This window comes from Ornithorhynchus anatinus, chromosome X1, assembly GCF_004115215.2.
Source record: "Ornithorhynchus anatinus isolate Pmale09 chromosome X1, mOrnAna1.pri.v4, whole genome shotgun sequence".
NCBI lineage: Eukaryota > Metazoa > Chordata > Mammalia > Monotremata > Ornithorhynchidae > Ornithorhynchus > Ornithorhynchus anatinus.
In genome coordinates, this window is record NC_041749.1 from 116,011,164 (window position 1) to 116,142,106 (window position 130,943).

The 130,943-nt window shown below is 52.6% G+C and overlaps 2 protein-coding genes across 5 annotated transcripts; one reads left to right on the forward strand and one right to left on the reverse strand.

Moving 5' to 3' along the window:
- Positions 1-25,003: 25,003 nt before the first annotated feature.
- LOC100091678 (repulsive guidance molecule A-like) lies at positions 25,004-40,828 on the forward strand. The gene is made up of 3 exons (XM_029050606.1): positions 25,004-25,253; positions 34,148-34,641; positions 38,417-40,828. The coding sequence occupies exons 1-3, from the start codon at positions 25,172-25,174 to the stop codon at positions 39,062-39,064; spliced, it is 1,224 nt and encodes a 407-aa protein (XP_028906439.1). The 5' UTR covers positions 25,004-25,171; the 3' UTR covers positions 39,065-40,828.
- Positions 40,829-41,813: 985 nt separating this feature from the next.
- On the reverse strand, positions 41,814-118,232 carry CELF5 (CUGBP Elav-like family member 5). 4 transcript variants are annotated; one of them, XM_029050609.2, is made up of 15 exons: positions 117,979-118,232; positions 95,024-95,145; positions 94,205-94,580; positions 70,677-70,759; positions 54,908-54,956; positions 49,925-50,053; positions 49,658-49,737; positions 48,219-48,365; positions 46,401-46,545; positions 45,924-46,070; positions 44,927-44,989; positions 44,739-44,825; positions 43,373-43,516; positions 42,656-42,819; positions 41,814-42,022 (listed from the first exon to the last, which is right to left on the reverse strand). In XM_029050609.2, the coding sequence occupies exons 1-14, from the start codon at positions 118,070-118,072 to the stop codon at positions 42,692-42,694; spliced, it is 1,794 nt and encodes a 597-aa protein (XP_028906442.1). In that variant the 5' UTR covers positions 118,073-118,232; the 3' UTR covers positions 41,814-42,022; positions 42,656-42,691. The 4 variants fall into 4 exon arrangements, with proteins under 4 accessions (XP_028906442.1, XP_028906443.1, XP_028906441.1 ...); XM_029050610.2 differs by having other exon boundaries at positions 48,291-48,365; positions 54,905-54,956; XM_029050608.2 differs by having other exon boundaries at positions 54,905-54,956.
- Positions 118,233-130,943: the final 12,711 nt, after the last annotated feature.

Genomic DNA, 130,943 nt, shown 5'->3' on the forward strand with positions numbered 1-130,943 from the left:
GCAGCATGGCTCAGTGGAAAGAGCCCGGGCTTGGGAGTCAGAGTTCATGGGTTCGAATCCTGGCTCTGCCACTTGGCAGCTGTGTGACTGTGGGCAAGTCACTTAACTTCTCTGTGCCTCAGTTCCCTCATCTGTAAAATGGGGATTAACTGTGAGCCTCACGTGGGACAACCTGATTACCCTGTATCTACCCCAGCGCTTAGAACAGTGCTCTGCACATAGTAAGCGATTAACAAATACCAACATTATTAGAACAATGCTTTGCACACAGTAAGCACTTAACAAATACCACCATTATTATTATATAGTAATTGCTTATTAAATACCATTTAAAAAGAAAAGATGAGATGTTTTAGAGCCCTGCACATCAACGAGTGCCTGCAGGAATCTGGAGCAGAGTTGAGAGTTGGATTGGATAAGTAAACTTTTTTCTTCTTTTTATTGTTGGTCTCCCCCATTAAACTATAAGTTCCTTTCTTATGGTATTTGTTAAGGGCTTACTATGTGCAAGGCACTGTACTAAGCTCTGGGGTAGATACGATACAAGATAATCAGATTGGGTACAGTCCATGTCCCACATTGGGCTCACATTCTTAATCCTCATTTTACAGATGAGGTAATTGAGGCACAGAGAAGTTAAAGTGACTTGTCCAAGGTTACACAGCAGACAAATGGCAGAGCTGGTATTAGCACCCAGGTTCCCCAGCTCCCAGGCCCATACTCTTTCCACTAGGCCACACTGCTTCTCAGGGATTGTGCCTCCCAACTTTATTGTATTATGCTCTCCCAGTCACTTAATTTAGTGCTCTGCACTTAGTAATCACTGAATAAGTATGGATGGGTAGTCTGCAGGTGTGGGTTGGGTACAGATATTAAATATAGTATGGTGGCCAAGCAGCATGGCATAGTGATAGAGCACGGGGCTGGGAGTCAGAAGGCCATGGGTTCTAATCCCGGCTCTGCCACTTGCCTGCTTTGTGACCTTGGGCAAGTCACTTAACTTTTCTGTGTCTCAGTTACCTCATCTGTAAAATGGGGATTGAGACTGTGAGCCCCCGGTGGGGCAGGGACTGTGTCCAACCCAATTTGCTTATATTCACCCCAGTGCTTAGTACAATGCCTGGAACATAGTAAGCACTTGGCAAATACCATAATAATAATTATTATTTGTCTAGTTTTGCAATGGTCAGTCTGGTTTTCAGCTGGTTGGATGATTTAATCTCTTTTCAGCACTGAGCCTCCCTCTGCCTCAGTTCCTGCCGCCGAGTCACACTGCTCGAAGACAGCCCGGAATTCATAAGGACTTGGGAGGGGAGTATAATGGCCCTGGAGAAAGTGTGTATGTGTGTATGTATATATGTTCTGGGGTTCTGGGGTTCTGCTCCTGGAGGCGTGCTCTAGGAGCTCATGAAATCGACTTGCTTCTGCAGAGTAGCAGAAGGTGTTTGTGTATGTGACGTCACGTGCGTCGCCTGGTCCGGTATTCGCAAGGGCCATCAGTGTGGCTCAGTGGAAAGAGCACAGGCTTTGGAGTCAGAGGTCATGGGTTCTAATCCCGGCTCCTCCACCTGTCAGGTGTGTGACTTTGGGCAAGTCATTTGACTTCTCGGTGCCTCAGTTACCTCATCTGGAAAATGGGGATTAAGACTGTAAGCCTCACATGGGACAACCTGATTACCCTGTATCTAACCCCAGCGCTTAGAACAGTGCCCTGCACACAGTAAGCGCTTAACAAATACCAACATTATTATTATTACATGGAGGGAGAGGGAGAGGGAGAGGGAGAGGGGGAGAGGGGGAGAGGGAGAGGGGAGAGGGAGAGGGGGAGAGGGAGAGGGGGAGAGGGGAGAGGGGAGAGGGGAGAGGGAGAGAGGGAGGGAGAGAGGGAGGGAGAGAGGGAGGGAGAGAGGGAGGGAGAGAGGGAGGGAGAGAGAGAGAGAGAGAGAGAGAGAGAGAGAGAGAGAGAGAGAGAGAGAGAGAGAGAGAGAGAGAGAGAGAGAGAGAGAGAGAGAGAGAGAGAGAGAGAGAGAGAGAGAGAGAGAGAGAGAGAGAGAGAGAGAGAGAGAGAGAGAGAGAGAGAGAGAGAGAGAGAGAGAGAGAGAGAGAGAGAGAGAGAGAGAGAGAGAGAGAGAGAGAGAGAGGAGAGAGAGAGAGGAAACCAGGCCCGGAGATCAGCGCCCCCTAGTGGATTAGCTTTGTGTTCGTCTCAACTAGCTCTGGCCGCCAGATGGCGCTAACGGACAGTTTTTGAAGTTGAAACATCGGCTTCAGGAAAGGGGGAAGATTTCCAGAACTGAGGCGTCCTTGAAGCGCCCCCCCCATCCAGGAAGGCTTGGAAATTTTTTTTTAAATGATATTTGTAAACGCTTACTATGTGTCTGGCACTGTACTAAGCGCTGGGGTAGATGCAAACTCACCAGAGTGGATCCCCCTGTAATCAGGTTGGTTCTCCCTCTAGGCCGTAAATTCATTGTGGGCAGGGAACGTCTCTACTAACTCTTGTAATAATAATTCATTTATTCATTCAATAGTATTTATTGAGCGCTTACTATGTGCAGAGAACTGTACTAAGCGCGTCGAATGTACAATTCGGCAACAGATAGAGACGATCCCTGCTCACAGTCTAATCGGGGAATAGTAATTATTGTGGTACTTGTTAAATGTTTACCATGTGCCAAGCACTGTTCTAAGCGCTGGGGGGGATACAAGGTAATGAGGTTGTCCCACGTGGGGCTCACAGTTTTAATCCCCATTTTACAGATGAGGTAACTGAGGCCCAGAGAAGTTAAGTGTCTTGCCCAAGGTCACGTAGCAGACAAGTGGCAGAGCCGGGATTAGAACCTGCGACCTCTGACTCCCAAGCCCGTGCTCTTTCTACTAATAATAATAATGGTGGTATCTGTTAAGCACTTACTATGTGCAAAGCACTGTTCTAAGCGCTGGGGGGGGGGGATAGAGAAGCAGCGTGGCTCAGTGGAAAGAGCACGGGCTTTGGAGTCAGAGGTCATGAGTTCAAATCCCAGCTCTGCCACTTGTCAGTTGTGTGACTGTGGGCAAGTCACTTAACTTCTCTGTGCCTCAGTTACCTCATCTGTAAAATGGGGATTAAGACTGTGAGCCCCACGTGGGACATCCTGATTCCCCTGTGTCTACCCCAGCGCTTAGAACAGTGCTCGGCACATAGTAAGCGCTTAACAAATACCAACATTATTATTATTATTACAAGGTGATCAGGTTGTCCCACGTGGGGCTCACAGTCTTCATCCCCATTTTACAGATGAGGTTACTGTGGAACAGAGAAGTGAAGTGACTTGCCCACAGTCACACAGCTGACAAGTGGCAGAGCGACATTCGAACCCATGACCTCTGACTCCTAAGCCCGGGCTCCTTCCACCGAGCCACACTGCTTCTCTAATATAGTATTTGTTAAACGCTTACTATGTGCAGAGCACTGTTCTAAGCACTGGGGTAGATACAGGGTAATCAGGTTGTCCCACATGAGCCTTAGTCTTCATCCCCATTTTACAGGTGAGGTAACTGGCACAGAGAAGTGAAGTGACTTGTCCACAGTCACACAGCTGACAAGTGTCAGAGTTGGGATTTGAACCCTTGACCTCCCGAGCCCAGGCTCTTTCTACTGAGCCAAGCCATGCCACTTCTCCTACTTCACACTGCTTGTACTTTCCAAGTCTTTAATACAGTGCTCTGCATGCAGAAAGCCCTCAATAAATACAGTTGATTGATTGGCAAAGTCCAGGTCCCACATGGGGCTCATAGTCTTAACTCCCATTTTGCAGATGAGGTAACCGAGGCACAGAGAAGTTAAATTCATTCATTCAATCATTTTTATTGAGCTCTTATTGTGTGCAGAGCACTGTACTAAGTGCTTGGAAAATACAATTCAGCAATAGATAGAGACAATCCCTACCCAACAATGGCCTAATAGTCTAGAAGGGGGAGACAAACAACAAAACAAAACAAGCAAATAGGCATCAATAGCATCAAAATGGATAAATAAATTATAGATACATACACAAGTTAAGTGACTTACCCAAGGTCACACAGCAGACAAGTGGAGGAGTCAGGATACAAACCCAGGTCCTGCAACTCCTGAGCCCATGCTCTATCCACCAGACTACGCTGCTTCTCAGTTCCAAGCTCCAAACTCCAGGGTTCACTGCCAAAGGCCAGCTCCACCTCTGAGATTGAGGTGGGAAAGGGGAGAGGAAAAGGAGAACAAAGAAAGGGAGGTAATGGACGTGGGGGCGGGGCGGAGGCTTGGCCCCTGTAAAGAGAACATTAAACAGTGCTTTGAGATCTCAGGCTTGTGGCTTTTTGGTTGTTTGTTTTTACAGGGGTAGGGTGGGGGTGGAGAGGAGTTGAGAAGAGAGGAGAAAGACATTGGCAGATATGGGGAGTGAGCCCAGGAGAGGCCAGGAGCTGCGTAAGACCCTCCACTGTCCCCACCTTCATTAGACTGTGAGCCCCGTGAGGGACAAGGATCTTGAACCATCTGAGCACCTTGCATCTGCTCCATGCTTGACACATAGTAAATACAATAATATTAATCAATCTATCATTGGCATTTATTGAGCAGTTGTGTGCAGAGCACGGTACTAAGTGCTTGGGAGAGTCCAGTAATAATTATAACTGGGGCATTTGTTAAGCGCTTACTATGAGCCAGCCACTGTACTAAGCACTGGGGAAGATACAAGGTAATCAGGTCCAACAAGGGGCTCACAGTCTTAAAATAGCAGGGTAAACAGACATTGAGTCCCCATTTTGCAGATGAGGGAAGTGAGGTGGAAGTGAAGCGATTTGCCCCAGATCATGCAGCAGATACGCAGCTGAGCCAGGATGAGAACCCACATCCTCTGACTCCCAGGCCCCGGCTCTTTCCCTTCGACCTTGCTGCTTTCTGCATCCATGCTGCTCCTGCAGTACAACAGAGTTGGTAGACATGTTTCCTGCCCACAAGTAAGCTGTTTCCCGCCTGGAGAGTGACCTCGTTATTTGTCCCAGCTCGCCTGGGGAAGGCAGAATCTTCAGCCCCTAGTGCCATCGATCCTCAGACCTCTCCTCATGTCAGGGCACAGAGGCTAGGGAGGGGGCACAGCCCGCACCCTCTTCCCTCATCCCAACAGGGCAGAGGCCCTGGAAGGGAGCCAGCCACACCTGAAAGAGATTAAGGCAGCTAATCCTATTTAATAACTGTCCCTTCCCCACCCCCCACCCCCATTCCTGTTTCCCAGCATACAGTGGGCTCTTCTCTGGCCTCACTGAAGGCCCTTCATGGTTTGTTTATAAGAGTGGGAAGTCAGGGGGGAAGGGGGGATTGATTTAATGGGTCAGGTGCTAGGCTAGAGAAGACCTTCCCTCCTGCTATATCCCCAGATGCCTGTCTCTTGGATCATATCCCTTCCCACTCCATTGCTCCCCCAACAGCCCTCTGACACTCCATGACTTTTCTCTTTCCTGCTAGGAGCCAGTATCCAGCCTCTATCCCTTCCCCATCTTCACTTTCAACATTTTGCAGATGAGGAAACTGAGGCCAAGACCATTCCCTGAGTTGCTCCTGTCCTCTTCTCCTCCTCCTCTCTATCCAACCTGGCAGAAAAGACAAAAGAAACAGCAGTGTGCCACCTCCACAAAATATAGAATGTTTAAAGACCCTAGTTATGACTGTGATGGTTATTGTGGCTGCAGTTGCAACTGTGAACTCTGAATTTGCGAAGGGCCCACGATGTGATTCTCTAGTCCCAGTGCCTGACTACAGTTTGTGAATTTTGCCTTGTCAATCAATCAGTAAATACTATCACTTGCTTGACTGAACACTTACTGTGTGCACAGCACTGTACTAAGCTCTTGGGAGAGTATAATTCAGTGGAATTGGAAGACATGATCATCTTTCCTTATGTGTTTCTTGTTCCTTCTCCCCTGACTTTATTCTTAGATTTATTCTCACCCGTGTATTTTTCCCAATGATTAATATGCAGTGCTTTGTACACAGATGCTTAATAATAATAATGGTATTTGTTAAGCACTTACTATGTGGAAAGCACTGTTCTAAGCACTGGGGGAGATACAAGGTGATCAGTTTGTCCCACGTGGGGCTCACAGTTTTAATCCCCATTTTACAGATGAGGTAATTGAGGCCCAGAGAAGTTAAGTGACTCTGCCCAAAGTCACACAGCTGACAAACGGCAGAGCTGGGATTAGAACCCATGACCTCTGACTCCCAAGCCCGGGCTCTTTCCACTGAGCCATGCTGCTTTTACTCCAACCCATCATCCACTTGTAGCAATTACCTATTTATTTATACCCCCCAATATTTATTTTATATGCTTAGTACAGTGCTCTGCACACAGTAAGTGCTCAATAAATATGATTAAATTAATTTACAATTAACCTATTTGTCCTGATGACTCCTATAACTATTTTTAGAACTGTCTCCCCTATTAGGATGGGCAGGGAACATGGTTTATGCTTCTGCCATACTTTCCCAAGTGTTTAGTGCAGTGCTGGATAGGGGAGGGAGAGTCAAACAGAGGCATACCCATTCCATTCCTAGCTTGGGCGGTGGCTAGCGATTGGCAGGCAATCTGCTACAAGTCAAAGCTCACCTGTGCTGGGCAGCAGCAGGATGGGAGAGAGTAGAGGGAGGAGACTCAAGTTTACTCTGTGAAAGAAGGCGATGGTAAACCACTTCCTTATTTTTAACAAGAAAACTCTATCGGAATGACTGCTGATGGAGGTGGGGCGTTCTGGAAGAGATGGGTCCATGGAGTCGCTATGGATTGGAGATGACTCGACAGAGTAAGTACAAGAGAAGAGTGGACCCAGTGAGTGCTCAATAAATACCTTTACTACTATTAATATTATTACTCCTCCTCCTCTTCCAAAACTCCCTGCTATGTAGGATGGACTGGGGGAGGAAACTCCTAATAATAATAATAATGTTGGTATTTGTTAAGCGCTTACTATGTGCAGAGGACTGTTCTAAGCGCTGGGGGAGACACAGGGGAATCAGGTTGTCCCACATGGGGCTCACAGTCTTAATCCCCATTTTACAGATGAGGTAACTGAGGCCCAGAGAAGTTAAGTGACTTGCCCACAGTCACACAGCTGACAAGTGGCAGAGCTGGGATTCAAACTCATGACCTCTGACTCCAAAGCCCATGCTCTTTCCACTGAGCCACGCTGCTTCTTGCGTGGAGCCACGCTACCTCCTCCTACTGGGGAGGTAGTCAATCAATAATATTCATTCAGTCAGTCTGACTTATTTATCAATTAAATAAATTAATTTATTGATTTATTGAGAGCTTACTGTGTGCAGAGTACTGTACTAAGCACTTTGGAAAGTACAATACAACAATAAACAGTGACATTCCCTGCCCACAACAAGCTTACAGTCTAGAGGACTGTACTTAATAGTACTTAATAAGTGCCTACTGTGTGCAGAACCTTTTACTGAGTGCTCAGGAGAGTACACGATCCTTGCCCTCAAGAAACTTCCAGTCTACTGTGCACAGAGCACTGGACTGAGCACTGGGGAGAGGACAATAGAGTTAGTATGCATGATCCCTGCCCACAAGGAGCTTCCAAATCTAACTGTTGGCAGTGACAGCACTGGCGGAAGTAGGAGGCAGTTTTGGGGTGTGGGGACACACGGGGAGCCTCCACAATGCTCCCCACTTCCAGTGAGAAGAAGCAGTTTCCTTTAGTAGCAAGACAAAGTGGAGGAGCTAAGGAAGCCCACCTAATGAAGAGTATGTGTGTGGGGGTGGATGGGGGAGATATTGTACTCTCAAACGCTAACATACCACTCATGTCTGCCACATCCAGACAGTCTACTCAAAACAACACTCATTCTCACACACACACATCCCAAACACAATGCCACACCCACCAAAGACCAACACCACCCAAAGACTGCAGGGAGCTGGAAGCAGGAAGCATGGGATTGGGGGTCGGGGAGGATTTTCATGCTTCTCGAAGTGGAGTGACCCACTCCCTTGGGGGGTCTGGACCTTCTGAACCCTCAGCTCCCTTGGCTGGATTCCTCCAGCCTTGACCCCAGCCCCCAGTTTAGAGATATGCCTGTTGTTCCTGAAAGAGGTTCTTTTTATGTTTGAGATCCAGAAATCAAAGGCTGGACATTCCTCCCCCTCATTCCTCCCCCTCCTGTCGGGGGTCATTAAAGTTAGGCAGCCTTGTGGTTTTTCCTACCTAGGTGGAATCTGGGCAAGTGTCTGTGTGTGTTTTCCCTGCGGGGGGTGGGGGTGGAGGGGTGGTCCTGGGCTGCTGGAGGGCTGGGAGCCGGAGAGGGGAAGGGAGGGGTGCTGTGCTTTGACAGGTGGAGCTGAGCGGAAGACCATAACCATAGCAACCACACAGGGGCTTTGTGAAGGGACTCGGCGGGGTCAGCCCTCTGCAGCCCCCTCCTCCTAGCCTGAAACTTTATCTTTCAGACCTCCGGTTGGGGGCGGGGGGTGGGGGGGCGGTGTTCAGGGGTGAAAGGAACTGACTGGGACCAAATATCTGAGGAGTCAGAGGGCGGAGGCCTGGGTGGTTTGGGAAGGGGGGAAGGGAGGGAGCTGAGGAGGGCAGCTCAGAGAAGCCTGACCTCTCTCCCAAGTGTATGTGTGTGTGTGCAAGACAGCCTCTCCCAAAGACCCTCAGGCTCATGGATGTGATCCCAGATCCCACTGTCAGCTACGTCATCCTGGAACTGAAGGAGAATGCTCTGCTATAGGGCCCGTGTGTGTGATGATTATGCATGTATGTACAAGTATGCATGGAGGTAATGTGAATGTTTGTCTGCTTTGGGGCCCTAGGCAAGTCTCTAAACCTCTCTAGGCCTCAGTTTTCTCATCTGTAAAATGGGGATTAAATCTCTGGTCTCCTTCCCCGGATGTGGGATAGGGACTGTGTCTGCTGATCATCCTGTTTCCAGCTCAGTGCTTAGCATGGTGCTTGGCTCATTCATTCATTCATTCATTCCATTGTATTTATTGAGTGCTTACTGTGTGCAGAGCACTATACTAAGAGCTTGAGAGAGTACAATATAGCAATAAACAGACACAATCGCTCCCCACAAAGAGTTTACAGTCTAAAGGGCACAGAATAAGCACTTAATAAATATCATCACCACTGCCAACATCATCATTATCACCATTACACGCATATAAATAATAATGTTGGTATTTGTTAAGCGCTTACTATGTGCAGAGCACTGTTTTAAGCGCTGGGGTAGACACAGGGGAATCAGGTTGTTCCACGTGGGGCTCACAGTCTTAATCCCCATTTAACAGATGAGGTAACTGAGGCACAGAGAAGTGAAGTGACTTGCCCACAGTCACACAGCTGACAAGTGGCAGAGCTGGGATTCGAACTCATGACCTCTGACTCCAAAGCCCGTGCTCTTTCCACTGAGCCACGCTGCAGATATGTGTGTGCTTGTCTGTGTGTGCCAATACATGCGTGCGTTCCCGCATATATCCATTTTCTCCTTCTCTCTCTCTCTCTCTCAAAGCCTGACTCAGATTAACAGCCCACTTTGTCTCTCTTGCAGCACAGAGGGATACTCTCAAATGGAAATGCAGGAAGCGGGGGCAGTAGGGGGATGGACATGTCAGTCAGTCCAGCTCATGGCAAAAATTGGAGAGTCCCCACTTGGCCTGGGCCCATGCCCAGACACCCACAGAGCTCATAATAATAATGTTGGCATTTATTAAGCGCTTACTATGTGCAGAGCACTGTTCTAAGCGCTGGGGTTGATACAGGGTAATCAGGTTGTCCCACGTGAGGCTCACAGTCTTCATCACCATTTTACAGATGAGGGAACTGAGGCACAGAGAAGTGAAGTGAGTTGCCCAAAGTCACACAGCTGGCAAGTGGCAGAGTGGGATTCAAACCCATGACCTCTGACTCCCAAGCCCAGGCTCTTTCCACTGAGCCACGCTCATAGGTTGGGGCATGGGAGGGGCAAGGCCTGGTCTCCTGGCCACCTCTCTGTGGGTATCCCCCCTTGGAACTTTGGGTATTGCTGTATGCTCTCAAGCGCTTAGTACAGTGCTCTGCACACAGTAAGTGCTCAATAAATACGAATGAAAAAATCTACTTTTTCTACCTTTCTTTGGCACTCGAAGCTGTCATCCTGCCCTAACTCCTGGCTTTGGCTAATGATAATCTGGAGAAAGTCCGACCCAATTGTTGAACTGATTGGCAGGGGTGGGGCTGGGTCCCAATTCCAGACCGATAAAAAATGATAACAATTACGGTATTGGTTGAGCGCTTACTATGTGCCGAGCACTGTTCTAAGCTCTGGGGTAGATGCGAAGTAATCAGGTTGTCCCACATGGGGCTTGCAGTCTTAATCTCCATTTTACAGATGAGGTAACCAAGGCACAGAGAAGTTAAGTGACCTGTTCAAGGTCACACAGCAGACAAATGGAGGAGCCGGGATTAGAACCCACATCCTCTGATTCCCAAGCCTGTGCTCTTTCCACTAAGACACACAGCCTTAGGGAGGACTTTGAGGACTCTTGCCCTCAGAATCTCCTCCAGAACCTTCCCTCTGCTGGGAAGTGAGACTATGGACCTCAGCGTTCCTCTATTGCTGAACTATCTGTAATTATGTAATTATATTAATGTCTTTCTCCCCCTCTAGACTGTAAGCACATTGTGGGCAGGGAATGTATCTGTAATATTGCTGTATCTTACTCTCCCAAGTACTTACTATAGTGCTCTGCACACTGTAAGCATTCGATAAATACAATTATCTGACTGACTGACTGACTGACTGACTGACTGACTGACTGACTGACTGAAAGGACACCTGGGCCCTATAGGAAGGCTCTCCGACGGGGAGCTGGGTGGATTTGAGTGTGAAGAATCCGGGAGGGCACCCTGGAAGAGGAGGGATTGCAGTCATGTTTTTGAAGGGGGAGGAGGCATTTGCCCATGTGAGCGCAGTGTAGAGTCCCGGATGGGACAGAGCTATCCCATTTGGGTCCCGAACCTGGACCTTTGGCACGTTCTGGGCATTGGGCCAGTTCCAAGCCAAATCCACTTATGCCCAGTCCAGGTTTGAGAGGCCCTTTGGTGCTCCTGCAATACTGGCCCAACTGAGCCCAGGCCAAACAGAAAACAGCCCAGGCTACGGGGTGTGTGGGGTGGCCATTGGAGGGAACGGTGCTTCTGTTTATGTCCGCATTTGCCTAGGAGTGGAGAAGCAGCATGACCTAGTGGATAGAGCCTGGGCCTGGGAGTCAGAAAGACCTGGCTTCTAATCCTGGCTTCACCACTTGTCTGCTGAGTGACCTTGGGCAAGTCACTTCACTTTAGCTCAACTGTAAAATGGGGATTAAGACAGTGGGCCCCATGTGGGACAGGGATTGTGTCTAACCTGATTAGTTTGTATCTGCCCCATTGCTTAGAATGGTGCCTGGCACATAAAAAGCACTTCACAAATTTGGCAATTATCCTCTAGACTGTAAACTCGTTGTTGGCAGGGAATGTGTCTATTTATTGCTCTATTGCACTCTCCCAAGGGCTTAGCAGAGTGCTGCACACAGTAAGCGCTCAATAAATACAACTGAAAAACTTCTCTGTGCCTCAGTTACCTCATCTAGCATGGTTCAGTGGAAAGAGGCCGGGCTTGGGAGTCAGAGGTCACGGGTTCTAATCCCAGCTCCACCACTTATCAGCTGTGTGACCTTGGGCAAGTCATTTCACTTCTCCGTGCCTCAGTTACCTATCTGTAAAATGGGGATTAAGACTATGAGCCCCACGTGGGACAACCTGATTACCTTGTATCTCTCCCAGTGCTTGGATCAGTCCTTATTAATAACAACAATAATAATAATAATGATGATGGTATTTGTTAAGCACTTACTATGTGCAAAGTACTGTACTATGCTTGGCACATAATAAGCGCTTAACAAATACCATCATTATTATTATCTGTAAAATGGGGATTAAAATTTTGAGCCCCACATAGGACAGAGACTGTGTCCAACCTGATTAGCTGATATCTACCCCAACATGGAGCCTGATTCCCAGGCCCGTGCTCTATCCATTAGGCCACACTGCCGGACTACTGTGGCTACCTCTCCCAACAGCCCCCAAGATGGCCCCAGAAGTCAGGTCTCCTGGGTCTATGGAATCAGAAGCCTCTGACTGGTCCATGCCCTTTGAATCTAAACCTCCCTGTGATGTAACCAGCCAACCTATACCCTGTAACCCCACTTGCCTAGTATATAACCCCCCTTGCCCACTTGAAGTAGCATGGCCTAGTGGCAAGAGCACGGGCTTGGGAGTCAGAGGACATGGGTTCTAATCCCGGCTCCGCCACTTGTCTGCTGTGTGACCTTGGGCAAGTCATTTAACTTCTCTCTGTCTCAGTTACTTTATCTGTAAAATGGGGATAAAGACTGTGAGCCCCATGTGGGACAGGGACTGTGTCCAACCTGATTACCTTGTATCTACCCCACTGTTTAGAACAGTGCCATAATTATAATAATAATAATTAGTAGTAGTAGTAGGACAGCCCATGCCTCCCTAGGACTCTCTGTAGGAGGACCAATGACAGTTTATGAGGGCCCACTGGCTGCCATGCACTGTCCCAAATACTTGGGAAAGCATGACACATATAATTGAGATCTGTCCCCTGCCCACAGAGAGCTTGCAATTGAATGGAAGAAGACCGACAAAACCTTAGGATCACCCACTGGCACAAGGGCTCAGGCACACTCCCTCAGGTGGCCCACCCTTTATTTCGCTATCCTAATGCTTGCCACCTGGAGCTGCCAGGCACCTTGCCCATTGTGGGCGCTGCCTATGCCCAAGCAATGATGTTATGTGATGCCGTCAGAGCATCGGTTGCCCAAAGGAGGGAACTGTCTGTCCTGGGATGACTGCTTTCTGTTTTCACTGCCGGTCCTACTTGCCTGCAACCAGTTTCTGTTCACACCCACAAAAAGATTGTCTCCTCCTTCCTTCCGAGCTACTTGGTAAAGTGGACAGAAGGGAGGTAAAAAGAGGAGGAGGAGGACAAACAGAAGGAGAGTGGGCAAGGAAAGAGGAGGAAGAAGAGGAGACGTTAATCTCGGCAAATCACTTAATTTATCTGGACCTCAGTTTCCTCATCTGTAAAATGGGGATAAAATGCATATTCTCTTTGACATAGCAGATAGAACATGGGCCTGGAAGTCAGAAGGTCATGGGTTCTAATCCCCACTCCACCTCTTGTCTGCTGTGTGACCTTGGGCAAGTCACTTCACTTCTCGGGGCCTCAGTTACCTCATCTGTAAAATGGGGATTGAGACAGGGAGCCCCCACATGGGACAGGGACCATGTCCAACCTGATTTGCTTGTATCCACCCCAATGCTTAGTACTGTGCCTGGCACTTAGTAAGCATTTAGCAAATACCACAATTATTAGACTTGGAGGGACAGTGACTGTGTCCGACCCCATTATCTTATATCTACTCCAGTGCTTAGTACGATGCTTATCAGCACTTAATAAACTCTATCATCATTAATAATAATCTGAGAATGCGTCCTTGTGATGGAGGAGAAGGAGAAGGAAGAGAAAGAGGAAGAAGTGGCCCTCTCTGGCATGGTGGGGGGGTCCCATGTGAAGTATGGACAGGAGTCGGGGCGGGGGGATGGTGTTCAGGTGGCCCTCCTTGCCAGAGGACAGCAAAAGATGGCTCCTTCCCGAGGGACTGGATGCAAATTATCCCCTTGAGTTCTGCCCCTGCAAGGGAGAGAAAAGCCAGCAGCCTGGTTTGCTCCTGGATCTCTCTAGATTGAAAGCTTGTTGCAGGCAGGGAATGTGTCCATTTATTGTTATATTGTACTCTCTCAAGTGCTAAATATAGTGCTCTGCACACAGTAAGCACTCAATAAATACGACTGACTGACTGACTCTTTTTCTTTCCATGCAGGCGGGCAGGCTGGAGGTGGAGGGGCCCGGCTGGGTGCTGGTAACCCGAGCTGCGGGACCCAACCCAGTCGGGGAAATGATTTAGAGGCCTGCGGTTTTCCTGCTGCCTTCGCACACACACTCACGCACATATGCACATACACATCTGCCCTCGGATACCCATATCCATGCATAAATAGGCATTGACAGTTAGACAGGCAATTTTGTTTTTTATCATATTTGTTTGGTGCTTACTATGTGCCAGGCACTGTACTAAGCACTGGGGTAGGTACGAGCTAATCAGGTTGAACACAGTCCAAGCAGCGTGGCTCAGTGGAAAGAGCACGGGGCTTGGGAGTCAGAGGTCATGGGTTCTAATCCTGGCTCCTCCACTTGTCAGCTGTGTGACTTTGGGTAAGTCATTAACTTCTCTGTGCCTCAGTTACCTCATCTGTAAAATGGGGCTGAAGACTGTGAGCCCCATGTGGGCCAACCTGATTACCTAGTACCACCTCCCCCCAACGCTTAGAGCAGTGCTTGGCACCTAGTAAGTGCTTAACAAATGCCATGAGAAGCAGTGTGGCTTAGTGGAAAGAGCACGGGCTTGAGAGTTAGAGGTTGTGGGTTCTAATCCCAGCTCTCCCACTTGTCAGCTGTGTGACTTTGGGCAAGTTACTTCACTTCTCTATGCCTCAGTTCCCTCATCTGTAAAATGGGAATTTAAGACTGTGAGTCCCAAGTGGGACAATCTAATTACCTTGTTTCTACCCTAGTGCTTAGAACAGTGCTTGGCAGATAGTAAGCACTTAACAAATACCATCATTATTATTATTACCTACATGGGGCTCACAGTCTTCATCCCCATTTTAGAGAAGCAGCGTGGCTCAGTAGAAAGAGCATGGGCTTAGGAGTCAGAGGTCATGTGTTCTAATCCCGGCTCTGCCATCTGTCAGCTGTGTGACTTTGGGCAAGTCACTTAACTTCTCTGTGCCTCAGTTCCCTCATCTGTAAAATGGGGATTAAGACTGTGAGCCTCACGTGGGACAACCCGATTACCCTGTATCAACCCCAGCACTTAGAGCAGTGCTCGGCACATAGTAAGCGCTTAACAAATACCAACCTTATTATTATTATTATTTTACAGTGAGGTAACTGAGGTACAGAGAAGTTAAGCAATCACACATACACTCACAAACACACATGCCACATCACATAATCTCATACTCACAAACAATTCACTCAGATGCTCCCAGACCTGCACAAATACACATTCTTATGTGCACTCACATAAATGGGCTTTTTCTCCCTGAATCTCCCCAACTCCACAGCCTGGACTTCCCCCTCTCCCTCTGTCAACCACCCACCAACCTCAGTGCTTTGTCTGCACTTCCCCCACACCCCCTCTGTAAGCTTCTTGTGGGCAGGGATTGCATGAGAAGCAGCATGGCTTAGTGGCAAGAGCACGGGTTTAGGAGTCAGAGGACGGTGTTTCTAATCCCGACTCTGACACTTGTCTGCTGTGTGACCTTGGGCAAATCACTTAACTTCTCTGTGCCTCAATAACCTTATCTGTCAAGTGGGATTAAGACTGTGAGCCCCATGTAGGACAAGGACTGGATCCAACCTGATTACCTGGTATCTACCCCAATGCTTGGCACGTCGTAAGCGCTTAATACCATAATAATAATAATAATAATTGTTATCTACCCACTCTGTTGTGGGAAGAGCACGGGCTTGAGAGTCAGAGGTCATGGGTTCTAATCCCGGCTCCACCACCTATCAGCTGGGTGACTTTGGGCCAGTCGCTTAACTTCTCTGTGCCTCAGTTACCTCATCTGTAAAATGGGGATTAAGACTGTGAGCCTCATGTGGGACAAGCTGATTGCCTTGTATCTACCCCAGCACTTAGAACAGTGCTTGGCACATAGTAAGTGCTTAACAAATACCATCATTATTATTATTATTGTACTTTCCCAAGCGTTTAGTACAGTGTTCTGCACCCAGTAAGTGCTCAATAAATACCACTGATTGAAGGATTGATTGATTGACCTCCAAAGAACCCTTCCAGCACCAGATCCTAGGGCTGGGGGACTGTGACCTATCATTACCATGCAGTCGCCTCTGGATTGGGACTCAACAGTAGATTTGCTACCTGCTGCCCAGAGGCCCCAGGATCGAGTGGGCCCCAGAGACGGGTAGAGTGGAGTTGGGAGAACTGAGAAGCTTTCTGGACCGGTTTTGAAGATTGGTGAAAACTGTTGCCATACAGGTGGGGGTGGAGGCGGCGAGGGGGCCTTATTCTGCAAATGTGGTCTTCTGAATTATCAAAACACTTCCTGAGAATGATACCACTCTGTTCTCCTCCCAAACCCAGAGAGAATCAGCCCCCCAACCCCAATCTTCCCAAGCTGGAGACTCTAGTGCTGGCCTAGCCGGGTGGGAGACCAGGAAGGAACAAAGGCAGGAAGTACAGATGGATGGGGAAGGGAGGGGCTGGCCTGGACAGACAGACTTCCCCTTGCATCCCTGAACCCCTCATGGGAGGTGGGGGACAGTGGCCCCAGCTGTTAGCAGCAGTACGGGCTACCTCTCTGCCGTGGCTGAGCAAAGCAACCAGAAACTGCCGCCCCCACCCCCTGGGACCGAGGGCCTCTGCTCCTGAAGTGTTCTTGGCACACTGGGCCGGGGATAAAACCTACTCCCGCCCGCACTCTCAGCGTTCCTCCCCCACCCCCGCTCACTGGGTGGCCAGCCCCCCATCACTAGGAACCACCTCCTATTCTCCTCCTCCTCTTTGCCATCCCAGAGGCTCTGTCCTGTCCTGCCTCCACCACCCTGGTGGGGAAGAGAACAGAACCCACAGCACGAGGCCTCCAAACAAGCCCTGGAAGACTAGTGGCTGCTATTAGAGGTCACTGTGGCTACAGGTGTGCCTTGGATTCTGAGGCAGGAAGAGCCTGAAATTCTTCTCTCTCTTTTTTTTTTTTTTAACGTGGTATTTGTTAAGCACTTTCTGTGTGCCAGGCATAGTTCTAAGTGTTGGGGTAGATACAAGCTAATCAGGAAGGATCCACATGAGGCTCACAGTCTTAATCCCCATTTTATAGATGAGGTAACTGAGACAAAGAGAAGTGAAATGATTTGCCCAGGGTCACATAGCAGACAAGTGGCAGAGCCAGGATTAGAACCTGGGTCCGGGACCCGGGCGCCAGCTCATGTTATCCTCCAGCTCCAGCACCCTACTGATTTTTGTTTTAATTTTGTATATTTGTCCCTGTCTTTTATGTTTTAGTGTTTTATTGTTTCATCACTCCTGTGTCTGCCTCCAATCTCTTCCTCCCAACTTAAATTCTTAGACTGTGAGTCCCCTGAGGAACAGAGCTCATGTGTATTATTTCCCAGCATTTACTCTGGTGCTCTGCATACAGTAAGCGTTTAATAAACACTATTACTTCTTTTACTACTATGTACAAGTATGCACATGACTCTGAAAGAAAGGGACTGTGTAAACGTCAGGAATTAAATACAAGTTGAGTACAAGCCCACCTCCACCCCCGAGTAGTATGCTGTGAGTCCCCAGTGGGTCCTACAGTTTTGATCATTTCAGGCTCTAAAGGTGCTTGGGTAGGATTGGAGGGGGGGAAATGATGACAAAGCAGTGTGGCCTAGTGGATAGAGCATAGGCCTGGGAATCAGAAAGATCTAGGTTCTGTCTGCTGTGTGACTTTGGGTGAGTCACTCAACTTCTCTGTGCCTCAGTTACCTCATCTGTAAAGTGGGGATTAAGGTTCTGAGCCACAGGGACTGTGTCCAACTTGATTAGCTGGTGTCTGCCCCAGTACTTAATACACTGCCTGGCACATAGCAAGTACTTAAAACACACCATTAAAAAAATGGGAATTGGCTAATGCTGGGGAACTGCCATTCACCGCAAGTCCCTCCTGCTCCTCATTCTCTCTCCTTGCTGCATTTCATCCCCTTTTCCTAGCCCTTCAGCCCCTAGATCCTTCTCTAATCCCTGCTGTCCTCCTCCCCGCAAAAAGAACAAGTCTCCCCCAGTTCCCTTCCCCTTAGGCCTAGCTCTTAATGTGCTTGGTTGTTTTGCAGCTCAGACACTGCAGGAGAGCAGAGGGGAGCTGAGCTGGGGGAGGGCAAAAGTAGCCCAGGGCTAGTGTCCAGCCCACCCCACATGAGCTGAACAGTCTCTCCATAATGGAATCTCTAGGCGGGGCAGCTGGGGCTCTGCTTCCTGTGTAGCCAGCTGGCCCCTGCAGAGGCTGGGAGAACACCCCCTCCCCCTACCCATTCCTGAGAACACAACTTTTTAAATACTAACAGGTGGGGATCGCTGGGGCCTAGGTTGGGGAGGGGAGTAGCTGGAAAAAAAGACCATCATTTCACCAATGAGGTCCAAACCTCCAATCCGAAAGACTCGGCTTCCCTGCTGGATTAATGCAGCCATTTCTGGGATGGAGGCATGGTCGTGAAGCAGATCCAGAATAAGCCCAGGTCTTGTTGCTTTGAGGGTTGATATAATCCTTTGTGGGTGGTTGAGAGGGGTAGGGACAGCACTGTCTAATGGCCAGAATCTGTAGTCTGCAGATATTAATATTATGGCATTTAATAAGCACTTACTATGTAATAATGATAACAATGTTGGTATTTAAGCGCTTACTATGTGCCAAGCACTGTTCTAAGCGCTGGGGTAGACACAGGGTCATCAGGTTGTCCCACGTGAGGCTCACAGTCTTAATCCCCATTTTACAGATGAGGTAACTGAGGCACCGAGAAGTGAAGTGACTTGCCCAAAGTCACACAGCTGACAAGTGGCCGAGCGGGTATTCGAACCCATGACCTCTGACTCCAAAGCGTGCTCTTTCCACAGAGCCAAACTGCTTGTCAAGCACTGTTCGAAGAGCTGGGGTAGATACAAGCTAATCAGATCAGACACAGTTCTTATTTCAAACAGGGCTCACAGCCTAAGTAGGAGGGAGAACGGGCATTTCATCTGCGTTTTCAGTTGAGGAAATTGAGGTACAGAAAAGTTAAGTGACTTACCCAAGGTCACACAGTAGGCAATCCAACAATCACTGAGTGCACAACACTCTATTAAGGGCTTGGGAAAGTACAAGTTGCAGAGGCAGGTGGCAGAGCTGGAATTAGAACCCAGGTCCTCGGACTCCTAGGCCCGCACTCTTCCCCCTAGCCCATGATGTTTCCCAAGTCATACATAACCATCTTTAGCCCTTATGTGTATATAAAAATAAAATAAAAATAAATAAATTATGGTATTTGTTAACCGCTTACTCTGTACAAAGCACTGTTCTAAGCGCTGGGGGATACAAGGTGATCAGGTTGTCCCATGTGGGGCTCAAAGTTTTAATCCCCGTTTTACAGATGAGGTCACTGAGGCACAGAGAAGTGAAGTGACTTGCCCAAAGTCACACCGCTGGCAAGTGGTGGAGCCGGGATTATTAGAACCCATGTCCTCTGACTCCCAAGACTGGGCTCTTTCCACTGAGCCACGCCGCTTCTCTAAACACCCTCAGCCTTACTACTGATTGATTGATTGGTTGATCAGCATTGATATACATTCTTTCATTTCATCATTTTTATTTGTGTATTTGTCTCTCCATACTCTGGCTACTCCCAGCTCTATCACTGTCAATTTCCTCTGCTCCCACAATTTGTAAACAGTTGTAAACCTGTGAACCCCTCGTGGGGCAGGGACTGTGTCCAATTCGATTTACATGTATCCGCCCCAGAGCCTTGTACAGTGCCTGGCACATGGTAAGCGCTTCACAAATATAATAATAATAATAATGATAATAAGCTTCTCGAGGGCAGGGAATGGTGTCCATCAGCACTATTGTATCATTCTCTCCCAAGGGCTTGGTATGGGGCTCTGCATACAGCCAGGGCTCCATAAATACTATTGATGATGATGCTATTTGGGGAGTCAGGATACCTAGAGTTCTAGTCCCAGCTCTGTTGAGATACTGCTGTGTGACTTTGGGCCAGTCATTTAACCTCTCTGAATCTCAGTATCCCCCTCTGAACATTCTTCCTTGCCTCTCCCAGTTTCCCAGGGCTCCAAGGTGTAACTGGATTTATCCACTGCAGGTCTTTCGGGTTCCTTCCATTCTATCTGAAGTCCCGTGAGAGGGATCCTTCCTCCTGATTTAAGGGCTGTGTGTGTGAGTGACTGTGTGTATGTGGGGGGCGGTATTTGGGGGGAGCAGCGGGAGGTTGAGGTTGGGTTGTTAGTGCCTGTTGGTTGGCCTGTGCGTGTGCGTGCACGCAGGAGGATCTGTGAGTGTGCCTGTGTGTGCATGCATGGAGGTTGGCGTGTGGGGGCGGGAGTTTAGGATTGGCTGCTGGATGTGTTCATGGGGCTAGGTGTGGGGGCGTTGGAGGACAGTCTTCCCTGGAGCAGTATGCATACTGGCTTGATGAGAGCTCAAGTGTTTGCTCTTTTGCTTTGTTGCTGTTTCCTGCACTTGTTGAAAGGACTCAATTTCCCAGGTAGGCCCACACGGTCCAAATAAACTGAGGTACCCCTCCCCCTGCACTCCTGCTTGTCTAATAATAATAACAACAACAACAATAATATCCAGCGTGTGATTGAATGAATCCCCTAGATTGTAACCACCCCCACACTAGATTGTAAACTCCTTGAGAGTAGGGATGTGTCTACCTTCCCTATTGTATTGGACTCTCCAGTAAGTGCTTAATGATGATAATGATAATGATTGTGGTCATTGTTAAGCATTTACTGTGTGTCAAGCACTGTTCTAAGTGTTGGGAAAGATCCAGGATAATCAGTAGGAAGGAAAACAGATATTGAATCCCCATTTTACAGATGAGGTAACTGTTGGAACAGAGAGGTTAAATGACTTGCCCAAGATCACACAGCAGGCATATTGCAGAGGAGGGATTAGAACCCAGGTCATCTGACTCCCAGGCCCCTGCTCTTTCCACTGGGCCATGATCTTCCACTAAATACCAGTGATTGAAAGTCCAAGACTTGGAGCCTCAGGTTCCCAGTGCATTTTGACCTGTGGATGTGGCTCAGCACCCAAAGGATGGACCCTGGGTGACTGTAAGCGCCTTGGCTGTGGTATCGTGATGAGACTGGGAAGGAGTTCGGGGGTAGTAGGCAGGGTTCAGGAGTCGGAGGATGGGGAAGTAAGGGAGAAAGGTATTCTGACCAATCTTATTTAGCATCAGCTCAACGCTCCAGCATGTTTTCTGTTTTGTGGGATGAAATACCAGTTATTATTACTGGAATTATTATTATCATTGTTCCTGGGAAGCAGCATGGCTTAGTGGAAAGAACACGGGCCTGGAAGTCAGAAGGACCTGGCTTCCAATACCTGCTCTGTCACTTGTCTGCTGGATGACCTTGAGCAAGTCACTTCACTTCTCTGTGCCTCACTTACCTCAGCTGCAAAATGGGGATTAAGATTGTGAGCCCCATGTGGGACAGAGACTGTGTCCAAGATGATTTGCTCATATCCACCCCAGCGCTTAGAACAGTATCTGGCACCTAGTATGTGATTAACAAATACCACTGTAATGGAAAAAGCATGAGCCTGGGAGTCAGAGGGCAAGGGTTCTAATTCCGGCTCCACCAGTTGTCTGCTGTGTGACCTTGGGCAAGTCACTTCACTTCTCTTGGCCTCAGTTACCTCATCTGTATAATGGGGACTAAGACTGTGAGCCTCATGTGGGACAGGGACTGTGCCCAACCTGATTACTTGCACCTACCACAAGCTTAGACCAGTGACTGGCACATAGTAAGTGCTTAACAAATACCGTAGTAATAAGAGTAATTTTTTATGGCATTTGTCAAGCACTGAGATAGATGCAAGGTTGGACACAGTCCCTGTCCCACATGAGGCTCACAGTCTAAATAGGAGGGAGAACGGGTATTGAATCTCCATTTTGCAGTTGAGGAAACAGATCCAGGGAACTTGTCTCCAAGGTCACAGAGCAGGCCCATGACAGAGATGGGTTTAGAAGCCAGATCTTCTGACTCTTCTTTCCACTAGGTCATGCCACTACCTATTTCTCCCTCTTACTAAGACTGTGATCCCCATGTGGGTCAGGGACTCTGTCGGAACTGATTGTCTTGTATCTACCCCAGCGCTTAGTACAGTGTTTGGAACATAGTAAGCACCTAATGAATAATAATGCTAATTATGGTATTTGTTAAGCACTTACCATGCACCAGGCACTGTGTCAGAGCTTACTAGGTACTGTTATGCACCACACTGATTGTTTTTACCGGGAGCCCCCATGTCCCATCCACATTAGCAGAATTCTACCAAGTGAAGAATTCTCTCAGAGGAAACTGTAAGGCTTGAAACAACCAGTCTGGGCCCATACTGGTTGGCCCCATAGAGAAGCAGTGTGGCTTAGTAGAAAGAGCCCGGGTTTGGGAGTCCAAGGACGTGGGTTCTAATCCCAACTCCACCACTCATCAGCTGTGTGACTTCAGGCGAATCACTTCACTTCTCTGTGCCTCAGTTCCCTCATCTATAAAATGGGGATGAATGTGAGCCCCACCTGGGACAACCTGCTTACCTTGTATCTACCCCAGCCCTTAGAACAGTGCTTGGCACACAGTAAGGCTTAACAAATACCATCATTATTATTATAATGGGCTGTGAGCCAAATTCCCTCTTTGGTTAGCCGTCGAGCTCCTTCTTCCCCTCCCCATGCTACCCATTCAGACCTTCAAAGGGAAGGGGGAGGAGAGCAGATAGAAAAGAGACAGAGACCCGGTGATGCAGAAGGGATCGAGACGGGGGAGGTGGGGCTGAGCTCGTCGTGGGCAGGGATTGTCTCTCTTTATTGCTGTATTGTACTTTCCCAAGCGCTTAGTGCGAGAAGCAGCGTGGCTCAATGGAAAGAGTGCGGGCTTGGGAGTCAGAGATCACGGGTTCTAATCCTGGCTCCGCCGCTAGTCAGCTGTGTGACCTTGGGCAAGTCACTTAAGAAGCAGCATGGCTCAGTGGAAAGAGCCCGGGCTTGGGAGCCAGAGGTCATGGGTTCGAATCCCGGATTTGCCACTTGTCAGCTGTGTGACTGTGGGCAAGTCACTTAACTTCTCTGTGCCTCAGTTACCTCATCTGTAAAATGGGCATTAACTGTGAGCCTCACGTGGGACAACCTACTCCATTCTGATCCTCCTTGACCTCTCTGCTGCCTTTGACACTGTCGACCATCCCCTCCTCCTCCATACCTTATCTCACCTTGGCTTCACGGACTCTGTCCTCTCCTGGTTCTCCTCTTACCTCTCTGGCCGATCATTCTCGGTCTCCTACGCTGGAGCCTCCTCCCCCTCCCATCCTTTAACTGTTGGAGTTCCTCAAGGGTCAGTTCTTGGCCCTCTTCTGTTCTCCATTTACACTCACTCCCTCGGTGAACTCATCCGCTCTCACGGCTTTGACTACCATCTCTACGCAGATGACACGCAGATCTACATCTCCGCCCCTGTCCTCTCCCCCTCCCTTCGGGCTCGCATCTCCTCCTGCCTCCGGGACGTCTCCACCTGGATGTCGGCCCGCCACCTAAAACTCAACATGAGCAAGACTGAGCTCCTCATCTTCCCTCCCAAGCCCGGTCCGCTCCCAGACTTCTCCATCACCGTGGATGGCACGACCATCCTTCCCGTCCCGCAGGCCCGCAATCTCGGTGTCATCCTTGACTCGTCCCTCTCGTTCACCCCACACATCCTATCCGTTACCAAGACCTGCCGGTTTCACCTCTACAATATCGCCAAGATCCGCCCTTTCCTCTCCACCCAAACGGCTACCTTACTATTACGGGCTCTCGTTATATCCCGGCTAGACTACCGTGTCAGCCTTCTCTCTGACCTCCCTTCCTCCTCTCTCGCCCCGCTCCGGTCTATTCTTCACTCCGCTGCCCGGCTCATCTTCCTGCAGAAACGATCTTGGCATGTCACTCCCCTTCTTAAACAACTCCAGTGGTTGCCTATCGACCTCCGCTCCAAACAAAAACTCCTCACTCTAGGCTTCAAGGCTCTCCATCACCTTGCCCCTTCCTACCTCTCCTCCCTTCTCTCTTTCCACCATCCACCCCGCACGCTCCGCTCCTCCACCGCCCACCTCCTCACCGTCCCTCGGTCTCGCCTATCCCGCCGTCGACCCCTGGGTCACGTCCTCCCGCGGTCCTGGAACGCCCTCCCTCCTCACCTCCGCCAAACTGATTCTCTTTCCCTCTTCAAAACCTTACTTAAAACTCACCTCCTCCAAGAGGCGTTCCCAGACTGAGCTCCTCTTCCCCCTCTACTCCCTCTGCCATCCCCCCTTTACCTCTCCGCAGCTAAAGCCTCATTTTCCCCTTTTCCCTCTGCTCCTCCACCTCTCCCTTCCCATCCCCACAGCACTGTACTCGTCCGCTCGACTGTATATATTTTCGTTACCCTATTTATTTTGTTAATGAATTGTACATCGCCTCGATTCTATTTAGTTGCCATCGGTTTTTACGAGATGTTCTTCCCCTCGACGCTGTTTATTGCCATTGTTCTCGTCTGTCCGTCTCCCCCGATTAGACTGTAAGCCCGTCAAACGGCAGGGACCGTCTCTATCTGTTGCCGACTTGTTCATCCCAAGCGCTTAGTACAGTGCTCTGCACATAGTAAGCGCTCAATAAATACTATTGAATGAATGAATGAACAACCTGATTACCCTGCATCTACCCCAGCGCTTATAACAGTGCTTTGCACATAGTAAGCGCTTAACAAAATACCACTATTTATTTATGATCAGCCTACAGTAAGCGCTCAATAATGAATGAGACGGGCGGGGGAGCGAAAGAAAGGGAGGAAAGGGGAGAGAGAGTAACCCCACCCTTTCAAACTCTCTGCGCCTTTAAGGATTTCGATCTGAGGTAAACGGGGAATTGGAGAGGGGGGAGGCAAGAAGGAAATCTCCGGTCGTCGATTGGTTGGTTTAGGAATATGCAAATAACCCTCCCCCCCATCCCTCCCCCCGGCCCTGCGGCGGCCAGCGAGTGGTTGAGGGAGAAGGAGGAGGGAAAGGAGGCGGCCGCCGTGATAGTAGTAGCCGGAGCCGGCGGTGGCGGGGCGGGACGGGACTGAGCCGAGGAGGCGGCGGCTTGCTGCTCGTGCATTGGGTGTCGGGCACGCGGCCACCCCGCGGGAGCGACGGCCAGAGGCGCGAGGGCGAGCCCCGGCGGCTCCGATGGATGGATTGGCCTGGGGAGCGACGGCGGCCGCCCTGGTGGGCCACGGCGCTTCTGCTCTGTTGCCTGCCTCCGGTCCCGCCAGGTACGGAGCCCTCCTTTCATTCATTCAATAGTATTTATTGAGCGCTTACTATGTGCAGAGCACTGTACTAAGCGCTTGGGATGAACAAGTCGGCAACAGATAGGGACAGTCCCTGCCGTTTGACTCCTCCGACCCCGACCCTTCCCCTCGGCGGGGGGCAGGAGGATGAGGGAGCAGCGGGACCCCCATGGCGGGAGGTGAAAGAAACGGTCCGAAGCCGGAGAAGATGGTGTCCTTGGGGGATCCCCGTGGGCAGCCGCGTCTTTCTAAGGGGCGGGCGGGGGCGTTTCGGTCGTGACCGGCCCGGAGCCCGCTGGCCCGGCTCGAGTCGGCCTCCCAGCTCTCTTCTGGGCGGCGGGGTTTTTCAACGAAGGGTGAAAGTGCCGCCCGTGCCAAAGAAAACAAAGCGGCTGCCAGGAACACAGAGGCGCCTTTCTGCTGCTGCTGGTGGTGGGTGAGGGAAGGGAGGGAGAAGACGGAGAGATCCCTTCCACCCCAGCGCTTAGAACGGTGCCTGGCACATAATAAGTGCTTAACGAACACCATAATTATTATTCAGGTTGGGGGCTCCGTCCCCCTCCCCTCCCTCAGCCCCAAGACCAGGTCGTGACTTCGCCATCCACCGGATCACCTCCAATCTCTCCCTCCACCCCAAACTCTCTTCGCACCCCACAACCAGAGAGGCACCGCTCGGGCAGGAATCTAACCTCCCTCATCTGGTACTGGACTTGAGCCTCGAATCCTTTCCCGTTCGATCGGTGAAAGCCCGTGCATGGAAACTCATTCAGAACAGCTTCGATCCCCGCACTTCGTAATCAATATATTGGCATCTGTGTGCATTCCCCGGGGTGGGTTTTTTAAAAGCACAGTTTCCTGTTGTAAGAAAAAAAGGGCAGGGAAAAAAGTCTGGGGGTGGGTTTGGTTTCTGTTTGAAGTGTCGAGGGTCTGGGAAACAGATTTCAGGCAATTCGCCTGTGAGATCAATTACTTCAGCTCAAACCGGCCGGGGTGGAGTGGAAGCCGAGCTTAACGCAGGTTTGATTTTCTTCAATAAAGAACACACCCATTACTATGATACTTTATCAATTTCCCCGTTTCGATTGGTGCTCGAAATGTCCGGAAGCTCAGCAGTGCTGGCCATAATGGGCTAATTCTCCCCATCTCCAAGTTAGAAAGTGAAAGTTTGTTGCCTTTAATCAGCCCCAGCCCTTGCAAAGAGAGGAGGTGCCTGACGGCTTGTAGCGGTGGAGACTAAACCTAGAGGTGAAAACGTCCCCCCCCCCCCCTCCCCCATCCTAATGTGTCCAGTTACAGGGAGCTGCTGAGCAGCCCCAGGGTTTTATTGTGAGGCCCAAAGCTGTGAAAGACCGGGTGTTTGTGCGTGTGTGTCGGGGGGGAATTAGGGAAGACAAAAAGCGGTAACAATTGTGGAATTTGTTAAGCTTGATCTCTGGGTCAAGCATTGCACTAAACCCAGCGGTAGGAAAAGGGGCAGATTAGCCAGTGCTTAGAACCGTGCCTGGCACATAATAAGTGCTTAACAAATACCTAAAAAAAACAAAAACAACCCAGCTGGGCACCGATTTAAACTGCTTGCAAAATCAAGTTGGTTCCCTCTCTCGAGGCAGCCCAGTTTATTGGTTGGTCTGTCACACCCCACTCTCCAGGACGCTCTCTCTTTATGATGCCAACGTGAAAGTAGAAAGCAGGATGTTTTTCACCAAACCCTCCCAGTTTGGTGTTGGGGGGAGAGACTGGGTGGCCCAGGCAAGTGGGACTTCTGGGCTCCCTGCCTAAAAAGCCAGGGATAGGTCGACGACCCCAATCCAGGGAGCCAACGGTTGTGGCTGACCTGGGCCGGGAGCCCGAGGATATTGCGGGGTCAATGAGCTGTGGCCATGTGCCCTCAGCCGCGGGTTGCCAGAAAGCTCGGTCAGCCGTGAGTTGGGCCTGAAAAAGAAAAGGCAAAATGGCTCTTTGCTCTGTTTTGTCTGTGATGTCTGCTTACACTGCAGACACCCCCCTTCACAGTTAGCCGGGAAAAGGATCGTGACTATAAAACTTTTATGATCCCACTAGGTATCCAGCTGACGTTGCAGCGGTTCCGTCTGGGACCTGGCCGGGGGGTCTTGGCTAGGGGAATGGGGCGTGTGGCCCAGCTGGCCATTCGGGACAGGTGAGAGTAGCTCCTGGGGGGGGTCTGTGGCGGTCGACTGGGCTTTCTAGCCTCCTTCCTGTGCAAGTCGGACCCTGAGTGTCAGAGGGAGAACCCTCTTTTTGAGAGAGAGCCCCTTTGTCATCAACAGCAGCAGTGTTGATGGAGAGCCTGTGGGGGATGCAGAGCAGCGATAGAGGTACTTTATTAAAAAATGGCCCTTTTAAGTGCTTACTATGTAGCAAGCTCTGTTCTAAGTGCTGGGGTAGATATAGGTCGATCAGGTTAGACACAGCCTCTGTCCCATATAGGGCTCACAGTCTAAATTGGAGGGAGGAGGATTTAATCCCCATTTTACAGATGAGATAGCTGAGTCCCAAGCTCTGAAATCTGCAGCAGGCCCTGCCCCCAAGGAACTTACACTGTAATGTGGGAGACAAATGGACAGATGTTGTCAATTCTAAACTAGGGAGAGGCGTAAGAGCAGAGATACAAAAGGTAGAAACAAAAGCAAGCAAATCATTAATCATGATTAATCAATAAACAGATATGCATGTGAGTGACATGACCAGGAAGGTAGAGTTAATGGATGAATCAGGAAAGTCCTCTTGGAGGAGATGACCCCTTTGGGAGGGATGTAGTTTGGTGGACTTGAGTGAAGGAGGGGGGTTCCAGGTAGGGGAGAGATCAGATCAATGGGTTGGAGGCTTCTAAGGAAGGGAGTGATGGGCTAATGCAGCCTACTGGAAAGAACATGGGACTGTGTGTCCCGAGACCTGGATTCTCATCCCAGCTCTGCTCCTGACCTCCAGGTTTTGGGCAAGTCATCTATCCTCTCTGGACCTCAGTTCTTCATCTGAAAAATGGGAATAAAGTACCTCCTTTTCCTCCCTCCCTCCCTCCCAGATTTGTGAGTCCTATGTGGCACAGGGACCGTGTCCAAGCTGATTACCACCATGGCTCTACCGCCGCATTTAGCGCAGTGCTTGGCACATAGCATTTTAAAAATGCCATAATAATAATAGGTCGGATGCAGCTGTATGCAGGATAGACCCAAGGGGGAGAGAGGCTGGAGGCAGGGAGGCCTGGTAAATCCAGCCGGGGGATGCTGAGGGCTGTGCAGGTAGAGAGGTGGGGCAGATGCATGAGATATCAGAAAGGATGTAAAAGAGGGGTCACTGGAAATCCCCCAAATGGCAAGCTGTGGGACCGGGGGGGGGGGGGGGGCAGGGGGATGGCAGCATTGCTGATAATGACAGGAAAGTTAGGAGTAAGAGAAGTCCAGTTTTTTACATCTTGATTGGACGGCGTGGTGAATTTGAATTCAGAAGGGAAGAAGCCAGAGGAAAGTGAGAGGTTGCAGAGAGTATTAAGAGAGGAGTCCAAGGCCCAAGTAGAGGGGTAGATTTAGACAGCAGGCCGGAGATCCCCTTAAGGGAGATCTCCCCGTGGGAGGCAGCTGGGAAGGAGGAGACTGTGGTCAGAGTGGGGAGGGGGCAGGGAGGGCAGGGGGCCTGCAGGCTTCAGAAGAGAGTTAAAGGGGTGGAGTCGTCAGGGCCGGGGTCAGGGGTGGAGAGGGGGATGGGAGAGGGAGGGCCCCACAGGGCTGTGAGCCAGGGAGTCAAAGAGTGTTGTGCTGATGAAGGGACAGAGCTCTACCCCAAGAGGGCAACTCTGTAGTGACCAAAGTGGTCCTGGTTTTGGGATTCCTCCCAAGATGGCTCGGGGAATCCAGAGTTGAATCTTCCAGGCCGGGCTGGCAGGATGGAAAGAGTCGGGTTTGCTGGAGAGGGTGGAGTGGACGGAGTGGGCCTTTGTGCGTGGGGAGGGCACTAGGGAGGCCAGGAGGGACACACTAACTTGGGAAAGATGGAGGGAAATGGAAAGTTTAAATTTATTATTCAATAGTATTTATTGAGCGCTTACTATGTGCAGAGCACTGTACTAAGCGCTTGGGATGAACAAGTCGGCAACAGATAGAGACAGTCCCTGCCGTTTGACGGGCTTACAGTCTAATTGGGGGAGACGGACAGACGAGAACAATGGCAATAAACAGCGTCAAGGGGAAGAACATCTCGTAAAAACCGATGGCAACTAAATAGAATCGAGGCGATGTACAATTCATTAACAAAATAAATAGGGTAACGAAAATATATACAGTCGAGCGGACGAGTACAGTGCTGTGGGGATGGGAAGGGAGAGGTGGAGGAGCAGAGGGAAAAGGGGAAAATGAGGCTTTAGCTGCGGAGAGGTAAAGGGGGGATGGCAGAGGGAGTAGAGGGGGAAGAGGAGCTCAGTCTGGGAACGCCTCTTGGAGGAGGTGATTTTTAAGTAGGGTTTTGAAGAGGGAAAGAGAATCAGTTTGGCGGAGGTGAGGAGGGAGGGCGTTTCAGGACCGCGGGAGGACGTGACCCAGGGGTCGACGGCGGGATAGGCGAGACCGAGGGACGGTGAGGAGGTGGGCGGCAGAGGAGCGGAGCGTGCGGGGTGGGTGGTGGAAAGAGAGAAGGGAGGAGAGGTAGGAAGGGGCAAGGTGATGGAGAGCCTTGAAGCCTAGAGTGAGGAGTTTTTGTTTGGAGCGGAGGTCGATAGGCAACCACTGGAGTTGTTTAAGAAGGGGAGTGACATGCCCAGATCGTTTCTGCAGGAAGATGAGCCGGGCAGCGGAGTGAAGAATAGACCGGAGCGGGGCGAGAGAGGAGGAAGGGAGGTCAGAGAGAAGGCTGACACAGTAGTCTAGCCGGGATATAACGAGAGCCCGTAATAGTAAGGTAGCCGTTTGGGTGGAGAGGAAAGGGCGGATCTTGGCGATATTGTAGAGGTGAAACCGTCAGGTCTTGGTAACGGATAGGATGTGTGGGGTGAACGAGAGGGACGAGTCAAGGATGACACCGAGATTGCGGGCCTGAGAGACGGGAAGGATGGTCGTGCCATCAACGGTGATAGAGAAGTCTGGGAGAGGACCGGGTTTGGGAGGGAAGATGAGGAGCTCAGTCTTGCTCATGTTGAGTTTTAGGTGGCGGGCCGACATCCAGGTGGAGACGTCCTGGAGGCAGGAGGAGATGCGAGCCTGAAGGGAGGGGGAGAGGACAGGGGCGGAGATGTAGATCTGCGTGTCATCTGCGTAGAGATGGTAGTCAAAGCCGTGAGAGCGAATGAGTTCACCGAGGGAGTGAGTGTAAATGGAGAACAGAAGAGGGCCAAGAACTGACCCTTGAGGAACTCCAACAGTTAAAGGATGGGAGGGGGAGGAGGCTCCAGCGAAGGAGACCGAGAATGATCGGCCAGAGAGGTAAGAGGAGAACCAGGAGAGGACAGAGTCCGTGAAGCCAAGGTGAGATAAGGTATGGAGGAGGAGAGGATGGTCGACAGTGTCAAAGGCAGCAGAGAGGTCAAGGAGGATTAGAATGGAGTAGGAGCCATTGGATTTGGCAAGAAGGAGGTCATGGGTGACCTTAGAGAGAGCAGTCTCGGTAGAGTGGAGGGGACGGAAGCCAGATTGGAGGGGGTCTAGGAGAGAATGGGAGTTAAGGAATTCTAGGCATCGATTGTAGACGACTCGTTCTAGGATTTTGGAAAGGAAGGGTAGTAGGGAGATAGGACGATAACTGGAGGGGGAAGTGGGGTCAAGAGCGGGTTTTTTTTAGGATGGGGGAGACGTGGGCATGTTTGAAGGCAGAGGGGAAGGAGCCCTTGGAGATTGAGTGGTTAAAAATAGAAGTTAAGGAAGGTAGGAGGGCAGGGGCGATGGTTTTAATAAGGTGAGAGGGAATGGGGTCCGAGGCGCAGGTGGAGGGGGTGGCACTTGCGAGGAGGGAGGAGATCTCCTCTGAGGATACTGCAGGGAAGGATGGGAAAGTAGGGGAGGGGGTTGGTGGGGGGGAGGGGAGAGGCGAAGGGGTGACTCTGGGGAGCTCAGACCTGATCGTGTTGATTTTCGTGAGGAAATAGGTGGCCAGATCATTGGGGGTGAGAGATGGGGGAGGGGGAGGAACAGGGGGCCTAAGGAGAGAGTTAAAGGTCCGGAACAATCGGCGGGGGTGACGGGCATGGGTGTCGATGAGGGAGGAGAAGAAGCTTTGCCTGGCGGAGGAGAGGGCAGAGTTAAGGCAGGAAAGGATAAATTTAAATTAGGACCTGTACATGGGGGAAATCAGTTGAGCGGGGACTTAAAGGATTTGCCAAATTTCTTTTGCACTTTGGGCTATCAAATATTCAGTGGGGCAAAGAACAAGAGGCTGATTCACTAAAACGAATGGCTTGTCCTCTCCTCTCCCTTCTCCTTCTCTTTCCACTCCCATCTTTGTGCTTTTGAGGCCGGTAGGAGAGTGGATCCCCAGGAGGGTCAATTTCCAGCACAGTCATCAGGTTTTGGTGCTGCAGGGAGCTCCCAGCCTGAGAGTGGAGACCTGACCTGGAACAGAGAGGGGAAGACCCTTTCTCCAATCAATCAGTCAGTGGTATTTATTGAGTGCTTACTGTCTCCATCAATCAATCGATGGTATCATTGGTATGAGAAGCAGTGGGGCCCAGTGACGATAGCTGGGGCCTGAGAGACAGAGGACCTGGATTCTCCTTCTGACTCTGCCCTTTAACTGCTGTGTTTCCTTGGGCGGGTAACTTGACTTCTCTGGGCCTCAGTTTCCTCATCTGTCAAATGAAGATTCAGTACCTGTTCTCCCTTTTCTCTAGACTGGGAGCCCCACGAGGGACTGGGACTTTGTCTGACTTAATGACCTTGCCTCTCCCCTGGCACCTAGTACCAGTGCGGGCACATAGTAAGCACTAAACAAAGATTATTATTATTATTTTAGTATTATCTACTGCATGCCCACTGAATGCAAAACAGTGTGCTAAGCGCTTGGGAGAGTACAAAGAAGCAAGACCCATGTTCGGGGGTCCTTTAGGAGCTTACAAAGTAACGAGGGAGCCCGCCAGACAGAAAATTGCTACAAATAGTGGGAGCAGGTGAAAGAAGAAGTGTAGAACAGGCAGAGGACAAATAGATCAGGAAGATTCATAGTTTCAATAACCAGCTGTACCAATGACTGTGAATATGGTCATAAGCGGTGAGGATGGGCATCAAATATATCCGTGCTAAGCGTGACTGTTGTGTGGATGCAACTTGGAATGTTGGGAATTGATCGAGGAAGGCTTCCTGGAGGAGGGATTCTTCTTCTAGGAGGGCGTTGAACATAGGGAGAGCAGGGTTCAAGGGGAAGGAGTTCTAGGCGGAGGGAACAGTGCAAGCAAGGGGTTGGAGGCAAGAGTTGAGAGTGAGGTACAGTTAGAAGGTGAAATAACTTGACACCCCCGTTCTCCAGAATTGTAGGGCCGGAGCAAAGTTCAAGAGATCTTCTAGTCTCTCCCGCTGCCTCTGGGCAGGCAGCAAGCATCCAAAGCAGCAGGGCCCAGATGTAGTCTACTGCCCTGGCTGCCTCTACTGAGTGGGGCTACTCTCAAACTGGTGCTCGGGTTCAGGGAAGCAGCATGGAGTGGGCAGGGTTGCGTCTACCAACTCTGTTGTATTGAACAAGTGCTCTGCACACAGTGAGTGCGCACTAGATACCATCGATCAATTGAGTCGCATGGTCTGGAGGGGAGGGGGCTACCCATGGTAGTTCCTGGTTCCCAAAACCCAGGAACCACCCAATCAGTGCTATTGCCGGGGATCAATAGTATTGTTTGAGCAAGTATTCTGTGCCAAGCACTGCACCAAACGTTTGGGAGAGTCCAGTAGAGTTAGTGGACGTGAACCCTGCCCTCAAGGAGCTTACAATCTATCTGGGAAAATAGACATTAGGACAGCTTATGGAGTCAATAGTATTTACTGAGCGCTTACTGTGCGCAGAGCACTGAACTAAATGCTTGGGAGAGTACAGTACAACAGAGTTGGTAGAAACGTTCCTTGCCCACGACGAGCCTACAGTCTGGAGGGGGAGACGGGCATTAAAATAAATTACAGATATGGACACAAGCGCTGTGGGCCAAGGGAGGGGTGAATAAAGGCTGCAAATCCAAGTGGAAGGATGGCTCAGAAGGGAGAGGGAGTAGAGGAAATGAGGGCTTAGTCGGGGAAGATGTATTGGAGGAGATGTGACTCAAGACTTTGAAGGTAGGGAGAGTGGTGGTCTGTCGAAGGGGGAGGGAGCTCCAGGCCAGAGGTGGGACGCGGGTGAGGGGTCGGTGGTGAGAATGGGAATGGGGAAGCATCAGTTCTACGAGGGCAGTACTCTCATCAAGTACTTAGGTGGTACGGAGGTGCTGAAGTGGCAGGGGACGAGGTTGGAGAGGAGGGAAATCGGTTGTTGAGATGAGAGATGACTCTGAGGAGACCTCCTGGAGGAGGTGTGATTTCCGAGAGACCCACAAGATGGGGAGAGTGGTGATCTGCCAGATGTGAAACAGGAGGGAGCTCCACACGAGAGCGATGAGAACGGGGCCCAGTGAGTAGGCCGTACAGTCCTCTCAGAGACCTTTGGCTCCTTGTGGGCAGGGATCACGTCTCCTACTAACTCTACTGTAGTGTACTTTCTCACGTGCTGGGTACAGTGCTCCGCACGCACGCAGGCAGCACTCCGCACATGCCGTGGATCGAATTTATGACAACCCCTCGGGACTGGGAGGTTCTTCCTCCCATCAACCCCCAGTCCCTCCTGCTGCAGTCTAACCCCTGGCCCACCTGTCCTGTCTTGAGTCTCCTCCCCCGGCCGCTGAAACATTCTCTTTGTCGTTGCAGTACTGTGCCAGCAGTGCCAGATCCAGAGCTGCAACGCTCACTTCGTGGCCGCCTCCTCGCCTAGCCCCGCCCTGCCGGAAGAGCTGCGGCCGGCCGACGAATACTGCGCCGCCCTGCGCGCCTACGCGGCCTGCACCAAGGGCACGGCCAAGTCCTGCCGGGGGGACCTGGTTTACCACTCGGCCGTCTTCCGCATAAAGGAGCTCTTCGGCCAGCACAACTGCTCCAGCCAGGGCCCCACCTCCTCCGTGAGCGCCCCCGCTCCTCCGGACCCTCTCGGCTCCCAGATCTGCAACTACACCAGCCGGCCGGGCACCCGGAGCAGGTTTGCCCTCTGTGGGCTGTTCGGGGATCCCCACCTGCGGACGTTTAAGGACGAGTTTCAGACCTGTAAGGTGGAGGGGGCTTGGCCCCTCATAGACAATCGCTATCTCTCTGTCCAGGTCACCAACGTTCCCGTGGTCCTGGGTTCCAGTGCCACCGCCACCAGCAAGGTAACCGGGCCTGGCTGCTTGCCCACCTGCTTGGCATGGGGTGGTCTCTGCCGCCCCTGTGTGGTGGCCCGAGATCTCGTCATGTTGAAGTAATCGCCGCCCCGGCCCGGGAACAGCTGTGAGGCTGAGTTCGGTCGCCTGGGTGACCAAGAAGAGGGAGGAGGAGGAGAAAGGGGAGGGGGTATTCTGAACCCTCCAAGTCCACGTTTCACTTCACCAGGCCAATTTCTCTCAGCCTCCTGGAGATTTCTGGGGGCGGTTGGCTTGTGAGCACAGTAGGGAGTTGGCTACCACCGAAGGGTCAAGTGGGACTGAGGGTGGAGGGTGACAGATGCTGAGGAGGTAGATTTGGTTCATGCAAGTAACCAAATGTAGGCCTTGAGAGAGAACGGTTCCTAAAGATCATTGGCTTTCCTCAGGGTTAATAATTACGGTATTGGTTAAGCGCTTACTGTGTGCCAGCAGAGGTAGTGGAATCTAGTGAAACTGATGGAAATTCCCACCCAGGATCCCAGAGCCAGGAGAGTCTGGTGCGAGCGCACGTGCGCGTGTTTAATAATGATGATGGTATTTAAGTGCTTCCTATGTGTCAAGAACTGTTCTGAGCGCTGGAGTAGATACAAGCTAATCAGGTGGGACACAGTCCCTGTCCCACATGGGGCTCACAGTCTTAATCCTCATTTTCCAGATGAGGTAACTGAGGCCCAGAAAAGTGAAGTGACTTGCCCAAGGTCACACAGCAGACAAGTGGTGGAGCTGGGGTTAGAACTCAGGTCCTTCTGATTCCCAGGCCTGGGCTCTTTCCACTAGTCCATGGCGGTGGGTGGGTGTGGGTGTGTGTGTATCTCCTTGGATCAAGGGGACTGTGGTCCGCAGCAGGGGTGTGTAGTGATAGTGGGCTGTTCTTTGGCTGTTCCTCACTTTTACCCCTCCCACCTCCCTGGAAGTGGTGAGCAGGGTTTCACCAGGGTCAGACAATGCTAAACCCCAGGGTGGGCAGGGCTTCAATGGGTGGCGCTCTGAAGGGCAGAGCTACAAAGAGTGAGACATACTGGCCCCCCACCCCACTCTCTCTTTTTCCAACCCCCTGCTTCTCGCCCCATTCGGCTCCAGCTGCTGCCACTGAAACTCTTGTTCCCTCCAGCCTAGGGCCCCAGGGGTGGGGTTCGTGGTGGGATGGAAGTTGGGGCCGGGGCCAGGATTTGGCAGCTGTTTGGGAATGAGCTAGGGACCCAGGCGTGGTACCAGTAAAAGCAGGGGCTGCAGACCCAAGACTCTACTGGGACGAGTGGCTGGAGCTGGGAAATTCGGGCCCGGACCGGGCTTCCCCAGCCCGGGCTGGAAAGGGACTACTACCTCTTGCTGGACTCAGAGGAGTCTCCTTTCGGGGTCGGCGAGAGCCTCTGTTAAAGTGTTGGCTGTGCAAGCTGGGCAGGACTCCGGCACCTCTGGGATAAAGGAGGAAGGAGCAGAGATGGGGAAAGCAGCCCCAGCCAAGGTGCGGGCTCCCTTCGGCAGGGTGAGGATCTCACCAGATAAAGAGGCGAGGGCGGAAGAAAGTGGATGGCCCCATTCCCTAGGCATGGATTTCTCTCCTAGAGCCTTTTCACCCAGTGTACCTGGCTTTCCGGTGTGATGTGTCTAGCAGGAAAGAACCTGGGGATCAGAGTAGACCACAGCATTGTAGACCGGCGGCCAATGTTTCATCATGAGCGGGACAGGGCAGGGTGAACTTGGGGAGGAACTTCGAGAGGACCTGGTACCCGCAGAGGGGATAAAGATCCCTTCCCTACTTGGGCCTGAAGGCTGTAGCAAGTGAGAGGAGCCCCCAATCCTCTCTGGAGCCCCGAGCAGATAGCCTGTCGGGCTAGGTGTGAGAGAGACTTGTAGCCCAGCCCTGAGGCCCGGCAGGGGTGAGGGAAAACCCCTATGAGTGCAGAGGAGGAGCGAGTAAAAGCAGAGTCGCCATCTTGGTTCTGCTTTTGGCTCCAAGGGGCATGGTGGGCTGGTTGCAGTTGTCCTCCACGCCCCAAAAGCTGTGGGGGCTGAACTCAGCCAGGGCAGCCCTTTGGGTGTTGGAGGAGGGGGAAGGGGGCACCCCGAGGAGCTGATGCCTGAAGGTGTGGCTGTCTGTTTTCCTGGCACAAGCCACCAGGAGCCGGAGCGGGATCGTTCCAGTCCTATGACCGGTTTGGGTCATCCCGCTATTCCTTAAGGGCGGGGATCATATCAACCTACTCTATTGTATTGGACTCTCCCAAGCGCACAGTTCAGTGCTGTGCCTGCAGCACAATAAATACCCTTGGTTGATTGATTGAAGAGAGCAGAGCCACCCAGAGAACAGCAGTGATCTCGACCATGGAGATGCGAAAGCCACATGGGGTTTCAGCCTGGAGAAGAGATGGCTGAGAGCGACTGAAGGGTTTTTCGAGGATGCCACTGACCACTTGTTCCCGCGTTGCCTGGGAACCGGATGGGAGGAAGCGTGGGCTGCCTGCCGTTGCCGCAGGAGGGCTTGAGAAGCAGTGTACTAGTGGAAAGAGCCCAGGCCTGGGAATGAGAGGACCTGGATTCTAATCCCAGCTCCGCCACTTGTGAACTGTGTGATCTTGGGCGAGTCACTCAACTTCTCAGAGTCTGTTCCCTCCTCTGCAAAATGGGGATTCGATACCTGTTCCCCTTCCTATTTAGACCGTGAGCCCCATGTCTCTATCCCAGCACTTGGTACATTGCTTGGCACAGAGTAAGTGCTTAACAAATACCACAATTTATTATTCCTGTTACTACCACTATCATCGTCATCATCTGGACTCTGGAAGGGGCTCCTGGGAGGGGCTGAGGAATTTTCTTCTCTAGAAATCTTTTCAGAATCCTCCCCTCCTTTCCCCTCCCCATCCACTCTCGGAGGGATAGGCTTTCCCTTGCCTGGAGGCAGGGGGCTAGGCCAGATGACCTCTTGGGGGTCCCACCAGCCCAGCCGTTCTAGCCTTCGGGAGCCTGGATGAAAAGGCCGTGGCGCCACCCGGTGGCAGTATCCAATTCTGTCGCCTACTATCGACACTGCATACCAACAACGTTTCAGGAAGCTTCTCTCCACCCCAGCCTTTCCTCCTCTCCCCCCAGCCCCGGGCTTCTGGGCCGGGTGGAGGAGGTAGAGGGTTTTCGGGGGTCCCAGATGGCCCTCCGGTTCCACGGACAAGCTGCCCGCTCGGTAGCGCCGGCCTTCAGGCCGCCTGGGCGGCCGGCACCTCAGCCTGGGCCTGGGCAAGCCGACCGGCTCCCGCCCGGTAACGAGGTGGACGGTTTGGGCTCCGCGTGGTGCTACCGACGAGGTGGAGAGGTCAGGGCCGGGCTTTCCCGGGAAATTCCCTTGCGGTCCGGGGGCTCTTGGTGGCCTCTCCATTGGGGTGCTGCGGGCCTGTTGCCACCAGCCTCGTCTCTAATGGCATGAGGCCGGGGCAAAAGCTGGAGCGGGCTGGGGACGACAGCTGGGAGAGCCTGGAGCGGCTAGCCCCAGACCCTAGTATGCCGGTTCCGGTTTCCCTCGTGGCCCGGCCGAGCTGAGCGCCCCCAGCACTGGCCTTGATATGCCGTCGGGGACTCTCGATCCCTTCTTGACTTACGACGCCCATGGGCCGTAGGGCTCCTTTGGAGCCTGAGTTCCTCCCCTCTGGGGGCCCGTTACGCGACCCCCGGCCGAGCTGGCCTAGTCGGGCAGAGGAGGGTGCCCGAGTTGGTCCGACGGACGCGTCTGACTGTTGCCTCTCTCCCTCAGATCACCCTGATCTTTAAGCGCTACCGGGGCTGCACGGAGCAGAAGGTCTACCAGGCGACCACCGAGGACCTGCCCTTGGCGTTCAGCGATGGCACGCGGAACGGCGGCGGGAGGGCAGAGGGGGCTGGCAGCCTGCGCATCCTGGAGAAAGCCGCCACCGGCCAGGTGGAGATCCAGGCCCGCCACATCGGCGGTACCATCGTCATCCGCAGGGTCGGGCACTACCTCACGTTCGCTATCCGGCTGCCCGAGGAGACCCTGGGTCTGGCCGGCGGCGACGGGGGTGACGGTGGCCTTCAGCTGTGCCTCCACGGCTGCCCCAAGAGCGAGCTGATCCAGGGGCACCGGCTGAGCCTCGGAAACTCCGGCCTGGCCCCCCGGGCCTTTTCGGCAGAAAGCGCCACGGAGCGCTGCCGCCGCATCCTGCGGGTGGAGGACGTCTACTTCCAGTCCTGTGTCTTTGACCTCCTGACCACCGGTGACCCCGACTTCTCCATGGCTGCCTATGGGGCCTTGGAGGACCTGAGGGCTCTGTACCCTGGGCCACTCCAGCTCCATGCTGCCTCTGGCACCAAGGGGGCTCCCGGCGGGCCCGGCACCGCTGTGTTGGGCACTCTGGCCTTGCTGCTGTGCTGCCTCTGGGTCTGAGCCCCCCAACCCATCCCACTCCAGAACCATGATGCCAGCCCCTGGGGAGGAGACTCCCAGCCCACCTCTCCGGGAGCTCTATTTCATGCCGCCCATCCTTTCGGTGCTTATTGACACAGACCCTGAAATAGTGCACTCTCCCCACCCCCTCCTCCCAGCAGTGGTCTATGGGCGTGATGCGTGGGATGCTGGTGGTTGGCATTTTCTGCCAGGTTCTCTGGTCTCTGGCCTTCCTCCACCCTGAGGGCCTGCCTGACGCTCAGGCACCCCCACCTCAGCTTGCCCCACGGTGGCCAGCGTACCGCAGGCCCGGTCCCATCTCTCGCCTAGCCCCTGCCCAGTTACTCTGGGCCTCGGGCCCCGATCACAGTCAGATTCTGTACTCTCACTATCCTCTGGGGGCCCCTGCCTGTCAGTCATCTGGGGGTGGGCTCAGCGGGCAACTTGAGCCTAGGCCAGGACTGGCCGGTAACCCTCTTCCCAGAGGCATATTGACGGCCTCTTCTCCGGTGGGTTACGACAGACATCTCCTCCAGCCGGGTGGGGCGGAGAGACGTGGCGGAGCTGTGCCCTGTGTACCCTCCTTGGTGGGGGTTAACGTGTGAAGAAAACAGACCCTTTCCCCTCCCTCCCGGCCCCAGCACGGGTCTCAGCGGGGCCTCTGTTCTTGGGGTCGCTTCCAAGTCCAGCCCCCTGACCTCAACCACAGACCTCTCTCCCTCTGAGACTATAAAGGCCCTTTTCCTCCAAGCTTCAGGTCCTCCTCTTTCAGGCCAAAGTCCTGCTTCTTCAGGAGGCTCCTTGAGACCTCCCCGGGAGGAAAGGGGGGCAGACAGCCAGAGCAGTGGACACGTGGCAAAAAAGAGCAGATCCTTTAGCAAGTAAACCTTTTATTAAATAAACTTCAGATTCTTTAGACCAGAGGAGTTTGGGACATTAAGACAATGCTGTTCTCACCTGCAACATGTGACAGTCACATAGGTAACTCCGGTAGAAGAAACAGATTTTTCTGACATGTAATTCAAACCAGATAGAACCTAAGATCTTCCAAGTTTTTTTTTTTTGCTTTTTTTTGTTGAAAATTAGATCAGTTCAAACTTCATGAAATTACTCGTAGCAGAAATAAAGTACATTGTACAAATCACGTACAGAATAGATGTTAAGTATAAAAATGGTATTTACAGTCAGTAAACATGGACTATAGAAACACACAAACTCCCTCTCGCACTCTCGCGGCTCAAGGCGAGACCGAGCCGCCCGGCCCCTTGAAAAGTCCTCGAGAAACAGCGCCCTTCCCCGCGTCTCTCCTGGCCCCCACCACTGCCACGTCGTCGCTTGCACACACGTTCACACGTACGCACCACCCGCACGCCCAGGCACACACACGGATGCACGCACACCGATAGGAATGTTCTTGGTACATTTTCAAACTCTGGAACATTGAAACGACTGTTCAGATCTTTTTGTCTTTCAGCGTATTTTGGTAGAGACCAACGGGACTGGTAACGAATTGGGTTTCTTAGCGATAAGCATCCCTAGTTTGGGAGTCTTAACCCAGCTCTGAATTCTATTCTGTGCTTAAGGCGGGGTGGGGGGGACGGGAAGGGAGAGGAGCAGGAGGGAGGACAGAAATCTCAGTAACGGGGATATAAAGCCGGGTAGGTAAACTTAGGCTGCCCTCCTACAATAGGACTCTCTCTGTGACCAATCCATTGTATTTTGTTCTCTGCCTTGGACTTGCTCAGAAAAGCTCTGCACAAATGACGGAGGCTCCTTCTTCCCTTTCTGGGAGGGGGTGGGGAGGTGTGTGTGTATATAAGCCAATTGACACTGCTCTGACATTTTTTGATCCCCAGGCTGGGGGTGGGGGGCAGAGGTGGCACCTGCCCCCCACTAAACTGGATGGTGGGTCTGTCACTGGGGCACACTAAACTGTGAAGTTGCAGGGAGGGGTGTGGGGGGAGGCTGGGGGGGGGGGCCCGAAACTTGGGTATAAGGGGAGACCTGTGGAACTCGGGGACCAGACCGAGTTTTCCCTTTCTCTGAGGAGGTGGGTGTGAGAGCCAATCGACACCGCTTTGACTTTTCCCTTTTTGGGCTTGATCCCCAAGATGGGGGGTTCAGAGGCAGCACCCTTCACCCCCCGCCTCCCCGGCCACTAAACTGGAAGACAGGTCCATCACTGGGGCACACTAAACTGTGAAGTTGTGGGGAGGAATGTGTGGGGGGAAGCTGGGGGAGAGGGGAGGCCCATGGAACTCGGGGGACCAGAGTTGGGTTACCCAAACTCTGGTCTCCAAAGCCCTTGGGGACTGTCAAGTGTTCAGGGTTCTGGTTTGCTGGGGTATTCAGGTCCTGGAGGTATCTAGAGTTAGAGCGTTTTCCATCTTTGCTTCTCCAAATGCCCAGGCCTCAAACTGAGCACAGAGCGAACACCGTCTGGTTGGTTCTCCCCCGGCAATCCCCCCCATAAATGCGTGGGCCTCTCCAGCATTCCCATGGAGACAACTGCTCTAGAAAAGGTATCCTCAGCAGGCAGAAGTCTCCAGGGGAAAAATTTGGTCCTGGGATTTATTTAAACAAAAATATAGACTGTGTATATATCTCTATATGTATATATATGTGTGTGAAAGGGTAAATTTTGGAGGGCTGCACGTTGTCATGGTGACTTAGCAATACAACAGTGACTTGTGTGGTGGGCCACAGCCTCCACCACGCCCCCCCTCCCCATCCCCCCGGCCCCCCCATCCCCTGCCTCCCCCCTGCCCTTTGCCCCGCCCCAGGGACCTGATTGAAGGGGGGGTCTCCGCCATGGAGTTGCTGGCATCTTCCAAAGCTGCATTCCTCTAAAGTGGTTCACATTTTGGAGGGGGCGGGGGAAAGGGGAGAGGGGGAAACAAGTTCATAATTAACTGGAATCTCCTGAAGCTGAAACCATCCTCTGGATCTGCCACTCACCTGGGGGAGAAGGAAGGGAGTTAGGAAATGACCGAGTCGCAGCTCAGCAGAGCCCCACTCTCCCACTTGCCTCAACAGAGGGGGCGCCCGGAAGGGCGGGACCCGAGGAGGTCACTGGGGGTGGGGTGGAGGGGGTGAGGGGTTGTTGCCCCAGGACCAGTTCAGGCCAATGGGGCTCTGGAGAAGGAGGCTCTGCAGCTGCCCTGACTCCAGCACCTTTCCTGAGCCTCCTTGCGTTTCCTGGCCTGGGAGGTGGGTGGGGTGGGGGTGCAGGAGGGGGGAAGCCAGCTGGCAGTAGGGCGAGTCTGGCTGCCCCCCGACACTGGCAGACCAGTCCCACCATCCCCGCCCCCACCCCATCCTCTGCGCCCTCCCCCACCCCAACCCCGGGCCGCCCCAGCCTTCTGGGCTGGGCACTGGACAGAAGAATTTCTCCTCTGCCCAGCGAGAAAGGACATCTCCCGAGCGGTGGCCCGGGGCCGTCGACCGAGCAGGCCTCTGGTAGACGAGGTGGAGGGTGGCAGGGGGAACGACCTGGCTCAGGCTCAGCAGTCGTCCCCCAGGGCCGGCATGGCGGCGAGGGTGTCTCTGGGGGTAGGGGAGGGGGAGGGGGGTGTTGGCTACCTGCCTCACCTCTGCTGCAGCACTGAATGGTGGGTGTGGGCACTGTCAATAAGGGTGGTTGGCATCCTTGGGCCGTTTCAACTGGACCTTCAACCTTTTCATGCCAATCTGGAAACCGTTCATGGCCTGGATGGCTGTCTGGGCGCTGGCGGGGTTATCAAAGCTCACGAAGCCTGCGGGGTGGAGGAGAGGGGAAGCCGTGCTGGGAGGGGGTGGGGGAACTGGGCCAGGGAGAGGGTGTCTGTCTGCCGCTGCTGCAGCCCGCTCCCCTTCCCGCCGCCAGCCAGGAGAGGGAAGTGACCCTCTCGACCCTGTGTGCACATCAGGTCAAGGGCGGCAAAGGCTGACGTCCCCTTGTTCGCCTCCTGGGGGTTCTGGGGAGAAGGGAGGGCTACTCAGCCTCCTGGACTCAGCCAGGTGGAAGTGTTGTCAGGCTGTGCACCACCAAAGTAAGCACTCTGCACACATACACGCACGTGCACACGCTCACACGCAGGCGCACACCGACACACGTGTTGCCACGCAGCACGACTAGGGGCCGTGCCCAGCCCATCCCTCCACCGCGGCAGCGGGCTCAGGGCCATGAAGGCTCTACGGCTCCCCCCTGCCCCTTGGGGCCGGGCCTCACCTGGGCTCCCCAACCTGGCCACCAATGTCCCCTATCTGGGGCCCCTCTCCACGGGGCGGCCAGCGGCCAGTGGGCAGCGGCGGCCCTTTGGCACTCACCAAAGCACTTGCTCTGGTTGGTGGCCCGATCCATAAACACCTTGGATGAGATGATGTTACCAAAGGGCAGGAACATCTGCATCAGCTCATTGTCCCCAAACTCCTGGGGCAGGTGGTAGATGAACAGGTTACAGCCCTCAGGACCTGTGGGTCGGGAACAGAGAGGTGGCAAATTGGTTTTGGTGGCTACCTGTCTGTCCTGCTAGGCTGGAAGCTCCTGGAGGGCAGGGATCAGGTCTACCGCTAACGCGAATGGACTCTCTAAAGCGTTCAGTCCAGTCGGTGCTCTGCCCCCAGGAAGTGCTCAGTAGATGCTACTTATTGGTTGGTTGGTTGACTGATGACGAGACTGCTGGTGATGCGGGGGGGGGGGGGGGGAGGGGGCGTAGGGGAGAGGGCCGCTGACTCCAGAAGAGGCACCCATCTAATAATAATAAACATAAAGATGGCATTTGTTTAGCGCTTACTATGTGCAAAGCACCATTCTAAGCGCTGGGGGGATACAAGGCGATCAGGTTGTCCCACGTGGGGCTCACAATCTTCATCCCCATTTTACCGATGAGGTAACTGAGGCACAGAGAGGTTAAGTGACTTGCCCGAAGTCACACAGCTGACAAGCGGCAGAGTTGGGATTTGAATCCATGATCTCTGACTCCCCAGCCCGGGCTCGTTCCATTGAGCTACGCTGCTTCTCCAAACTCTACCCCGCCTGCCCCCAGAACTGTGCCCGGGCAGAAAGCTCTCCCCTCCTTGGCCAAACCCCTTTCTACAACGGGGGTAGACTCGAGGTTCAGCGGCCCAAGGCCGGGAAAGACTAGGGCAGGTGTGCAGGCCGGGAGAAGCAGCGTGGCTCAGTGGAAAGAGCACGGGCTTGGGAGTCAGAGGTCATGGGTTCGAATCCTGGCTCGGCCACTTATCAGCTGTGTGACTTTGGGCAAGTCACTTCACTTCTCGGTGCCTCAGTTACCTCATCTGTAAAATGGGGATGAAGATCGTGAGCCTCATGTGGGACAACCCGATTACCCTGTATCTACCCCAGCACTTAGAACAGTGCTCTGCACGTAGTAAGCCCTTAACAAATATCAACATTATTATTATTATTATTATTAAATGAGGTAGAGCAGTTGAAGGGACCCGCTTCACCAACGTGGGTGCTGAGGCACTGAAGGAACGCAGGATGCCAAGGGGGTTGGATCCTGACCCCTGACAGGTCTCCCCAGCCCCAACCATTAACCTCTCAATATCCCTCCCAACCCAGGCCCTGCCCCAGCCACATCCCAGAAACAGACCCAGGGTTGCCCGCTGGAGAGGCCCAAGGTGGAGGGGAAGGTCTGGGGCCCGGGGAGAGGAGGTGGCCAGAGTTTACCTTCCCGCTGCTGCTGTTGCTGCAGGATTGGAGGAGGCTGGGGGATGCTGTGAGCAATGGGTGTGATGGCCGTGGTGGGGTACATCGCTGGGCAGAGGGAGACAGAGAACAGAGGAGGGCATGAGGGGCTGAGCCCCGTGGCCTCCAGGGGGTGGGGGCACCTGGGCGTCGGGAGGGAGGAAGGGTACCTGTGTACTGCTGGACTCCAGAGAAGGCCGGGTGGAGGGGCTCAGACACTGCCGGGCTCTGAGCTGGAGTCAGGCGAGAGAAAGACAGAGGGGAAGATGAGCCATCCCACGGGTCTCTCTGGCCCATGCACCCACCCCAGCCGGGAGAGGAGAGGGGAGGTGGGGATGGAGCTCCCGTGGGTGGAATCTTGCACCGGGGTTGGGGAGGCAGCTGCTGCTCCTCCGCCAGGACTGGCTCTCGCGTGGAGCGCTTGCCCGCATGCACCCACAGGAATCCCAGATCCCCATCGGGCAGGCATCACACCCCCTCCCTTACTGCCTGCCACTGCCTAGTCCTCCTCCTCCTCTTCTTCCTCCCCTCACCCGTCGCCCCTCCACCACCACCAGTTAGGCTCGGCCCCAACGAGGGCCAGCTAGGAGGAATTTGAGAAGGAGGGGGACAGGGTGGATCGGGTCCCCGCGTTTGGCAGGCGAGTCGGGCAGGTCGGCCAGGCTGGGCCGGGCACCGGAACTTAGCCCTGCCGGGTAAGGTTCTGGGATGAGGGACAGAGAGCAGAAGATGGGGGGCAGACAAGACGAAGGTGAACCGAGCTGTGAGCGGTTAACCTTCAAGTGGAAAATGTGAGCCGATTTGCATGTCATTCAATTAGTGTTTAAACAAAGCCAAATCCCCAGCCCCTGCTCTTCTCCCGGGTCTTTGCCCCTCACCACTGGGCTCTTCCCCCAGGGCTTTTTCTAGGCTCTACCCCCCCCCCCCGCCCCCACCCCCACCCCTGCTCGTCTTTCCCTATCATACCCCTCCCCCATCCAGCCTCCACCTAGTCCTTGTTGGGAAACATCAGGTTGGTGTGGCCGGGGAGGACGCCTGGCCGGTCTGTGTTTAGGGGCTGTCACTCCACAAAAACCCGATCGCTGCCGACCCCGGCGTCTCCTGCCTCCCCCCCCCACGCCCCTCCCCACCCCCAACCTTCCCCCGCCGGAGCCCTCGTCTACTTACCCGGGTAGGGCACGAGGCCATTGGTATAAACAGTCTCAAGGGTGGGGTGTCCACTGGGGAAAGGCACCACCCCGGCAAAGCCATTGGTGATGGGCGCCACGAGGCCCGGCACGGCAGCTGTGCCCAAGAGCGGGGGAGAGTGTATCCCTGCGAAGGTGGGAGGAAGAAAGCCAGAGACCCAGTCGCTGGGGGCCTGAAGCCTTGCGTTGGGAAGAGGGAAAGGGGAGCCTGCCTCTCACCCACCAACTTTGCCCTCTGACCAATGATCAATCAATCGTACTTGCTGAGCGCTCACTGTGTGCACAGCACTTACTAAGCAACCCAGCCAGGTAGCATTAGGAATTAGGAACACGTCCCCACTAAGCTGGGGAGTGACTGCTGAGCCGTCTACGCGGGAGACCCTGGAGTCAGAAATTTCTTGAGCCGGAGGGGCCCTCCAGGGGTCACATTGTCCAACTTCCCGCAGCAGACGTTTACCTGATGTTGGGGCGATGGGAGGGGCAGGCAGCCCATTGAGGTTGACGGCCCCGATCTGCTGGATATGGCAAGGAGAGAAGGCCATGCTGGGGCTCAGGTAGCTGCCGTGGGAGGTGGACAGCACTGTGGTTTGCTGCTGCATTAGCTGTGGGGACAAACAGAAGGGAATCACCTGAGTGGTGGAGGCTGCACCCCGAGATTCCCTCAGAGCCACCACCACCCACTCCACCCCCTGTTTGAAGACTCCCCCAAACTCCGGCACTAGAAAGGAGCAAGGGAGGTCTCAACCTATTTTTCAGGATTGGCACATCCCCAGCCCAGGCAGAGGGCCGCTGCCCGTGCTGCTGTGCCCGGCCTGTGGCGAGCGCCCAACAAGAATGGAGGACGCATGGTCCCTGCCCTCCAGGAGCTTGCAGTTTCACGGGGAGGCAGACAGGCAAGATATGGATAACCAAAGCAGAGAAACTAATAACCAACGAGGAAATGGATACATCCATGAGTGCTGGCGTAGCTGGGAGGCGTGACTGGACCGGGAAGGAGAAGGATTAACCAGGGAGGCTTTGTCAAAGGGCTCTGAAGGTGGGGGGTTGGGGCGGGGGGCTGAGGTTGGGTGAAGCGGAGGGTGGGGGAAGGGTTCCAGGCAGGCAGAAGGTGTGAGCAGCAGCCCAAGAGAGGGACAGCTGGAGCTTCGCTTGGGCCGAGGAAAGAGCGGGAGCTGGGGGGGTGGGGGGTGGCGGGGTGGGGGAGTGAGAGAGCCCTTGGTGAGAGGGAACTGGAGGGGTCTGGAAGCCAGTGGACAGTCTGGGCTTTCTGTTCTATTCGGGAAGCAGGGAGAGCAGGGGGAGGCCCTGATCGGTGCCTTAAGAAGTTACTTAGACTGCCATCCCCATGCGGGACAGGGACTGTGTCGAACCTAATTAACTTGAACGTACTCCAGCGCTTAGAACGGTGCTTGGCACATAGGAAGCGCTTAACCAATACTCTAACAATAACAACAACAATAATAATAATCACAAGATGGGCCAAACCTCTGAGCCATGGGGTGGGGGGGGCGGGGGGAGCATGGGAGGAAATGAGGCAAATTTGGCAGGGAGAAAGTATCCAGTGGGAGAGAGAGCAGCGGTGGGAAGCGGGTGCCTGAGGTTCTCAAGCCAGCTCTTTCTGAGCTGCTCTGTGACTTGGGGCAAATCACTTAACCTCTCTGGACCTCAAGACTCCTCATCTGTAAAATGGGGAGAAAAATCCCTGCTTCAGAGGGTTGTCGCACAGATCAATGAGATAACCGCGGCGAAAACACCTTGGAGAAAAAACGGCTTCCATCAGTTTGGGATAAGAACACTACCGCAAATAATAATAACGACGATAACAACGGCAACAACAAAAATAAAATCGGTAACACTTAAAAAACTCAGAAGTCGACCCAACTTCCCCACCTGGAGACAGGGGTCCCCTGGATGTGAAAGGGACGGGAACCAGCCAGTTCTTTTGGAGAACGGCTCGGGGTGAAAGGATCCGTGGGGGCTAGAAGGTGGAGGGGGGCCCGGCCTAGCGTCTCTGGGCCGGGTGCTGGCCGGAACGGTGGCTGCGGCTGCGTCTGACCACCAGAGGGGACCAGACTCTGCAGAGACGCGGTCGAGGGGGCCGAGTGAGTGAGGTCTCTGACTCTAAGGAGTCGTCTTCCCGGTGGACTTTTTCCCAGGTCTGCTGTGGTGAGCTCCCCTGCCCCTCAGGGCCCACAAGGCGGCATTCTACACGGGCAGGGAGCTGCGGGGAGAGCTGGGGTGACTTGGCCCAGGCCCAAGGCGGGGGGGCACTCACCGCCTGGGCATAGGCGCTGTAAGGACTGAAGGGCAGAGTGAGGGACGGGGTGAAGATACCCAGCTGGCCCACCATTTGCTGCATCCGGCGCAGGGTGCGTTCTTTGTCAGTGTCGGCGAACTTGACCACGAGGCTCGAGGAGGCCCCCTGGGGAAGACAGAACGAGACTCAGTCCGGGCAGCAGAAACGGGTTGCGGGGAGGACCGGGGGGTGGGGGAGGGGGGGCGGGCGCACAGTGAGTCGGATCGAGTTAGGGCATACTTATTAAGCGCTTCCTGTGTGCCCAGCACTGTGCTAAATAAACACAGGAGTGAACAGACAAGCTAATGAGATCAGAGCCAGTCCCCCTGCGGGGCTCGGAGCCAGGCTCCGGCTGAGGCTGGGCCGGGAAGGGGAGAGCTGGGACGACGGCACAGTCCGCACACAGACAGGAACCGTGTCGCGCGCACGTACGCACACCCACCCGCACACACGCACATACACACGCGGACACCATTCATCATCTCAGAGCCCAGTAACGAGCGCACACCAAATTCTCACCCAAAACAGAACCATCAGCCAGGCAGGGAACGTAACACAGCCGTAGCCCGGTGGAAAGAGCCCGGGCCTGGGAGTCAGGAGAGCCGAGTTCTCATCCTGGCTCCACCATTTGCCTGCTGTGGGAACAGGGGCCGGTCGCTTCACTTCTCTGGGCCTCTGTTTCCTCCTCTGTTAAATGGGGATAAAATCCCTCTCTCCTTCACTTACACCGTGAGCCCGGTGGGGCGTCGGGACTGTTTCCGACCCGAACACCTCAAGTCTACAAGGGGGCTTGGCGAGTGGTAGGCACTTAACGAATACCAGGACGATTAGTCCGATCGAGATTACAACCCACAGTGCCGCAGCCTGCAGAGGGCAAGAGGCAGAGCGACTGGCGTCCAGGCTGACTCCCATACGACCCCGCCATTTTGGCAGATCAGAGCCCGGCCGTGCTCCCAGCTGACTTCCGTACTATCCTCCAGGCAGGCAGCCACGTGCCCATCCTGCAGGCCGGCTCCAGCGTGCCGGCCACAAGGACAGAAGATCAGTAGGGCAAATAGGGCACCCACAGCCAGAGGTCCAGGCTTGGGAGAGGCCCTTGCCCCGACTAGGTGACTCGCAGGCCTCCCACAGGCCTGGTCCCCCTAGAAGCCGGTCCCTCCGTCCCTCGGAGTGTGGCAGGTGGGTTCCCCGCACCCCCACTCCAATTTCTGGAACACAGTTGAGTGGGGGCCCGTCCTGGGACACATGGCAACTAGGCCAACGTTCCCACAGCCACAGAGGCCCTCAGACCAGGCCCCACAGATACCCCACCTCCGCCCCCACCCAACCCCCAGGGCCAAGACAGGATAGGATGGGCGGCAGGAGAGTCACAAGGGCAGGGCAAGGCATGGTGAAGACCCGAGGTGGGCAGTACTCACCGGCATGGTCTGGCTGCCATGGAGGGCATGGATGGCAGCTTGAGCTTCCGTGTGGGACGAGAACTTCACAAAAGCACAGCCTGGCAGAGGCAGAGAGGGAAGGTCAGAGAGCCGGGTTCCTCCCACTTTCTCCTCCTCCCGTCGGAGAGATGAAACGGTCGGGGACCAGGCCAAGGCAGGTGAGCCAGCCGAGGCGGGCATCCGTGCCGAGACCCGGTCCGACCGCCCACTCCGGAAGCCCCCCTTCCCCATCCCTGAGCCAGTCACCTTTGCTGTTGCCGTCAGGGCCCCTCAGCACCGTGCACTCGTCGATCACCCCGAAGGGCTGGAACAGTCTCAGCACGTCCTCCTCCGACTGCTGCTTGTTCAGCATACCCACAAACAGCTTCCGGTCCCCTGGGGGTGACACAGCCACATCAACCGCCCTGGGAGCCTTGCCCCCCATCTGGGGGAGAGCCCCCAGAGGAGGATTGGGGAGGAGCGGGGAGGCCGAAGGCTAGGGCCGGGGGGAGAGCCTGGGCTCGCCAAGTTCCCTCCAGCTCCTGCCGATGCCACACCCCTGTGGGCCTCAGTTTACCCAGAGTAGTGAGGTGCCATTCCCTCTTATGAACAGGTCTGAGAGTCTCCAGAGCCCAAGGCCTCGTAGATACGGGTTGGTTCTGGGGCCTTGTGGTCTTTCAGGTGGTTCCATCAGGGGCAGCCTCAGACCCAACCAGGCAGACCACTGGGCCTACTTTTCAGACCCAGAAGGGGAGCAACAGCCAAACAGTACTCCCCTGGCTGTTCCCGGCTCCCCACGGGGCAGTGCTTGGCAGATGGCCCCAGCTGGAGGGTGGGTTAAGGCCCAAGGCCCAGGACCACGCCTTGGAATGGGGATACCGGGAGACAGGAGGGCCCTGGGGAGATGTCTAGGGGAGGTTCCTGATTGCCAGTGGCAGGTTCAGAGAGGCAGGCCTCAACTGTGGCCAAATGAAAATGACTTGTGGCGAGCAACCCTGTGAGGAAACCATTAGGTCTCCCGGTGTGCACTTACGGGGAACACACACGGGAGGGCTGATAGAGATCTGGTCAGGCGGCCCCCACTGCACCCTTCCATAGAGGCGGCCCTCTGGGCAGGGGTCCCGTTGTCCCCCACATGCTGGCCTGTCCTCAGAACCACAGCTCTTCACACCACATACACAGCGCAGAGAGGCTTGTCCTCAGGTGAAGCACACGGGCACACAACTGGTACCCTGGGCATGCATGTGCACCACAGACAACTAGGAGGGCCCATGGGCCCCATCCTTCCCTCCAGACACGCTTCTACTCTCAGCTGGCCTGCAGGGTCCTATCCACACACACGTGGCCTGGAAGTCCGTGCCGGGGCGGGGGAGGGAGCACCTGGGAGCCTGCATGGAGCTAGGTGAAGGGACACTTTGGTCAACTCTAATTCCTTGGTCAGGATTGGGGGAGGCAGACCCCCCCCCCCCCAACTGACACCAGATGGACTGGCACACCGAGGCTCAGTGGCACAGATCTCACTCCCTTCTACCAGGTTGGAAAGGTCTCCCAAACCTTCCCGGAGACTCAGCTGGGCCTCCCTGAGTTGCTAAGACACCATCCCGGCCCTGGTGTCATTCTCTGTCACTACCTGGCCCCTTGGAATTTCCGCTCAGGCCCCAAAAGACAAGAAAAGGACCAGTTTATGCCTGTCAACATGATGACCTAGGCCTAAGGAGCTGCCCCCTGGGCTTCCGGCTGGCACCTGGGCACACATCTGCCACCACAGCTTCCAAGTGCAGGATCCCGGGGACCCAGCAGGGATTTCCCTGTCCCGCTGCCGTGCCGATGGATCTACCTGCCCACTGCCAGGGCCACAGGCAGCACCAGGACTGGGCCCCCAACCGGGTATTGCTCTCACTATCCCAAACAGCCCTCATCCCCTACGCCCCATAGTCATCTTCCACCCCCTTTCTGATTGGCAATTTCCTATGCTGTCCAGCAATCATGAAAATTGTCTCTTCTCTTGCCTGGATGTTGAGTTGAGTTGTCATGGAAACCCATTCTCCAGCAGCCTGTCAGTCAAGGGGGGGGGGAGATTGGGGGAGGGGGCTAAGGAGAACAGATTGCCCGATGAAGCAATGACTGAGAATATTAGAGGGTGGAGGCTCAGCCAATTCGCAGAGAGGGAGGGAATGAACAGGAGGAAGGAGGGAGGGAGGGAGGGAGAGTGCAGAGGAGGAGAATGGAGAGAAGGAGAAAGAGGGGGAGGAGGAGGATGGGGAGGAGGAGGATGGGAAGGAGGAGCCTGAAGAGTTAGAGCTGGCAGGTCCCTGGTTCAGATTAATCCCAGGGACTGGGCTCTAGAATGGCCTTGTGCCAGGGGTTCTGCCACACTGGAGACAGGGCAGGGGAAAAAGATGAGGACAGCTCCGGGGCCCTGGTTTTCTCAGCCCAGGGAGCACCTGGGGGTCGATCTACCAGCTGGCCCTGCTGCCCTGAGGCCCAGGCCATTTAGAGGCCAGGGCTCCGGGATTCCCAGCTCTCGGGTCTTCTCCTGGATGAGAGGGGTTTTCAGTGTGCCCTTGGTGGCCAAGAGGGGCAAGGGGGTGCCTCAGAAAAGCTGCTGTTGGCACCAGAACTGCCCCCACCTCCGAGGGTCTGGGGGTGGCCCACCTCTAGGAGCCCTGCACTGGGATTCACCATAAACTGCACCTGCATCTGTCTCCCTGCCTACCACATTTCCTTGCCCGCCCAGCATGGTGGCAAGTCCACCTCCCTCCTGCTCAAACTCCCTCTTCTGATGGGATCCCTTCCCCTCACCCTCCAACCTGTCAACCACCAACTCCCAATCCCAGCCCCTGCTGCAGAAGTGTATTGCCTGGAGCGCAGGTCTCACTGGTGCCCAGGGAGGGGTGGCCCAGATAGCACCTCAGAGAGGAACACAATCTCTCCCCTACACCACTTCCCCAGCAGGACAGATTCCATGAAATGCCCAATGCAACTGATGGCCGGAGGACCAGAGGGCTGGGCTTGGCAATCCAGAAGCTGGGTCACCACCTCTAGAGGGAGAGAGGGAGGGAGAGAGGAAGGAAGAGAAAGAGCGAGAGAAAGGGTGGGGGGAACTGCTATCCAGTATTTCAGCTTCCCTCACAGTAGGAGATGCGACGCAGGGCCCTGGAGTCCAAAAGGAACAACCATCCAACACCCCCACTTTCCCACAGCATGTCTTCCACACCCACCTTCCTGTTGGGGAATGGGAGAAGGCAGCAAGGGGAGAAAGGAAGGTCAGGCCCAACACAGAGACCTCTGGAGAGCTGAGATGCTGCCACTGCTGCAGTGTCACCCACTGGGTGGGAACAGAGACCTGCAGTGAACTCAGTATGAGGGAACCCCCACAGCCTGCGCTTTCGGGTCCCCTCTTGGGCCACGGCTCCTCCTCTGGGAACTGGGGGAAGAATGAACCCCAAGAAGCTCCCCCAGAACGGCAAGCCCTCCAACACCTACAGGGCTGCGAGGCTCTAACCAGACACCTCAGGGGTGAGCCGCCCTGATGACCCCATTGGCTCTGGGGGCAGGCCCAGCCTGGCCCAGGTCTCCTTCGGCCTTGCACCTTTGGAGACACACAGACGCCTCTACCTGGAAGGGGTGTCTGATACTACTAGTCAGGGCTGATGGAGCATAAAGCAGGCAGATCCCAAGCTGGCGCTCTGCCTAGCTACACTGGTCTAACAAGATTCAGTAGGGGCCGGGGGCACTGCAGGGGCGGGGCGGGGGCCGGGGGGGGCACACCGCAGATGAGTTTGTAGCCGGGGCATATTTTGTCTTAGGATGGCAGCGGCTCGTCCCCGGCGAGCCCTGAGGGGTGGTGCCTTCCCTCCCAGTAGCCTGCTCACCCCTGCCCACCGCCATCCTCCTCCTCCCACCCCACCTCCGCTCTCCCTCCCCCTGGCAAGGCAATAAATCCCACTGAAGTCCCAGCTGCAGGCTGCTCCCAGCTCCCTCATCATTCCTGCACCGTCATGGCCCAGATAGGAAGGGAAGGCTGCGAGGAGGAGGAGAGACGAGGAGGGGAGGAAGGCCCCCCCCCCCGAATGTTAGGAAGGTGGGGGGAGAGGGGAGGGAGGATGAGGATCAGGGTCCAACCGACAACAGAGACAAGGGCCCACAGCAGATAGGCCGTCATCCCTGCCATGCCATTCCTGCTCCCTGTTGTTTGTCCCAGCCGCGGCCAACCTTGCCATTCCCTGGGGGATAGCCCAACTTTCCTTGGGGGATAGCCCAACCCCACCCTGTATCCCCAAGGGGTTAAGTTTCCCCTGCCAGCACCATCGCCAGGGCCACCGGCGGCTACCGAGACTACCGTGGAGCCCCACTGAGCTCTGACGGCTCAGAACCGTCCCAGGTTTGCTCCTGGACCGCCGCCCCCACCCCGCTCCGTGCCATCCCTCGGCCCTCAGCAGCTGAGGGGCCCACTGGGTACTCATTCCCGTTTGTGTGTGCGGCTGGGAGAGTCAGCCCCCTCTCCCCCTCCTCTCCACAACGTGGACACCAATGCCCCTCGGCAGTCACTGGATTGCAACCAGAGGCCCCAAGGGCAGACTGCCAGCCAGAGGGGCGACAGCTCTCATGTCCCCCATATGCGCCTTGCGCCAACCCTTGGGGGAGGGATTTCCAGGATGCCCCAACCTCTCCAGGAGAAAGATGGATTGGGAATTGGGGGGGGGGGGAGGTGCCATCCCAATGCCCAGAGAATGCGGCACCTGAACAGGGCGGCGAGGCTGGGGGGATGGGGACGGGACCCTGGGGAGCAGGAAGGATGAAGCTGAGGCTGGAGGTGTGAGAGCAGAGGGCTGGGGGGGGGCGGGGGGGGGGGTGTGTGATGGAGCACGGTAGGTTGGCCCCGATGGGAGCTGAGGCTGGGCTCGGGAATGGCGGATGGGGGTGGGGAAGTGAGGAAGGCTGAGATGGCACCATCATGTAGGCGGCTCCAGAATCCCGGCGCATCCAGAGAGGGAGAAGACTGTGAAGAAGCCGGGCTGCCAGAAGGCTGAGGGGGGCAAGACTGGGGGAAATCGGGAGTCTAGTGAAGAGCAACCCACAGGATCCCAACTGTGCTCCCCATTGGGGGCGGGCCTCCTGGGGCCTGGGAGAAGAGTGTGGGGGCGGGGAGAACCCAAAAGGGTCCTGGGTAACAGCCTCGCTTCGGCTTTGCGGGGGGAGGAACAGGGGCAGAAGGCCCAAGGAGAAACAAGGAGAGATGACAACTACCTCCACGGCTCTCACTGTCCGCGGGCTTCACCTGGATCGGCCGCGCCATCTGCAAAGAGAGAGACAGACCCTGCGTGAGCGAAACCTCAGACAGCCTCTGTGAGGGGAGCCCAGGGGCTGGAGGGCACAAGAGCCCAGGCAAGGGGGGCACTCATTCAGGAGAAGCAGAGGATGGCTCTTCTGGCAATGCCAGGCCGCAGTCACTGGCACTGGGGCTGCTGCTGCTGCTGCTCCTCCTCAACATCATCATCAGACACAGAAGGTCACGTGCCCACGGAAGGGCAAAGTGCTTGGCCCTCCTCGCCTCAGTGCTTGCTCCCTCTCTCCCCTGTCTCCCTGCTTAGTCAATAAGGAGGGAGGGCATTGGCCCAGAGGTGCCCACTGGGAAAGGGGCTGAAGGGACCCCCGGGGCTGGGATGGACCCGTCGCTTTCCGGGGAGTGAGGCATGGCTTCAGGCTCGGATGCAAAGGTTTGGGCGGATGGTGGCGAAGAGCATATCCTGGCCAAAGGAAGGACATGGCACAGACCGGGGTGGGGCCGGTCCACCCCAGGGGAACAGCAAGGGCAGCAAGATGGGCAATGCCCTGGCACCGTGGCACGGAAGAAGCCGGGCCAGGGAGGTCCCAGGTGCTGCTGGGAGCAGAACTCAGCCACTTCTCCAGAGGAGCCTGGCTGCCCGTCAAGCACCAGCGGGTGGGCCAGACATGGCCGGAGAGCCCGAGGTCACCGATGGATGTCAGGCGACTGGGGGACTGGGAAAATCCCAGCTGCCCGGTGCCCCTGAGGGCCGGGGTCGGCCCCAAGCAAACAAGGAGCCACTCAGCGTCAGGAAGGAGAGAGGCGAGCGGTAAGTCAGCTGGCCGTGTCGGTTCTGGGACGCCAACGGATGGAAAGGGGCCTTCGGAAGCCATCCGTCCCCAGGACGGGCCGCTGGAGCCCAGAGGAAGGAGCCAGAAGACTCCACCACAGCGGAGGAGGCTGCGACGGGAAGGGTACTCAGCTGGGAGGAGAGACAGCAGGCAAGGTCTCATCCCCCTTGCTGGCTCTGAGTTGTAGCCTCCTGGGGGTGGGAGGGGGGAGGCAGGGCGGGGGAACAGGGGTGACAGGACTGGGGGAGCTGTCCGTCCGCCCGCCCGTCCTTCCGTCCGTGCCGCCTGAGCGGGGCGGTGGGGAGGGGCTCAGCCCAAACACCCAGCACGGCTGCGGCTGCTGCAGTTTGACTCACCAGCACGAGATCGGGAAGGGAGGAGCCGCCGGGAGGGGCCGGCCCCTCCCACTGGGGGAGGAGAGGAGAGGGAGAGAAGGGCTCGGAAAGCAGCAGAAGAAAACCGGGAGAAGGGTCACTTTAGATATCCTGACCCCTCTGTGCCTGGGCTCCCAGAGGAGACCTGGGGCTAACTGGAGATGGTCCAGTCTCGGGGGAGGGGGGCTGAGTCAGCACCCCCGCCTTCCGGTTGAGGAACGGAATGAGGGGCCTGGGGAGCGTCGATCCAGGTAGTGGGGGCTGGAGGGGTCACAACCCCAGCCGGCTGGGGGGAGTGGGGAGGAGGGCGCCACGGCTTTCCCCACGGCCTAGATGCCCAGGCCGGGAGCTATCCTACTGGATGATGTGTTTTTCAAATCACGTCTCTGGTCCCAGCCCTCAGGGCCCTCCTAGGGTCAACTGAGGCATGTGGACTTGAGGGCGTGGGGTTACTCTTACTGGGGATGGGGGGTTGGGAGCAAGAGTGGGGCAGCCCATAGGGCTGGCGGTGGAGATGGGGGAGGAGCAGGGACCCCATGTGGCTCTGTCCACTGCCTGAAAGCCTCCTGGATGCCTGGGCCCACGCTGGAGACTTCATCACCGCAGACCCACACCCTACCCAGCCCACACTCACCAAGAGCGTAAGCTCTTCCACTAGACTGGAAGCTCCTTGAGGGCAGGGATGGTGTCCACCAACTCCACTGTATTAGACTCTCCCAGGCATTCAGTACAGTGCTCTGCACACGGTCAGCACTCAATAAATATCGTTGAAGGATGGAGGGATCGGGGGCCACGGCCACGGGAGGGGTTCAGATGCCCATGGTCAGTGGGAGGGGCCAAGGCAGGGTAAGTTCAATACGGGAGAGTTGGCCCCAAGGGCTTTCGGAACACCACAGTTGGTTCTAGTCTTCGTTCGGCCCTTACTCTGTGCCCTGCCCTGAGCTAAGTGCTGTGGCTGGAAACAAGGCAGGCAGATTGGACACGGGGCTCCTAATCTAAGAGGGAGGGAGAATAAGTATCTTAGCTCCATTTTATGGAGGAGGAAATTCAGTCACTGAGAGGTGGAGCGACTTTACCCAGAGTGACTCAGGAGGCCGGTGGGCCGTGCTAGAAACAGAACCGGGGGTCTCCTGACAGCCACCCAGCCCCGCCATGTCCTTTCCACCGGGCTACCCTGTCTTTGGCTCCACTACAGGAGACCAACTCTGGCACTAGTTATACTAGGGGAACCCTGCCACCCCCAGCCCTCAACCCTCTACCCCCGCCCAGAGCAACCCACAGCTCCCAGGTAGCTGCCTCTTGGTCCATCAGCTCCAGAACACCTAGCACCTGAGATATTTATACACTGGTCCTGCATGGGAAACAGAAGCTAAGAAGCTTTGAGAATGAGCAGGGGCTGGAGAAGTCAGGAAGGATCTCTGCACTGCAGGGAGGAAGGAGCATGGGGGTGCTGGCGGATGGGAGACCCCATCACTGTTGCCTCACAGGGTAACTTCCCATGCATGGCTAGGGACTTGCAACCCACCCAGCCCCACGAGGGACGGAAAAAGGTAAAGAGTTTTCACCCCAGAAGGGAGGTCCCCCAGGGCTCGGGTTCGGAGTTGCCGCCGCTGACGGTGTGATTGTGGAACAGGGCTCTGGCAGGGCCTCTCTGGTCCTCTTGCCCCACCACACGGTGCAGGTCCGCATCCCAGGGGTCAAGGCAACCCCGAGCTGCCTCTTCCTGCAGTGCTGACTGGGCAGGCAACCGATTCCTCAGACCAGGGCCTCTTTCCCACGTGTGCCCTGATGTGCCTGCCCTCAGGAGCCCATGGGGATCTTGGCCCCTAGGCCCAGCTGGGTGTTCGTGGGAGCCAGGGGGTGGAGAGCTTTGATCTCCCATGGGCGGGGAGGCCTGGATTACAGTAGACAGATGGGAGAGCAGGCGAGGTTGGGGGAGGTGTGTGCGTGCATGCGTGTGTGTGTGTGCGCGCGTCCGTGCGTGCATGGGGGGATGGGGTGCAGGGGAATGGGGGGGGAGGTAGCCGCTGATGGGGGAGGAAAGGAGCATCTAAGGATCGGGTGCGATTCACATGGGAATTGGGTTTCTGAGAAGAAGCCTTCCCCTCTTGGCTTTCTCTGCCCCCACCCAATTTCTGTTGGCCCCTTCTTCCCTCCTCCTCCTCCTCTGCCTCCCTCGATAGGCCTGTCACTCCAGCTCACCAGCACCTTGGGTAGAGGAGTTGTTGTCATGGAAACAATTATTCACCACATGGAACCTGACATTTGTTGTTGCCATGGTAACTGGCTCTTAGGGGCATTCCCAGATCCTGCTTCGCACAAAAGAGATATTTAAATATAATCTTTGGAGATGGATGATGTGCGGGGAGGGGGTAGAGAGTGCTGTCACCTCAGAGGTCCAGGACCCCCGCCCCCTCCATCCTCTAGGGTGTGGCTGGAGTTAGGACCGACCCCTCCCGTCCCCCGGCTTCCCTCCATGACCCTTGGGTGCCCCGACCGCGGGCTCCATCTCTCCATCTCCCCGATAGCCAGCCTGCCCCTGCCCCAGGTTAATTCTTGGACCTGGTCAAGTAGAAGCCGCGGTCCAGCTTCTCCCTCCTCCTCGACCCTCGGCCCAGTGCCTGCCCGCCTGCCCGCTGCTGCCCCCCCTGCCCCAAGTCTCTCTCCTCCCCAGATCTCTCTGCTCCCCTTCCCTCACCCCCCAGAGAGCTTGAGCCAGAGAAGGAAAGGAGCAGCTTCTCCATTCCCAGACACCCAACTCGGCATCTGAGCTCCTCTCCCTGAACATCCGGGCTGTCCTGGCACGCAGAGCTCTCTACCCCCGAAAAGCTTGAATCGGGGGGGGGGGGGAGGAGGAATGGCAAGCATTTGCTTCTGGAATCGTCGAGCCCCAGGAGCCGGACCGAGTGCTCCCAGGGTAAACGGCCGTCAGACAGTCGTCGGGGCTGTCAGCTCCACCGAGAATGCGGAGGGCCCCTGAAGGAAGACCAGGGGGCGACCCACAGGTCCCATAATTACAGGTAATGCCCATATGGGGTCATATGTAGACTCCCCACCCTTACATAGAAAACACATGCCAGACAGCCCCTAAGGCCCAAAATCAGGCAGGCGCACATGCCCTCCAAGCACATACATAAACACGCAGAGCACATAGCCATGCGCGCCCATGCATCCATGCCCACTTACCCCCTCCCAAGCATGTCTTCTCCCCGTGCAGAGATGTGCTCCTGCCCAGACGGGCACACCAGGCAGGCATTCACACGCTCCCTCTCCCACATACCCACACTCCCATAAGCACACGCAGGCATACACACCCGCACAGACACACACACACACACACACACGCGCACACAGCACACACCAGGCTCTTCGAACTTCAGCTACTGATTGACGAGGCGGAACCGGCCTCTGAGACGGAGCCTGATTTTTTCCTCGTTAAATTATTTAGGCGAGCATTAAAAATTAACCTATTTGTTCGTTTCTGCCGTTGATCCCATGTCCATTCACTGTACCCGGCACTGCCAGCCGCCACCTCCTTTCCCTCCATGGCCAGCTCCTGGCATCTCCACTGGCCTACGAGCTGAAGGCAAATCCCCAGGGGGTGTGGGCTGGGGTCCCTGCGCCAGGCCCAGGAGGCTACGCAGGCGGCTACGCGGGCCCGAGGAGGAAGGCGGGATGCCCATGTCCCCCACAGCTGGGGACTATCACTTGGCAAACCCTCCTTCTTTCTGCTCTCACTCTCTCTGTGCCTCTGCACCCCTCCCTCTCTTCTTTTTTCCATCTGTCTCTTTCTCTCCTTCATCACTCAGGGCATGTCTCTCCCTCTCTCCATCTGTCTCTCTTTCTCTCTGTCCCTTTCCCGGTCTCTGCTCTCACCCGCTACGTGCTTGCCTCTCCCATGAGAACTGCCGCTCTCTCCCTCCTACGCGTGTCTCCTCTCTCACCCTCTTGCTCTCCTCCCTCCCCACTCAGGCTTCCTCCATCTCTCCAAGGTTGGTTCCTGCTTCCCAGAACAGAGGGTCTGCCCTCTTCCTGCTGCACCTCCTCTCCCCACTCCCAAAAAGCTCCCATCCTGGATCCTCATCCAAAGGAAGCTGACCTACAGTAGGGCTTGGGCAGGCCCCGAAGCGGACAGGCCGGCTACCAGTCCCAAAGCAGTCGTAACCAGATCCAAGGGGGAAGGGGCGGCCCCACTTAGGGGAGTGAAGCCAGCGGGGGCCTCGACACTGTATCTAAATCAAAGCAGAAGAGGCTTGTCCCTCCTGCCTGGTCCCTGCTAGCAGTCAAGAGCCTGCTCTTTTCTGGGTGTGTTCCTGGGTGCCACAACCGTGTCCAAACAACTCCCTCTCATCCCGATTCCGGTCTCTGCCTCGATAATGGAAATGCCCACCGGCCTCAAGTCCGCTCTAGAATCCGAGAATCCGGGAGCTGGCAGGGACCGCGGGAGGCTGGCTGGTTCAGGCTTCTGCCTCCGGGAGGTGAACCCTAAAGGAAGAGAGGTTCTCCAGCCTCCCTAGGGCGTCCACTTTGGTGTTTCAAGTACCAGGTGGTCAAGACATTATTATTGTTAAGGTTAAGTGCCAAACACTTTACTAAGTGCTGGGGTAGATAGAGAAGCAGCATGGCTTAGTGAAAAGAGCATGGGCTTGGGAGTCAGAGGACAGGGGTTCTAATCCTGGTTCCGCCACTTGTCTGCTGTGCGACCTTGGGCAAGTCACTTAACTTCTCTGTGCCTCAGCCTCATCTGTAAAATGGGGATTAAAAGTGTGACCCCCATGTGGGACAACCTGATTACCCTGTATCTACCCCAGCGCTTAGAACAGTGCTTGACACACAGTAAGTGCATAACAAATACCATAATTATTATTATTATACAAGATAATTAGGTCCCACATGGGGCTCACACTCTAGGTAGGAGGGCGATTAGGTATCGAACCCCCATTTACAGATGAGAGAACTGAGGCACGAGAAGTTAAATGTCTTGTCCAAGGTCACACAGCAGGTTCTTGGAAGAGCTGGAATTAGAACCCAGATCCTCTGACTCCCAGCCACGTGCTCTTTCCATTAGGCAATGCTTCTTCTACTTCTTCTTCCTGATGTCTAGTAGAGTCCCTTCCGAGTAGGACTCACTACTACTGCTGCCCTGGGCCCTCTTCTCTCGCTACGCTATCTCTCCCTCCTGTATTCCCCAAGCTTACTGCCCAACAGGCCAACCCTCTTCTCAATGGGGAGAAGGGAGAGTGGTGAGAAGATGGTCAACTCTTCCCACTTCCCTGGCTCCATAAGATGGCAAACAAAGAATCCCAAGTCAGACCAATGGTTTACCCAGCTCAATGCCCAGCCCCAGAGGTGGATCCTTCTTCCCCATGGGTTGGCTGCCCTAGGGCCAGCTGCCTGGGAGAGATGCAGAGGGAGGGGAGCGACTGCCTGCCGAGTCCAGCCGAGTCCCAGGGGCCCCAGAAGGGGTGTAAGCTACTAATTAAGTGTAAGTGGTACAGAGTGGCCCCAGAGGGGCAACCCAGGGTGAGTAGGCTGTAAAATGCGGGGGGAGGGAGAGGCCCAAGAGGATTTTTGCTGCAGGAGCATGGTCCAATCAATGGTATTTATTGAGTGCTTTCTGTGTGCACGGCACTGTACTAAATACTTTGGAAGCTACAGTACAGTAGAGTTGGCAGACATGTTCCCTGCCCATAAGCAGACTACCCAGCTGCGGGTACTGGTTCCATCCCACTGAAGGCAGGAAGAATTGCCCCATCCCCTCCTGGAGACATAAGTGGGTGGCCGGTAATAAAGGCCATGCTCCCATCCTCTGTGCCAGAGCTGCCACGGCTCAGGCCAAAGGCCCTTGGGTCTTCCCCCACGGGGAAGCTCTGGCCTGTCATGGTCTCCTGCTCTTGCCTCCCGCCTACCCCCTCCTTCAGAAAGCCAACTTTCGATTCTCCTCCTTCACACCAGTTGGCATTGGGGGAGAGGACGGTGGGGTTGAAAAAGGGCCTCTGGGAACAGAGGGGTCTCCATCTGAGGGGAAGGAAGGGGTGGGGAGGGAGAGGAGGGAAAAGGGAGGAGTGTATGCAGTGCTGCTCGAGAGCCCATCAGGCTCTGCTTTCCCTCACCACCAGGACCATCTCAGAGGGTGAGGGCGAACGAGGTACCCCACATTGTAAACCATCTGCCCCCCAGGACCAGGAAATTCAGCCACACCTGTTACCCAGCCCTGCCCCCTCCCACCACGGAGTCTTAATTACAGGGGTTCCGGAGAGATGGGTCTCTGCTAATTTAATGTTCTTTTGTTGTGGAGAAACAGGAGGCCCGTGCTTCTGAGCTTCCCAAGTAGGAAGTGGCGGAGACCTCTCCACCCAGGCCTCTGTGTACAGGCCTTAATTAACTCCCAGTTCCCATGGCAACCTCTAGCTGTGCAGCATTTCCTGACAGTCGGGCTGGTGTGTAGCGTCTCTTTTGTAACCACCGGGCAAATATAGAGACACGTATAGAGAGAGTAGATCTAGCTACCTATCGTTCTCTCTTCAGACACAATTAGTCATCTTCCCTCTCCCTCTCAATAAATTCATTTCTCATTCCAAAAGCTTCGCTCCCACTCCCAAAGAAACAAGAAACCAGTTGGAGGTCTTCTGATGAAGATGGGGATTTGGGGGGTGGGGGGTGGGGGGGTTGGATATGTATATATCTATAATTCCATCTTTTTATTTTAATGCTATTGATGCCTATCTTCTTGTTTTGTTTTGTTGTCTGTCTCCCCCCTTCTAGACTGTGAGCCCGTCACTGGGCAGGGATTGTCTCTGTTGCCGAATTGTACATTCCAAGCGCTTAGTACAGTGCTCTGCGCATAGTAAGCGCTCAATAATTACTACTGAATGAAAGGAGCTTAGAGGGGCTGGGAGTGTGAAAGTGGAAGGTCCTGGTGCCTGTTTGTGGGGAATGTCTTGCTTCAGGGCCTTGGGCGAGACCTCTTCAAACCCTGGTCCAAGCAGGCCTGTTCAGGTCCAGGCAGATGTTTGAACGAGGAGTAGTCCTGGCACGTTGAGGCATGCCCCTCATGTGTGCATCTGGGGTGGAGGGATACTCATGTGCACTGTGTGTCCCTGGAGGATGGACTGAAAGACACGTGTGTGAGTGCATGCACGTATGTGAGAGAGTGAGTGCGCGTCTGTGCATGTTGCAGGTATTAAAGGAGAGCCTGGGGCAGCCTGCATGGGTGTGTCTGGGGATATGGGCTCGGGAGTAGGTGGTTTTGCTCTGGCAGATGTCTTAGGTGTATTTAGGGGGAGCACACGTGTGTGTGTGCGTGTTTTTTCACTCTGGGTATTTATATACCAGCCTATCTTCATGGGGCTTGCAGAGTCTGCAGTATTTTTTGATTGAATTTCTCTTCCCCTCAGCATAAAGAAATGTATCTTCGCCTCTCCCCTCCCCTTTTTACAGAGGGGAAGACTGAGACCCAAGAGGGGTAGTGAATGGCTCAGGGTCTCCTAGGGAATCTCTCGCAGCTAGCCCACACTTCCTCCATATATATCCTCTAGGCTTTCAGGAGGGGACCCAGCCTGGAAGGTAGGGGTGCGTAAGTGTGGGGGGGCATGTTCTTATATGGGGAAGTGCCCAGGATGCAGGGACCCATTTTCCTGCCATATGTGTGCCCTGGAAAAACAGGATCTTCTCTGAGGCCTCTGCTCCCGTTTACCCCGCCTCCGCCAGTCCTCCTAGACCTCCACATCTTGCCATCTCTCTCCATCTTAATCTCTCTCTTCCCAGACTAATTTTAGGCAATTTGTAGCTGTTTTACTCCAAATGAAAAGCGACACCGAGCATCTCTCAAGATAGAGCGAAAATGGGGTGGCCTTTTACTTAGTGAAAGGCCTGAGCCTTGGAGGGCGGGGGATGGTGAGAAATCTCTGGCTGGCTGGTGCTGGACTAATTGGAGGGAAAAGGGAAGCCAAGGGTCTGGGGTCCCCATCAACAATCATCACGGTGGTCTTAGCACTTACTTTGTGCTAAGCACTGAGGTACAGATCAGACACAGACCCCATCCCACATGGGGCTCACGGTCTAAGAGGGAGGAAGAGCAAGTGTTTCACCCCCAATTTAGGGAGGAGGAAGCTGAGGCGCAGAGAGGCTAAGTGACTTGCCCAATGACCCAAAGCAGGCAAATAGCAGAGCTGGGTTTGGAACCCAGACCTTCTGGCCCCGGGCTATTCCCACTGGACCACACTGCGTTCAGCAACAGGTACCTCTTGAGATATATACATACATACATTCATACATACACACACACACACACACACACACACACACAAAGGGACGGACCCCTGCTGCTTATGGGGGGCGGTGGGGGGCCGGATGGGCCAGGGTGCTCGGCTCAGTTCCTGGCCACGGAGAAGGAAACCGTGATGATGTCAATAGAGTTTTGGTGTTTCCACTCCTGCAGGCTCAGGGCCAGTCTGCAGGGTGGCCCTTTGGACTCAGAACTGGTCCAGCCTGAGCTTCCCCAGAGGGCCGGCACCACAGACACTCCTCCATCCCCCAGCCGGAGAACGCCAAGGGGACCGGTTGGTTTTGGGTCTCCCACAGGATGCCAGTTGCTAGGATGAAGTCGGTACAGGACCTCAACTTCAGGAAGGGGCCTGGAGCCCGCCCGATTACCTGACTCAACAGAGAGGGCTCCGATCTCCCCCAGGGCAACCCCATAGTCCCTGCCTGTGGAAAGGCCCTTTAGGACCCCAAGAAACAAAAAGACCACTGGACTTGCTGTTTCTGGCACCAGGATGAGCAGGGTGCTGGGTAAAAGGGAAAAGGTATCTTTACAGAGGAACGTCCAATCTCCCCAGTGAGGTCGGTGCTGGTCGGTAAGAGGAGCCATCTCCCCGCCCAACCCCATGGGGCTTGGGGTGGTATTTGGAGGGTGTGGGCGTGAGTACATGTATGTGTGTCCTGATTTCCCCCACCCTTTCATTTGTGTTGATTCGATGGGGCTCTTTCCAGGAAACTATCCAAGCCTGGAACTGGAAACTTAGGCTAAGGGTCAATCAACCAATCGATCGTACTTACTGAGCACTTACTGTGTGCGTAGCGGTGTACTAAACGCTTGGGAGAGTAGTAGAAGGGACAATACCTGACCAGCACCAGCCTATGGGGAGGTGGGATGTGGGGTATCGAAAGCTGCCGGGTCTCTGGGAGGGTGCCCGCTACCCCCATCTAGACTGTCAGCTCCTTGCGGGCAGGGAACGTATCTACCAACACTACTGTGTGGGACTATCCCAAGTGCTTTAGTCCACACCTCTGCAGTCAGGGCTCAAAAAGGCCCATTGATGGATTGGTTGGTGGGGGCAGTGTTAATGAGATCCGGGGAATCTCTCTCTCTCTCTCCCTCGACCTTCTTGAGGCACCAACAGAGACACCAAAAGACCAAGAGAGACCAAGGCCGCCCAACCACACCAGCTCCATTGAGCCGTTCAGCAAAGAACCTCCCGCCCCCCGGCTGTGGCCCCACGGGAACTGCAGATCCCACTTGACCCAAGGAATGCCAGCCTTCTGCAGAAAGCACCAAGCAGAGAAGGGCAGGAGCCAGAAAGGAGATGTGGATTCAGATTGGTGGGAAAGGGTGCCACGAAGCTGGTGAGGAGGGCCTCTCCAATCAGCCCTTTGGGGCATCAGATGCCTATCCGAAGACCTGATCCCATCCTTGGCCATGAAGCAGTGTGGCCTAGTGGAAGGAGCATGGTCAGAGGACCTGGGTTCTAATCCTGGCTCTGCCACCTGTCTACTGTGTGACCTTGGGCAAGTCACATCACTGGGCCTCATTTCCCTCATCTGCGAAATGAGGATTCAATACCTGTTCTGTGAGCTCTACGTAGGACCTGATTATCTTCTACCTATCCCAGTGCTTAGTACAGTGCTTGACACAGAAGCAGCATGCCTTAGTGGAAACGGTATGGGCTTGGGAGTCAAGAGGAGATGGGCTCTAATCCCCGCTCTGCCACTTGTCTGCTGTGAACTTGGGAAAGTCACTTAACTTCTCTGTGCCTCAGCTGGCTCCTCTCCAGGCCTGAAAGACAGAGGAGCTGAGGAGTCTGGGAGCTGAAAGTCACAGGATGGAGGTTCTAGGTCACTTCCATAGGGGGTGCTCCGTGGCCTCGGCCGGGGAGGGGTATCACTGGGCGGGGGGAGGTGAGGGCCTGGGATCAGGGATCCAGATCCGCCGGCCAGAGCACGTGATGGCTGGCGGCACTCCGTTTAGCGTTCTTGCTGCCCCGATTGGGCCACTGGTTGGCCCATTTCTGGAGGAGCCGGGAGACGGAGCGTGAGCCTTGGGGCCTGAGAGCCCCAGCAGGAAGGGGGAAGGTTGTGGGGGTGGGGGAGGATGAGAGAGGAGGTGCGGGCGGAAAGCTCCAAACCGCGGGATGGGGTTGGGGGAAGCTCAGGGGAATCTCTCTCTCGCTCTCCCGCTGCTTCTGGCTCCTGCTGATAGTTCCGAGTCCTGCCAAGCAATGCCGCTCTCTTACCCAGAGATCCCAAGAACAGACTGGACGGGGGTCTGTCTGCGCTGTTTCAAGATCCCCAGGGATGGGGATTCCCACCCCCTCCTGCCGCTGCCCGTTCAGGATCTAATCCCCCTGGCAACCAGGAAGTTCTTTTTCGAGTCTAATCCAAGTCTCTCCACTGGGCTGGAAGCCCATTTCCTCTGGCCGGGTTCTCGTGAAATCACTTTACAGAATCGGAGACAGCGAGGAAGTTCCCCGGTGGCCTTTTCAGCTTTCCTCCTTAGGTGGAACTTAACTGGCCTGACTCACTTCGTAGTTTAAGGCCAGACTGGAAGCTGTGGAAGGCGGGAACTTAGTCTTTGGAAACCCTGTTTTTAGGGCCCCTATAAAATGCCAAACATCTCGTGGGTCCACGTCGGCTGAACGGATCGATCTGCCCAAAGGCCAGGACGGGTACCGTGGGCCGGGTCCGGTAGCACTTTGGCGGGTGTGAGAGAGGAAGGTGGCCGCTGTCTACTCCGGCACCAGTCAGCCCGCACTGGGACCCTGCTGGGGAGGGGGTCCTTGCCGGCATCGCACCCGGCACCTCCGGGCCCATCATTTCCCAGGGCTCTGCATGGCGAGTCGAGCTGTCGTTCACGGCGGGAAAGCATCCCAGGCCGCCCCATCCCCTCTCCATCTTTTCCGAGTCAGGTGTGGACGCCGCCCCAGGCCCCAACACCTTTTGATCCAGAAAGAGCTGAGACCGGCCACCTCCGCTCCGTCGAGGTATTGCTCTATGTGCCACAAGACGACCAAGCCCGGATTCCAGCCTCTTGAGAAAACGGGTTTTCTTTTGGCTTCATCTTTCTCAGACGATGTACCCGATTCTTCGCTTTGGGAGTCCGGCGTCTCCCCGAGGGCGTTCCTTCCGGGTGAAGCGAGGAATTCAAGGATTCCCCTGTCCCTGCAGCCCCCACCGACAGCTGGCCTCTACACTTGGATGGAGAAACTGAGCCTGGGAGAAGAAGCTGGGAACGTCTGTTCTGCCTTCAGAAACCACCGGTCACATCTCCCAGACGCAGAAAGTGATGATGACAAGGATGACGCTTCTCCTCCTCCCGGTGCCAGGCTAAGATGGCGCAGGCCTAGATTCTCTAGGTTGGGCCCAAGGCTCGCCCTTCCCAGGGTCGGGGCCCTACAAGGAAAATCCCCAGGAAAACCTGGCTTCCTTTACATCTCGCTCCATGAACAAAGTGGCAATTTAGTGCTCACAAGGTGCCAGGCACAAGCTCATCAGGTTGGACACAGTCCCTGTCCCACGTGGGGCTCACAGTCTTAATCCCCACTTTACAGATGAGGTTAACTGAGGCATAGAGAAGTGAAGTGACTTGCCCAATATCACACAGTAGACAAATGCTGGAGTCAGGATTAGAATCCAGGTCCTCTGACTCCCAGGCCTGTGCTCTTTCCACTAGGCCACACTGCTTTTGCATGGACCTGTATGACAGCTGCCGCCCGGACACCCATTTTCACGATTAGGGATGAGCCACCCAGCACCCCGAATTTCTCTAATAACTGTGACATGCATTAAGTGCTTATTCTGTGCTAAGTACTTGGGGGTGGGGGAGTAGGGGGATGAGACCAGGTTATCAGATTGGACACAGTCCCTGTCCCTCACAGGGCTCATAATCTATCACCTCCCCATCTGAAGGTGAGAAAACTGAGGCCCAGAGAGGTTCAGTGACTTGCCCAAAGTCACACAGAGGGGGCCAGTGGCCGAGCTGAGTCTAAAACCTATGCCTCCTGACTCCCAGCCCCAGGCTCTTTCCGCTGAGCCCCCGTTGACACTCTCTTCCATCCATAAGCCACTTGATCCCTCTACTAGCCCACTGTGAACCTCTCGTCTGTGAATTGAGCCAAAGCTTTCTTGAACCTTCGGAGATTTTCAGCCTCTACGACTTCCTGAGGGAACCAAGAAGTGGACCTCTCCACTGGGTGACCAATTCAGAACCTGCGGGGAGAGGCGGATTCTCCTTCCCCGGGGCTCTTTAAAAACAGGAGAGAGGCTCATCTGTCTGAGATGGGACTGGGGGAAAGGGGAGAAGAAGAGGGGGTCCTCCCTGGTAGAAGAGGGATGGAGGCTATGGACACAGCCCTCCCGCTTGAATACTCTCTATGTTCCTCGTTACCGCCAAACCAAGGGGTTCAGGTTCCTCCCTCCTTCTCCCCACTCATATCCAACAGCCCACCCACTCTCCCAGCCGTACTCGAATCACTTTACTCCAAAAAGCCTTCACCGAGGAACCCCTCATTCCCCCACCCCATCCGCCCTCCCTTCTGCTTCACCCACGCACTCAGATGGGCACCCCTTAAGCAACTGGATACTCACCCCACCCCCAGCCCCAGTCCATTGCCGTTTCCCCTATCTGTAGTTTTGTTTGACATCTTTCTTCACCACCAGACTGTCAGCTCCTGGTGGGCAAGGATTACATCTACCTACTTACTCTATTATACGGGTCTCTCTCCCAAGCAATCAGTACAGTGCTCCGCACACAGTCGGCGCTCAAAAAGTACCATTCATTGATTGCTAGCTCCCAGGGAAAGCCCAACCGAAGAGGCAGGTCTGGGTAACTAGGCCTGGTGGAGAGAGGAAGCGACCAAGCGGAGGTCCCACAAGAGGGGACCTCCCCAGCCCCCGGGCTTCCTAGCTACTCAAGGAGTTTCAAGTCAAAATTTTCTGGTTCAGCATTCCCAAGCCCTCTCCCGAGACACCTGGTTTCCATGAGTTACCCAGCTGCCTTGAGCACCAAACGTCTCTCGGGAACGTCTGTCTAGAGGAGTGCCCGGAGAACCCTCTGCGACTTTCAGCACTGGGCAGCAAGCAAGGAGAGTCCAGCCTGGGCTCTGCCCATCATAAACACAAACAGGAAGCTTGGGGTCCCATGCCATCGCATGGCGATCCACAGGCCTCCAACTCCAGTTCCAATCCTTGTAATGTCTGATCAAGAATTCCCTCACCTGTCCCCACCCTGCCCAGCCCTGTCCAAGTTGCAATCTCACAGAGAGAGGAACTGGGAGGGGAGTAAGGTGAATACTGTCCCAGAAAACTCAAGACTGAGGTTTCCCGCCTCCAATCTGCCCCTCCTTTCCAATTCCAGACAGACCTTCCTGATCCTGCACCAGCACCCTTCACTCCAAGACCTCTCTCTCAGCATTCCCCCGCCCTGGGTTTCCCCATCTTGCTCCCCCGCCCCTCTCCCCGACTCTTCGCCATCCTCCGACCTCCATATAGACAGAGCAGGAGGGCAGATGGCCGAGGGGCGTGGGCAGGAAGAGCTAAAGATCTGGGGCTCTTTACACCCCTCCCCTTGCCCTGTTCACAAATGAGACCTGGTCCCCAACGCAGGCAGTTTCCTCCGCCTTCCGCAATGAGATGAGTCCCTATGTGTGGTAATTAACCGAGTGTTATCTCCCTACAAATGAATCTGTAAATGAAAATACCTGGAGATTGCTCTACTGAGTATCGGGGACACACGGGGAAGGATCTGATCAGCACCAGGGGAGAGCAAGGTAACCGCCCATGAGAGGCCAACGACGGGACGGCTAAGTTTCCCCCAGGGAGAGAGAGAGAATGGCCGAGGTGGTGAGGGTCTCAGGCCAGGTCACTGGGGAGGACCTGGATGCCTAAAACAGTAACGCAGTGGTGGGGAGGGAAGAGGGGGTTCAGGAAGGGCCGAGAACGAGGGTCCTGCTATAGGCTCAAGACTACCCAGGCTGCTCTCTGAAATCTCCCACGACTGGCTCCAACGAAGGACCCGCTCGCACTACGGGTCATGATCGACCTACCATTTCAGGTTGGGGTGAGGAGGGACAGAACGGGGGAGTGGAGACAGTCAACCAAAGTGGTTCCCGAGATGGAGCCAAATCAAATCTCTTTGGCTGCCCCTTCCCCCATTCCCCATTTGAACTGTCCTCTTGCCTCCCCTCCCCCCACCTTGGCCTGGCCCCTGCCCAGGCCAGTGTCCTCCCTTCCCTCCAAGCAAGACTCACCCCTGGCAAAGTCTTCTGCTCATGCAGCGCAGTCTGGGCCTTGATGGCGGAGTCCCTGGCGCAGTAAGTGAGGAACGCACAACCTGGGGTGGGGGACCAGAAAAAGCGGGTGAGAGGGTTAGGGACAAAGCTGTCCAGAGCAACCACCGCCTACCTCCTCCAGCCCAGCCTCCCCCCCACCCCCCCGTCATTATCGGTGCCCACCACAGCCTCTTGCGTTAAGTGGGGGCTGCAGGGAGCGGTGCTGGGCCCGGTTTTTATTTAACATCTTCGTTAGCAATCTGGAATCAGCAAGGGGGGTGGGGGAAGGGGGTAAACAGCCTGTTACAGAAATCTGCCACTGATGCTAAATTGAGAGGTGTTGAAAACACCAGTAAGGGAGAGAGATAGGGAGAGGGGGAGATGGAGAGAGGGGGACAGGGGGACAGGGAATGAGAGGGTGGAAGGGGGGGAAGGGGATGTGGGAAGGAAACAGCAAGATTCATCCTGGGGGAATAGACCCTGCAAGCTGATGCCCTGGGGAAGAGAGGATGAGACTAAACACATGAACGGCATGGTGGGGGGGCGCGGGGTGGAGGGGGTTGGGGGGAAAACAGCTGTCATTCAGGATGGGATATACCAAAGCAGCAAACCTTCAGGGGCTCTCCTCTCTTTTCAGTTTATTCTTGTCATTACAGTCTTCAAACATTTGGGTGTTAATTGTGTGTCTCCCTTCCCCTGTTCAACTGGGTGCTCCTTGAGGGCAAAGACAGGGTCTGTTCTCTATACGGACCTAAGCTCCCAGGCAAATGTTAGGCACAGACTGACTGGCCCTGGACCGCTCTGGATACCTGGGGTGGGGCGGGGGGGGGGGGGGTCCTTTCAAGGAGCCCGTGACCAGCCCAGAAAGGATCTGAAGGAGACTTATCCTCTGTTTTTCTCCAGCATCCGTCTGTCTCCTTGGCAAAGCCCCGAAGCCCTTTTCCGGGGGACTTGCTCAAGGCCACACGGTGGGCCAGGAGTGGAGCTGGGAGCAGAAGTGGCCTCCCGACTCCCAGTTGAGAGTAATTTTCGTTCGAGCGTCCCAAGTCAAAGGGAAATAGATCCCAAGGATGGGGTGATTGACTCCTGGCTTTTCGAGCCCATTTGCGGGTGGGGGAAACACCATTTGTTGACCTCATCGGGCATACCGTGTGAGGGGGAACAAAAGGGAGACAAAGAGACTGAGAGAAGGGTCCCAAGTCTAACTCAGTCCGAATGGGAAAGTGCTCCCAACTCCACTGTCACTCAACTGTGGAATTACTATGATTTCCACAAACTGGGGGGGGGGGAGGGGGTAATCCTTCAGAGGAGGGATATTTTGTAAACTGGCACCCACAGCAAGGGCCTCCATTGCCACCCTGTGAGTGCAGACCTCTACCCAGCACCTCCCTACCCCCCCCCCCCCAGGGAAACAGTGAGGCGGATGAGAGCCAGACCCACTGAGGCCCAGCAGGCAGGGAGGGGAAAAGGGGCATGCACGATCCAGGAACTTAGTCCCAAAGGACAGTCAAGTCTGAGAACTACAGCACGCACACATAGGTACTCTGTTTGTAGGAATGAGTCCAAAGAGAGGCAAGGGTCAAGTAATATCTTCTGGATCCCTGTTTGGCGACTTGGTGAATCCCACTCAGGATGCCAGCGCCCATCCCCCTACTCCTTCCCATCCACCTTCCATCTCCTCTGTGTTCCCTGCTCCTAAAAAAGGAACCATCCAGTCGGCTCCCCTTCCTTGCTCTCTCAGGTTTCTCCCTATCTTGCTCTCTCCTTCCAGACAGCCTAGTTCAGCAAACAGAAAGCACTTCTGTCCCTCCTCCAGGTTCCCCATCATGCCCAGATCCTTCCTGCCTACCCCTCACCCCGGGGTCCCACCATCAACCCAGTCCTTTCAGGGAAAATGACACCTGTCATGGAACTCTGGGAGGGAAACACTCAAAAACTAATGAGCATCAGACCTGTCCAACAGATCATTAGAGCTCTTTCCTGGCTGGCCTTTTGCACTGAGGAGATGGCACCCAAGTTGAAACCACCTCATTTCACTAAATGCCACCGGACTGGCAGCCAGACAGAGACGTCAGCTTCCTTTTTTGTTTCCTGCATCTTTTGAAGCCTTTAATGAACATTAGTCCGGAAGGGGCTTGGAGGTGAGCACAAGGTGGGAGGCAATTCCTGGGAATGGGAGAGGCAGAGGGGGGTGAGGGCTGTACCCCTCCCCGCAACCCACCATGTCGTGACATCAAAGTCGAGCCTGCCCTTCCCCGGCTCGGTGGGGGGAAAGGATCGGCAGGCCCTCGGCAAGATTCTGGCGGGCAGCGGTAGACCTCTCCCTTTTCCCCCTGTGCGGGTGGAGTGTGAGTCAGCAGTTGGGGTTTGACGTCGATGTCCCCTCCAACTTGAACCCCGGGGTGTTTTTGACCTGCTGGACGCCCAGAGGCCAATCACTGCCCGGACAATCCAACACGAAATGAAAGGTCAGAGCTGACGGGGTACAGGGTGGAGGGAACGGAGAAGGTCGGAAAGCACTGCCAGGGCCTGACCTTGCCCTGCACGTAGTCTATGCCCTTGGGTCTCTCCCTGCTAAGCAATTTAATCCTCACTCCACTCCCAGTCCCACATCACTTAGGTCCATATTCGTAGGCGCTGGTTCTTCCCCTTCCTGTCTGTCACCCCCACTACACTGTCAGCTCCTTGAGGGCAGGGATCATGTCTACCTATTCTATTTATTGTATTGTCCTCTCCCAAGAGCTCAGTCCACTGCTCTAACACAGTAAGCACTCAGATACCAACGACTGATTGATTGACTGGTTGAGAGTGAAAAGAGCCTGGGAGTTGGAGGTCCTGGGTTCTAGTCCCAGCTCTGCTGCTAGCCTGCTGTGTCACTCAACTTTTCTGGGCCTCAGTTTCCTCATCGGTAAACTGGAGATAAGATTCCTGTTCTCTCACTCTCCCTCTCAGACTGTGAGCTCCGTGTGGGACAGGGACTGCGTCCAACCTGATCATCTTGCATCTAGCCCTGTGCTTAGCACACAGTAAACTCTGAACAGATACCACACTATTATGACGACAGTACCCCTCCCTCCCTGCCCACTCTCACTTAACAACTCGGGCCGATGCACACAGGCACAAGGGCAGCAAAATGGGAGATGCATCAACCTCCATCTCCCAAACATCCCTGCGCTTCTTAGTTACGAATGGAGATTGGCAAGGCACAGCGAGCCCAAATGATGATGCACCCCAAGGGCAAGTGGAAAGGACCACTTTAGGGCCCGCAACCCTTACTTCTCTGCAGAGGATAGGGCAAGAGGGACACTAGCCAAGGGGGCACACCCTGGGCAAGCAAATCCACACCTGGAAGAGGCAGGTGCATAAATATGATTGATTGCTTGACTGTGCACGAGTCGAGTTATGCCTTCAGGACCCCTCCCCTGCAGACGCCCACATGGAGCTTTCGAGGTGACCTTAAGTTCTCACTCCCCATCTGCTAGACCTCCATCGCTACTGCTGTCCCGCTGAGAATAAGCAGCCAAGGAAGGAGGGTGGAGGCGCCACAGGTAGTGATATGCCCTGGCTGCTCCTTTTTTTTTTTTTAAGGTACTTGTTTAGCACTTACTATGTTCCAGGCACTGTACTGAGCACTGTGGTAGATACAAAGCAAATCAAGTTGGACACAGTCCATGTCCCACATGGAGCTCACAGCCTTCGTCCCTATTTTAGAGATAAGATAACTGAGGCACAGAGAAGTGAAGTGACTTCTTCAAGATCACACAGCAGACAAGTGGCAGAGCTGGGATTAGAACCCAGGTCCTCGTGACTCCCAGGTTCGTGCTCTATCCACCAGGCCATGCTGCTTCTCGATATGCCTTACTGTCAGGTTCATTATCATGAAGAGTTGGTGGGGGTGGAATTGGTGGGTGGAGGATATTTTTGAGGGTGGAGAGATTTGGAGATCGAAGCTGCAAGGGTCTAACCCCAGAAATACCCTCAGTGGGGGAACCCATCAGATCTCCTCTAACAATATTAGTAATAATAATAGCAACAGAGGTTAAGTGCTTACTATGTGCCAAACACAGTCCCTGCCCAACGCAGGTCTCACAGTCTAATTAAGAGGAAGAACATGTATCAAATCCACATTTTATAGATGAGGAAACTGAAGCCCAGAGAAACCAAGTGATTTGCCCCAGGTCACATAGCAGGCCAGTGGCAGAGCCGGGATTAGAACCCAGTTCCTCTGACCCCCAGGGCTGGGCTCTTTCCACTTGGCCATTGTGCCTCTGCCCCTCAGGCACCCTCTCAGGGTTTCAGTCTTTTTTTTTTTTAATGGTATTTGTTAAGTGCTTACCATTTGCTAGGCTCTGTCCTAAGCCCTGGGACAGATACAAGCTAATTCATTCATGCAATCGTATTTACTGAGCGCTTACTGTGTGCAGAGCACTGTACTAAGCACTTGGAATGTACAATTCAGTAAGATAGAGACAATCGCTGCCCAACAACGGGCTCACAGTCTAAAAGGGGGAGACAGACAGCAAAACAAAACAGGTAGGCATCAATACCATCAAAATAGATAAATAGAATCATACATATATACACAAGCTAATCAGGTCGGACCCAATCCATGTCCCACGTGGGGCTCATAGTCTTAATCCCCACTTTACAGATGAGGTAACTGAGACACAGAGAAGTTCAGTGACTTGCCCAGAGTCACACAAGAGAAAAGTGGTGGAGCTGGGATTAGAACCCAGATCCTTCTGACTCCCAGACCCGTGCTCTATCCACTAGGCCATGCTGCTTCTTCCTCTAAAACCAAAAGTCATCTCTCCATCCTACCCCATCTGTGAAATCCTAAAAACTACCTGGAGGGTTCAGGGTGTTTTGAGGGTGGGGGAGAGAGAGGAGTTAACGAGGAGAATCCTGACCAGTTGAGCTTCAACTCCATGGAAGGCCTAGTGAGAGGAAATAGGGACTAAAATTGTAACTGGGGGGAGGGGTGGCGATGACAGGAGGGAAGAACTTCCTGTCAGGTATGGAACAGATCACCAAGAAAGCAGTGAAAGCCTCCACTCTTGCACATCTGTAAAAGAGAAAGATAACAGTGTGTGGTCCCAGGCCTGTGTTCTTGGGAGCCTTCCTGGCTGGATGATTTTTTTTTTTCTAATAGCATTTAAGTGCTTACTCTGTGCCAGGCACTGTACTAATCACTGGGGTGGATACAAGTTAATCAGAGTGGGCACAAACCCTGACCCACATGGGGCTCACAGTTTGAATCCCATTTTACAGATGAGGTTACTGAGGCACAGACAAGTGAAGTGACTTGTCCAAGGTCACGCACAACAGAGAATTGGAGGAGCTGGGACCAGAACCCAGGTCCTCCTGACTCCCAGGCCTGTGGTCTATCCACTGGGCCATGCTGCTTCACCAGCTGGACTGGAGTTGATTTACATGACGTGACCTCGTGTCAATCTGTTCACCTGGAGCAATTGCTTCTCTCCTCCTCCTCCTCCTCTGGGTGGTCCCTGGTTGGTTTCAGGACCCCCTGCCGTATAACACTTTAACCATATCACGCTTGAGGACAAAAGGAGACTTTAAAAGCAACAATGAAAAGATCAACTAATGACATCGGCAATCAAATCTCTGCGCCGATAATTTGATTTGTAGGAAATGGAGAAGAGCAGCCCTATGTGCAGCAGCTTCTCAATAATTCATAATTCCTGAAACCTGGAAATACCTCACTGAAGCTCAAGATACACGCTGGACTCAGCGCAATGGATCCGCGGGGTTTCCTGCCAGGGTCCCCGGGCTCTCCTCCGGAATTTGTTTTTAGCTCTGGCTTTCCAAACACTCCACCTGCTTGACCCCAGCCTACCCCCTGCTGGGTTTTGGCCCATTTGCCCTCGGCGTTCCAGGCCTAGATTAGCTATTCCGTGTGGGGCAGCCTCTCTGCTCCCCTCTGCCAATCCCAATCTCCCTCTCCTGAAATCACAACTTCAGGTTACCTCCACCAGGAAACGTTCACCATCATCGTCACGGTATTTGTTGGATGCTCACTATGTGCCAAGCCCTGGGCTAAGCACTGGGGTCGATACCATACAATCAGATTAGACCCAATCCCTGTCCCAGATGGGGCTCGCAGGCTCGAAGTCTAGTTACTTCACTTCTCTGGGCCTGAGTTACCTCTTCTGTAAAATGGGGATTGAGACTGTGAGCCCCAAGTGGGACAGGGATTGTGTCCAACTTGATTTGCTTATATCCTCCCCAGTGCTTAGTACAGTGCCTGGCACATAGAAAGTGCTTAACAAATACCACAATTATTAAGGGGCAGGGAGACCAGGGATTGAATCCCCACTTTACAGATGAGGAAACTGAGGCCCAGAGAAGAGAAACGACATGCCCAAGATCACACAGTAGGGAGAACCCAGGTTACCTGATTCCTGGTCCCGTGCTCATTCCCCTAGGCCATGCCGCTTCCCTTCCCAGATCCATCCTTCCACCTTGATTCAACTGTTGTTACTGAGCACAGGACTTGGCACTTGGGAGAGAAGTCGAAGATTCTGGGCCTTGCTCTTGAGGGCCTTACTACCTTAATAATAATAATAAGTGTCATAGTTAAGTGCTTACTATGTGCTGTTCTAAGCAGTGGGAATGACACCACAGAATCAGGTGCCACATGGGGTGCACAGTCTATGTAGGAGGGAGAACAGGTATTAAAAACCCATTTTGAAACCGAGGCCCAGAGAAATGAAATGACTCGCTCACGGCCACACCGCAGGTAAGTGGTAGAGCCGGGATTCGAGCCCAGATCCTCTGACTCCCAGGCCCAGGCTCCTTCCACTAGACCAAGCTGCTTCTCTATCATCCTATCATTTATCATCCTCTTGAATGGCCCTCAGAGGACCCACTTATGTTGCTCCTGAGAGTTTGGCTTTGTTGACTGTAAACTTCTTGAGGGCAGGACCCTCAAGAAGCCCAATCTTAAGCCCATATGACAAGCCCAATCACCAGTAAAATCTTAACTGAGGATCAGTTGCTAAGGATCAGCTGTAACCAAAGTTTGGCCTAATGGAAAGACACCAGGCCTGGGAGTCAGAGGATGTGGGTTCGAATTCTGATTTTGCCACCTGTCTGCTGCATGACTTTGGGTGAGTCACTTAATTTCTCTGAGCCTCAGTTACCTCAACTGTAAAACGGGGATTAGGACTGTGAGCCCCAACTGGGACATGGACTGTGTCCAACCTGATTAGCTTGTATCTACCCCAGTGCTTAGTACAGTGACTGGCATATAGTAAGTGCTTAGCAAATAACATCTGAAGCCCAAAAAAACCCAAACAGGGTAGCAGATGTGATCACATCAAGTAGTCAACCGAACCATCAATAGCTTCTTGGCTGCTGGCAGCGGCAGGGGAGGAATCTAGATATTTCCAGCCAACTCCATAAATCTCCACATAGCTCCTTACATGGTCCCTTTGGTCCGAAGAGCCCAAAGATCTTTTTAGGAAACTGTCAAGACTTGTCATACAAGTAGCCACAGGCCCGTAGCTTAAAAGAAATCAGGTGGGGAGACAGGGGAATGGGTAAAGAGACCTAAAAGAAATGGACTAATCTCCCTTTCTGTTACCTTTTATCGAATAAAACTGTACTATAGCCTTCAGAATCAATTTGCTTCAGGGCACAAGTAAGCAAATCAAATCATTCATCAGGATGTCTTCAACAACAGCAGCAATTAACAGCGTATCTTAAATAATAGATACCTTCAGAAGCAGCGTGGCCTAGTGGAAAAAGCCCAGGCCTGGGAATCAGAGGACCTGGGTTCAAATTTTGACCACTTGTCTGCTGAGTAACCTTGGGCAAGTCACTTATCTGTTCCTCGGTCCCCTCATCTGCAAAATGGGGGTTCAAACCTCTTCTCCCTCCTTTTTAGACTGTGAGCCCCATGAGGCACCTGATGATTTTGTATCTACCCCAGCATTTAGTACAGTGCCTGGCACATATTAAGTGCTTAACAAATACCACAATGATTATATTACTATTGAGATGCCTCCCAAACACCAGTCTAGAGTTACTCAGTTAGCTTTCCGTGGGGCATGAGTTCATGGAGAGACCTAGCCGAGAATCAATAGTAGTATTTACTGAAGACCTCCCGGGTGCAGAGTTCTGGCACAGGTGCTTGGAAGAAAAAGAAAGAGACATCGTCTCTGCCCTCAAGAAATTTACCATCTAATACGCAGACAAATTACCAAATTGTGGGAGCAAGAGGAAAAACACAGGCACAACTGGTAATAGGAAAACGAAGGAAAAATGAAAAAAGAAATGTGGAGTGTGTAAACCCACTGTACACGAGTATGTGTCTTTAACAAATGTTTCTGTATATATATAGTGTGTGTGTGTGTTTGTGTGCACACGCACTAAGGATGGCTGTTGAGATGGCATGACTTGGGGAGGTGGAAATTCAGTTGGGGAAGGCCTCCTGGAGGAGGTGGGTTTTCAGAAAGGCTTTGAAGCTGACAAGAGCTGTGGCCTGGCAGATTTGAAGGGGGAGAGGATTCCAGGCAGGGGGCAGGGTGTGAGCCAAGGACTGGAGGCGGGAGAGTCTGTGCCTGCTGGGAGAACAGACAGGGAAATCAGCCTTGTTAGTGACCTAGGAGAAATCAGGGTGGACCTGAGTTGAAATCAAGCAGCAAGCTAATGAAAAAATTAACTTCTACTAAGACACTGGGGTGGGGACGGTGTTTTGTTCCTAACAAACCCCATGCTATGGAAAACTCAAGCTAGAGCAGGCTCAGCTTAACTGATGCCCCACGTATGTGAACGGCCATGGCCTTAGTGGAAAAAGTCAGGGTCTGGGAGTCAGAGGACCACGGTTCTTAACCTGACTTTGCCCCTAGCCTGCTGCGTGTGACCTTGAGTAAGTCATTTAGCTTCTCTGGGCCCCCGTTTCCTCATCTGCAAAATGGGGACTCAATACCTGTTCTCCCTCCTACTTAAAGCATGAGCCCTGTGTGGGACAGGGATGGTGTCCAACCTGATGACCTTGTCTCTACTTCAGTGCTCGGCCCATACTAAGAGCTTAACAGATGCTGCAATTATTACTTATCATTCTGACATTGCAACTGGGTCCTATCCAGACAGACTTGTGGCAGAACTGGGCCTACTTTGCTTCTCCCTTCTAGTCTCTCTCGATTCAGTTTTGACAGGACTAATTGGTGGAATTCAAGTGGGGAAAAGACAGAGCCCAGCATTCTGCTCCGGATGATAACTTGTGACGGATACAGTGATCCTTCCCTGTGTGGCTCGAATGTGACTCCCCCCAGCCCCCTTCGAGCCTCCCCAGCGCCCCCATTCAGAGTATAAATTCCTTGAGGGCAGGGATCATCTCTATTTATTCTCTTGCACTCTTCCCCAAGGACTTAGTACAGGGCTCAATAAATACTACTAATTGATCTAACTAAGCTAAAAGAACACCACTCCGACTGCAAATCACATGACGCTGACATGACTTCACGAGTGAGAATCTGGGTGTGGAGGCTGCACTCTCAGCCTAGTGAAATGGAGAGGCAATAGGGGCAGAAGGGAGAGGGGACAGCTTGTTTGGGGAGGGGCAATCTGGTAATGTAAGTGGGACCCCTGCAAAATTTTACGGGAGCAATTGAGTTTCTTCACCCAACGTCAGTACTGTTTGAGCACTTCCCCTGGGCAGAGAGAGCACTGGTCTAGCTGCAGAGCGTGGTCCCTCATACTTGAAGAAGACACTGCTGGTGGTCAAGTTCCCCTGCAACTGGGGGAGCCGCAGTCCTGACCGGACCGTGCAGACCCTCAAGTTGCCGTTTGCCTCCGTGTTCCCTCAAGGGTCTCCCAGTTTTCAGCCGAGGTCTTTTGTTGCCCATTCCTGGGTCCCCTGGGTTTGCGGGTGCCCAAATGCAGCTCGCCCTAGAGCAGCTGTTGGATGATCCAACTGTCATTCATTCTCCTCTCACGTACCATCCACGGCGGGGTTGAGATGGATGTTGGGTGATTGACTTGATGGTTTGTGATCTTGTCACCTGGTGTGAAACGTGGCCCAGAAGTAACCCTGACAGAACTCTCCGTCCCAGGAGTTGGATGTGATGCACGTGGATGGTCTACTCGGTCGATCGTATTTATGCCGCACTTACTGTGTGCAGGGCTCCATACTAAGCGCTTGGGAAAGTACAATACAACAGCATTGGCAAGATGGCAATCCCTGCCCTCAAGGAGCTGACAGTCTGCAGGGAGAGAGGTCCACGACTCACAACCCCCGCAAAGGTCGAGCGGGGTTCCAGCTCGATAGTCCTTCAGTTCGGTCCGAAGTCTAACATCATGCTTCCGTCAAAGGATGTGATGGCTTTCCCGACTCATTTTTCTACTTCATTCTCCATCACTGGTCTGTTGGAGAGCGGGCTGACCGGAGAACAGAATCCCAGGATGGTACTTAACTTGGTGCTGCCAATTGAGATGATCTTGGGCTGTGTCTAAGGTTTCCCCTCACTTCAGTTTTGTTTTTGGTTTTTTTTTCTCTTTTGTGGTACTTGTCAAGTGCTTACTGTGTGTCAAGCGTTGTTCTATGCACTGGGGTAGATACCCGTTAATCAGATTGGATACAGTCCCTGTCCCATATGGGGCTCAGAGTCAAGCAAGAGTAAGTTCATTATGGGCAAGGAATGTGTCTGCTAATTCATCTTGCATTGTACTCTCCTAAGCACTTAGAACAGTGCTCTGCACATAGTAAGCGCTCAATAAATACCATTGATTGATTGAAGGAGAACAAGTATTGCAGCCCCATTTTACACTTGAGGAAACTGAGGCACAGAGAAGTGAAGTGATTTGCCCACAGTCACCCAGCAGGCAAGCAGTGGAACCTGGATTAGAGCCTAGGCCTTCTAACTCCCAGGCCTGTTCTTTATCCACTAGGCCACGCTGCTGACCTACGGTCAGTCCAGTCAAAACACCTGGATGATCCAATGAAGCACTTTTACAATCATTTGCTGGTCATTTTGAGTGTTGCCTCTAGAGAGCAGTCGCTGTGGTCCTCAGGGTGACATCTGTTCAGCGCTTGCTGTGTGCCAAGCACCATACTGAGCACTGGTGGAGCTCCAAGATCACCGGGTCGGACAAAGCCCGACCCACACGGGACTCCCCATCTAAAGGGGAGCAGAGTGACTTGGTGGACAGAGTCCGGGCCAGGGAGTCAGAAAGAGCTGGGTTCTAATTCCAGCTCTATTTTTCTACTGTGTGACCTTGGGCAAGTCACCTCACTTCTCTGTGTCTCATTACCTCATTTGTAAAATGGGATTAAGACTCTGAGCCCAATATGGGACAGGGACTGTGTCCAATCCGATTACCTTGTATCCACCCCAGTGTTTAGGACACTGCCTGGCACACAGTAAGCGTTTAACAGTTACCATTACTATTAGTCATATTATAATAATAAAAAGCTGTCCCGAGGGCCTGGGGTGATGGTCGTGGTCAGTTGTATTTCACCGAGGAGCAGAAGAGGATGCTAATCCCTATACCCAGGTCCCTCGTTGCTTTCCTCAGCACGGCTGCACGGAACAAATCCAATGGGACCAGGCCCACATTGCACATTCCTGTTTTACTCCACTGACACCGGGGCATGGATTCAGACATAGCATCTCCAATTCATGAGTTGCCCAGCCGGCCACACGATCAAGGTGTCTCAGAATCGTAATGAATTCACAGAATGGCTAAACTTCTTAAGCGATTTCCCGGGTCCAGATCTACCAATGGTGTCTACGAAACTGAGAGCGCGATCTGGGGGCTGCTCCTCGCACTCCTCTTAGGGCCGACGGGCCGCAGAGGTCTCGTCTGCAGGGCCACGTGCGCTTTGGCCGGAAGACACACTGGTGATTCCGGGAGCGATTGGTCGGTAATATTCTTCAGTGGTCACACCATCTGACCGGCAATGGACAGTGATGAGATGTCTCAACGCTTGTCGCACTTTGACCTTTCTCCCGGGGATAGAGGTAAAAATAGCTTCGAGCCAGGGGTCAGAGGCATGGAGCAGGCCCAGGGTCAGCCCCGGAATGGGGGAAGGGCCAGGGAAAGGCAGCCTGGGACATCTGGAGGAATCAGACCGGGACACATGGAACCAACTGCTCTCTGGGGGGACAGATGGATGATTCTGAAAGGCTCCGACTGGCCGGTGGGGTGGCGGGTCCAGGATTCAGGGTGGTGGAGGTTCCAGAGCTTAGCCCAGTGCTCTGCACCCAGTGAGTGCTCAATAAATACCACTGATTGGAGGGAGACTGACTGGAGGGAGAGGGGGACTGGCCTCTTCATCATCATCAATGGTAGTTTTTGAGCATTTAACTTGGTGCAGAGAGTACTTATTGGACTAAACACTTGGGAGAGTACAATAAGCGCAGAGGATCCAGGACAATCCAACAGGGAGCGAGCCACAAGCCAATACAAACTATTTACCAGTAGGAAGAACAGAGACACAACTGGCACTAGCAAGACTACGAAAAGATGAATAGATTAATGTATGAATAAATATTCACAAGCAGCAGCATGGTCTAGTAGAAGGAGCACAGGCCTAGGAGTCAGAGAACTTGGGCTCTAATCTCGCTCCACTACTTGTCTGCTGTGTGACCTTAGGGTCATTTAACTTCTCTGTGACTCAGTTACCTCATCTGTAAAATGGGGATTAAGACTGTCAGCCCCGTGTGGGACAAGGCCTGTGTCCAACCTGATTATCTTGCATCTACCCCAGCACTTAATAGAGTGTCTGACACAGGGTAAGCCCTAACTAAAAAAACAAAAACAAAAACTGGTGTATGTAGATGAGACTATCCAAAAGTCCCATCAGGGTATGACAGGGAAGTCATGTAGAGCTCCCAGGGCTATGGCTTCCCCCAGCCCAGGCACCTTGCATGATGCTGACTTTTAGGGCACCTTGTTGGGGGTGGGAGAGTAGGCACCAGGTGAAAGGCCCAGACCACCCCTAGAGTAGGGGGACTGGGGAAAGGGCAGGGTTCACGTGCCTGGGGGCATCACCTCCCACTTCTGTCTTGGTAAGAAAATTAATTTTCATACCAGCACAGCCATTCTGGGACTTTTTCTCCCCGCCCCCCCCCCCCCCCCAACTTTCCCCTTTCTTCTTGAAGACGGTGATGACGGTGGCAGCCCCTCAATGGTCCATATGTTGAGGAAGAGCTCGGGCAGATTACCCCCTCCTGCCTCAGGGCTCGAGGATCTCGGCGCAAAGGCCCCGGGGGCCCCGGCGCTTAGCCGTTCTCCATGGTTGTGCCCGCAGCAGTGACTTCCCCGCCAGCTGGGGCGAGGGCCGTGTCTCTGCATGCTGAAAGGTCGTCTGTTTCGCGGGACCTCCTCTTCCAGAGTAGAAGGTGGCCAAGTGTCATCACTATCTCTTCAGGATTCCTTCCATGCCTGTGATGGGGCAGCGGGGTGTCATCTTCACTCTTCAGAGATGCTCGGACGGTCCACACGGGGTGTCATCTTCACTCTTCAGAGATGCTCGGACAGTCCACACGGGGCCATGCAACTTCTTCGACAATGTGCTGATGAGTATTTTTGAAGTTTCCGACTCTATGTCTTGGATCGGTGGAATCACCCCATTTTGCAGACAGGGAAAAAATGGCCCAGATCAAGGTGGCGATGGGCTCAAATGTTACCAAGAGTGAGGTTGTGACAAGGGGAACAGAGAAGAAGGCAGCTGGGCCAAGATCTTGACTCTGGAGGGGTGGGAGCATGATGGGGGAGGGGACAGCAGGGAGGGAGAGAGGAAAGTACAGAGATCTGCCCTCTTTTCCCACGACTCCCCTAGTCACTCTTCGTCTCTCCCGACTCTACCAGCTACTCAACCCTGCCGCCTCCGCCCCCTCAGTCACGCTGCTCCCCCATCTTGGAACACCATCCCGCCCCAAATCTCCTGGCTCCCATCTCTTCCCCACCTTCAAAGCCCCCCTAAAGTCTCACCTCCTCCGATCAGCCAACCCTGACTAATTCCCAACACCCCTGAGCCACAGAAACCCACCAGCTACCTCTAGCACCTTAAGGATAGATGATTATTTACATCCTCCCTCAGCCCTTGTAAATATAGGTTCATTCAACTGTACATTCACTTATTTACGCCGATTACTCGATTCGTAAATACTTTTACGCCCGTCTCCCGCTTCACAGTGCAAATTCCTTGTGGGCAGGGACCTTTTCACTGCTCTTGGTGGCACTGTCTCCAAGGTTTAGTCCAGTGCACTGCATTCAGTGGGCCCTGATGGTAACCATTACTACTATTTCTACTTCGAAGGACAGAGCCGTCTCCTCCTCTGCTGGTGGAACTCTTGCTTAATTACTCTCGACCCGCAAGAAGCAGAGTGACAGCTGTCCTCTGCCCCTTGGGAGACAAAGCGTTCTGCAGCTGTAACGATGTTTAACCCTTTGACCACCTTGTGCCTCTCAAACTATGCAGGGTTAAGCTGTGTCAAAACTGGGAGACCTCTCCGAAGGATTCCTGTTTCCTGAACCATGGTAACTGGTAACAGTGTTCCCTCCTCCTTAGCCCCTGAGCCCCATGTAAGACAGGGATTGGGTCTGACCTGATGATCTTCTATCTACCCCAGTGCTCACTACAGTGCCTGGCAAATACCACCATTAGGGTTACGGACGACGATGAATCTGCATCACCTGTGCTGAGAGCCCCCCAAAAGTGTGTTCTGGGGCTCTACTCCAACTAAAGTGACCCAGGGCTCCTCTGAAGGGTCCACCCCCAAAGGTAACAGATTCTGAGAATGCAGACCGGATCCAGAAAACCTCCAGACCTGGTGAGCCTCTGCCCCCTCACCATGGAGGTGCAGATTTATTCCGGGTAATTCGGGAAGCAGCGTGGCCTAGTGGGAAGAGCCTGGGCCTCAGGGGACCTGGGCTTGAGTCCCAGCTCCACCATTTGCCCACTAGGTGACCACCTGGGGAAAGCCATCTCACTTCTCTGGGCCTCAGTTTCTTCATCTGTAAATCAGGGGTTCTCCCTTCCGCGCTTAGCCTGTGAGCCCCGTATGGGACAGGGACTGTGTCCAACCTGATTACCTTGTATCCACCACAGTGCTTAATACAGTGCTTGGCATATGGTAAGCGCTTCACAAATACCATGATCACTAATATTCTCCAGGCCATGGAAATCGTAGCCTGGACCCCTCTTGGGGTGGGAAATGGAGTCTGGATCCAACCCTGGCCACCCACCCTTCCAAATGACCCCTGGGCTCATCCAATTTCAACCCAAACTCAATGGATTCACCTAGAACTGGATCATGTTTCCCCTCAAAGAGCAGGAAATGGTGGACAAATGTCACTCCTTCCTTAGTGCTACTCCTGAGGAAACATTTCTGATGGCCTCCACCACGCTTTCCCCTCCTCTTTCTAGCTCTCTCTCTCTCTTTCTCTCTCCCCCGACGCCTTGCCTGGCTCCCAATGTGTCCCTTCCTCCGCGCCTTTGCCGATCACTTCTGCTGGAGAATGATAGTGGGTGGGTGAGAAGAAACAGAGTAGAGAAAAATCAAGAAGCGACACCTTTAGGGTAGTGGTGTTAACATTTTAACTGGAAAATTGCTTGAAACCTATGGAGCCTTATGCAAATGGAACACAGATCATATGTAAATTTGCCAAGGGCCTGCCTAATGATTTTATATCCTTGTGGCCTTCAGGGAAATCCCAGAAGAGGCCACTGGCCTGGGTCTGCCTCCTCACTTAGATTTGCATTACGCCCCTGCTCCCAGATCACTTCAAGAGACTTGAAGCTTTCAAAGCTAACTTCTGGAGCAGTTGAAGTCTTCTGGGGCACCCAGAGCTGCACTTACAGAGCACCTTTCAACCCATGGTATTTAATGAGTGCTCACCATGGGCAGAGCACTGCACTAAGCGCTTGGGAGAGTCTAATACAACAGGGTTGGATGACACGATCCCTGTCTACAAGGAGCTGAGAGTCTAGACGGGGAGTTGGACAGCAGAATAAATGATCGACAGGGAAAATGGAAGCGTTATAAGTGCATGGCAATAAGTGTTCAGAGCACCTCCTCCCATGTTAAGTGAGGAAAAGCTCCACTTCACAGATGGAGAAAATGAGGTCCAGGCAGGGTAAGTGACTTGCCCCAAGTCTCCCAGAGAGTTAGCAGCAGAGTTAGGACCAGAACCCGAGTGTCCTGACCCCTCATCCAGGACCACCCACTGGATGAGACCCTCTACCCAAAGTCGTCCATCCCTGCCACCCTCCCCCCCCCACCTCATGTAAATGAGTGAACTGGTTACAATTCAGAAAGGGGGCCTCTTCCACAGTACTCCTCTGGATGAATATGCAGTGTGGCCTAGAGGAACCAGGCCTGGGAGTCAGGGGACCTGGCTTCTCATTCCAGCTCCGCCACTTGCCTGCCATGTGAACTTGGGTGAGTCAATTCACCTGGTCATTGTGCCTCAATTTCTTCACTGGTCAAAAGGGGATTCATTACCTGTCTTTTGGGTATTTGATATTCATTCCACCTTCAACCCCATATCACCTATGTACATTTATCACCCCCTCTAGACTGTAAGCTCATTGTGGGCAGGGAACATGTCTACCCACTTTGTGCTTAGTACAGTGCTCTGCACATAGTATAAGTGCACAATAAATTCTATTGATGATAATGATAATGGTAAATGGGAGGGGGGACAGAAGAGAGGATTCCCATTCTGTCTCAGCATCCTGAAACAAAAGCTACAGGGTTGAGCCAATTGGAGGATACATACAGTGGACTCCTTCTGGCACCTCATCATATTGGTATTTATTTATTGAGTGTGATGCATTTACTTAAGCTCTTGAGGGGGTACCACAGAAGCCAAGACACGTTCCCTGGCTACAAGGAGCTTACACTCGAACGGGGGAGAGAGAGAGACCTAAAAATATTCCCAAGCAATGGAATCAGTATTATTACAATCGAATGGGTAATCAATCACACAGAGAGACACGAGTGCTGAGCCTGGGCATAAATACGGAAGTACAAGAAGCGGCTGAAGAAATGGTAAGATTCAGAAAACTGACGATTCATCCCTGAAGACTTACTGGAGGTGATGGGATTTTAGGAGGACTTGGAAAGCAGGGTGGCTGGCGGACTTGGTGGGGAGGGGCATTCCAGGCCCTGGGGACAAAGTGAACAAGGGGGAGGAGTGGGGCAAGATGAGGTAGAGCACAGCCAGGAGGGGGGCTTAGAAGAGCAAAGAGCGCAATCAGGGGAGCAGCAGGTGAAGAGGACAGGGTACGCAGAGAATGGAGATGCGTGCTGAGTGATGTGTGAGGGAAATGAACTGGGCCGCAGGCTGACCTACTAAAGGGGGGAGAGGCTGGAGGTGGCGGGGGGGGGGGGCAGTGAGGAGGCCGATACACTAGCCCAAACCTGAGGGGATGAGAGGATGAGTGGTTTAACCAGGTGGCAACTGGATGGGTGAGGAGGAAGGGGTGGATCTGCGAGATGTTTCTGAGTAAAAATCGTCAGGTTTTGGCAGTAACCTGGACCTGAGAGCAGAGTGACAGTGTGGTGTCGACGGGAACCCCGAGGTTGGAGTCTTCAGACACAGGGAGGGTGGTGGGGCCTCAATGGAGGCAGAGAGGCTGGGGTGGGGGAGGAGGGAAGAGTTTGGGAAGGAAGATGAGATGTCTGGTTTCTGGCACGTTGGGCTTGACGTGCCCACGGGCTATCCCCGCGGAGCTGCACGGGAGGCAAGAGGAGATGAGGGATGGATGACAGGGGAAGTAAAGTTCAGAAGAAGGAGAGGTGGGTTCCTGAGTTACTTGCCTAGAGAGAGGCGCTGAAGCTATACGAGGGGGTGAGATCCCCAAGAGAGTGCGCAGAGAGGGAAAGGAACAAACAAGAGAACTGAAGAGGCAGTGTTCTTGGAGACCAAAATCAGGGTCCGCTTAGGAAAGAGCTACTAAATGTCTTGCCTCTTAAGCAGAGGCCCCTCCTGCTATCTCCTCATTTGCAGTCCCCAAAGATCAGTAGGTTGGAGCTCCATGATCCCAGTCCATGGCAGGGAAAACCTGCCATCAGGCCAGGTGCCTCGAGGGAGGAAAAAGCAGAGCCCACAGTTACTAACCTCACCTGGCTCCCTCCCACCTCACGAGATCCTCTCAGCACCCCTCAAGTGCTTCCCCTGACTTGCTGCTGCTTCCACTTCCACTGAAACTCTATGTGCAGATCTGGTCACTGCATCCGAAGGAGGACAGAACAGGGCTGGAGGAGGCACGGATGATCAGGGGGAGGGAGCCTCTTCCGTATGATGAGAAACTGAATGTATCAGGCCTTCTCAGAATGGAAAAATCCAAGCTGGGAGGAGACAGAATTGAAATGTTCAAAATCGCCAAGGGGGCAGGGAAAACACAGAGCGCCAGGATGAGGGGTCCCTGCTGGAGGCCCAAGACCTGTTCCAGCACTCGGGAGAGTGCAATAAGCTTCAGCCCCTTTTTAGCCCTGCGAAGGCCCATGCCCAGGTGCATCCCCGGGAAGCCTGAGTTCCCGTGAACCTAGAGCACCAGAACCAGCAAGGAGCTCCAGAGCAGCGTGGGGTGGAGTGGGGGCCGGAAGGAAGGGGACCCCTCGACTCGTCCCCATAACCCCGTTCCCCTTCCCATTCCTGCCCTGAAGCCTCCTGGCTGGCTGGGAGAGGTGCGGCAGGTTGCCGGTCTCCCCGGACAGATTCAGTGCTGCTTGAGGGTGGTAAGTTCAAACGCCACAAAAGGAAACATTTGTTCACCCAGCAGCTGGCAAACATATGGAGTTCATACAGGCTGAAAACATCAGCAGGTTCAAGGATAAGGGTGGGAAGGCTGGGTAGATTCCTGGACAAGGGGTCCAGAAAGGGTCCACAGCTCAAGGGAAGGTTAAGGTTGGAGACGGGAGAGTTAGAGGTGCTGGGAGGTCCATCTCTAGTCAGGAGAATGGCACCTGGCACACAGTTCCTTCCAGCAGCCTGTTGCCACGGAGACAGACCCCTGGGCAAGATGGACCTCGGGTCTCTTGACGTGGGATAACTCATTATGATGTCCTGCTTAGCTGACTCCTGGCTCCTCTGAGAAAGGGTACAGGGAGAGGGGACAGAGGGAGAAGTTTCAGCTTCCCGCGAGGGAGAGGAGCTTATTAGTCTAAACTGCTGATTCCGTCAGTTTAACTCTGCACCCTTACCCCAGGATGAAAGGTTTCTACGAGGAGGATCTCCATTGCCAAAGACAAACAAGAGGAAATGGGCTTAAATTGCAGCAAGGAAAAAATGTGGTTAGATATAAGGAAGAACTTCTTATCAAGAGAAGCAGCGTGACCTAGTGGAAAGAGTCCAGGCTTGAGAGCCAGATGATCTGGGTTCTAATTCAGGCTCAGCCACTTGTCTACTGTGTGATCTTGGGCAAGTCACTAAACTTCTCCGTGCCTCACCTGCCTCAACTGTAAAATGAGAGTTAAGACTGTGAGCCCTGTGTGGGACATGGACTGTGTCCCACCTGATTATCTTGCATCTACCCCAGTGCTTGGTACAGTGCCTGGCACAGAATAAGCACCTGACAAATACCATTCAAAACAAAACGCAACAAGAAAACCAAGAAGGTGCCTGAACTCAAGCTCTCACGGAAACTGCCATTAGCTACTTGCTCCCCACGCCTCCCCCACCAACCTTGCTGCTTATCGGCCAAAAGGCCCCATTCTTCCCACAGAAGAATCAGCGTTCAGACAAATATTGCCATTAATATGTAAATTCATATGCGATTAACATAAATAGGAAAACTACATGATGAATAATATCAAGGGGGCTCAAGTGATATCAACTACTGCACAGGGTGTTGGGGCATTAATATTCATCCATTAATCTGAATGTAGAAACCATTTCATAATAATATTGACATTACAGCATTAACATTCATGGAGAAACTGATGACAGCCCACCAAAAATGCCCAATCTTTGCCTGCTAGGGGAGTTGGCATTGGGCATTTGGTACCAGGAGACTGATAAGCAGGGCCAGAAAACCCTATGACAGGAAAGGAAGTCAAGCTTTATTACACTGACATGGGTAAAAGGGGGGAGGTGGTCAGGAAGGTGGGGAAATGGCAGCAATTATTGGAAAGAATTGAACAGAAAACCCAAATCACTGTGCAATTATAACCTCCACTCCCTTACATCTTCCCTTGGAAAGAAAAATCAATAGCCAAGCAACATCCTTCTGATGGCTCCCTTCTCTAAAATCCCCCCCACCTCGCCCCAGAGGCTAGGGGATATTTTTGTGGAAGAATCCCACATTTCTAGCAGGTTCATGTCACATACATTTGGCTCATACTGACGCTTGCCCCTCTTGCTTCCACTTCCACATCTGAGGCAGATCCCCCGCCTCCTGCCTTTAGCTTGACCCCGACCTACCAACGCAGACTCTTTTTAACAGCTTTTTCATAATTAAGGGAATATTTTATTCATGTATCTCCCCCGGCCCGTGCCGCCCACCTACCGCCCCCTCCAACCTCCTCAGCGCCCCCACCCCGCCCCCACCATGCCTCACAGATCTATTTTAGAGGCTGGCTGTTGTCAGATGGTAACAGGTTTGTTCTGAGAAACACACACACACACACACACACACACACACACACCAGTATTATTCCGAGTTCCTGCCTAGCAGAGAATCGCCCCCAGTTAGAACCCCTGTTTTCAGGGAACACTCTTCCTCCCTCACTCCCACAGGACCTTCTCATCCTGGAACCCGCATGGCAAATAACCACATCAGAACTGGATGCCTGGGTCTCCCACTGGCCCAGTTACAGCTGAGCTTCTCACCTGAAAACACAGGCCCGGCCTGATGTCCTCTGGCCCCTCTCTATTACCACTGGCTTCAACAACCTAGCCCTCTACCCAACCAGGGGGCTCTTCCGACAGAGCACCTGTGAGGGGCAGTTAGATGCCACTCTGGCAAGTGTCCTCAGTGTCTTCTCCTGGCTAGAAGGTAGGGGAAAGGGCAAAGTGGGGTCCAGATTGTGCTTGTTTGGGGGGGTGGGGGGGCAACATACATTCTAAAGCCAAGTGGACCAGAGTGGCCCAGCACAGCAGGCAATTGGGCACTCAGGCTGTCTCTCAGAGGGTCCTAGGAGTAGAATGCAGCCAGGGGGCTCGCAATTCCTGACTTCATCCTTCAGCTCCAGCTCTGATGTCATTCATCACAGGCACGATGGCTGCAGACTTCACCAGGGGATGCCAACTCAACACTCCCCCGCATCCTCAAGGATGCGTGGCCAAAAGGATGGACACAGTCCATCTCTTCAGTCCCCCAAGTTAGCCACCCACCTTTCCCTAGATCCGCTGAAAAGAAGTGGTTCAAAGATCCTGGCCTCCCAGATAATTAAAATGAGGAGTGGACTAGCAAAGGGGTGTGTGTGTGTGTGTGTGTGTGGAGAAAATATACCTGTGGTCTAAAGTTTCCTATGAATGAGAATCCAAATTCTCCATGATTTCGCTTGCAGTCTCTCAGACTCCAGAACACCAATTTAGCTTCAGTGGGAAGAGGCCTGGCCTCCTCTGTGTTTTTGATTCACCGTGCTTACTGCAAGCCAAGCATGAGAGGTTCTGAACCCCCAAACTAAAATCATTCAAAACATCAACAATGCGCATCCTGAGGGGGCTGGGAGAAGAATCCCCGTGATCCTCCAGGACAGCAAAACCAGCTCCCAAACCAACTTCCGGGGCAGCTTCCAAACTCTCTGTGCTATCTAAATCCCTGAGGGCTGCTTTCTCCCTGGGGGGGGGGGGGGGGGGTGTTCTCATTCTACAAAGGAGCTGTTTTCCACTTTTGGAAGATTTTTTGAAACCGTCAGTTCAAATGACACTTGAGGAGCCGGGGGGGGGGGGGGGGGGGGGGCATGAGTCGTTCCCTTAGAGAAGGTCCTGGAGACCAGTGGGAAGCCCCAGCCATGGCCATCACCAGCCAACGTTAACTTAGCTCCACACTTCCCATAGGCCTCTTTGGTCCCGTGAGGGAGTATCGGTGCTAGAGGAGGGTGATGCCTCAAAACAGAGGTTCTGTTGGGGTTGGAAGAGTAAGGTGGGCCGGGTAGCGGGGAGAGGAAGTGGACTCAGACTCAGTAGCATGGTGGAGGTGTCAGGGAAGGTGCCAGTATGCCCGGTAGCCTGCACAAAGAATGCCCCCTCGTGATCGAGAACCACTTTTGGGCAATTCAAATCTTCCTAAACACCCCTTCCACCCCAACACATTCACACATTCACACACACACACACAAACACACACTGCCCGCAGCACCCCAAGTGGTATTAAAAAAAGCACCCTTCCATTTTTACCACATGCACAGAAATACCCTCCCTGAACAATTGGTTTAACGAGAGTAATCAGAATCTGAGACCCAAATTGAGCCACAGACCACTGCCCTGCTGTTAGCCTGAATTTTCCAAAAAGGCCATCCTGCTCTCCAGAGCCAGGTAGAACTGGTACAAGAAGGAGGAGATTGTCTAATTCTCCATCTAGCAACAACAAACCATTACACTGTCCACATTGGGATTTCATAGCTGCCTGACCCGTTTTAGCCCCTGGGACTCGTTGGCTTCTGATCTCTAAGTCCCATTCTCCCACTCTCGCTCCTCTCTTCCTACAGCAGCCCTTAGCCAGGTTCATCCTAAATTAACTTGAGCATAAGCTAAGGTGGGGGAGAGGGAGGAGGAAGTTGGGAGGGATTCTGTCCAGAATTGGAAATTAAATGGGGGAACCCAAGAGGAAAGAAGGGGTGAACACAGGGCCAAACCTCAAGTAGGTGGCATTAAACAAGTATTACTGTTTTTTCCATCGCTTCTCTCTCCCCCCCGTCTCCGCCCCCACCCCCTCTTTCTTTGTAGTTACCAACTAGCTGGACTCCATGGCATCAGCTTTCATCCTGATCCGTTAGAACCATAATAATCCCAATATTCTCAGCTTCGTGCTATAAAACACGGCTTGTGGCCATCAGATTCCCTTTGTGCAAATTACCAATGTAATTCTGTCTAGAGAATTAAAACTTCCTGGGCTACTCCTGTCAAAAGCTTAAATGAATGAAAGGGGACACAACTGAAATGTCAGCTCCACCAGAAAGGGGGGGGGGCTGGGGGACAACAACAAGGTAGCGGAGAGGGGGAGAGGGGAAGGAGGATTAGGAAAGAGAGGAAAAAAAAAGGAGAGAGGTTGCTAGAGGAAAACTGTGGGAGATGGAGAGGATGGGAGAGAGCAGGAGGGAGAAGGACTGAGCAAAGAGGCGAGAGATGCTGTCCGGGGGAGGGAGGGAGAAGGAGGGAAAGGGGAAGAGAACAGGGGGGCGGGGATGAGAGCAGGGAGCTGGGAGAGCTAGGATGCCGGGCAAGGGGAAGCGACGAGGAGGGGGGCAGGAAGAAAGTCGGGGTAAGCAGCAGAGAGGTTGGGAGAGGCAGGCAGCAGGACTGGCCCCAGGGGCATGGGGGGGCGGCGGGGAGCAAGGGAGGAGGCGGGGAGGGAGACGCACCTTTGTGCATGCCGGTATAACGGTCCTTGAGCACCGTCAGCTCGTAGATCTTGCCGAATTGCTCGAAGAGGGGCTTCAAGTCCTTCTCCTCCAGGTTCCGGGGGATCTGCCCCACGAACAGCTTGATGGCATCCAGATCTTTCATGCTGTCCTGCTGGACGGTGGGCTCGCTGCTGCTGCTGCTGCTGCTGCTGCTGCTCATGGGGGAGGCTCTAGGCTGCGGGAGCTGCTGCTGCTGCTGCTGCTGCTGCTGCTGCTGCTGTTGCTGCTGCTGCTGCTGCTGCTGCTGCTGTTGCTGCTGTTGCTGCTGCTGCTGCTGCTGCTGCCGCCTCGCCTCGCTCTCCGTCAATCTGGCCATGCCCGAGCCCGGCACAGGCTGGATAAGAGCAAATAAACGGAGGAGAAAAGCTCTCAACTGGAAAGGAGCTCGACTCCAGCGGTAGCATCAGGACCACAAAGAACTGCTCCACAGGGACCCCTGCCGGACACAAGGAGGCACTGCAGCCTCCAGTGCACGGCCTCCCCCGTGGTTGGGGGGTGGGTGGGCGAGGGGGGCTTGGGGGGAAGGGGGGGAGGAGCAGGCCGGGACCAGGCAGGCTGGCCGGATGGGAACTAGGGGAACTGCGACCCTCTGTGGGAAGGACGGGAAGGAAGGGTGTCGGATACTTGGAGGAGAAGGATGACTCTCAGCCGCTGGGATGGCAAAGGGCTGTTGGTCTGTCTGTCTGTCTGTCTGTCCCCACCCTGCCCCCAATCCTTCCCCAAACAGCCAGCCACCCACCCCTCCACCCCCAAGCCCGGGGCGGGGAAGAGTCCTACCGTCAGAAGAGGCAGCACCGGAATGAAGAACACCGGAGGATAAGGATAATTCAGCTGGAAGAAAATCCCATCGCTCGGTGGGCTCCAACTCAGCTCCCAGTCCATCCTCACCATCAGGCTCTCTAATGACATAATCCAAAACAGAAGGAAAGAAAAAAAAACAAATCATTCTACCACCGGCCTGCTGGGTGACCTCAGGCAGGGCACTTAACCTCTCTAGGCCCCCTCTTTCCCCTGCCTCTCCCGACTTCACGGGGGGCTGTGAGGGTCCAAGCAGAGCACGGATGGAAAAATAAAAGCAAAGATACATTTCAGAAAAATGCAAGGTTGAAACCCAAATGGAGATCACCCCAGGTGGAGAGAGGAGTTCTCTCCTCCAAGGAAAAGCCTCCTTTCCAGAGGAGCCTGGCCTTTGGAGACTGGGCAGACCTGAGGAGTTGCACTGAGCCCTTGATTTCTGGCCACCGGCAGATCCTGTTTCCCATTTGACACGCAATTTAACTTTTGGTGGAATACATTTGCTCTTCCACAGCTTCCATCCACCTGTTCAGAAACCATTTTTCTGGGGGAAAAAAATGCTGGACTGTTTTTAAAGAACACGAATGGCAGGGTGCCTAATCCTCAAAGCACACACAAAAACGTAACTCTACTTAGGATGGCCTTTTCAATTTAGTCCCAAATTCTCCCTCCTCAGCGGGTGCCAAAATGCTCACGTTTGGGCCTGGGGTCTCTGGGAAAATGGGAAGAGGATTCTCTCTCAAGCTGGAACACCACGCGTGAGCCCTGATGGAAACGGGAGTCCAAGGACAGGCTCACATTTCCCAACGCTAGGGCCCCAGAGAGCCAGTCGATCAGAATTGGGGTGGGGGGTGGCAAGGAGCCAGGTAGGTCTAAAGCCTGTCATTTGTATGCTCGCTGTGAGCAGGGAACAGGTTGACCAACTCTGCTGTACTGTTCTCTCTCAAGCACTTAGTACAAAGCACTGTACACAGTAGGTGCTCAATAAATACCCTTGGTTAACTGATTGGTATTCTAGAACACTATCCCATACTCTGGGGCAGAACACCCCAGAGAAGCAGCGTGGCTCAGTGGAAAGAGCCCGGGCTTTGGAGTCCGAGGTCATGAGTTCGAATCCCAGCTCTGCCACTCGTCAGCTGTGTGACTGTGGGCAAGTCACTTCACTTCTCTGTGCCTCAGTTACCTCCTCTGTAAAATGGGGATGAAGACTGTGAGCCCCACGTGGGATGACCTGATTCCCGTGTCTACCCCAGCGCTTAGAACAGTGCTCGGCACATAGTAAGCGCTTAACAAACACCATTAACACCGGCAGAGTAAACTGGCTTCCAGAAAGGAGGAGGCAGGCGGGGAAGATTCCATCCAGAACATCCACTGATGGTCAGGAGAGTACCACCAATATTTTCTGGGAGCTTGGGGCACAGTCAAAGAAGTAACAGAAGAAACAGCAAGTGGAGAGGGCACAAGCCTGGGAGTCGGGAGCTGAGTTTGAATCCCTGCTCCACCTCCTGGCCGCTGGGTGACCACGGGCAAGTCACGGGCTTTCTCTGGGCCTCAGCTTCCTTATCTGTATAAAGGGGACAAAATACCCGGCCTCCCTCCCCCTTAGACCGGGAGCCTCATGTGGGACAGGGACTGTGTGCGACCTTTCATTCAATCGTATTTATTAAGCGCTTACTGTGTGCAGAGCACTGTACTAAGTGCTTGGGAAAGTATAATAAAACAATAAAGAGAGACAATCCCTGCCCACAACGAGCTCACAGTCTAAAGCGGGGAGACAGACATCAATACAAGTAAACAGACGTCAATATAAATACAATTACAGATATCTTGTATCCACCCGAGAGCTTAGTATGGTGCCTGGCTCAGAGTGTGCGCTTAACCCATACCACTTAATTAATTGATCGCTGGTCGATCAACTGATTAAATGATGTGCCCCTTGCCCCTGAGGACTTCACGGGCTGATCGCAACACTCATAGCCGGGATGGAGAGAAGTATGTCGTGCCAGGAGAAGGGACGGGTTGGATCTGATAACGTCCCCAACCCCCTTCCAAGTTGGGGACTCTGTTACCAGCCCGCTGGTGGTTCCTCTCTGGGTGCAAAATGACCCCAACCGAACAGGCCGGGGTGCCAAAGGAACCAGTGTCTCAAGCTAGCAACTGAGAGAACACGGATTCAACCTCTCTCTGGCCAAACAGGAGATGTCGAAGAGAAGGGGGAAAGGGGCAAGAGCCAGGTCTCTGTGTACAGTTTCGTCCCTGGAAGGAAAGGGACGTATTCGGAATGCGGGGTCCATTCCAAAGCAGCCAGACTCCATCAAACCCAAGTCAGATGCCAGGGAAGCTGCAAGCTAAGGGGAGGTGGGACGAAAAGCCATCTTGGTCTGTGGATCAGAAACTGTTCTGGTACTCGGGTGCAGAATGAATGCTGAGCATTCCATTCAGTCTCTTTCCTTTCCCCGACCGTTCCTTCCTCCACCGTGATTGCTTTTGTAGCGATTCATTTGAGAGCATTTATCAAAGCCCTAGCCGGGACAGGGAGTAGGTGGTAATGCAGAAAAATACAGTTTTTCAGCACCGTGGTATAGGCTTGAAGTGGGCATGGTGGAAGTCAGACTGACCTGGAAGAAGCCACCTCACTCCCCCGACCTTAAGGGGCATTTGGGGGGTGGCTCCGGCTTCCCGGGCCCTGACTGTTGAAAAGTTTCCCTTCTGGAGGAGGGCCTAGGGAAAAATGCAGCAGGAGAGAGATTCGGGTTTGACTTGGGGAAAAACTTCCCCGCTAACCGGGCGGTGAATTTCTCCAATTTCCTTCTCTGGAGACTTCTCTGAGGGGACAGAATTCTCATCTTGGGTTGGTTGGAGAACAGGCTACATTATTATCGGTGGCATTTTTTGAGCACCCTCTATGGGTAGAGCAAGGCACTCAGCACTTGGAAGAGGAGAGGAGCAATAGAGATCCCAGCTCTCAGACAATTACGATATTCCCACGAGGCAAGCAAACCCAAATTATTTTACCCAAAGTCAAAGACAGAGTTGGTAATGGTGACGGTGAAGAAAGATGGATCGATAATTAAATAAGTGAATAAGTGGTGTGTGTAGGTTAAAATATACAGAAGTAAGAGAGACTGTTGGGCTGACACTGCCCAGGCTGTTGGAAATTAAGTGGGGAAAGCTTCCCGGAGGAGGTGAAATTTCAGAGGGGTTTTGGAGACGGGGACAGCTGTGGTCTGTTGGATCTCTGAAGGGGGAGGGTGGGAGTAAGGAGTCAGAGGTGAGGGACAGTTGGAAGGTGAACTTGGGGGGAAAGAAGAGTGCTAATTGGGGACTAGGTGTAAAGAGAATCAATCCATCAATAGAATTTATTGAGCATGTACTGTGGGCAGAGCACTGGACTAAGCTTTTGGGAAAGTACAATATGACACAGTTGGTAGACACGATCCCTGCTCTCTAGTCCGTGAGCTCCTTGTGGACAGGGAACAGGTCTACCACCTCTGTTGTATTGTACTCTCCCCAGAGCTTAGTACAGTGCTCTGTACACGGCAAGCGCTCAAGAAATACCATGAAAAAGAAGCTTATAGTCTAGAGACATTAAAATAAATTATGGATAGGGCATACGCATTGTGGAGCTGGGGATGGGATGAATAGCGAGTCATTAAAGCGTACAGAGAATAATAATGATGGCATTTGTTAAGCACTTACTATGTGCCAAGCTCTGTTCTAAGCACTGGGGTAGATACAAGATAATCACATGGGGCTCACAGGTTTCATCCCCATTTTACAGAGAGGTAACAGGCACAGAGAAGTTAAGCGACTTGCCCAAAGTCACACAGCTGACAAGTGGCAGAGGCGGGATTAGAACCCACGACCTCTGGCTCCAAGCCCGTGCTCTTGCCACTAAGCTACACTGCTTCTCAGATCCAAGGGTGTAGGTGCCACAAAGGAGAGGGCAGACAGGGGAAACGAGGGCTCTTGACAGCAAGGGCCTCTTGGAGGAGATGTGACTTTAAGAGATTTTTGAAGATGGGGAGAGCAGTGGTCTGTTGGCTATGAAGGGGGAGGGAGTTCCAGGCCGGTGGAAGGGCGTAGGGAAGGGGTTGGCAGTGAGCTAGATGAGATGGAGGCTGAGAGTAGGCTGACCTTAGAGGAGCAAAATGTGTGGGCTGGGCTGTAGTGGGAGATCAGCAAGGTGAGGTAACACATAAGATAGGGTGCTAATAATGATAATTACGGGATTTATTAAGTGCTCACTTTGGGTCGAGCACTGTATGAAGTGCTGGGTAGAGAGATACAAGCCAATCAGATCGAACCCAGTCCTTGCCCCACAGGGGGCTCAGAGTCTGACAGACAGGAGAGTTAGTAGAAGGCTTTGAAGCCAACTGAGAAGGGTTTTTCCTTGACGCAAAGAGAAGCGGGAAGCAACTGAAGAAAGGAGAGACGTTGTGAGTGACGATTCCAGAAGATGATCCATCAGCCACGGGTAGGATAGACTGGAGGATGGAAGAGGCTGGAGGCAGGAAGACCAATGAAGTAGTCTGATCATGATATGACAAGAGCTCAGACAAGGGTGAAGAGGAAGGGGTGGATCTAGGAACCGTAGTTCAGGAACACCTGGAAGAATGAGAGTGACAGTGGAAGGACGGGGAAGAGTCACAGCTTAACGCTAAGGTGGTGGCTTCTTGAACAGGAAGGACAGAAGTGTTATAAGGAGGGTGATGTGGCTTTAGGAAGGGTGGTTGAAAAGTTCCAGTTTTGACATGCCAAACCTCTAGTTTGGTTCCTCGCCCCTATCTAGAAAATGAGGCTCGGGGTTGAGGGAACTGGTTAGTGGGATATGAGAATAATAATTATGATGATGATAACTGTAGTATCTTCTAGGCACTTGCTATGGGCCAACTCTGGGGAAGATCCACCATAAGCAGACTGGACCCTATCCCACATGAGCCTCGCTGTTTAAGGGGAGGGAGAACAGATATTTCATCCCCATTTGACTGATGAGCAAACTGAGGACCAGGGAAGTGACTGGCCCAGGGTCACACAACAGACAAGTGGCGGAGTCGAGAGGAGAACCTTGGTCTCCTGACTCCCAGGCCCAGGCTCTTTCCACTAGGCCGTGCCGCTTCTTTAAGAACTAAGCATTACGGCCAATCTAAGGAACTGAAAATGAAGAGTCCTGTGGAACACCTTTCTCTCCAATCCACACACTCTCCTGTGCTCAAGGCCACCTCCTTCAGAAAACTCTCCCCAGTTAAACCGACCCCACTCTTCAATCTTCAATAGAGAAGCAGCGTGGCTCAGTGGAAAGCGCACGGGCTTGGGAGTCAGAGGTCATGGGTTCGAATCCCTATCTGCCACTTGTCAGCTGTGCGACTGTGGGCAAGTCCCTTAACTTCTCTGTGCCTCAGTTACCTCGTCTGTAAAATGGGGGTTAAGACTGTGAGCTGCATGTGGGACAACTTGATTACCCTGTATCTACCCCAGCACTTAGAAGAGTGATCTGCACATAGTAAGCGCTTAACAAATACCAACATTATTATTATTATTAATCCTCTAGCACAATCTGTGCCCCTCCCATTCCTCCTTCAACTCTCTTTCGAAATTCCTAACGTGTCGACCTGCATCATCTATATACAGATCGATCTATCTGTCCTGGGCTATCAAAAATTGGTGCTACTGGCGGCTACTGACAGCAAAAGGGGCACGGCACAAAGCGGGAGGGCTGGAAAGACTTTATCAGGACAGAGCAGAGCGCTGTGTCAAACCATTCCAAGGAGCAGTGGGTCACAGGGAAATGTTGCTTTCCTGAGGGCAGGGGTCGCAAACGTCATTAGAGTGCTCTGCACGAGGTAAGCGTTCAATAAATACTGTCTATTGAGCAACGGCTCCGCAAAGAAGAGGATGCCAAGAGGCGATCTGTACTGAGCAGAGACCAAAAAGAGGTCTGTTGGTCTGACAGCTGGGCTTCTTTGCAGAAATTTTGATTTAGTTCGGCCTGTGCTCCCATCCCCAAGAAAGATCTGGGGCCGCCACTCCCCCGACACGCCTGAGGCCAGACAGCGTATTGTCCCTGAGCCACAATCAGCTGGGATAATAATAATAATAATTATGGTATTTGTTAAGTGCTTACTATGTGCCAAGCACTGTTCTAATCGCTGAGGTAATAAGGTAATAAGGTAATAGGTAAGGTAACAAGGTAATAGGTTGTCTCCTGTGGGGCTCCCAGTCTTAATCCCCATTTTACAGATAAGGTAACTGAGGCACAGAGAAATTAAGTGACTTGCCCAAGGTCACACAGCTGACAAGTGGCAGAGTCGGAATTAGAATCCGTGACCTCTGACTCCCAAGCCCGTGCTCTTTCCGGTAAGCCACACCACGCAATCAGTTCATCAATCAATGGTATTTATTGAGCGTCTACTGTGCACAGAGCCCTGAACAGAGCAATTGGGAAAGCACAGTACCAGAGAGTTGGTAGGCACAATCCCTGCCCACAGAGAGCTGGCAGCATACAGGGGGAGACAGTTATTAAAATTGATTAGGGATAGTAGAGCATAAGAATATTTATCTAAGTGCTATGGGGCTGGGGTAAGTATCAAAGTGCATAAGGGAGCAAGGAGGCGGTCTGGCTTTCTCCTCTCCTTCCAGCCACGGGTGAAATGGGCCCTGGGGCTCCTGGGCAGGGCTACGGAGTGCGAGCGGTTTGGGTCAGATGGGCACTTAGCTTCCAGAAGCACACAGCCCAGCCTGGTTTTAAAAACCCAATCATTCTGGCTACGGATGAAGTGCAGGCAGTCGGGTATCATCATCGGGGCCAAACACATTTACGATCCAGCCGGTTCTGGGCCAAGTTGTCTTAAAAAGGTTTTATCCTTGCTTGCCTGGAACACGCTGATCTCCTTGGGGAGCAGGCCCCCAGTCTGCAACCCTCTTGTTATCATGGCCCTGCGAGGGTGGGGAGTGGAGGGAATCTATCTCTCTCACTGGGTTTCACCTCCTACCTTGTGTGACTCTAACTAAATCACTTGACCTTTCTCTAGGCTTCAGACCTTCAGCCCATCAGATCATCACCCAGGATCGTTGGGGGGAGCTAAAGAAGATGTGTTGCACTTTTAGCTCTGTGGAAAAACAGCATTACCTAAATTCAAGGAATTGCTATTATTACCGCTAGACCCGCCACTTACATCTGTGGGGGAATTGGGAGGGGTCTGATGGGACTTTCAATCTCAAACGCTTTTTTTTTTTTTAATGGGGAGGGTGGCTGAGGAATTCAGATCCTGTAACATAGCAGTAAACAAGATAGGGTACCTTACCTTCCCCCACCTCCCCTTCACCGCCGCCGCCCCCCCCCCCAAAATTCCCCAGTTTTCAGCCACTATTAGATCGCCGCTCCCTCCCACACGTCTCCATGGATACTGGATCCTGGCCTGCTACCCATCTCTGCAGCCCTCCTCACACTGGCCCCTAACATATCTCCTTCCCTTGGGGCCTGGCCTGGCATTCAGGAGAGGTGCCTGACTTACTATGAGCCGCGGTTGTTGAGTTTTGGATTACTTGCTTTGTTTTACAAATACCGTGTGTGAGCACACAAATAGAAGAGTGTGTGTGTTTGTGGGTGTGTGGGTGTTTGGGGGGTGCGGGGGGGTGCCTGAACGTAGAATCCTGGTCTGTGGATCGGGGAAAGGATTTCTGTCACCCTGCTAATCTGCTGGTCTATTTTGTGAGTTTCCCCTTACAGGAACTACACTCCCACCGTGAAACAGCAATTTTCAGCAAATCCCACCTCCGGGATATGTACAGAAAAGTGGGCATAAAATGCCACGCATTTCCACGCTCCGGAAACCAGAAACCCAGATGTAATGCTGCCCCTACTTACAGATACACACTCCAAGCTCTGCTCCCATGCTCCCGCTCTCAGCACCAACGTGGCCAGAAACCTGAGGATTCTGTCTTTAGTAAAAGAGGGAGCAACAGCCCCCCCCCCCCCCCCCAGTCAGTCCCACAGCCTTCCTGGCCCCTCCCCCAGATGGCGGGGAAAATGTCAACGCAGACTTTCAACCTCTAGAGAGGTTTTCAGCCTGGTTTTCTCAGTAGAGACGTCCGTCCTCACTCCTGCCTCCAGCTCCCTCTCCCCTCCTTCTCTCCCGCCCCCCCCACCTCCGCTCCCACCCCTCGGCCCTTCACGGTAAGATCATGCAAAGCTGGAAGGAGGGAGCCACTCCCAGCGCCAGCTCCAGATTCGAGCAGCCGCTCGCCTTCCCTGATCGCTAGATCTTTTCCCCACACCCTCCTAGTGTCCTGTAGACCCAGGGACCCCAGAATCTGGACTCAACTAGGGGAGTCGTTCTTAAAAAAAAAAAAAAGGGGGGGGGAACCCCACGAGGTCGATTGGCTAAAGTACCGACTGTCGAGTCTGAATTCTGACATTTTCTGGTGGCTCCAATCCACTGCAGCTCTACAGGCAGGACTCCAACATCCGCTGTTTTTCAATCCGTGCCTGAAGGTGCGATTGGCTTTTAAAATGACAGGAACCCGAGTCAGGGCCCACAGGCTGCTAAACCGAAAATATTCCGCACAGGCAGATTGCCAATGCGCCCCTGTAGCTTTCCACCCCAGGGTGACGGGTTCAACGCCAGCCTCGAGGTCCGTTGCTGTATGACGGCTTTTTGGTGGCCTAGCGACGACACCAGCCTGCGATGCAGGACTCAATAAACCCCCGGGTCTTTCCCAGATTAACCCGGCATGGCGTCACTGTTCTCCAAACCCTCAGCGCTGCTGAATGCCTATTTGAAATGGGAGAACGTCTCTGCCTCTTATCTTTCTAAATTTCCGGGCCCAGACTGTCAGCTCCTCGAGGCCCAGGACTGTCTTCCCTCTCCCTGGGTTTCTCCCACCACACCTAAGTCACTGTCACACACCGGAAGTGCTCGATCATACCACTGACGGATGGACGGAAAGACTGACCAAGACAGCAATCATCTTTCACTCACTTTGAGACCTGATCAAAGTGCTTTGGCAACAAAGCGTTTGAGTGACCAAGGGAGCGAGAAAGACAAGCTTGCTTTCTGGGTCACTTGTACTCTAGGAATTACCCAATTGTAATCATGTCTTATGCCACACAAATCACTCTGTTATTATTAATGATAATAATAATAAAAATAATTGTGGTATTTGTTAAGCACTTCCTATGTGCCAGGCACTGTAATAAGCACTGGGGTGGATACCGTTTCCATCCCAGATTCATTCATTCATTTAATCATATTTATTGAGCGCTTACTGTGTGCAAAGCACTATACTAAATGCTTTGGAGAGTACAACAATAAACAGACACATTCCCTGCCCACAGTGAGTTTACAGTCTGCTACTCTGCTTCACATGGGACTCACAGTCCTAACCCCCATTTTACAGATGAAGTAACTGAGGCACAGAGAAGTGAAGTGACTGGCCCAAGGTCATACAGCAGACAAGTGGCAGAGCCAATTAGAACCCCGGTTCTAATTGATGTTTAATTAATAATGGCATTTATTAAGAACTTAGGTATTTATTAAGCGCTTACTATGTGTCAAGCACTGTTTTAAGTGCTGGGGTAGATACAAAATAATCACGTTGGACACAGTCCCTGTCCCACATGGGGCTCACAGTCTAAGTAAGAGGGAGAACAGGGATTGAATCCCCATTTTGCAGTTGAGGAAACTGAGGCACAGAGAAGTGAAGTGATTTGCCTATGGTCACACAACAAGCAATTGACAGGACTGGATTAGAACCCGGGTCCTCTGTCTCCCGGGCCCAGGCTCTTTCCACCAGGCCACACTGCTTCCCATCTGGGATATATTGGGGCCTGGCGGGGTGGGAGGATGATGGGATTTAACAATGGTTTGAATGAGGAAGTTGAAAAATAGCAGGAAGTCCAAAGTGACACTGAGGTGGCAAAACTTTGGGAAAGGGAGTGTGGTGGGGTTGCCAACTGTGACAGCAAAGTCAAGAGGAGTGTCACTGGCTTAGGAGGGAAGATGAATAATTCAAATTGTTCCTGCCCCTTAGCCTGGAAGCCCAATGGGAGACAGGGACTGTGTCCAATGTGATTACCTATATCCCCCCAGTGCTTAGTAAAGTGACTGGTACATAGTAAGAGCTGAACAAATACCGCCATTTTGATTATCCTTGGTCATGTTGAGCTTAAAGTGCCCGCTGGACATCCAGGTGGAAATGTCCTGGGGACATAAGGAAATGCAAGATTGTAGAGTTCTGAAAGCCATCAACAGCCACACAGAAGTGGCAGTTGAAGCCAAATGACCCCTTCATCACTGATGAAAAGTAGTAGGGCCTAGTGGAAAACATTCTGGCCTGGGAGTCAGAGGACCTGGATTCTAATCCCAGTTCTGTCAATTGCTTGCTGTGTGACCGTAGGCAAGTCACTTCACTTCTCTGTGCCTCAGTTTCCTCAACTCCCAAACGGGGATTCAATCCCTGTTCTCCCTCCTAGTTAGACTGTGAGCCCCATGTGGGACAGGGACTGTGTGTCCAAACTGATTATCTTGTATCTACCCCCAGGATTTGCCTGCTGCGGGTCCTTGGGTGAGTCATTTAATTTCTCTGGGCCTCAGTTTCCTCAAGATAAAATGGCACTTAGGTCCCTGTACTCCCTCCCACTTAGACTGGGAGCCCCATATGGGACAAAAGACCATGTCTTCCTAATTATCCTGTTCCACACCAGCCCAACTATATCACCTTGTCTGACTGCACTTACCTAATTTAAGAGGGGATCCTGTAGGTGGCTGCACAAATCTGCCAGAGGTGAATTCTGAAAAATCCCATTTCCTTTCTTTCTTTTTCTTTTAACAGTGTTTGTTCAGTGCTTACTATATGGGCCAAGCACTGCATAAGCGCAGGCGTAGATAGAAGATAATCAGGTTGGATAACAAACGTTTTGGCTACTCAGCCCACCTCCATCTAGAGGGGATGTGGACCATGAGCTAGACTGTAAACTAGACCGTAAGTTCGTTGTGGGCAGGGAATGCATCTGTTATACTGTCCTCTCCCAAGCTCTTAGTACAGTGCTCGGCATACACTAAGCACGCAATAAATGATAAATTGGAAGTATCATTTTAGGTTTCCTGAGCAAAACAGCCAAGCAAGAACATGAAATCAACTCAAGTCTGCTGTTCTGCTAGCAAGGAAGAACAAACAAATCAGATCTTGAGGCTGGAAAGCCAGTCTTCTAAAATTTGGAAATGACAGCAGGAAAATTAGGACAACTCCCTCAGCAGATGACGACTGTCATAACACCAATGATAATAATAATAATAATAATAATAAAGTGATTACTATGTACAGTGTCTGGCACTGCTACTAAGCACTGGGGTAGATTCAAAACAATCAGGTCAGACACAGTCCCTATCTCACATGGGGCTCCTAGTCTAAGTAGTAAGGAGAACAGGTATTAAATCCCTCTTTTACAGATTGGGGAACTGAGGTAAAGAGAAATAAAGCGACTTGCCCAAAGTCACACAGCAGACATGTGGCGGGGCTGGGATTAGAGCCTGAGACCTCTGACTCCCAGGCCCATGCTCTTTCCACTTGGCCTTTGCCTTTCCACCTTTAGTCTGTAAGTTCCTCGAGGGCAGGGTTCAAGTCTATGTACTCTATGGTACTGTACTCTCCCAGGCTCTTAGTACAGTGCTCTGCACGCAGTAAATGCTTAATGAAGCAGCATGGCCTAGTGAAAGGGGCACGGGCCTGGGAGTAAGAGGACCTGGATTCTAATCCAGGCTCTGCCAACTGCTTGCTGTGTGACCTTGGGCAAGTCACTTACCTTCTCTCTGCCTCACTTCTCCTGTTCTCCAACCTACTTAAAGACTATGAGCTCCATGCGGGACAGGGATTATGTCCAGCCTGAATAACTTCTATCTACTCCAGGGCTTAGAACAATGTGTGGCACATAGTAAGCGCTTAACAGATACCATTAAAAAATTAAAATAAATACCATCGATGGATTGAAGAGCAAACCTATTTCCTTTCAATTGCCTGGTTGATGCTCTTCGCTACTTTCTATCACGAGTGGTGAGGGGGAGGGAGTATTCCCTTCTGGGCCTCTAGCCCTAGGGCAAAAAGCCACCGAAAGCAAAAAGCACCTCCCCCACCTTCCAGACTAAACATCAGAAAGACAACCCTCCGGAGAGGCCTTCGTCTGGAGGTGAGGAAAGAAAACAGAGTAATTAATGTGTGGTAATCATCTCATTATCATCTCATTGTCCTTCTGATTCAAAGGTGATATCTGCTCCAAAGGAACCAAACTCTTTTCACCTCATTTGTGTACTAAATTTGGCTCTTCTGCACTCTACCACATCAACTAGGGTAGACAAGGACCACTTCTCCGGGGGGGGAGGGGGGGGCAAGTCATCCCAGCACAGGTGAGGATGGGACGAGCCTCGGCCGGCATATTTCCAAGAGGATCCACCTACCCATCGAGATTGGGAGATCCTTAGGCACTCACTAATCCCGATGCCACGCTGCTGGGGAGGCAAGACGAACCAGTTGTCCTGTAATACCAACCCACTGTAATGCCAACCTACTCACCATACCTCCATCTCATCTGTCTCGCCGCCAAACCCCTTGCCCCCACCCTTCTTCTGGCCTGGAACTCCCTCATATTCCACAAACCACCACTCTCCTCACCAAACAACAATAATGGTATTTGCAATGACGGTATTTGTTAAGCACTTACTATGTGCCAAGCACTGTTCTAAGCGCTGGGGTAAATACAAGGTAATAAGGTTGTCCCACGTGGGGCTCACAGACTTAATCCCCATTTTACAGATGAGGTAACTGAGGCACAGAGAAGTGACTTGCCCAAGGTCACACAGCTGACCAGTGGCAGAACTGGGATTAGAACCCAGAACCTCTGACTCCCAAGCCGGGGCTCCTTCCACTATGCCACGCTGCTTCCCACTTAACTTCCACACTTAACTTCTCTGTACCTCAATTACCTCATCTGTAAAATGGGGATTAAGACTGTGTGCCCCACATGGGACAAACTGATTACCTTGTATCTACCCCAGCGCTAGAACAGTGCTTGGCACATAATAAGCACTTACCAAATACCATCATTATTATTATTAAGTGACTTGCCCAAAATCACACAGCTGATAAGTGGAGGATCGAGGATTAGAACCCACAACCTCTGACTCCCAAGTGAGGGCTCTTTCCACAAAGCCACACTGCTTCTGGATGTGGGACAGGGTCCATCCTGATTAACTTGTATCTATCCCAGTGCTTAGAATGGTGCTTGACACACAGTAAGTGCTTAACAAGTACTATAATATTATTATTAAAATCACATCTCCACCAAAAGGCCTTCCCGGATTAAGTCCTCTTTTCCCCTTCTCCCTCTCCCCTCTGCATTGTCTATGCGTTCGTCTCTGTACCCTTAAAAGCACTTCATATTCACCCCACCTTCAGCCCCACAGCATTTTTGCACACATCTGTAATTTACGTATTTACACTAATGTCTGTCTCCCCCTCTACAACTGTAAGCTCCTTGTGAGCAGGGACCACATCTATCAACTCTGTTGTACGGTACTCTCCCAAGTGCTTAGTACTGTGCTTTGCACACAGTAAGTGCTCAATAAATACCACTGACTGATTGCCCCCCAGTAGACAGCAGACCCCATTCAAGGCTGGGGAATGAAAATGCATGACTTTTTCAGGCCTTGAAAAACAGGATACTTATCTTTTCACATCTTCTGCTTCTAAGTGCTGTGGCAAACAACATTGCTGCCTTGACCTCCTAGGGCCCCTCTGCTGAGCTCTCTGACAGAATAGAAGGGGGATGAAGGGGGGGAGAGGCGGGGAGCAGCACGCTATTGTACCTGGACAATCCTCCCGGTTCCGGGCAGTGAACGCTCCCCGCAGATGCCGATCAGCGTGAGGGTCAATAGCCATTTACCTCAGGAGACCTGATTAAAATCAGCCTGCTCCAGTCAGCAGGGCCATTAATGGGATCACTGAAGCCACTAGGGCTGAGGCAGGCAACAGGAGAAAAAGGCTAGAGATCCTGCAGTTTGGGGATTTTAGAGCGGCTGGCCAGTCAACATCTTCTGGGTCATTTCAGCTACCCTCCTTGTCTTTTTCCATCTCTGACTTAGAAAATGGCCAACTGAGACCTCTGATCAGTGTCATAATCTCACTGGACAAGCACACTTCCCCAAAAACTGAGTAGATTCTCCCAGACCCCACTTTTAGCTTTATTAAACAGAATGGGGGCCACAAAAAGAATCATCAGGGAAAAGCCAATTTTTTTTTAAAAGATGCTACTTATAATTTTTTGATTGCAGCATCAATCTCTGGAATCATCTCCTTCAGCCAGTACCATTGTTCAGCTGATAGGGCAATGCCTAAAACAGAAGAGGAGAATTACATGGATCCCCTGTCCGTAATCACCGAGTGTCTTTTCAGCTGCACAGCCCAGGCTGCTTAAGAGGGCAAGTGAACAGAGCCCTATAATTTAAATCAGATTGGGGAACAGATATAAGCATCCTTCAATAATGAATCTTCTCTGGCAGTGATGTTTGTGCGGATTATGTGCCGGCACGTCTAAGCCCAAGAGGGTGTCATGGGGACTCCTCGCCGGATCTCTCCACCACGGGAATTCGCGACTTCAGAGTTCGCCACCGGCAGGCCCCGCCGACCTCACCGCCAGCCGAAATGACAAATGGGATTGGGGGGGGGGGGGGGAAGGATTGGAGGGGGCACCGGGAGTCTTCTGAACAAGGAGACAGAAATGCAATCACCGGCCCCACTGATCGGTTCACAGACAGGCCTCCTCCGCATAAGACAAAGAAGCAGGGAGGCTGATTGGATACCCCTCTGATGCTGTCAACTTGTTACTTCCAAATTGATTGAGCAAAGGCACCCATCACTTAATCACAGACCCAAAAACTACATTCTGCAGACAAACATTATCGACTGGAAGCCGCCTTGAGCCCCGGGCCTCCAGGCCAGCTTACAGAGGCCTTCACCCTCCACCTCCCCTACCCGCCAGGGCCCCGATCCGCTCTGTGACCACACTTCTCTGCGGAGCTGCAGTCATTTGTGTTTTTGCATCCCTCCAAGAACCAGGCAGCAGATTTTCACACCCCAGCGTCCCACTTTTCCCGTCCAAGTGCTGGAAGGAATTTTCCTTCTCTCCCCTTCCGAGCACACAAAGGAAAAAAGTCCAATCTTCACTCCCAGTGGGGGGAAGAAGCTCCTTTCACTTTGGAACTCACACTAACCTCGCCAAAGAAAATGAGTTTCTGGAGGGGAGGCCTCCCTTGGAGTTTAAGGGACAAGCCAAGAGAAATTCATCTGCCCAGACACAAAATCAATAGCCCGAACTGAAAGGTTCCTGAGAAATTCCACATTAACTAAAGCTCGTAGTTCCAGGTCCCATCGCCCTGAGCGGAAAGGGGGTGCCCTCTGGGCACGACCCAAGAACTTCCAGCCAGGTAGTAAGCAAGTTGCCCTCAGTCAGAGGGAAGACAAACTCCCTTCTGTGCTGCTCTTACTTGCTCCTTCATTCATCCTCCCGCCCATCCCCACAGCACATATATATATATATCTGTAAGTTATTTATTTATTCATATTAATGTCTGTCTCCCCCTCTGGAAATGTGAGCTCGTTGTGGGCAGGAATGTGTCTGTTGATACAGTGTACTCTTCCAAGCGCTTAGTACAGTGCTTTGCACAGAGTAAGTGCTCAATAAATACGACTGAATGAATGAATGAAACTCCCAGGGGCCAGGAGTGACTCCCATGTCAGCAAGCAAATGGGGGCTCTAAGGGGAAAGGTCTGTGCTGTCCACTGTTCTCCTCAGGTTTGTGCTCTTCCTTTCCTCCCTCTCCTCTCATGCTTCACCTTTTGGAAATGTCTTCTGAACACATAGTCACCAGCTGCTCACGGGGTGTGGGGGAGGAATCTAATCACCAACATATCAAGCAGTGAGGCCTAGTGGAAAGAGCCTGGGAGTCAGAAATCCTGGGTTCTCATCCCAGCTCGGCCACTTGCCTCCTGTGTGACCCTAGGCAAGTCACTTCACTTCTCCAAGCCTTAGTTTGCTCATCTGGCAAATGGGAGTTCCATATCTGTTCTTCCTCCCGCTTAGTCTGGGAGCCCTGAGTGCGACAGGCACTGTGTTCAACCTGATTATCGCATCCTTACCCCAGAACTCAGGACAACGCTTTGCAAATAATAAGCACCGAACAAGCACTGTCGTTATTAGCAAGATTATCCAGATTTCCGTGCTGCCTCCAAGCTAATTCATTCGGTTCTTCTGGGAAAGGGGCTTCTGGTGTCTTAGGGGTCCTAGATTAGGGTCCCATTCCCTTTGAGCTGCAATTTCTGACTGATAAAGCAAAGAAACTATGGGGGGGGGGGGGAAGCGGGTTGGGGCACCAGGGGTGCCACGCAGATTCTGCCATCAGGTGGGCCTATGCCAGCTTGCCAAATGTCTCCATGTCCTCAAGCAGCTCAAATACCGAAGCTGCTTCTTATCGAACACTCCTGGGTCCTAACTGTCAGTCGCCTCCTTCCCTGGTTAGGGTTCTCTCCTCCCCTTCCCCCGGCAGCCCCCTCCGAAGAAAGTGACAGGTTTCAGACCCAGGGCTCAATGTGAGGGCTCCTTTCTGGAGGCCCACTTTGCAGCTACACTTCCAAAGCTGGAATACTCTTGACCGGTCAGTCAATGTTGGGTGGACTTTTAGAACAGCCAGTGCCCTCGGGGCTTCTGCAAGTTCTGCAAACCCAAACTGGGCAAAAGACTCATTCACCAGTTTAACTGTACTGGGAAGGAATCCATCGCGAGGCCTTACTGCCACCTAGTGGACATGGCTAATTACCTGTCCTCCTAGGTTTTGAGCGTCTTGCCCCAATCATGTACAACCTCCCTCTTCGGGAGGGAGCATATCTTTCAAACCTTTCCAGGGGAAAAGCACATCTGGTCTGGACGATCCAAAGCCAATCTCCCCACAGGATTAACAAGAGAATACTGGCTCCCGTCACTTTACCAGCAGGGTAACCTATTTGGGAAAAACATTTGGGAGCTGGAAAGTGATGGAACTCACACTTCCAAGGTGGCCAATAAGGTCCCGGGTTTTTTTTAGCATAAACTGATAGCTGGGTGAAAGCTCAGTGGGGAGGGAATGACAATTCCTTCCCACCCTGCTGTGGGACCTGGGAGAAGTCACTTCACTTCTCTGGGCCTCAATTTCCTCATCTGTAAAATGGGGATTCAATCCCAGTTGTCCCCCACCTCTTTAGCCTGGGAGCCTCAGGTGGTACAGAGGCTGTGCCTGACTCAATGATCCTGTATCTACCCCAGCACTAAGTCCTGCACGTGGCACATAGTAGGTACTTAACAAACCCCACATTTATTATGATCTGTCAAACAGTAATAGCAGTAGAATAATATATAATAATAATTGTGGCAATTTTTAAGCGCTTACTATGTGTCCAGCACCGTTCTAAGCACTGGGGTGGATACAAGCAAATCAGGTTGGACACAGTCCCTATGCCACATGGGGCTCACAATCTTAACCCCCATTTTACAGCGGAGGTAAGTGAGGCACAGAGGAAGTGAAGTGACTTGCCCAAGGTCATACAGCAGACAAGTGGCAGAGCTGGGATTAGAACCCAAGTCCTTCTGACTCCCAGGCCCATGCTCTATCCACTAGGCCACTATTCTATTACAAATACCCCAAACCCTCTAGACAAGCATTTTACCTCAGCCTTCAGCAATGTCAGCTGCCCTTTCTTTTACACTGCAGGAATAGGGAGGAGGTTGCCCCTGTTGCCACCTATAATATTCTCCCACTGACTGCACTGGCACCCTCAAGAGAACGGGCTAATGCAGAAAAGCCACCCAGTCTAAACTAGAGCAACCCTACCTGGGACCTTGAACACAACCCAACCCCTTCAAAGGTTAAAATGGATTCTTTCTGTTTGGAAAACAGGGTGAGAAGACAGTCAATCGTACTTACTGTGCACTTACTGTGTGCAGAACACTGTACTAAGCGCTTGGGAGAATACAATTTAGCAATGTAACACACACATTCCCTGCCCACAGGGAACTTACAGTCTATGGGGGAGACAGACAATTAATAGAAATACGGTATGGCTTAGTAGAAAGAGCATGGGTTTGGGAGTCAGAGGTCATGGGTTCTAATCCCAGCTCCATCACTTGTCAGCTGTGTGACTTTGGGCAAGTCACTTAACTTCTCTGTGCCTCGGTTACCTCATCTGTAAAATGGGGATTAAGACTGTGAGTCCCACGTGGGACAACCTGATTACCTTGTGCCTTCCCCAGTGCTTAGAACAGTGCTTGGCATATAGTAAGCGCTTAAATACCATCATTATCATCAAATAAATTACAGAAATTCATTCATTCATTCAATTGCATTTATTGACCATTTACTGTGTGCACAGCACTGTTCTAAGCACTTGGAAAGTACAATTCAGCAATAGAGAGAGACAATCCCCACCCACACCGGGCTTACAGTCTAGAAGGGGGGAGACAGACATCAAAACAAGTAAACAGGCATCAATATAAATAAATAAAATTATAGATATGTACATAAACACACAAGTGCTATTGGGTGGGGAGAGGGGGGTAGAGCAAAGGGAGTGTATCAGGGTGACATGGAGGGGAGGGGGTGCTGAGGAAAAGGGGGGCTTAGTCTGAGAAGGCCTCTTGGAGGAGGTGAGCCTAATCAGTAGGGCTTTGAAGGGGGGGAAGTGTGATTGGCAGATTTGAGGAGGGAGGATGTTCCAGGCCAGAGGTAGGACATGGGCCAGGGTCGACGACGGGACAGGCGAGAAGGAGGCACAGTGAGAAGGTTAGCACCAGAGGAGTTGAGTGTGCGGGCTGGGATGTAGAAGGGGAGAAGGGATGTGAGGTAGAAGGGGGCAAGGTGATGGAGAGCTTTGAAGCCAATAATGAGGAATTTTTGTTTGATATGGAGGTTGACAGGCAACCATTGGAGATTTTTGAGGAGGAGGTGACAGGTCCTGAACATTTCTGTAGAAAGATAATCGGGGCAGCAGAGTGAAGTGGGGAGAGACAAGAGGTTGGGAGGTCAGAAAGGAGGCTGATGCAGTAATCCAGTTGGGATAGGATGAGTGATTATGTACATAAGACACTCATCCACCAAATGTGGAATCATGATTCCTTCCCTATTGATCCTTCCCCAGTTTGTTTTCGGCATATGCACACCAAAGGGTAAAGTGAACCAGGGTTGACTGTGGCAAACCTGTACTTGCTTCCTGCTTCTTCCCTCCTATTTAGACTGTGTGCAAACTGTTAACCTTGTATTTGCCCCCGTGCTTACAACAGTGCTTGGCACATAGTAAGAGTTTAACAAATACCAGAATTATTATTATTACTATTTATAAACCAATATGGAAGGTTAATCAAACCGTATTCAACCACTCCCCAAAGCCCACAAAGTCTCCTGGTCTTGCTTTCTAAGGAGAGTGTTCTCTTTTGTGATAAGCAAATGTATTTACTGACCAAAGTTTGGGGTAAGCACCAGAGATTGTCAGGCAGAGGGTTTTGGGTCCCCAGCCTATGTTTAGAACAGGTACAGGAAAGCGCTTAGTACAGTGCTCTGCACACAGTAAATGCTCAATAAATACAATTGAAGTACAAGACAGACTTCCCTTATTATTTTTCCACTTATTTTTGCTTCCTTCTGTCATTACTAGTTATAGCTAGTTTTTCCTCTTGTTCCCACTGAAATTACACACACTCTGGGTCTGCAGGGTCTCCCTCATTAGGTGAGCAATTAATAGCATTTACTGAGTGCTCACTATGGGCAGAGCACTGGACCCTAAGCACTTGGGAGAGTATGACAGAATAGATACGACCCTTGCCCTCAAATAACTTAAATCAACCAAATGGTATTTATTGAGTGCTTACTATGTGCAGAGCACTGTACTAAGCACTTGGGAAAGCATGACACAACAGAATTAGCAAACATGTTATTTTGAAATCTGCTTTCAAGGTATGCGCCCAAGTACTCAATAAATACTGATGACTGACTGAATAATAATTATTATTCTATTTAAGCATTTATTATAATAATGATATTTGTTAAGCGCTTACTATGTGCCAAGCGCTGTTCTAGGCGCTAGGGTAGATACAAGGTAATCAGGTTGTCCCACATGGGGCTCACAGCCTCAATCCCCATTTTTCAGATGAGGTGGCTGAGTCAGAGAGAAGTTAAGTGACTTGTCCAAAGTCCCAAACTATGTGTTAAGCACTGGGGTAGATATAAGTTGATCAGGTCAGACAGAGCCCTGTCCCATTGAGGCTCACAGTCCAAGGTGGGAGAACAGATATTGAATCTCCATTTTACAGTTGAGGAAGGTGAGGCACAGAGAAGTTAAGTGCCTTGCCCAAGGTTAGACAGCAAGCGGGATAAAATATTGTTTTGCAGAAAATTGGATCGCCCCTTTTTTCCTCAGCTCCCCCTCACTCCCATCGCCCCCTCTGTTCTACCCCCTGCCCACCCCACTTGTGTATATATGTACATATCTATAATTCTATTTATTTAATAATAATAATAATAATGTTGGTATTTGTTAAGCATTTACTATGTGCAGAGCACTGTTCTAAGTGCTGGGGTAGATACAGGGTAATCAGGTTGTCCCACGTGAGGCTCACAGTTAATCCCCATTTTACAGATGAGGTAACTGAGGCACAGAGAAGTGAAGTGACTTGCCCACAGTCACACAGCTGACAAGTGGCAGAGCGGGATTCGAACCCATGACCTCTGACTCCGAAGCCCAGGCTCTTTCCACTGAGCCACGCTGCTGGTTTACTCGTTCTGGTGTGTATATATATCTGTGATTCTATTTATACTGATGCTATTGATGCCTGTTTACTTATTTTGATGTCTCTTTCCTCCCCTTCTAGACTATGATCCCGTTGTAGGCAGGGATGGTCTCTCTCAGTTGCTGAATTCTACTTTCCAAGCGCTTAGTACAGTGCTCTGCACACAGTACGCGCTCAATAAATACGACTGAATGAATCGAACCCCTAAACCCTCAGTTGAGATTTGCTAAATTCAAAGATGCTTTTTGGTGCAATCAAGTTTGCTCATTAGAGGGCTGAATAGCCATTTAATTCAATCGTATTTTTTGGGCGCTTACTGTGTGCAGAACACTGTACTAAGCGCTTGGAACGTACAATTCGGCAACAGATCTCTCTTCCCCCTACCCCGACACCAACCCATGACTCTGTCTAGTGACTGGCGGGCTGGTTTTTAACAAGGAGCAAAATGAGTGAGTGGTTTCACAGCTGGAAGGCGACTAACTGCGTGCGGCCAAGTAGCCTGGCACGCTGCAATAAAAGAAAGGAGCGATTCTCTTTGGGCTGAAACTGCAAAACCGCCCCAGGCACTGCAAATAACCCGAGGCGAGGGCGGGTCTCGGCCAAACACACACGCGCACACACACCCCGAGCTGTTATTCACCCTCAACAGCGGCGCTTTTAAGCATAAAGGACAACTAGATAAAAATCAGATCGCGTCCTAATTGGACTCTTCACGTCCTTAATGCAGTGTTCTGCAAACATTAAGCCTTCGATAGGCTGCTAGATCAAACTTCCTCGCACAAAATCCCGCGCTTACTGCTTTCCTTACTCAATCGTATTCACTGAGCGCTTACTGTGGGCAAAACACTGTACTAAGCGCTTACGGTGCTCGGCCCATAGTAAATGGTTAACGAGTACCATTAAAAAACCCGTAATTAACAATTCGGCACATCCTTCATCCAGTGAAAGTAATTAACTACACGGTTTAGCCAATCTTTTTTCAGACCGTTAAAAAAAATGACTATTTTACCCTTAAATTGAGCCACCTTGAATGCAAAATAAAACAACGCATGGACGTTTCTCCGTAATAGTGTCTACCAGGCAACTACCGAGGTATTTTGCCCTGCCAGGCAAAGTCACCAAGCTTGGTTTGATGCAAATGACTCGGGATGAAAAGAAATCTACAATGCAGCCAAAAAAAAAAAATCCAAACCCCCAAAACAGTAAATAAAATGCCTACTGCTGCAACAACAATCCGTAACTCCTCATGACCCGACCGAGAGACGGTTTTACAGAAACCTGCATCGCGCTAGACGAGACAAGATGGTGGAATGCTAAGGACCTTGGTCCACACCTTGCTTAAAAAACGCTCTGGTGCACAGACAAGCAATAAATACTATTGACGGATGGGATGATGGACAATAATGCACATGCATGAACATGCAGGCCTGCATGCACATTTGCACTGCTATCTCTGCACTCTAAACTGCAAGTCGAATGAAGGTTGCAGTCACACTTTCTGTGCAGAACCTTCCAGAAGGATCGAGAGCCCCGGAGACACAAGTGAAATGAAACCCTATTGGTTAAAACCGGTTATTACACAGAAAGCAAGGTGAGCCATCGCTCCGGGCCGCTCCGTGGAGTCTCCTCCAGAATATCCACCTCTCCCAGCCTCCCAAAACACACACACACACTCCCCAAGTCTTCCCGAAGCTGGCGGTTGCTGCTTCGGGACTGCAGATATGGGGTCCCGGGAGTCCCAGGCCCGAGTTGGATCTCACACTCTAGACTCAACCCGGACCACGCCACAGAGGCCCTCATTCCCAAACCAAATTGCTTTCCCAACAATTGGAATTAGGACATTTTGGGGGAGCGGGGTGGAAGCCTGAGGAGAGGGCCACCCCGTGAGCCCCCCCCCCCGAAAGCAGTAACAAGGGAAGGTGGATGGGGAGCGCGGGGGAAGGGATCTGAGGCAGGTTTGGGAGGGAAAAAGGGGGGTTAAAGGAGGGGATGGATTGGGGGGCGGGAGGGCGGGAAAGGGGGCCAGGCACAACTCGATGGGCAGCGATCCCGGGGGGAGTCAGTGCCGGCCTTTTACCTGGACTACATGGGTACACGAACACTCCGTTCAGTTTCCAAGTCAGGTACTGCACAGGCCACGCTTCGGTACCATAGGGGGTAGACTCTGCCATTTTCGCCTCGTTGAGACCGAAACTACGCAGTCAACTAGTTTCGTTGCAGACGGAACCGTTGCGGAACGAACCGTTTCAGAGCGAACGGCCGCAGAGCGCAAAGCACCTCTGTCAACCGCACCTTCGCACTGGGAAAGTCCGCGCTATCCGGGGAGAGCGCGACGATTGGGGCGGGTGCCGAAGAACAGCCCTATTTATCCCCTCGCAGGCGAGGGCGACAGGGGGCGCTAGAGAGCGGAAGTGCGTTAAAAGCCCCACCGGGGCCCCGCCTCGGGGCCTTGTTCCGATCTCGATTCCTGTCGCGGGCCCCGATCGCCCCCACCCCGTCCCCCCTTTCCTCCCCTGCTAAGGCCCCATCGGGCAAACTAAAGAAAACCGAGAGGGGCGACAGGATGGAGGCATGGGGAGAGAAGAAGAATCCGTGAGTAACGCGATCTAATCGGAAAGGGGAGACTGCTGTAGAGTCATTCGAAAAGCGAAGTGTATGTATGGGGTAGTTTTCTATACCAAGGCCTACCATAGCTACGATCTTCATAGAGCCCCGTGAGGTACGGAGGGGTACTTACGGGGTACTTATCTTTCCCCAGGGTTACCATAGCTACGATCTCAATATATTCTTGTGAGGTACGGAGGGGTATGTATGGGGTACTTATCTTTCCTCAGGTCTGCCGTAGTTACGATCTCCATATATCCCTGTGAGGTACGGAGGGGTATTTGCGGGGTACTTTTCTATCCCAAGGGCTACCATAGTTACGATCTCAATATATCCCCCTGAGGTACGGAGGGGTATTTACGGGGTACTTATCGTTCCCAAGGGCTACCATAGTACGATCTCAGTAGAGAAACAGCGTGGCGCAGTGGAAAGAGCTGGGGCTTGGGAGTCAGAGGTCATGGGTTCGAATCCCAGCTCTGCCACTTGTCAGCTGTGTGACTGTGGGCAAGTCACTTCACTGTGCCTCAGTTACCTCAGCTGTAAAAAGGGGATTAACTGTGAGCCTCACGTGGGACAACCTGATGACCCTGTATCTACCCCAGCGCTTAGAACAGTGCTCTGCACCTAGTAAGCGCTTAACAAATACCAACATTATTATATCCCCGTGAGGTACGGAGGGGCAAAGGTTATTAGCCCCATTAAGTGATTTGCCCAAGTCTTTGAGGCTAGGACTCCTGCTCTTCTTGCCTTAAGCAGCCTGGTCAGGTTGGACCTGGAGAAAGCTGAACATTGGAGACAGGGAGCAGAAACCACCACGGAAAATAAATCAGCCCCTAAGGAGACACACTACTCCAAGCCCCGAGCTCACTGTCTGACTTGATTTCCTCATACTCAGCTAGGGACGAGGTCCAGCTTGTTCTTCCCCTCCCACCAAAAACCTTGAGAACAAAGGCCATGCAGCCCCTAAAACAGTGGTCACCGGGGAGTCTTTCTGCTCCCCAAAGATCCTCATTCTGGGAAACAGTGTGGCCTCGTGGAAGGCACACAGAACTAGGAGTCAGGAGACCTGGCTTCTAATTCAGGCCCTGCCCCTCTTCTGCTGTTTGACCTGAGGCAAGTCACGTCACTGCTCTGTGCTTCGGTTTCCCCATCTGTAAAATAGGGGATTAAATACCTGCTCTCCCTCCTCTTAGTCTGTAAACCCTGTCCTCCCCCTCACTTCCCCATCACTGTAGACGGCGCTACCATCCTTCACTGTCTCACAAGCCCGTAACTTTGGGGTTATCCTTGACACCTCTCTATCATTCAACCCACATATTCAATACATCGCTGAACACTGTCGGTTCCACCTTCATATCGCTACAATCCGTCTTTTTCTCTCCATCCAAACTGCTACCGTGCTAATACAGTCACTCATCCTATCCCGCCTTGTTTACTTTATCAGCCTTCTTGCTGACCTCCCGGTGTCCTGCCTCTCCCCACTCCAGTCCATACTTCACTCCGCTGCCCGGCTCACTTTTTCTACAAAAACATTCAGGCCATGTTTTCCCACTCCTCAAGAAACTGTAGTGGTTGCCCATCCACCTGTGCATCAAACGAAAACTCCTCACCATTGGCTTCAAAGCACTCAATCCACTTGCCCCCTCCTACCTCACCTTACTACTCTCCTACTACAACCCAGCTGGCACACTTCACTCCTCTTATGCTAACCTTCTCACTGTGTCTCGATCTCATCTATCTCACCAGTGATCGATCCCCTTGCCCACATCCTGCCTCTGTCCTAGAATGCCCTCCCTCCTCAAATCCGACAGACAGTGTCTCCCCCTTCCGCCCCCAAAGCCTTATTGAAGGCATGTCTCTTCAAAGAGGCTTTCCCTGACTAAACCCTCCTTTCCTCTTCTCCCCTTCCCTTTTGGGTCTCCCTGGCTTGTTCCCTTTATTCATCTCCCCTCCCAGTCCCACAGCACTTATGTACATATCTGTAATTTATTTATATTAATGTCTTTCTCCCCCTCTAGAGTGTAAGCTCGTTGTGGGCAGGGAATGTGTCTGCTTATTGTTATATCGTACTCTTCCAAGTGCTTAGTACGGGGCTCTGCACAGAGTAAGTGCTCAGTAAATATGACTGAATGACTAAACCCCATGTGGAATAGGGACTATACCTGATCTGACTGTATTGTATCTCCCCTGGCACTTAGCAAAGTGCTTGGCACATAGTAAGTGTCTAATATCACAGTTATTATTATTATTAGCCTTGGGCCAGCTTTTTACCAGGTCTCTTCAGCCAACCCTAACCCCTAAGCATCATGAATTTCAATCCTGCTTCCGCCCCTTGCCAACAAAGTAATCCCCCACCCAAGGCTACTTAATCTCATTGTCCCCTCTTCTGATATGGGTATTACTGGGACCAACCTGAAGCAGGGGGGCACAGTGAAAACTGGGACTTTGGGTGCTGTCCTCAGGCTAAGTCATCAGTGAAAATAATTAATAACAATTGTAGTATTTGCTAAGCACTTACTGTGTGCCAAGCACCGTATTCAGCGTCGGGATAGATACAAGGTAATCAGGTCAGACACAGTCCCCATCCCACAAGAGGCTCGCAGCCTAAGTAGGAGGGAGAACGGGTACTGAATCCCCATTTTATAGATGAGGAAACTGAGGCCCAGAGAAGTGAAGTGACAGGGCCATGATCATTTGGCAGGCAAGGTCAGAGCCGGGATTGGAACCCAGGTCCTCTGACTCCCAGGCTCTCGCTCTCTCCACTGGGTTCTAATCCCAGCTCTGCCACTTGTCTGCTGTGTGACCTTGGGCAAGTCACTTCACTTCCATGAGAAGCAGTATGGCATAGTGGATAGAGCATGGGCCTGGGAGTCAGAATTGCTGGGTTCTAATCCCGGCTCTGTGGCCTTGAGCAAGTCACTTAACTCCTCTGTGCTTCAGTTACCTCATCTGTAAAATGGGGATTAAGATTGTGAGCCCCACACGGGACAGGGAGCGCGTGTCCAATCCAATTTGCTCGTATCTACCCCAGCGCTTAGTACAGTGTTTGGCACATAGTAAGTGCTTAACAATACTGCAATTATTAATTATTATTATTGCAGTACCTTGCACATAGTGATTAACAAACACCACAATTATTATTATTATTCTAGATTTTCCATCGGTGGAACCACCCACCTGCTGCCACCATTAAACCATTTCCTCCTTCCACTCCAGACTGACTTCCTGGCCCAATCCTTGTTTTGGATCCCCTCCAAAGAGGAAAGTAATAATCAGGTCCTCTGAATCCCAGACCCATGCTCTTTCCACTAGGCCACTGATTCTCCAAAAGCAGGGGATGAAGGGAACTGTGTTATTAATCCATCCATCCACAGCATATTGATTGAATGCCTATTGTGTGCAGAGCACTGTATGAGACACTTGGGAGAGTGCGATAGTCTGCAGACACACAATCGCTGCCCTCAAGGGGCACAGCAGTGTGGCCTAATGGAAAGAGCACAGGAGAGCTAGGCTGTCCTGGCTCCACCACTTGCCTTACAGGTGATTTGGGGCAAGTCACTTAACGTCTCTGTGCCTCACTTTCCTCATCTGTAAAAGGAGAATGATATCTGATTTCTCTCCCTCTTAGCATTTGAGCACCATGTGTGAAAGGGATTGTATCCAATATGAGTATTTTGTGTCTATCCCAGTGCTTGGCATACAGTAAACGCTTACCAGATAACTCAGTTATTATTACTATCGAGGAGCTTAGAATCTAGCATGGGAGACGGACATTAAAATAATTTGCAAACAGGAGGGAGAAGTGACCATGGAGGGAAGTGAATTCCTTGAGGGCAGGGAGTGTGTTTACCAACTCTATTGTGTTGGACTCTCCCAAGTGCTTGGTACAGTGCTCTGCACACAGGAATAATAATGATAATAATAATAATTGTGGTATTTGTTGAGCACTTACTACGTGCCAAGAACTGGGGTAGTTAACTGATCATTAATTCATTCAATCTTATTTATTGAGTGCTTTCTGTGTGCAAAGCACTGTACTAAGCGCTTGGGAAAGTACACTATGACAACAGACACATTCCTGTCCACAACGAGCTCACAGTCCAGAGGGGGAGATAGACATTATTATAAATAAATAAGTAAAGAGCAGATATATACAGATATATACATATGTCCTTGTGGGGATGGGAGGGAGGACGAATGAGGGGCAAGTCAGAGCGGTGCAGAAGGGAGTGGGAGAAGAGGAGAGGAGGGCTTAGTCAGGAAAGGCTTCTTGGAGGAGATGTGCTTTCAGTAAGGTTTTGAAGTGGGGGAAAGCAATTATCTGTCTGATAGGAGGAGAAAGGGCATTCCAGGCCAGAGGTACGATGTGGGAAGAGATCGGCAGGAAGATAGATGAGATCGAGGTACAGTGAGAAGGCTAGCATCAGAGGAACAAGGTGTACGGGCTGCGTGGTAGTGGGGGAGTAGCGAGGAGAGGTAAGAGGGGGCAAGGTGATTGAGGGCTTTAAAGTTGACAATAAGTAGTTTGTTGCGGAGGTGGATGGGCAAGCACTGGAGTTTCCTGAGGAGTGGGGAACGTTTTTGTAGAAAAATGATCCGAGACAGCAGAGCGAAGTATGGCCTGGAGTGGGGAGAGACAGGAGGCAGGGAGGTCAGCAAGGAGGCTGATACAATAATCAAGGTGAGATAGGATAAGTGCTTGCATGAATGTGGTAGCAGTTTGGATGGAGCGGAAGGGGTGGATTTTGGTGATGTTGTGAAGGTAGATAATTGGGTCAGACGCAGTCCCTATCTCAATCCCATTGATTGATAATAGGGTAGGGGCAGAAGTGCTACAGGTGTTTGGTCAGAAGTGCTGAGGTAGTAGCTGGTTTGGGAGGAGGCGCAGGGGTGGAGGAGAGGGGGTGGAGGACCGGGGAAGAGGAGAACCCTATCTAGGCCCCTCCTCACAGTTCAGATCACTGTCCTGAAGGACAGGGTCCATCCAGAGGAGCAGAACCTATCCCATCTTCCAAGGGGTCCACGGTCGTATTGCTTTTCCTGGGTCAGGAGCAGAACCTATCCCATCTTCAAAGGGGTCCACGGTCGTATTGCTTTTCCTGGGTCAGCAGGGCCGGCTATTTTCAGCTTCCAGGATGTGGGAATGGAACAGCGGCCGTTGGGAGTTGGGGAGTGGGAACCGAGGCCGGAGTTGGAGGGTCCAGGTCGGCAGGCTGTGTTCCAAGTCTCAAAACTGGAAGCAGTGTGGCCTAAGGGAAAGATCCCGGGCCTGGGTTAGAACCCAGGTCCTCTAGCTCCTACTCCTGGTTCTGCCACTTGCCTGCTGTATGACCTTGAGCAAGTCACTTCACTTCTCTGGCCTCAGTTTCCTCAACTGCAAAATGGGAATTAAATACCTATTCCCCCTCCTACTTAAACTGTGAGCCCTATGTGGGTCAGGGAATGTATCCAATCTGATTAACTTTATCTACCCCGGCGCTTAGAACAGTGCTTGACACACAGAAAGCACTCAACAAATACCATAAAAAAAACCACCCCAAAACCCAGCAACCTGTTCGGCAACCACTTGGCAGAGAAAAGAGGCTTCTGGAAACTGTCTTCCTACAATTGCCCCAGCCAGGCCTCCTGGGGCAATACACATGGCCTAGTGGATAGAGCATGGGCCTGGGAGTCAGGTGGTCATGGTTTCTAATCCCAACTCCGCCACTTGTCTGCTGTGTGACTTTGGGCAAGTCACTTCACTTCTCTGTGCCTCAGTTACCTCATCTGTAAAATGGGGATTGAGATTGTGAGGCCCATGTGGGACAGGGACTGTGTCCAACCCGTCTTACGTGTATCTACCCCAGCGTTTAGAACAGTGCCTGGCAAATAGTAAGCGCTTAACAAATACCACTGTTATTATTACAAGACAGGTTTTGGGCTCTGCCTTTATTTTCCTTCCAAGAGACAGGTCTTGCCTCAATCCACATGGCTGTTGCATTACTCACTGACTTTTCCACCTCATTTTAGAAAGGAAACTAACCCCCAAAAGCAGCATGGCCTAGTGGATAGAGCATGGGCCTGGGAGTCAGAAGGACCTGGGTCCTAATCCTGGCTCTGCCACTTGTCTGCTGTATGACCTTGGGTTATCTGCTTCTCTGTGCCTCAATTTCCTCATCTGTAAAATGGGGATTAAGACTGTGAGCCCTGTGTGGGACAGGGACGGTGTCTAACCTGATTAACTTGTATCTATTCCAGTCGTTAGTACAGTGCCTGGCACATAGTAAGTGCTTAAAAATTACCATAAAAAAGCACTTTTCTGCCCCTAAGAAGGAAACTCCTTTTGGTAGTTGCCCTGGACATACTGGGCAGGGTAGAGGGAAGTTAGTTGCCCAATCCATCTTCTGGCAAAAGTGGGTCCTGTGGATATAAAAAGGCAGAGAGGGGACTCTACGCTGGGTTAGTAGCCGCTTCTCTCATGCCAACCTCACAGGATGGCCAGACGGGAAGCGGGAGTGAAGTGCAAGAGCATTTCTGACACCGAGCTGGGTGGAGGAGGATGGTGGGAGAAGGGGCAGTCCTAGGCAGCAGTCCTAGCGAGTAGGTGGAATTAGGAGCGGATACACATTGGCACTTAGGTGCGAAACCATCTGTAATGTCTGTTCCCTTCTCTAGTCTGTAAGCTCCTTGTGGGCAGGGTTCGTCTATACCTGCTCTTCTGTTTCATGCTCTCCCAAGGGCTTAGTACAGTGCTCCGCACACAAGGGCTTAATAAATACCACTGGTTGACTGGGGTGCTAAATCCTCCCCACCCCAAGCTACTGCAACGACCTCAGCTACACCTTACTATGCTAGCTACACCACATCAGCTACATGTTTAACTCCTGCCCCCCCCCCCCCCACCTCCTCCATCTCTTGCCCGTAATGACCTGGTCATATATTTTATTGAGAAAATCGAAACCATCGGGCACGATCCCTCTATGATCTCCCCTGCTCCTCTCCAGTCCCTCCCTCTTCCTGCCCCTTCTTCAACTCTCCCATCTTTCCCAGAAGTACCTCAGGAGAAGATCCTCCTCTACCTGTATCTCCACCCCCATCCCTTCACACCTTATCAAAACACTTGCCCCCTCACTTCTTCCCTCCCTGACTACCATTTTCAACCATTCGTTCTCCAGTGGCTTTCCCCCCAATGCTTTCAGACATGCTCATGTTTCCCCTATCCTACAAAAATCCTCCCCTGATCCCACGGTTCCCTCCAGCTATTGCCCCCATCTCCCTTCTACCATTCCTCACAAAACTCCTTGAGTAAGGTTTTTCGATGGCATTTGTTAAGCACTTACTATCTGCCAGGTGCTACCCCTCCCAGTGAGGTGTAGAGAACACAGCTTGCTCCACGTCAGGCACCTTTAATCCCACTCCCTCAGGTGACCGTTCAGCACACGACCGCCATAAGAGGTCCTGAGTGGTCCACGTAGTGAGAGCGGGCACTTTAGAGGGGCGGGGTTTTAACGCATCCGTTCGTTTGCATAACCCCGCCCCCCGGTCGACAGGCAGCTCCCCTTGGCCCGCCTAAGGGAGCGAATTTATTAGTCCCCCGGTCCGTCGGGTTCCGCGGCTTCTCACTTCTCTGGGCCTCAGTTACTTCATCTGTAAAATGGGGGTGACGCCTGTGAGCCCCATGTGGGATAGGGACCGCGTCCAACCCGATTACCTTCTATCTACCCCAGCGCTTACTACAGTGCCTGGCACATAGTAAGCGCTGAACAAATACCACAGTTATTATGATTGAGAAGCAGCGCGGCTTCGTGGAAACAGCCCGGGCTTGGGAGTCAGAGGTCATGGGTTCTAATGCCGGCTCCGCCGCTTGTCAGCTGTGTGACCTTGGGCAAGTCACTTCACTGTGCCTCAGTTACCTCATCTGTAAAACGGGGATGAAATCTGTGAACCCTACGTGGGATAACCTGATTACCTTGTTTCTACCCCAGCGCTTAGAACAGTGCTTGGCACATAGTAAGCGCTTAACAAGTACCAGCATCATTATTATTATTATTATTATTGGTGGCTCAGGGTCCCGGCAGGGGGACGGGCGGCATCGGCAGGTGGGAGCCCCCTCTGTGCGCTTCGGGGCCACCTTGGACCGCGGGGGTTACAACACAGCTTGAATCTCCCTCCCCACACCGCGGCGGAGCTCAACCCAGGCCGCGGTTTGCAGCCAAGGAAGGGAAGGAGCGGGGGGGAAAAAAACGCCGCGGCAGCAGAGGGTCTTTGGGCGGGCTCCGTGTTAGGAGCAGCCTGGGGATGCCCCGAGGCAACAAAGGCTCAATTATACACCCGGGGGGGGGGGGGGGGGGGGGGAGTTCCCTTCTTAGAGACCGTGCGGGGCTCATCTCTCTGCCCCGGAGCCCAACCCTCTGAGAACGGCAAAGGGAACGTCAAACACTGTGTGATGTGATGGAGTAGATACAAGCTAATCAAGTTGTACACAGTCCATATCCCACATGGGGCTCACAGCCTTAAATCTCCATTTTATAGATAAGGTAACTGAGGCACGGAGAAGTGATGCGACTTGCCCAAAGTCACGCGGCAGACCAGAGACAGAGCCAGGATTAGAACCCGGGCCCTTCTGACTCCCAGGCCCATGCTCTACCCACCAGAACACACTGCTTTTCAAGTTGTCCACACCTTCTGCTTCATCTTCCTCCCTTCAGATTCTCTCGACCCCCTCCGATCTGGCTTCTGCCCCCTTCATGCCACCGAAATTGCCCTCTCAAAGGTCAACAAGGATCTCCTTCTTGCCAAACCCAATGGCCTCCATTCCATCCTAATCCTCCATACCTTCTCAGCTGCCTTCAACACTGTTGACCACTCCTTTCTCCTGGAAACATCCAACCGCGGCTTCACCGACATTGTCCTCTCCTTGTTCTCCTTCTTTCTCTCTGGTCGCTCCTTCTCAGTCTCTTTCACAGGCTCCTTTTCTGCCTCCCACCTGCTAAGTAGCAGAACACAGGTCTGGGAGCCAGAAGGACCTGGGTTCTAATCCCGACTCCCCCACTTGTCGGCTGCATGACTTTGGGCAAGTCATTTCAATTCTCTGTGCGTCAGTTCCTTATCTGTAAAATGGGGATGAAGACCCTGAGCCCCCATGTGGGATGTGGATTATGTCCAACCTGATTAGCTTGTATCTACCCCATCGCTTTGTACAGTACCTGGCACACAGTAAGCGCTTAACAAATACCATAAAAAAAACCTGTGGGAGTTCCTCAAGGCTCAGTTCTGGGTCCCCTTCTATTCTCCATCTACACCCACTCCCTTGGAGGACTCATTCACTCCTATGGCTTCATCGACCATCTCTATACAGATGATTCTCAAATCTACCTCTACAGCCCTGATCTCTCTCCTTCTCTGCAGTCTCACATTTCTTCCTGACTTCAGGACATCCCCTCCTTGGATGTCCCACCGACACCTCAAACTTAACATGTCCAAAACAGAGTTCCCCATCTTCTCACCCAAAGGCCTCTCCCCACCTGATTTTCCCACCACAGTAGACGCACCTCCACCCTCTGTCTCACAAACCCGTAACTATGGTGTTATCCTTGACTCGCCTCTTCTTCAACCCACATGTTCAATGTCACCAATTCCTGCCGGTTCAACCTTCATAACATCGCTAAAATTCATTCATTCATTCAATCGTATTTATTGAGCGCTTACTGTGTGCAGAGCACTGTACTAAGCGCTTGGAATGTATAATTCGGCAACAGAGACAATCCCTGCCCTACAATGGGCTTACAGTCTAAAAGGGGGAGACAGCAAAACAAACCAAGTAAACAGGCATCAATACCATCAAAATAGATAAATAGAATCATAGATCTATACACACCATTAATAAAATAGAGAAATAATATATACAAATATGCACAAGTGCTGTGGGGAGGGGAAGGGGGTAGAGCAGCGGGAGGGAGTAGGAGTGATGGGGATGGGAGGAGGGGCAGAGGGAAAGGGAGGGCTCAGTCTGGGAAGACCTCCTGGAGGAGGTTAGCTCTCAGGAGGGCTTTGAAGAAGGGAAGAGAGTTAGTTTGGCGGAGGTGAGGAGGGAGGACATTCCAGATCAGTGGTAGGGCGTGGGCCAGGGGTCGACGGCGGGGCAGGTGAGAACGAGGCACAGTGAGGAGGTTAGCGGCAGGGGAGCGGAGTGTACGGGGTGGGCTGTTGAAGGAGAGAAGGGAGGTGAGGTAGGAGGGGGCAAATCCCCCCTTTCCTCTCCATCTAAACTGCTACCGTGTTAATCCAAGCATTTATCCTATTCCACCTTGATATCTGTATCAGTTTCCTTGCTCACCTCCCTGCTTCCTGTCTCTCCCCTCTCCAGTCCATACTTCACTCTGTTGCCCAAATCATTTTTCTAGAAAACCATTCAGGTCATGTTTCCCCACTCCTCAAGAACCTCCAGTGGTTGCCCATCGACCTCTGCTTCAAACGGGAAACTCCGTCTCATAGACTTTAAAACACTCAAATCACCTTGCTCCCTCCTACCTTACTTCCCTGATTTCCTACTACAACCCAGCCCGCACACTCCACTCCTCTAATGCCAACCTACTCCCTGTACCTCGATCTTGTCTATCTCACCGCTGACCTCTCACTCACATCCTGCCCCTGGCCTGGAATGCCTTCCCTCCTCTTAACCGACGGACGACCATTCCCCCACCTTCAAAGCCTAATTAAAAATACAGCTCTACCAAGAGGCCTCCCCCAACTAACCCCTCATTTCTTCCTCTCCCAATCTCCTCTGTTGTCACATTTGCGCTAGCATTTGCATCCTTTATTTATCTCTCATTCAGCCTTATAGTACTTCTGTACGTATCTGAGACTGTGAGCCTCACGTGGGACGGGGACTGTGTCCAACCCAATTTGCTTGTATCCTCTCCAGCACTTAGTACAGTGCCTGGCACATAGTAAGCGCTTAACAAATACCAAAATATCACCTGCAATTTAATTTATATTAATGCCTCTCTCCCCCTCTATCCTAAGCTCACTGTGGGCAGGGAATGTATCTACCAACTCGGTTATATTGTTATATTCTCCCAAGCACTTAGTATAGCGCTCCGCGCTCATTAAGTACTCAATAAATATGACTGCTTGATTATACCAGGGGACCTGGGTAGACAGATATTCCGCAACATTGGCCTGTTTCCTAGCACCACCCCCTGGAGAAATGAGGAAGTAGTGCTAAATTGAGGGAAAGGTGTTTTCCTTTGCTTCCACATCTAGGGATGGGGCTCTGAATCAAGCAGTGGTATTTATTGAGTGCTTCCTGTGTGCAGATAACTTTACTAAGAGCTTGGGAGAGTACAATATAACAGAGTTGGTAGATGGGTTTCCTACCCATCACCCTTTGACCCACTTCCCAGCAACCCCTCCGTTGTCCAGGTAGAAGCAAGTCCCAAGCAGCCCTGCTTTGGGTCTAGAGCATGGAGCTCTGCTCTGGGAATCAGGAGCCAGGGTCCTAGTCCCAGCTCTGCCTGGAGCTGGCTAATGTGGGTGCTGCAGGCTGCTCCCCTGCCTGTCGTCCTCTGCTCCTCCTCCCTCCCTCCGCTCTACTCCCTTCCCTGCTCCACAGCACTTGTGTAAATTTGTACATATTTATTATTCTATTTATTTTATCAATGATGTTGATATCTATAATTCTATTTATCTATTTTGATGCTATTGATACCTATTTGTTTTGTTTTGTTGTCTGTCTCCCCCTTCTAGACCGTGAGTCCATTGTTGGGTAGGGATTGTCTCTGTTGATGAATTGTACTTTCCAAGCACTTAGTACAGTGCTCTGCACACAGTAAGTGCTCATTAAATACGATTGAATGAATGAATGACTCATTCGTCATACCCTGTGCCCCAGAGGGCACATGATAATAATAATGTTGGTATTTATTAAGCATGTACTATGTGCAGAGCACTGTTCTAAGTGCTGAGGGAGATACAGTGTAATCAGGTTGTCCCACATGAGGCTCACAGTTAATCCCCATTTTACAGATGAGGGAACTGAGGCCCAGAGAAGTTAAGTGACTTGCCCACAGTCACACAGCTGACAAGTGGCAGAGCCGGGAATCGAACCCATGACCTCTTTCCTCTTTCCACGGAGCCACGCTGCTTCCCCTAATGATGGGTGGGGATGGGAGAGGGCGACCGGCATTGTGCAGACCACGAGAGTCATCATCTGTTCTTCCATGTGGGCTCTCCGTCCTGTTGTCTCAGCAAGACTCCATCGTAAGCAGGTCCAAACACAAAGGCAGGAATTCTGGGCTGAGGGGTCCATGGCTGGGTGTCACTATCCAAACCCTTGCTCGGGCGATCTTGTCACCACTCCGTTAACTACTGTGGTAGCCCAAGCTGCAGCCCAGTGAGGCAGGCTGCAGAGGAGGCCTCTGCTTCCCACGAAGAGCGGAAGATGGTCTAAAACACAAA

Bases quoted from the DNA above. Each gene is read 5' to 3' on its own strand.
- LOC100091678 (XM_029050606.1), top strand. From the start codon at position 25,172: ATGGATTGGCCTGGGGAGCGACGGCGGCCGCCCTGGTGGGCCACGGCG. The intron at 25,254-34,147 runs GTACGGAGCCCT...TTGTCGTTGCAG, and splicing joins CCTGCCTCCGGTCCCGCCAG to TACTGTGCCAGCAGTGCCAG. The intron at 34,642-38,416 runs GTAACCGGGCCT...TCTCTCCCTCAG, and splicing joins GTGCCACCGCCACCAGCAAG to ATCACCCTGATCTTTAAGCG.
- CELF5 (XM_029050608.2), bottom strand. From the start codon at position 118,072: ATGGCAGAGTCTACCCCCTATGGTACCGAAGCGTGGCCTGTGCAGTAC. The intron at 94,581-95,023 runs GTAGGACTCTTC...GCTCTTATCCAG, and splicing joins CGGTGCTGCCTCTTCTGACG to CCTGTGCCGGGCTCGGGCAT. The intron at 42,820-43,372 runs GTGAGTGCCAAA...TCCACCCCGCAG, and splicing joins CAACCAGAGCAAGTGCTTTG to GCTTCGTGAGCTTTGATAAC.